At 46.8% G+C, this 138,580-nt stretch overlaps 1 protein-coding gene across 1 annotated transcript; it reads right to left on the bottom strand.

The window, feature by feature from the left end:
* Positions 1-28,365: 28,365 nt before the first annotated feature.
* Positions 28,366-138,041, bottom strand: HLTF (helicase like transcription factor). The gene is made up of 24 exons (XM_044289801.1): positions 137,772-138,041; positions 134,398-134,608; positions 133,505-133,671; positions 125,917-126,050; positions 106,695-106,774; positions 101,064-101,138; positions 98,981-99,172; positions 98,112-98,201; positions 97,473-97,527; positions 87,685-87,736; positions 86,904-86,974; positions 76,230-76,328; positions 74,290-74,384; positions 73,984-74,127; positions 72,135-72,267; positions 63,705-63,840; positions 57,566-57,745; positions 55,788-55,909; positions 52,114-52,292; positions 51,442-51,561; positions 50,803-50,915; positions 32,096-32,276; positions 29,683-29,763; positions 28,366-29,223 (listed from the first exon to the last, which is right to left on the bottom strand). Exons 1-24 carry the CDS (start codon positions 137,789-137,791, stop codon positions 29,071-29,073), a joined length of 2,883 nt encoding a protein of 960 aa, XP_044145736.1. The 5' UTR covers positions 137,792-138,041; the 3' UTR covers positions 28,366-29,070.
* Positions 138,042-138,580: the final 539 nt, after the last annotated feature.

Below are 138,580 nucleotides of genomic sequence, written 5' to 3'. Positions count from 1 at the left end.
AACTCCACTTTTCTGGCTCAATCTCTCCATAAACTTTATTGTATAGATTTAATGTCACAGTATGCAAGAATCCAGATAAAGCGCCCCCCAATATAAATACTATTGTCATTCTCCTTCACCCATAACGGCACCAGGAGAGAATCCACCAGGCAGAGCTCTTGCTATACTCAGGTTCCTGTCTTAGGAGAGGACACCTGTGTGTCCAGGTGTTACCGTGGAGGTGGCTGTCCCAGATGGCAGATGAGTTCCACACATCCCTGATTCTGATTTACTGGTCCAAAAAATCTGACCTGCTCAACATCTCCTCTTGAGAGGATGCAGGTGCTGGAGGTCCTTAGTGGCATGCAGCACCAGAGCTGGAAGCTTACATGGGTTGCATTGCTTCAGCAAATGACATATTGGGGATGAGCAACCGGCAGCTCTCCAGCTGTTGCAAAACTACAACTATCAGCCTACAGCAGGGCATGGTGGGAATTGTAGTTTTAGAACAGCTGAAGAGCCTAAGGGTGGCCATCCCTGGCATATCATGTAGAGGTAATACAAGGCACTTATTAATGTGTTGATTTTGTCCATATTGCTTCCTTTGCTAGCCAGACTCATTTTTCCATTGCATTATACACTTCTCATTTCCATGGTTAAAGCCACCCTTCAATCCAGGATTGTTGCCCATTCCTGCACACTATACAGAAAAAGCCAGGTCCTGGCCACCAGAAAGGCTAGTGCATGTGGTCTGTTTTTCCCCAGCACCTCCACAACAGCACTTGCAGGAGGGGGTCCCCTGCCCCCAGGACGGGAAACAACGCAGGAGCACATGATTTAAAAGGCCTTTTCAGTCATGGTTTCCTGTCCTCGAGATGTGTGGGAGCCTCTCCTGCAGTACCGGGAATGTGTTTATTTTGCCCAGCCTTGCCTCTTCCCCAATACTAGGTGGGAGGGCTGGTGCAGGGAATGGATACCCCAGAGACGCTCTGCCTCCCTTGGGCTACTTTCACACTGGCATTTTGGCTTTCTGTTTGAGCTATGTTCAGGGCTCTCACAAGCAGTTCAAAAACTGATCAGTTTTGCCCTAATGCATTCTGAATGGAAAAGGATCTGTTCAGAATGCATCAGTTTGCCTCATTCAAATGCAGCAGAATGCATCAGTCTCAATCCTGTTCTGGAAGTGGACACCAAAAAGCTGCCTGCAGCGTTTTGCTGTTTGCTTGACAAAACTGAGCAAAGAAAACCTGATTCGTCCAGGCACACAGTCAATGGGGACTGATCCATTTTCTGACAATCAAACGGCTCTCCCATTGACTTTAAATGGAGTTCATGACTGATCCGTCTTGGCTATGTTACAGGTAATATAAAGGGGGAAAAGGCGGGCAGGATGTTGGCTCTGATTACTAGGGCTCAGCAGAAGTCTAATTACTTGGTGGCGCTGTGCGACACAGATGGTATGGTGCAGGTTACCACTGAAAAAATATCCCAGGTATTGATAAGGTTATATCAGAATTTATATACTTCTAAAACTGTAGCGATGAAAACTGACATCAAAAATTTTCTCCATCCCCCTACAACTGCCCACTCTAGATCAGGATCAAAGGACACTCCTAGACAGTCCCTTTACTCTGAAAGAATTGGAAGTAGCGCTGGGAGACATGGCCAACAATAAAGACCCAGGGAGTTATGGCCTACCTGCTGAAATGTATAAACAATTTGCCCCAATTCTATGGCCCCAGTTACTGGAAGTATTTAATGAGGCCCGGCTGGTGGGGAAACTGCCTGACACGATGAATGAGGCGATTGTAGTTATACCAAAGCCGGGTAAAGATCCGTTGGAGGTGGAGTCATATAGGCCCATTTCATTCATTGTTGCTGGCTAAGATATTGGCTAACCACCTTAACTTGGTCATTACCTCACTTATAAACAAGGACCAGGCAGGATTTATGCCAAACATGTCGACTGTGGTAAATATCAGGAGACTACACTTGAATGTTCAGGCAGGCCAGGTCCACGCCTTGGATGCGGTGGTCGCGTCTCTTGATGTGGCCAAAGCATTCGACAAGGTGGAATGGCAGTACTTGTTCCTGGTATTGGAAACGATGGGGGGTGGGATGGGTATTTATTGACTAGATCAAAATGCTGTACACATGCCCTACGGCTAGAATACAGGTGAATGGATACCTTTCTGACTCATTCAAATTGCAGAGAGGTACCCGACGGGGATGCCCGTTGTTTGCGGTGGCAATAGAGCCTTTGGCAGAGGCCATATGCTCGTCAGCGGTGGTTAAGGGATTTTTAGATATGGGTCAGTAACCGAAAAAGTAGCTTTATACAATCTGCTCATGTTTTTAGATGAATGGGAGACATCACTGCCAGCTGCTATGGAAATTAACAGTTATGGACATATATCGGGCCTAAGAATAAACTGGTCAAAATCAGTTCTGTTGCTGCTTGCTGGGGATGGTTCGGTGGATCCTGTCATGGCCAGAGGGCTACAGATAGTGTCAAATTTCAAATATTTGGCAATACGGGTCTCCAGAAATAGTGGGGACTTTATAGATCTGAATGTAATGCCGTTACTGGATAAGTTCTGGAAGAAAGTACAGGCGTGGTCGAAATTACCTTTATCTATTGTTGGCAGAACGAACCTGCTTAAAATGATTCTTATGCCCCAACTTCTTTATGTGCTGCATAACGCTCCCATATGGGTGCCACTGAATGTTCTATACAGTCAACGCAATCTTTAGAGACTTTAATTTGGAAGAAGGGGATAAAACTGAGTACCCTGTGTAGATCCAAGACTCAAGGTGGATTGAGTGTCCCTGATCCCTTGATTTACTTTCTGGCAGCACATAAGGGGTTGGGGTGAGGAAGAACAAGTTAACAAGTCAGGTAGAATAGTAAAACACTTGCTTAACAGAGGGTGCCTCCTATCTGCGCTAGAGGATGGTACTTTTAAAGAGGTAGGGAGAAGATACGGGATATTGGATATGATACATATGGTGTGGTGGAAAATAGCAGGTATTGCGGGGTATAGGAAGTTTACGCCAATATGGCCAAACATTATGTATACTGAACTTAAGGTTCCCAGTCTCAGGACATGGAGGAAATTTGGCCTGGACAGGCTATGTCAGTTATTCGGAGACACATCCCTTAAGGATTTTTCTACACTACAGCAGGAGTTTAGTCTGCCTAAAGTGATATCGATGCATTATCTCAGCCTAATGGAAGCCATACATAAAAAAAAATCCACTGCAACTGTTTTAAAAATGGGAAAAAGATATACCAGAATTGAAGGAGGACCAGTGGGAAAAGGTGCTAGCTGATTTTCCTGATATAGCGGTAAGTGAGGCTCATAGGGTCTCACAGTTGCTGTTGCTTCACAGGGTATATAGAACCCCGAAAATGTTGCATAAAATAGGATTTCGTGCAGATGATACATGCCCAAGATGTGGTGTTACGTCTGCTGATCTCGTACACTTGATGTGGAACTGTCCGCGTTTACACAGATATTGGATTGATGTGGCAGACCTCATTGAGAAGGTTTACGGGGTTACGATTGAACGTTCTTCTTTATTATGCATATTGGGATATGTTGAAGTGTCGGGGCTCAGAGAGGTTAAGTTGGCAATTCAACGTATTTTATATCAGGCTAGAAAGAGGATAGCATCCCGATGGATAGCTCAAGATCCACCGGAGGTGCGTGAATTAGTGACATCTACACACACTTTGTTGCAACTTGAGAACTATGTATCAAAAAAGAGGGAATAACAAAGTTTAATAAAATCTGGTGTACATGGATTGAACATTTCCACCTTGTTGTTTAGGATAGGGGCCTAGGGATGGAGTATGATGTGACAGTCATAGGCAATAAGGCATTCTGGGTATGGAGTACCTTAAAGAGTAATGGATGTATGAGCTGATGTGCTTGTGGTATGAGTGTGGATTGGATCGCATCCTGAACTCTGCTGTGGACTATTTCTGAGATGGACTGCACCTGGACTTTGGGGTGGGGGAAGGGGAGGGCTTATCTGTGTTGTTACCTTTGTCTGCGTGAAAAATTGATTTTTTTATTTTTTTTCTCAAATAAAAAGATTTGATAAAAAAAGTTCCCGAGTCAGAAGTATTATAAAGCAGGGTGTCCTTATCCTTAGAGGAAACTATAGTAGAAAATAGACCACGGCACTCAGTTTCTGGTGGATCAAATATACTTTATTTTTTTATTCGTTGATCATTATTGCATTCGTCCAGAAGGTGAAAACAAATTTACTGGCCTACACTAGACCTTGGTCACAGCCTTAGTATACATGTGGAGAGGAATCTCTGGACGAGCAGAGATACACCAGCAACTGAGTGCCGTGGTCTATCTTCTACTATATGAACGTCAAAAATTACCACTGAGCACCAACCGCACAAAAATGCTAAGCAATGTATCAGGAAATACTGCCTCAATCTAAACTTTGGTATCCCTTGTAAATGACCCGATTGAGGGTGCATTTTGTTTTTTTCTTTTCCTGCAGGGAATAATTAATTCCCTGATCTCTAGGGGGAATATCTTCCCCAAGTTTAAAAAAAAAAAAAAAAAAAAAGAGGGGAAGAGTGACAAAGTAGGAGTGTAGTGGGCGGCAACATCAAGTTTGATTAATTGGCTGCAAGGGCTCTGCCTTTGGGCAGTCCCTCACACCTCCTTATAAGCCCTCAGTTACCCTCACTCAGTCTCTGGTTGTGCAGTTTTGTTAGCAAGCCTCCAGAGTCCTATTGTGCTGAGAGAGATTTTCTCTATCACTTCTGGTGTTATCGAGACTGAAACTTTGTTTCTGTTGGGCTTATTCTCAAAATTTTTAGTCTTCTTATTGCTTAATAGGGGTTTAATCCTCCTTTTTTTTTTTCGCAGTCATGTCTTCTCCACGAGACGCTGACCAGCGCAAGGCCACCGCCAAACGCAAACATTTGGCCTGCTTCAACTGTGAGACCCCCTTAGATGACAGCTGCCAATACTCAAGATGTGACAGCTGCCGTTCCCGTACCACTGCGGAACCCACAATGCAGGAGATGTACCAGTGGGCTAGATGCTATGTGGATGATTCTATTAAGGGGGTGGTCAAGCTTTTAAATGAGAGGTTGCCGGGACCCTCCCAGACTCCTATGGAGGTCACCGCACCAAGCGAGAGACCCGCTGTTGTTTCAGTGGAGCCCACTGGACGAGGAAGAGTTAACCTCATGTTTTTTTTCCGCCAGAAAAAAACCTCAAAAGCTTCTAAAGTTGGGGAGTCCTCCGATCCCGCTGGTCGGGCACAGCGTGTCTTCAAAGCGGATGAGACCCTCCGTTCAGTCATGCGTACTGAATGGAGGAAACCGGAGAAAGGACCAGTCCTGACTCGCATATTTAAATAGATGTTTCCGATGGCGAAACCCTTAATGGAATCGTAAGGTTCCATTCCCAGGGTTGACATGGCAATAGCCAAGTTGTCTAGACGCACTCTGGTGCCCGCAGATGATGGGTCGAGTCTGCAAGACCCTCTTGATAGGAGGGCAGAGTGCACTTTAAGAAGAGGCTATTCAGCCGCTGCAGCTTCAGCTTCTACTGCTATAGCAGCATCTGAGGTGTCGTCCTTCCTGAGGAGTAAGTTAAACCAAATCCAGACCAACGTGGACCAGAGTGTGTCCCGTGATGATATCCTGGCCGCCTTCAGAACGGTGAATCTGGCCATGGACTTTTTATGCGATACTTCACAGGTGCAGCTAAAGCTAGCGGGTAAGACCATGGGCCTAGTCTCTGCGGCCCGTAGACCCTTATGGCTAAAACCATGGAAGGCAGATAATGCGTCAAAGTATAATTTATGTGGGCCTCTGTTCGAGCCCGATCGGCTTTTTGGGTCCGAGCTGGATAAGATCATGGAGGACCTCTCTGACAAGAAGGGCAAGAGTCTTCCTCAGCAGCCCTTTCGAGGACGCTCCAGTCAGCATCGAGGCAGCAGACAGGGCCAACAGGCTACTTCCCGTAGGAACTGGGGGGGGCAGCAAAGATTTTCGAGGCGCCCCCACAGACCAACTAAGGAGGCCAATCCCTCCTGCCTGCAGGCCTCTCAGAGGCTCTTGGTTTCCCCCTGCTGTCCCCGCCGTCACGCCTCTGGTTTTCCCCGTACCCTCTCCCCAGATCCCCGTGGGAGGACGCCTTGCCCATTTCAAAAAGATTTAGTCCCAGGAGATTGCAGACCCCTGGGTTCTAAGCATCATCTGCTCCGGGTACCTAATAGATCTCGCCTGTCTCCCCCAAGAAAGATTCCTCATCAATCGGGGCTTTCAGCCTGCCAAACAAAGGATTTTAGAATCCTACATCCAGGACTATATTTCAAAGGGGGCTCTAGAGGAGGTTGCAGCAGGGGAGCAGGGCCTAGGGATCTATTCACCAGTATTTCTGGTTCCCAAAAAGACAGGCGATCTCCGGATGATAATCGATATAAGACCTCTCAATCGATTCATAAAGAGACCAAGGTTTCGTATGGAAACCATAAGGTCAGTCAGCCACATTCTCAGACTCGGAGATGTGATGGCCACACTGGATCTCAAGGATGCTTATCTCCATATTCCGATCCATCCCGCGTCTCGGAAATATCTCAGGATCGCGGTCCAGATTTCCGGGGTTCTCAGGCATTTCCAGTTTGCCGCTCTCCCCTTTGGAATCTCATGCGCCCCCCTTATCTTCACCAAGGCGGTGGTGGCAGCTCTGAGACTTCAGGGACTGACCATTGTCCCTTACCTGGACGACTGGCTTCATTTGGCAATTTCCTTTCTGCTCCGCTTAGGGTGGATCATCAACTGGCAGAAATCGAATGTGAGCCCTTCGACTTCAATACAATATCTAGGTTTCATGATCGACTCTGTGGAGATGTTTTTTCAGTTGACATCGGAAAGGAAGTCCCGGGTACAGGACCTGGCAAGGGTCTTATCGGTGCCACGACGAGTATCCATTCGGACTCTCATGAAGATGTTGGGGCTCATGTCAGATGCAGTCCCTTGGGCATTATGGCACCTTCGCCCTCTTCAAACAGAGGTTTTGAACAAGTGGGACGGCAGCCCTACGGGGCTAGATTCCCTATACTCTCTATCCTCCCAAACTAGAAATTCCCTGAGATGGTGGTTCCATCTCCCCCTGCAGGGAAGTCTATGACCCAACCAATTTGGCTCATATTGACTACAGACGCTAGTAGGCTGGGGCGCTCATCTAGACGGTTCCACAGTTCGGAGAACTTGGTCTTTTATGGAGCAGCGTCTCTCCTCCAATCTCCGAGAGATGCGAGCTATCCGGCTAGCCCTCCTTCACTTCGCCCCTTAAATCCGGGGCAAAGCGGTGAAAGTACAGTCAGACAATATGACTGCTGTTCTTTACATAAACAAGGAGGCACGAGATCCCTACCCCTTCTTGCAGAGATCGGGATAATTCTATGGTGGGCAGAGTTGAACCTATCCCATCTATCTGCCACCCACATTTGGGGGTCCCTCAACATGATTGCAGATCGTTTAACCCGCGGATTTCTGACCATGGAGTGGTCTCTGCGTCCGGAGATCTTCAAGCAGATTGCCATGAGATCCACCTCCGGTAATCCCCATCTCAGGACTACCAGGTTCAACGCCAAGGTACAAAGGTTCTGCTCTCTATACAGGGAGGACAACCCCCTGGCGATAGATGCTCTGTCGATACCGTGGAGGTTCAGGCTGGCTTACATCTTCCCTCCCTTTTCCATGATACCGAGGGTATTGATGAAGATTCGTCAGGATCAGGCCTCGGTAATAGCCATCATTCCATTCTGGCCCAAGAGATCCTGGTTTACCCAGCTCATTCAGATGAGTCGGGGACAATACTGGAGACTCCGCCCCCTCCGGAATCCACTAAGAAGGCCTACTCCAGAGTGATGAGAATCTTCACCTTATGGTGTGATTCTAACCAGGTGGCGTCAGCATGTCCGCACCTTTCCGCCATATTACAGTTCCTTCAGGATGGACTAGACAAGGGCCTTGCTCCGGCCACTTTGAAGGTACAAGTTTTTGCCATCTCGGCCTGTTTAAACAGGCCGTTTTCTCGGGACCCGCTCATCAAACGCTTCCTTAAAGGAGCTGAGAGATTGAGGCCTACAATACTGAGACCCATTCCTCAGTGGGATCTTTCAGTAGTGCTCAATGGGTTAGCATCTCCCCCCTTTCAGCCATTGGAGGAGGTTGGGTTCAAGTTTGTCACCTTAAAGACAGTCTTTCTGCTAGCTGTGACTTCAGCTAAGAGGGTTTCGGAGTTACAAGCCTTTTCGGCTCTGCATCCATATATAACCTTTTTGCAGGACCGGGTTCTCCTAAAATTCTTACCCTACTTCAGACCTAAGGTGTTATCCTTTCAGAATATCAATCAGGTAATTTCTTTACCAGTCTTGTTTTCTTCCGCCTCCTCGGATGTTCCTGTCAGACATCCTCTGGACATTTCGAGATGCCTCCAGACCTAGGTGAATAGGTTCAGGGAGTTCAGGATTGATGAGAATCTCTTCATCCTGTTTGCCGGTAAATCTAAAGGCTGTAAAGCGTCTAAGGTTTCCATTAGTCGCTGGATCAGGGAAGCCATTAGGGAGTCTTTTCTGTCTCAAACTCTGGACCCTCCAGAGTTCGTTAAGGCCCATTCTACTAGGGCCGTTTCAACCTCAGTGGCAGAAAGAAACCATCTTCCCTTAGAGCTAATCTGCAAGTCGGCTTCCTGGAGGTCCGAATCAACCTTTATCTCGCACTACAGAGTCGGTGCGAAGTTTGCGGAGTTTTCGGCCGTTGGGCAGACCATTCTTGAATGCCAGGGACTATCCAATAGTGGTGAATGCATTTCTCCAGTCTTGGTCCTAGGGTCTTTCATATGGATTTCTAACCTTTAACTAATTCCCAGGTTGTTGATTAAAAAAAAAGGTATATCAAGAAGGATAAGAAAGTTGGAGGGCACTCAAGTATCTGGTAGTCCCAAGGAAAGTGAACCACATATAATTAAAAAATATTAAATTTATTTGATAAAATACCACAAATTGAGGCAAAAAATATATTAGAAAAGCTAAAAATAAAAAACACAATAAAATCAAATTAGAGATCCCAGATGATATTGTGTATTAATCTCTAGTTTGTAAATACACCACTTGTCTAATCTAACATGATGCTGTCAACAGATAACTTAATTATATCAAAAGAGGTGAATACCACCTTGTTCACACAAATGGCGTATATTGTGGCAATATACTGCCTTGTATTTGTATATATGTCAAATTGATGGAGAACCAGTTGGTATAATGTTCCTCTGCTTTGGCCAAAGGGTATATGGCGCCAATAAATCCAAAGTATTGTATATCCCCTTTGCCAAATATCACGGATTAGTAATTAGCATGTTAGTAATTGAACGTATGTATATACATTATTGCTTCCCAGTTGGTACCAACGGTGATGTATGTTAGTGGTTACTTTACCCATCCGTTGACCCGGGATCTGTTTAAGGAGAGCGGAGATGTATCGCAGCCGTCTTTACTGGTCCCGACGTGTCGGCGTCCCATGTGGTGCGGGGACTGACGGTTCTTTGTGCCCTTTTATAGTTGGCCGAGATAGTGGAGCGCTCTTAGTCCCAACATGGAATATAGGTAAATGCTCAATCCAGTAAGATGATAGTTGCGATCACGGCATTGTTTAATTTTTGTTACTTCATTGTTTTAGTTTTATTCATTTTTTCTTCTATAATTAAGTACTAATGTATATTTCCTTGACTGTCGTTGTTCACGGTCTCATTGTCATACAACACATGAATTTACCATATAACTTGTAAACATTATTGCTTTGGGTTGGACATGTTCCTCTGCTTTGGCCAAAGGGTATATTATACCAACTGGTTCTCCATCAATTTGACATATATACAAATACAATATACGCCATTTGTGTGAACAAGGTGGTATTCACTCATCTGATAAATACATCGGTGTATATCTCTCCTGGAGTAATTAATGATCTGCACATACTTGCAATCTCCATTTTAATGTGTTACTAGTATTCTAATATACAGATCACAGATGTGTTTTAGGCCTCATGCACACGACCGTTCCATTTTTTGCTGTCCACAAAAACGGAAGCTGCCCGTGTGCCTTCCGCAATTTGCGGAACGGAATGGGTGGCCCATTGGAGAAATGTCTATTCTTGTCCGCAAAACGGACAAGAATAGGACATGCTATATTTTTTATGCGGTGCCACGGAACGGAGCAACGGATGCGGACAGCACACGGAGTGCTGTCCGCATCTTTTGCGGCCCTATTGAAGTGAATGGGTCCGCACCCAATCTGTAAAAAATGCAGCTCTGATGCGGACCACAATAGTCGTATGCATGAGGCCTTATCTTGAGTAACAACCCCTGTTTGAGGAGGGTCACATGCATTTGTGAACAGGGTGATACCTTCCTACCTGGACAATCGTCTTGTTACGTACCTCTTAGCTTTATTCACAATTTGTGTCTCCAATACGTTTAATATACTACTAAAGATATAACACTATGTGTATGTTGGTAGGATTGACTTTTATATGAGCAAGGTCCCTCTATTGATATAATTAAGTTCTGTTGACAGCATCATGTTAGATTAGACAAGTGGTGTATTTACAAACTAGAGATCAATACACATAATCTCATCCGGGATCTCTAATTTTATTTTATTGTGTTTTTATTTTGCATTTTTAGCTTCTCTAATATATTTTTTTCCTCCATTTTTTTGCCTCAATTTGTGGTATTTCATCAAATAAATTACATTTTTAATTATATGTGGTATACTTTCCTCGGGTCTACCAGATACTTGTGTGCCCTCCAACTTTCTTTTCCTTCTTGATATACCTCTCTATTTGGGCAGAGTCATGCGCTTGGAGAGTGCACCAATTCTGTGCTGACCTATGTTGGTGAGCCACTGTTATTCTACCTTTTATTTGATTTAAAAAAAAAAAGACAGAACCAGAGTTCTACTGAGCTCTCCTTTTAGGTCATGTCAAGCATAGTTCACCTGGCTCCACATTTTATTGATGGCAGAACCTAGGGATCCAATAAAGTTACTGTAGGAAGGCCTGTGTTCATCCACAGGTGAACAATGTTCATTTCTGATAGTTTCTACCTTGTTAAAAAAATTATAATATATAGGTTCTTGGGAAGACTAGGGGTTATTTCAATTCAGCAAATGGAATTTATCATGTAAATAGTAAGCGATTTGTCGAACTTTAATGTATTTTGGTGTCTTGATTCATTTTCCATTGCATTATACACTGCTAGTGTCCAGGGGTTATTGCAACTTGTGAAGGCACCCTAATTGTCTAGATGTCCTAACATACTTGGATTTGACTAGGGAGTGCAGCAAGTCTTCTAATTTTGTTTTATTTGCAGGTCTGTCTAGGAGTAAAGCGGCTAGAAAATGTTCCATTGATTGGTGGATTAGGCAGGCTATACTAGTGCATCTCAATAAATTAGAATATCTATAGGCTGGTTTCACACGGGCGTTGCGGGAAAAGATGCAGGTACATGCGCGATTTTTCCACGCGAGTGCAAAACATTGCAATGCGTTTTTCACACGCGTGAGAAAAATCTGCATGTTTGGTACCCGAACGGTTTTGGTTAGGTGTTCTGTAGATTGCTATTTTCCCTTATAACTATGTTATAAGGGAAAATAATACATTCTTAATACAGAATGCAAAGTAAAATAGGGCTGGAGGGGTTAAAAAAAAAATAATTATAATTTAACTCACCTTAACCACCTCAGCCCCCCTAGCTGAAACACCCTTAATGACCAGACTTTTTACACTTCTGCACTACACTACTTTCACCGTTTATTGCTCGGTCATGCAACTTACCACCCAAATGAATTTTACCTCCTTTTCTTCTCACTAATAGAGCTTTCATTTGGTGCCATTTCATTGCGGCTGACATTTTTACTTTTTTGGTTATTAATCGAAATTTAACGATTTTTTTGCAAAAAAATGAAATTTTTCACTTTCACCACATCCATATATAAATTTTTCGCAAAATTTATTGTTCTACATGTCTTTGATAAAAAAAAAAAATTTGGGGGAAAAAATAAATAAAATGGTTTGGGTAAAAGTTATAGCGTTTACAAACTATGGTACAAAAATGTGAATTTCCGCTTTTTGAAGCAGCTCTGACTTTCTGAGCACCTGTCATGTTTCCTGAGGTTCTACAATGCCCAGACAGTAGAAAAACCCCACAAATGACCCCATTTCGTAAAGTAGACACCCTAAGGTATTCGCTGATGGGCATAGTGAGTTCATAGAACTTTTTATTTTTTGTCACAAGTTAGCGGAAAATTATGATTTTTTTTTTCTTACAAAGTCTCATATTCCACTAACTTGTGACAAAAAATAAAAAATTCTAGGAACTTGCCATGCCCCTCACGGAATGCCTTCGGGTGTCTTCTTTCCAAAATGGGGTCACTTGTGGAGTAGTTATACTGCCCTGGCATTTTAGGGGCCCATATGCGTGAGAAGTAGTTTGCAATCAAAATCTGTAAAAAATGACCGGTGAAATCCGAAAGGTGCTCTTTGGAATGTGTGCCCCTTTGCCCACCTAGGCTGCAAAAAAGTGTCACATGTGGTATCGCCGTACTCAGGAGAAGTTGGGGGAATGTGTTTTGGGGTGTCATTTTACATATACCCATGCTGGGTGAGAGAAATATCTTGGCAAAAGACAACATTTCCCATTTTTTTATACAAAGTTGGCATTTGACCAAGATATTTCTCTCACCCGCCATGGGTATATGTAAAATGACACCCCAAAACACATTCCCCAACTTCTCCTGAGTACGGCGATACCACATGTGTGACACTTTTTTGCAGCCTAGGGGCGCAAAGGGGCCCAAATTCCTTTTAGGAGGGCATTTTTAGACAGTTGGATCCCAGACTTCTTCTCACGCTTTAGGGGCCCCTAAAAAGCCAGGGCAGTATAAATACCCCACATGTGACCCCATTTTGGAAAGAAGACACCCCAAGGTATTCAATGAGGGGCATGCCGAGTTCATAGAAAAAAAAAATTTGGGCACAAGTTAGCTGAATTTGATTATTTTTTATTTTTTATCACAAAATCTCCCTTTCCGCTAACTTGAGGCCAAAATTTCAATCTTTCACGGACCCAATATGCCCCTCAGCGAATACCTTGGGGTGTCTTCTTTCCAAAATGGTGTTATTTGTGGGGTGTTTGTACTGCCCTGGTATTTGAGAGTCTCCGCAATTATTACATGTATGGCCAGCATTAGGAGTTTCTGCTATTCTCCTTATATTGAGCATACAGGTAATGAGATTTTTTTTTCCGTTCAGCCTCTGGGCTGAAAGAAAAAATGAACGGCACAGATTTCTTCATTCGCATCGATCAATATGGATGAAAAAATCTCTGCAAAAAAAAAAAAAAAAAAAAAGAGAGGAAAGAAGTCTGCCAGGACATAGGAGCTCCGCCCAACATCCATACCCACTTAGCTCGTATGCCCTGGCAAACCTGATTTCTCCATTCACATCAATCGATGTGGATGAATAAATCATTGCCGGGATTTTTTTTTTTTTATATACAAAGTGTTTGCCAAAGCACCGCCACCTCCTCAGCTCATATGCCTCGGCAAACGTATCTTTTACTGCAGAGGAGAAATCTCGTCTTGCAGCGCCGCATACACTGACTTGTGTGTAATCTGACAGCAGCGCAATGCTTCTGTCAGAATGCACATCAGTGCTGCAGCTAGTCGATCGGTTGGTCCACCTGGAAGGTAAAAAGAAAAAAACCAGGCCGCAACGCAATAAATTTTATTAACTTTATAATAACTTTAGAACAGAACATATAAACTTTATTTAACTTTTGAAACTGAACGTTAACTTTTTTGCTTTTTTTTTTTTTTTACCATTATAGGACAAACCTCTCCTTCCCCATGGGACAATGTGCAAAGCGCAAAGCGCCCAAAGATGTGGCGAAGTACATTATGCACTTTATCCCAGGTGAAAGGAGAGGTTTGCAGCAGCTGTGAGTGAAAAGGCCCTAATAGCCCTGTGTTCCTGTCCTGGTGAGATGTGATCCCTATGCTAAGTGTACCTGTGTGTGGTACTTCCGGAAACACTCTCCAAAGCATAGGGCAGGGTGGTCAGGGCAGTCAGGACAGAAATAGCGGGTGTCACGCCTTATTCCACTCCTGCTACAGACACAACATTTTTTTTCGGGGTGACGTGGGTTTGACGTACCAGCAACGACACTGGGGAAATGTCGCTCGTGTAGACGGCTAACTACACTGGTGGATGCGGCCACGGAACCTCCTGGATACAGGAGGTTCGCGATGATCTCTTCCTGAAATTTGAGGAAGGATCCTGTTCTCCCAGCCTTACTGTAGAGAACAAAACTATTATACAGAGCCAATTGAATTAAATATACAGACACCTTCTTATACCAGCGTCTGGTGCGGCGGGACACTAAATAGGGAGCCAACATCTGGTCATTGAAGTCCACCCCTCCCATGAGCAAATTATAGTCGTGGACACAGAGGGGCTTTTCAATGACACTGGTTGCCCGTTCAATTTGGATTGTCGTGTCTGCGTGAATGGAGGAGAGCATGTAAATGTCACGCTTGTCTCTCCATTTCACCGCGAGCAGTTCTTCATTACAAAAGGCAGTCCTCTCCCCCCTTGCAAGACGGGTGGTAACGAGCCGTTGGGGGAAGCCTGCGCGACTAGTTCGCGCGGTGCCACAGCAGCCAATCCGTTCTAGAAACAAATGCCTGAAGAGGGCCACACTTGTGTAGAAATTGTCCACATAAAGATGGTACCCCTTGCCAAATAAGGGTGACACCAAGTCCCAGACTGTCTTCCCACTGCTCCCCAGGTAGTCAGGGCAACCGACCGGCTCCAGGGTCTGATCTTTTCCCTCATAGATCCGAAATTTGTGGGTATAGCCTGTGGCCCTTTCACAGAGCTTATACAATTTGACCCCATACCGGGCGCGCTTGCTTGGGATGTATTGTTTGAAGCCAAGGCGCCCGGTAAAATTTTTAAGGGACTCGTCTACGCAGATGTTTTGCTCAGGGGTATACAAATCTGCAAATTTCTGGTTGAAGTGGTCTATGAGGGGCTGAATTTTGTGGAGCCGGTCAAAAGCTGGGTGGCCTCTGGGACGGGAGGTGGTGTTGTCGCTAAGGTGCAGGAAACGCAGGATGGTCTCAAAATGTGTCCTGGACATAGCAGCAGAGAACATGGGCATGTGATGAATCGGGTTCGTGGACCAATATGACCGCAATTCATGCTTTTTGGTTAGACCCATGTTCAGGAGAAGGCCCAGAAAAATTTTAAATTCGGAAACTTGGTTTCCACCGGAAAGACTGGGCATAAGAGCTTCCCGGGTTGGCGGATATAAATTAAGTCGCATACCGATTTGTTTCTGCCGCGAGTCAAGAACAGCTCAAAAAAATCCCAGGGCCAAACCGATCTGAGCTGTCTCAACCTGAACTCCAGACTGGGCGGTGAAAGGGGAACTACAGGTGTGGCTGAAGTTGGGGACTGCCAATCAGGGTTTGCCAGCACCTCAGGGATTCTAGGGGGTCTACGGGCCCGTCTATGCGGTGGCTGCGACGGGGTAACTATTGCACGTGCCACCGTACCAGCTTCAACTGCCCTTCTGGTGCTCGTCACTTCACCATGTTGTACGGCAGTGCTGGTACTAGGTCCAGGATGGGCTGCGCTGCTGGTGTATGCCTCACCACGTAATCCGACAGCGCCAGCCCCACTCTGCTGCCATTGAAACGGATCCTGCGCAACCTGTGGTCTAGCGACACGGGGCCGGGTACGCCTGGTGCTATCAGGGACCTCAACCTCCTCGTCCGAACTTTGGGTCAGACTGCCACTGCTTTCTACAGGTTCATATTTTGACTCTCTAGATTCATCAGATGAGGGTTCCCATTCCTCATCCGACTGGGTCAGAAGCCTGTAGGCCTCTTCAGAAGAATAACCCCTGTTTGACATTTGGGCAACTAAATTTAGGGGTATTCCCTGAGACTACCCAAGAAAAAAAGCAAGCCTGTCTTACAAATGGGAGGCTAGCGAAGTACCGGAGGCCGCTGCGATTGATAAAAAATATCAAAACTGATTTTTTTTTATCGCCGCAGCGCTTGTAAAGTGAATGTGCAGTGATAAAAAAAAAAATACAAATTTTGTCACTGCGGTGGGGCGGGCGTGGGTGAACACACGTGTGGGCGACCGATCAAGCCTGATCGGGCAAACACTGCGTTTTGGGTGGAGGGCGAGCTAAGGTGACACTAATACTATTATAGATCTGACTGTGATCAGTTTTGATCACTTACAGATACTATAAAAGTACAAATGCTGATTAGCGATACGCTAATCAGCAAATAAGTGACTGCGGTGCGGTGGGCTGGGCGCTAAACGATCGCTAACTACCTAACCAAGGGACCTAAACTATCCTAAAACCTATCAGTCAATACCAGTGAAAAAAAAGTGACAGTTTACACTGATCACATTTTTCCCTTTCACTAGTGATTGATAGGGGCAAGAAGAGGTGATTAAGGGGTTAATTGGGGTGATGGAGGGTGATCTGGGGGCTAAGTGTGGTGTTGGTGGGTACTCACAGTGATGTGTGCTCCTCTGCTGGAACCAAGCGACCAAAAGGACGAGCAGAGGAGCACAGCAGCCATTTAACACATCATATTTACAAAATATGATGTGTTAGCTGGCTTCTGATTTGTTTGTTTTTTAAATCATCAACCTGCCAGCGACGATCATTGGCTGGCAGGTTGATGACGAACTTGTCTTTTAAATTTTGCCGGCCCGCGATGCGCATGCACGGGCCGGCTTTGCCCGAAATCTCGCGTCTCGCGAGAGGACGCACTGGCGCGTCCACCCAGACTAACAGGACCGCCGCAAAGACGCAATCCTGCGTACGGAGGTCCTGAGGAGGTTAATCGACTTGTTCGCGCAGCCCGGCTTCTCTTCTGTCTTCTTTCTTCAAGACCTGGATAAAGGACCTGTGGTGACGTCACTGCGCTCATCACATGGTCCGTTACATGATCAATCACCATGGTGATCGATCATGTAATAGATCATGTGATGGACCATGTGATGGGCGCAGTGACGTCACCACAGGTCTTTTTCCTCACAGATGAAGGCAGAAGAGAAGCCGGGCTGTGCGAACAAGTGGATTAAGGCGAGTTAAATTATTATTATTTTTTAACCCCTCCAGCCCTATTGTACTATGCATTCTGTTTTAAGAATGCTATTATTTTCCCTTATAACCATGTTAAAGGGGAAAATAATAATAATCGGGTCCCCATCCCAATCGTCTCCTAGCAACCATGCGTGAAAATCACACCGCGTCCGCACTTGCTTGCGGATACTTGAGATTTTCACGCAGCCCCATTCACTTCTATGGGGCCTGTGTTGCGTGAAAAACGCACAAAATAGAGCATGCTGCGATTTTCACGCAACCCACAACTGATGAGTGAAAATCACCGCTCATGTGCACAGCCCCATTGAAGTTAATGGGTCCGGATTCAGTGCGGGTGCAATGCGTTCACCTGACGTCATTCCCCCTATATTCAGGAAGTTGCGGTGTTCTGCCTTCAGTGCCTGCTGTTTTCTTCTGGCCTGAACATCTCTCCAGCCTGACAGAGATTCTGCAAAGCCACTGACCCCGGTAAGCCTCCTCTCTGAGGATTTTTTTCCTCCCTTGGTGGGATTTATTTTTTGGCGATATTGCACATGGTGTCTTGGTGCAGGCTTCCTTTTGGTGACGGCCCTTGGTTTATTACTCCCTTGAAATTGTTAGCCCCTGTGACGAAAATCGCACCTCGCTGCCACCGGACGTCAAATATGTAGAGCCAGCGAGATATGTTATGGTCACTGGTTACCAAGGGGTGACATTACGCCCTCCTGGAGGAGCAGTTAAGGTCAGCGTGATACAGTTTACACAGACACCTCCTGTTAACACGGGCACAAAGAGGCAACAAGCTGAGAGAGTCTTTTCACTGCCCCAGTGAAACAGCGCTTTCTCAGCCTGGGTAGACTGCCACCAGCTTCTCGTTTGATATAAACCCGGTCCACTAACGGGATTATATAGGGTGAGAAACCAACCCGCAGTAGCGTATAACTAGGCCGAAACATGGACGTGGGGATTAGTGATCGAGATACAAGACATTACAAGATTAAATTATGTATTTAATCACCATAAGGGCTCACTATAAATAACACTATACACACAGAAAACATATACAGTGGTCTGAGGTTACAAATACAGGCGATAGGGTACAACAGGGTTAAGCAGAACAATAAGTCAGTTTACCAGGTATATGAGTCCTTTGGGTTGTGAGGAGTTCTTAGCTGTAGTCACATGGGAAGCAGTGATGTCAGAAGGCTGCAGCTCCCTTCAGAGAAAAGACATACCCGCTTGCTGGCACAAGCCTTTTAACCTGTAGCTGGCCCTCCTCTCCCGGACTCTGGGAGAGGTCCACTCCCCTTCTGCTGGGGCTGGCAGCAAATGAGCCCCAAAACCAATAAGGGCTCATGGCTCCAGACCAGAATGTCGCAGGGAGGTGGTTCCATGATGTCTGATAATGTTCATTGAACTGGGGAACGGTCTAGACCCCCCTGCAGGGAGGTTTTTCCTGTTCAAGTAGCTGGGTTCCAGGCTGGCTGGATGGAGGTGTGAGATGTAAACACAGGTGGCCTGCTAGAAGCTCTCTGCCATTTGGCTGGGCTTTGAAGCAGGGCCCCCTGTGGAGTTCACTACCTCTGCTATCTGGTGTGGGAACATGGCTGACATAAAATAATAATCCATATTCCTCACAGCCCCTCTTTTGCTTTTAGTCGTTACAGAAAAGGACTCTGGCTTCCAAAAAAAGCCTTAAGTTCCAAGTGTACGGAAAAAGTGGTTTCTGAACAGTCTCTGGTGGAAAATCTTTAATCTTTAATGGAAGTAGGGGCTGCCATTAAAGCTAAAATGGTGGTGGTGCTGTCACCAAAACCCTCTACATCTAGAGCTTTGACTTCTGTGGTTGAGGAACGAGAATCAGACTTGGATGAAGGTGAGCTTTTATCAAACTCTGAATCCAGCATATCTGAAGATACATCAGGTTGACCCTTATGCTCTATTGAAGAGACTGAATCTCTTTTAAAAAATATTTGAGCCACAATAAACCTAGAGGAGTAAAAAGAACCCCTTTCTGTGCAAGATCAGATGTTCTTGGGGCTGGCGGATAGAAAAAAAAGAGAGTCTTCTCTGTCCATGATAATATTAAAAAACTTATTCAGAATGAGTTCAAAGATGCTGAAAAAAGGCGGTCAACTTCCAGAATATTTAAAAGAAAGTATCCTTTTACAAAAGAAGATTCTAGTACTTGGGATAAAGCCCCTAAAGTGGATGCTCCTGTAGCAAGGATTTCTAAAACATCTTCCTTGCCGTTTGAAGATTTGGGTGTTCTTAAGGTTCCTATGGACAAAAAGTGTATATTCCTACTTAAAAAAAAAAAAAAATTGGAGAGCCTCTACTGCCACTCTGTGTCTTGTGATTATGGAAACTTATATGGCAAGAACTCTATCATTATAGCTGTCCTAGCTTGAAGAGCATATTGAGTCAGGCACTCCTAGGTAGGACATTTTGGCCTCTATTCCGGTTTCAAAATAAGCATCTAATTTCCTATCGGATGCTTCAACGGACATAGTAAAATTATCCTTTAGAACAGCGTCCTTGTGGAATGCCTCTAGAAGTGCTGTTTGGCTGAGGTCATGGTCTGGCGACTCAGCTTCTAAAGTGACTCTGCTCTATTCCTTGTGAAGGTGATAGGCTGTTTGGGACCGCACTGGATAATATTCTGGAGAAAGCTTCAGATAGAAAGAAAGGTTTGCCAACTGAATCCAAATGTTTGTTTTCACCAGAGGAGATCCTTTCGCTCCCAGGGATGTCCTAAATCAAAAGAAAAAAAGACTCAAACTCTATGTGGCAGGCTTCTAAAGGGAAAGGAAGAGAGTTCCTCTTTAACCCTGACAAATCTGCTAGACCTAATTTACAATGACACCAGGTGTCCAGTAGGTGGAAAGACTGAGAAGAAATGTATGCTTGCCCTTGGGTATGATCGGTAGTAAGCCCAGGTCTCCAGTTAAGAGTTTGTAAGTATTCCTCTAAACAGATATCTGGAAAACAAGAAGCTATCCATGAACAACCAGGAGGTGCTGGAGCTTCAGATATCTCTCTTAATAGAGAAAAAAGCAATACATTTCAGTCCCTGTTCAGGAAAAAAACGAGGCGATTTTATTCCTCAATATATTTTGTGCAAAAACAAACGGTGCTTTCAGATCGATAATCAACTTCAAAGCTCTCAATAAGTACATAGTGTACAAAAAATGTATTATGGAAACGGTAAAGTCGACAATCAACCTGTTGACAAAGGATTGCTTAATGACAACCATAGACTTAACAGATGCCAACAATCATATACCAATCCACAATCAGTATCAAAAATATTTAAGGATTGCAGTCTGATTTCGGGGCAGTCTGCAACATCTTCAATTCCAGGTACTTCCCTTTGGCATATGTTCAGCCCTGAGAATATTTACGAAAGTGATGGTGGAAGCATCAAGTTACCTACATCTATCGAAAAAAAAATTGATTCCGTGGCAGCCCCAACAGAGGAGATTCTAAATCAACATCTGCAGGAAGTACAGACAACCCTATCAAAACTATGGCGGCTGATCAATGCGCAGAAGTCAGGGCCCAGTAGTGCACCCGAGCATTCCTCAGCTTCGGCTGACAGCTGGAATGTTGAACATGCTATCCTGAGGAAGAAGGGACTATTGGATTCTGTGATTAATACCTCGATGAACAGTAGATTTACTTAAGGACCTGGAAGGCTTTTTTCCGATCAGTGAGTAATTTCTGGGATCCTTCCCTACCACTGGAAATCTGCTTAGTTTTATTTTACATTCTGGTCTAGAGAAGGGCTTCAGGGTAAGCACTTTAAAAGTTCAGATGGCAGCTCTTAGTGCCTTTACAGGGATAAGACTGGCAGAGTTAGACCTAGTCGGAAGATTTTTTTTTAAGGATGCTAGTAGATTGCGCCCTTCTTTTAGGCCCTCAGTACCCCCTTGGGACTTAAATTTGGTCAGTTTGGGCCTTATGGAGCCTCCATTTGAGCCTATTTACGACATCCCTTTAAGAATGTTAACATTGAAAACTTTTTTTTTTTGCTAGCTATCACAACAGCTAGACGAGTAGGGTAAATTCAAGCCTTCTCAGCCTTGCCTCCCTACTTGACTGTGTTGGAAGATTAAATTGTTCTAAAACATTCTTCTAAGTTTCTTCCAAAGGTAGTGTCGAAATTTCATTGCCAACAAGAAAGCTCTCTCCCTTCATTTTGTACATAGGCGATGTGAGAAAAAATGTCTTACAAACCTAGAAGCCACAAAATCCTTGAGGAAATCCGACCAGTTACTGGTTCAGTTTTTTGGGGTTAATAAAGAAAAGGGGGCAAGTAAAGCCTCCAAAGCACATTGGATCAAATACTGTATCGTCATGTGTTCAAGTTGGAGGGCATCTTCCCTTCTGGTGGGTCTGAGAGCTCATTCCATTCAGGCAGTTTCCACTTCCTGGGTAGAGGGGGCCTTGGCTTCACTGGAGATTTGCAGGGCTGCTACCTGGTCCAGTCCTTCAAACATTAGAAATTGGATGTTCTTTCCAACAGAGATTTGACTTTTGTTAGGATGGTCTTGTCTGCTGTGGTCCCGCCCTAATGTGGTTGTTATTTCTCTGTTAATCCTCCAGGTAGTGCCGTTGTGGAGGCATGGGAAAAAGATGAAAACTACTCTTACCGGTAAATGGATTTTCCTTTAGCCTCCACAAAATTTTTTAGCTAATTTTTGTTTGTCTGTTATGTTGTTATTATATACTTCTGATCAATACTATAAATTATTATTTTTTTGCATCCATATTTGAGTCTAGGTTATTAACTGAAGCAGGTAAAGGGGAGGAGGCTTTAATCTGCTGATCTTTTGGTTGTTTCCTGTCCCTAAGGAGGAGGGGTACCCTCCTCCAGGTAGTGCCATTGTGGAGGCTAAAGGAAAAGGTCATTTTTATCTTTTTCACAATTATGCCATTGCAGCGGCCAATATATTGTACATTATTTGTTTTACCAGAAATATTTACCCCCTAAATTGTTATGCTGCTTCTTCTGGGTAGGGTAGTACCCAATATGTGACTTATTTTTTGTCTGGGCATAGGGTAGGGCTCAGAAGAGAAATAACACCATGCAAGATTTGAGGCTTACTTTGATATTTACTACCCTGTGCCACAATTACAAGGGCTCTGAGGTGTAAAAATAGTGTAAAAGTCTGAGAACTGACCATATTTTGGAAACTACAGATCTTGAGGAATTCATTTAGTGTCTAGTGAGGTTTTTTTTTTATACCCATTATTTATTTATTTTTATATGGATGTGATGGATATATGGATAAAATTGTGTATAGATTAGCTTACAGAAATTTTGGTAGACAAATCCATGAAAAACGTTGGTCAAATTAGTTAAGAAAATGTTGGTTAGACAAATTTGTTCATAAAAATTGTAGTGCACCAAGTAGTCACGAAATATTGTAAGGTATTAACCCCTTCAAGACCAGGCCTTTTGTATCGTTCACATAGCTATGAGGGCTTATTTATTGCGGGACAAGATGCATTTTTTAATGCCACCATTTAATTTACCATGTTTTGTATTAGAAAAAAGGAAAAAAATTATTTGTGTGGCAAATTTGAAAAAAATACAAAATTCCACCATGGTTTTGACATCACAGCGTTCACTATGTACTAAAAATGACCTGACATTCTCATTCTGCGGCTCAATACGAATGCAGCGATACCAAACTTGAAAACTTTCTTTTTGTTTTACTACTTAAAAAAAAAAAAATTTAATCTTCTGATAAATCTAAATTTTCTTTGCATCACTATCTTCTGACAGCCATAACTTTTTTATATTGTGGTCTACAGAGCTTTATAAAGGGCTTTTTTGTGTGTAACGAACTGTACTTTTCATTGATGCCATTTTTGTAGCACAAAATAAAATAAAAATATTTAAATAGTTCAGACATTTTCGGATGCGGCGATACCCAATGTTTTTTTTTTTTTTTTACTGTTTATGTAGTTTTATATGTAACATTGGGAAAGGGTGGCAATTCAAACTTTTTATATAGTGGTGTTTTTTTTTTTTTTTACACCAATTAGCCAATTAACACCAATTAACATGGCATTTTTTGATCCCCTCTCCTATTCACCATAATAGAGATCTATTATGGTGAATAGGATTTTTACACACTCCATTCTGCACTATGCCTCGGGCATAGCTCAGTATGGAGAAAGCCATGGCAGGCCTGGATTGCTTCAGCAGCGTCCAGTCTGCCATGGCAACTGATTGGAGGGAGCCCCGTGATTTCGCTGCGGGGGCTCCGCTCGGAAGGAAGATGGAGGCACATCACGTCACAGGTGTCCCAATCAGCCTTGATCGCGGCACCTGAGGGGTTGAATGGCAGGGGTGGAGCGATCGCCGCTTCCTGTTAGTACGGCCGGATGCCGGCTGTATCATACAGCTGGCAGATCGTGCGTATGGAGCGGGCTCACTGCAGAGGCCCGCTCCATACATCCCCTGTCACGCAATGATGTACCTGTGCGTGAAGGGGTTGAAACAATTATTAATGCACAAACCAGGTTGTTTAGGGTAGGTTACATAATGTTAAATTCTATCCCTTCTTATTTTTCTTCTGTGACACATTGTGCACCTTTTTGTGTCTCTTTTTATTTAACTCGTATATGGAAACGCTAAAATTGAAAACAAAAAAATACTTTATTCACATTTGTTGAATTAAAAGCTTGGAAGAAATTGAATATATAATAGCACTTACTAAATCAGTGGTGATAATGCTACATACGGGTGCTAGAGCGAGATAAGCCCACATAAACCCGATTAGCAAAAGTGCATAAAGTTGCAAAAGTGTGCTGATTGCCACCACTGGTGAAAATGAAGCACACTCTGGGGTACAACTCACACCCCTATGTGTTCAAAATAGCCTGTTTTAACCCCATTAAACTGACTCTGTACTCAAAACACAGCAGTGTGACATGTACCCCACAAAGGCACCACTCTTGCTGTGGAAATGCAGCCTCCCTTTGAAGTCAATGAAAGACTCATCCACTGAAATAAATTTATTATTTGGGCAGATTTTTTATTAAAATTACCAATAAAGGGGCATAAGCAACATCAAAGTTGGGGTGTTCTTGAGGTGGGCAACACAAACTATTGCTGTAATGTAAAAATTTTGGGCTCAAATTGTGCCGTGGTTAAAGGGGTTCTCCGGGCTTAACCTTTTTTTTAGCTAAAAAAAATAAAAAAACCTGTGGAGGAAAGATTATTGATCAAATACTTACCTTCCACAGTGCAGCCAGGGCCAGCGCTTCCATACAGGCAAGGGGGGCTGGCACTTGATACTGGCACATGGGGGGTTGGCACTTGATACTGGCACATGGGGGGTTGGAACTTGATACTGGCACATGGGGGGTTGGAACTTGATACTGGCACATGGGGGTTGGAACTTGATACTGGCACATGGGGGGGGGGGGGGTTGACACTAGATACTGGAACATGAGGGGGTTAGGCACTTGATCCTGGCACATTGGGGGTTTTGGCACTTGATCCTGGCACATGGGGGGTTTGGCACTTGATACTGGCACATGGGGGGGGGGGGGGGGGAGAGGCACCTGTTACTGACACATGGGGGGAAAGAGAGGCACTTGATACTGGCACATTATTATGGGGCACTATGGGGGCTTCTACTGAGGCCACAAATATTTTATACAGGGGGTCTCTGTGTGATAATAGTATTATCAGTTTCTGCAGTATAGTATTGGAAAGCACAGTGGCACAATATTGGGGGTAGCAGGATGATTTGTCCAGAAGATGGGAGAAAGATGGAAAAGTAGTAAACTAAGATTATCTTTTTTGTTGTAAAAACTGAAGAGACTGAAAATGGTGGTCTGGTCTGAAAGGAGAAGACGAGGACAGAGATCTACATCAAAGGAGACGTCACTGGATGCAAAAGGTATGGGGCCCTGTATTTCTGTAGTGATGGGAGGGGGACGTTAAAGTCAGCAAGTGTCGTGTGGTGGGGGGCCCCTTATTGTTTTTTTGCCCCAAGGCCCCATTTCACCTAGAACCTGCCCTGAGTGCAGCCGTTCTTGAGATCTGCTCCCAGTCACGTGGACCCTCCAGATGGGTTTTCGGTGCTTCCGGCCGAAGTCCGTCTTCTAATCTTCTTCTCATCTCTTCCTGCCTTGAGTAGGAGACGGATTGTCACTAATGACGTCACCGCCTCCTGCAAGTTGAAGCACCGGCCACCTGTCTTCTTCCTCCAACGCAGGCGCAGTATGCACAATTACGCATCCGTACAAATTTACACTGCACATGCGCCGGTATCTCGAGTGAGGGAAGAGTCAGAAACTGTTTCCTACAGTTTCATTTCAACTATGGATTGCAAAGGGGGCACATGAGGGGTATTGTGGATGGCACATAGGGGGCACTATAAATGGCAAAGGGGCACCGGATGGCAAAAAGGGAGCACTGTGGTTGTCACTGTTATGGGGGCTCTTTGGATGTCATTGTTATGGGTGCTCAGTATAAGTGATAGGGCTCATGCACAGAACCATATGCGTTTTGCGGATCCATTAAATATGGTTACTGTCTCTGTGTGCAATTTTAACATTTTTTTGCAGTCCCATTGAGTTCTGTGGGTTTTAGATCTGCATTATGGGGACCAGAATAAGGCATGTTCTATCTTTTGCAGAACTGACATACAGATGTGGAAAGCAAATGGACGTCATCTGTGTGTTTTCTATATCCATATGTCAGTTCCAGTAAAGACAGAACATGTCCTATTCTGGTACTCAAATTCATAGAACTCGATGGGACTGCAAAAGATGTGGATCACAAAATGGATACGGTTGTGTGCATAAGGGTTTAGATACACAGCTCAGCAGGCAGGATCATAGAAGATGGGATTAGATACACACTTCAGCAGGCAGGATCATAGAAGATGGGATTAGATACACACGTCAGCAGGCAGTATCGCACACAACAGGCTCTGTATCAGGCACACATACATGTTAGGATTAGATACAGATGTGTTTGGGTGTGCTTGCTGCTTCCAGCTGTTTATTACACTCTGGAGATGGTGAGGGAAGAGCCTGCAGACGGTCAGTGATGGGATTTAGACACTGTGTGAGAAGTAGATTCATGTCTGGGTGTAGAAAGATAGACACAGGAGTTGTAGTGGGTGTGGCTGCTGCAGGCAGAGCAGAGTCAGGGGCGTGGCCAGCCTGTGACTCATCTCTTGTGCAGTGCAGCCAGGCTTGTGTATCAATAAAGTTATGTATTCAACAAAACAAGAAGGGGAGAAAGTAAACAGATCTGCCAGGGAGAAGGGAAAGCTCAGACATGAAAAACAGGTATTGGGGGCACATAAAAAGAATTTTGATTTTGGGACCGGACAACCTCTTTAAGGCCTCATGCACACAACTGTTGTGTGTTTTGCGGTCTGCAAATTGCGGATCCGCAAAACACGGATGGCGTCTGTGTGCGTTTCGCAATTTGCGGAAAGGCGCAGACAGCCATTAATATAACTGCCTATTCTTGTCTGCAAAACGGACAAGAATAGGACAAGTTATATTTTTTTTGCGGACCACAGAACGGAGCAACGGATGAGGAAAGCACACGGAGTGCTGTCCGCATCTTTTGCGGCCCCATTGGAAGTGAATGGGTCCACATCAAAGCCTCAAATACTGTGGCTCGGATGCGGACCAAAACAATGGTCGTGTGCATGAGGCCTACGGCCGTGGGGAACACTGGACTGTGATATAGGATGTTGTTCCTCCATTAGTCCCGAATTCTTGGCTTCTTGACTACTCCCATATATAATACAGTGCCCCAAAATTTGGACATTTGCGATCTATCTACAAGGGTCTACCGAAAAAGGATTTGGGATTAATCAAAATAAACTGAAAAATAAAAAAATCTGCTTAAAAAAATATCTAAATCGTCTGGAGAGGTCAAATTATATAGGGAATTGGGGACTATAAGTCTCAGGTGTTATACATGTGGGATCATTAGGGCAGCTGCAGGCTCAGTCCTGGGATGCCTCCTTGGTGTTTGTTTAAATAGAGCAGTTAGCGGACGACAAGGAGGAAGTGAAGAATCATTAGTGGACTCTGTATTAGCAACATCAAAGGCCTCTTCTGTTGTATATATTGTTTTGGACATTTTTGAGTAATGTCAAGTGCTAAAAATTGTAGTATTGAAATCAGATTATGTACAAAAATGTGACGCAACAACTAGGCAAAAAAAAAAAGTAAAAAAAAAAAAATGATGCACCAGCTAGGAAATATGATATATGCTAACTAGCCTACCACCTTGGTACCGAACTCTGGTTTGGTTCCAAGGTACCACTAAAAATCGAACCAGAGTTTGGAAATGACTACTGTAAAAAGCCTTGATACCAAAGTTATTACACCAAGTCTCACGAGACTTCGGCTCATCGGAGCCAATACATTCTAATACTGTACGGAGCTCCTGCTCTGTACTGTATTACAATGAAGTTTTATGCAAATCAATGAAGCATTCGAAGTCAATTTACTCATCCCTTAATATCGGCTACCACCTCCGATCGTCTGGAAGTGGGGGAGGTTGGAAGAGATTAGAGGACGATCGAGGGACAGATTTTTTATATATATATATATATATATATTTTTTTTTTTAATTTAATTTTTAACTACACTGGCACTTTTTCTGAGCTCATGTTCTAATCGCCTCACACAGAAATGAGGTGGTTACACCATGGGCACTGAAGAAAAATCTACCTTTTTTTTGTTACATTGCAGCTATATGTCATTCAGCATTGACTGACCAATAGCTGCGATTGCTGGTACGGGATCGCTGTGATTGGGCTGCTGTTTGTCACTGTTAATTGTGACAGGCTGAAGTCATGATGTAAACGTATGGTGCACTAATATTTCGCTTGCTGTCGTACATTTACAGCATGGAGCAGGAAGTGGTTAAAGTGGTTTTATGCTGTCCTAGTTGTGTTTTGTATCGCATTTTACGGTGTGTGTCTAGCAGTGGAATGAGGTTTGTTTTGGTATGTCTGTGTGAGGACACTTCTAGCACAGGTGGGAGTCATGTAGAGTACTGCAGCAAGCTTGGAGTACTCTGGGGCAGCCCTCTGTATGGACAGATGGGACAGTCTACGGCTGTTGTGCTAGCAAACGGGAATTTGCTTGGAGCATTTCAACTTCGTCAGTTTATTCAAGATGACCACTATTAAGGAGTCTACACATCCTTTGCTAATGTTTTGCTTGAAGTAACCACTTTTACTAAAGTTATTGTAAATGTACATAAAGCCATATGCCAATATAAAAGATGAGCCTGTATACATGAAGGAAAATACTGATAACACATTGCAGGGCTGCTCATGCTACAAGTCAAGACTCGCATCCAGTCTAAAGGCAGCAGGTAATAGAGGTAAGGCTGAGCTCAGTGTAACAATGTATACAGACAGTACTGCAGCTCAGAATCACAAGAGCCACGTATTGCAGTTTTAATAGGACACTACAGTGTGACGGCATTACTAGTGTATGAAAGACACCTTAGACCTCATGCCCATGAGTATTTTTGGGGTTCTGATTTCTTTATGGGGCTACATGGTGACATACTGTAGCTCACAGTGGAGTCTTTTCTATAATGGCATATTCATGTACATCAGATTTGTTGCAAAAATGTCAACAACCAATAAATGTTTCCATTCATCTGAATGGTATTAACTCCGCTGTGAGGACATTTATTTCTCCATTTAAAGCTCCTTCACTGCTCTCGCAGTCCCAGCAGATCACGTCTGTCCACTGACTGCGTGCCTAGACCTATGTGCAAGCGTTTATAGCGTGTAACATCCGGATAAAACACTTATGAGGTGTAATTGCGCAGCAAACTTTATAAATCAACAAGTGTCCTTATTTCTTTAATCCGGGCTTCTTTTATGTCACTTGCGCTTGGCTTCTTTGTTCCAAAGGCTCCTGCAGCAAGCTCTCGCTTTTTGCTCTGGATTTTCAGCATATTTTCTTCAACAGAATCTTTTACAACATACTATGAAGGAATTACAAAAGGCTTCAGTTTACATGACAGTAACAATTCAGATGATGCTGGTTAAAAACCAAAAGGAAAATCGGTACAAATACATCCACAGCCAGGCACACTAAGATTGCCCAAATGACTGTGCAAACTGTGTGGAATATTAATACAGTGAAAATAGAGCAGATCTTAAGAAAGTAGTATATAAATGAGAATATACACTGTAATGTCACTGCGCTTGCGTCACTACTAAGAGCGACAGCACAAGCGCAAAACTGACATGGCCAGGAGAGATGTCTTGCCCCGTTAATAAAGGAGGATGGGGGAGTCTATTGAGCAGCACGGCCAGCCCCTCCCTGCTAAAGCAGGCTGATTTATGAACAGCTTTGATTTGTACAAGTCTATTTGCTCATCTCCACTCAACAGGACTGTCAAATATTTTTAAAGGTTTAGTTACCATCGAACTGGGTTTACCTTGGTAATAATCACGTCCTTCGTCTGTCCAAGACGGTGACAACGATCAAAGCATTGTTCTTCAGCAGCTGGATTCCATGCCTACCAGTAAGTAGGTATAAAAGGGCACAAAATGGTCACAATAATAAATAACCAGAAAGAACTAATTCAATTTATATTCAATAATTCATAGTCTTTTTTTGTAAGATATCGTATTTTTCAGACTGTAAGTGAGGAAAAAGTGGAAAGCAGTCTTATCGTCCAAATGCTAATGACCACTTTCATTATGGAAGTGGTCGTCTGCATGTGGGAGGCGAGGGGAGTGGTGAGGGAAGCGCTGCGTGGCTGCGCTCACCCTCCCTATTCCCAACTCTGCATTGTGTCCTGACCGCGTACAGCGCCAGGATGTAGTCCATGTAGGCGAGCACTATGACCTGGCACTGTGTGACGTCAGGTCACAGTGCAGTGCAAGCCGGAAAAACAGCAGAGCGGCGAGTGCGTGGCAGAATCTTCTGATCTGAGGCTGATGGGGGGGGGGGGGGTTGTCTGATCTGAGGCTGGGGGGGGGTCTGGTCTGAAGCTGATGGAGGTTTGCGGGGGGTTGTCTAATCTGAGGCTGGGGGGGGGTGTAATCTGAGGCTGATGGAGCTCGGGGGCTGATTTTAGGGTCTGATCTGAGGTTTGATGAAGAATGGGGTTCTGATGAGGATTGGGAGTCTGCTCTCAGGTCTGATGAAAAAACATTTTTTTTTTCTTATTTTCCTCCTCCAAATCCTAGGTGCGTCACAGTCCGAAAAGTATGGTACATGTGCAAAGGAAATTCAATGAAGTGTAGCCCAACATCTTTTATCTATTTGAGTCACATCTGAAATAGAGAACATCCTCAAAACAATGCTTCATAAACCAGCTACATTATTCCATTGTCAGACTAAAGTAAAGCTCGCCAGATGTGTTTTTTCTATAAAGGGATCTTTTAACTCCTTGGGTGCTGTAGGCAATTAAACATTTTTGTTTTCTTCTCCCTGCCTTTCAAGAATATTTTTATTTTTCTGTTCACATAGCCATATCAAGTCTTGTTTTTTCTAATGGTGTCATTTCACATTCCAACATTCCATAGGCTGTATTTGAAAGGTGAAAAAAATAAAATAAAAATATGTATGTATTAATGGATTACAATAGGAAAAAAATTTTTTTATATCTCCATTGATTTATGGGTTTGGATTTTACTACATTCACTGTACGCTGAAACTGGCGTTACTTATGGTCTGCGGGCAGTACAATTAGTGATGCCAAATAATTGTATGTTTTAATACTTTAAAAAGATAAAGACTTTGAAAAAGATTTCTTTGCATGTCCAAATTCTGACACCCGTAACCATTTTATATTTCTATCTACGGAACTCTATAATGGTTCCTTTTTGCTGGGTGAGCTGTATTTATTGGTGGCATTTTGGAGTTTGTATGACTTTTTATCACTTTGCATTCATTTTTTTGTGTGGCAAGGCTACAAAAAAACCGCAATTTAGGCATTTAGATTTTTCCTATTGCAGCGTTCACTGTACACAATTATTTTTATATTTTAATAGTTTGGGCATTTTCAGATGCGATGATACCAATTCGTTGTTTTCCCCCCATTTTTATTTGTAAATGGGGAAAGGCAATTTGACTTAATTGTCTTGTGTTATTTCCTATTTTTAAAGACTTTCTTTTGACCTCATTTTTACCCCTCCTCCCCCTTCCCCCCAGGGGGGTTGAAAGTGCGATAGTTAGATAGACTACAATACATTACTACTGGAATCTGTTGCAAACTGCTTTTTTTCTATTATGCCTTGCTTGAAGAAGTATTTAATAGGAACTTTACTATGACAGGCCTGGGAGCCTTCACAACATTCCTGGCTGCCATAGCAATCAAATTGCTCTGACAATCTCATCATGAAGGGAGGGGGGGTAATGCCATTTGAGAATCAGAGGGAGCCTTCCCCCTAAAATGACCGCATAGATGCCATGGTCGCAACGTACCACAGTATCTAAGGACTTAAGTGTCCATGATCATAGTTCTTTGATCAAGGACACTGCTCGCAGATGTTTGCAATGTAAAAAAGTAGGCACCTGCTACCAATGGGGCCTGACTTACAACATACTTACAGTGGTCACGAATCAACCTATGCAATGTACATTTTTTTTATCTGGCACAACTGAACAGTCATTGATAAGGTGTACTGAAGTGATGATTGTAGGTCCACCACTACCCTATGGAGGCATCATGATGCCACTCTCTTCTCCTCTTGCACAGTTATCATAGATGAGATCAGATAGGCCATCAATTTTATAGTACGAGAACCCTTTGCAGAAGATCTAGTCACCAAAATGTCAGGTACAGAAATTGTAGAATGCATCTGCAAAAACATTTTTCATATCCCTATTCAGGCACTTACAGGATCCATTAAAAACACACGGGAAGCTGCCGTCAAGTTCAGACCTACTCCTCCGGCCTTCATCGACAGTAACATAATGGTTGGAGAGTCATCAGCAGTGCTCTGGAAAGACTGTATTGCTTCAGTTCGTTTTTTCTGTGGCATCGAGCCGTCCAAGCGTGTAAAGATGAAGCCAGACTCTCTACACACAAAATTAGGACAGTGTACAGTTTCTATGACAACAGACATTACATGGATGAAAAAAATCTGACTTGGCATCGAGCCTGTGTTATGCAAAAAAAAAAAAAACTAGGTTACATAACTGCTACAGGGAAGAAACAAGAGGGCAAAAGGCTAAACATGGCTGGATGTATAGAGCTCAGCCCCATGGGGATGCTATCCCTTTATTCAGATAAATCACAGTAACATACAGTATAGAGGTAGACAAACAAATAAGCAACCAATGTAACAGTTTACATTGAAATACACAAAATATTCTTAATTGATAAACTGTGCCGGCAGAAATGAGATGGAAAATTTTCCGTAATATCTTAAATTGCCTGAACTTAAAGACCTGTGACCTTTCCTGACATGTCCGTTTTACTACTTACACTCCCCTTGTAATAACAATTCTGGAGCGTCTATTCTTATGACTCTATAATGTGCCATTCCTTTATTACTCCTTCTAGAAGTTATGACTGAATTACTTGCAGTTTGTAATGAGGGTCCATCTGGGTGTTACCAGTTAGGGAGGGGGGTTGTCCCTGCACTGTCTGCAAAAATTCAATTAGTGCTATTTGAGAATGGGCCATCGCTATCTGATCAGCCAGGGTCTGTCATCCTGCCGATCAGCTACTCTGCAGTAGCTCTGGCTCCGAAACTACACTGCTCCATCCATTGTGCAGTGGACAGAGCTGGTTTTCACAGTAATGCTCCTCATCCACTTCAATGGTGGCAACATCAGGCTTATTCTTACTATAATGTAAGTAATCTGGCTTCTTTCATAGAACTAAAGCCATATTTCATGGAATACAATTTCTGAACAAATAACTTTTCTAAACTCCTGTAAGGAAACATGCATTGCACTATGCATTTAATAACTGGAAATGACTGTTATTATGACTCATTAAAAAGTGGAATAAAAATGACTACATTTTAATTGCCAGCCAGTTGTCTGCGGTGTATAAATGTGGAGGTGATAATGCTGCAAAAAAAAGGGAGCACGGAGTCAGATAACTGTATGCAGCTATATATGTATGTCCTGGAAACACAGAACTATCCGCAAGTCTAAATGGGAATAAAAAGAGACATCTAGAAAGTGTAGCTGCTGTCCTTTGTGATTGCCTTAAAGAGGGTTCCAGGATTTCCATATTGACGGTCTATCCTAAGGAAAGGTCATAAATATCAGACCGGCGAGGGGTCTGACTTCCAAGACCCCTACCGATTAGCTGGATCAGAGGCCATGGAGCTCAGTGTGATGTCACGTTCATTGGTCACATGGCCCAGGTGCAGCTCATCCACATTCAAAGAGCTGAACCCGGACATACCCACATTTTCACCCAGGCAGCCCCCCTGATGTTAGCATCGGAGCATCCCATGCTCCGATGCGCTCCCTTGCTTTGCGCTAGATCGCGCAGGGCAAGGGCTTTTTGTTTACAGCAACACACTGCCGGGCAGAGGCTTCCGTATAACTGGCTAGGGCAGAGCTAACACTGGGTTCACACCTGAGCGTTCTGAAAGGAGCGCTCTGTATGCGCGATTGTACCGGCGTTTGCAATCGTGCATACAGAGACAAGCGAACGCCCATTGTCGCGTGTTCCCGAAAGTCTATGTATGGGAACGCGCGACAAGACGCCCCAAAGAAGCTCATGTACTTCTTGGGGCGTCGGGCGTTTTACAGCGAGATCGTACGCGCTGTAAAACGCCCAGGTGAGAACCATTCCCATAGGGAATCATTGGTTTCTCCTTGTTGAGCGTTTTACAGCGCGTAGGAACGCGCTGTAAAACGCTCAGGTGTGAACCCAGCCTAAAGCCCGCCCATCAGTGCCGGTGACGTCACCGGGGTTCCTGGCAGCCCCATGGAGAGCCCGGTTCGTCACCGGAACTCCTGAAAATGCCTTTGCCGTGCACGATTTAGCGCAGGGCAAAGGAGAGCATCGGAGCATGAACTGCTCCGATGATCAAGTTAGGGGGGCTGCCTGGGTGAAAACTGAGGTATGTCCAGGTTCAGCTCTGAAACCGGAGAACCCCTTTAATACGGTTTTCCTGTTCTGTCTAGTAGTTCTGAGATGACTTCAGGCATACCCAGTAGGAACTTACTATTGAGCATGTACAGCACAGCTTCAGGCACTGTAACTAAGGGCCTTGGAGCAGTGTGACGATACCAAGTATAAGGCACAGTGGAGAACACAGGAGGGGTGAGAACTGATTTTCTATCACCACTAGGACATCCTGCTCATCAGTGGTTTTGAAAAATTGGGGCCTTAGATTAAATATATTTAAGGTTAACATTTAAAAAAAAAAAAATCGAAATTCCTTTGAACGTCAATAAATTAATCATACCATCTAGGCCTCTTTCACACTTGCGTTGTCCGGATCCGGCGTGTACTCCACTTGCCGGAATTACACACCGGATCCGGAAAAACGCAAGTGAACTGAAAGCATTTGAAGACGGATCAGTCTTCAAAATGCGTTCAGTGTTACTATGGCAGCCAGGACGCTATTAAAGTCCTGGTTGCCATAGTAGTAGTGGGGAGCGGTAAACTTACCATCCGTGCGGCTCCCGGGGCGCTCCAGAATGACGTCAGAGCGCCCCATGCGCATGGATGACGTGCCATGTGATCACGTCATCCATGCGCGTGGGGCGCCCTGACGTCACTCTGGAGCGCCCCGGGAGCCGCACGGACGGTAAGTATACTGCTCCCCCTTGACTCCACACCAGCTTCTTATAACCAACCAAGTCCTTATAGCCATTCTGCAAAAAAGTGTGTACCCAATCTGTGTATTTAATAGGTAATCAGACTCCAATACTGAAAAAAAATCCATAAGACCTGAGTCTTTCACCATTTTATTGCAGAAATGGCTATTTTCCCAGTCATTGAGAAAGCAAAGTTGAGAGGCCACAAAGTAGCCCTTAAAATAAGGGAGGTTAAGACCTCCCTGATTATAAGGCATAGAGAAATACAGTGCCTTCAGTCTGACCCGCTTCCTCCCCCACAATAAATCGTTCAGCATGCGCTCTATAAGTCTGAAATACTTATCCGCGATCCATACAGGTGAGTTACGCAGAACATACAGGACCTGGGGCAACACTACCATTTTTATTAGAGAGACTCTATCCGCCCTTGCAGGCAGAATTTTTTGCCATATCTTAATTTTGGCCCTCAACTTTGTCAGCAGGGGAATTAAATTGAGTTGTAGATATTCCTGAGGTTTAGCCGAAACTGAAATCCCCAGGTACTTTATACAACCAGAAGTTGTTAACTGGTTATCCCAGTTACCTCGCAGCTCATCTATAGGGAGGAGAACGGTCTTCTCCCAGTTGATCTCCAAACCCGATGGGGCGGAGAAAGCACCTACCAAGTCCATTATGCGAGGGAGGGTGGTTTCTGTTTGGTGAACAAAGACCAAGATGTCATCTGCATAAAGAGATACACGATCCTGTCTCCCCATTATACCAAAGCCAGACAGCCTGCAAATCCTGCCTTATGCTAGCTGCTAAGGGTTCAATATAAATATTAAACAAAAGGGGAGAAAGAGGACAGCCTTGCCGGGTGCCTCTTCCTAGGGAGAAACTCTCTGTAACCGTATCATTGATCTTGATCCTGGCAACTGGAGAGCTATATAGTAACTGAACCATCGCCCTGAATTTGGGGCCGAAGCCCATTTTTTTCATCACCTCCCAAAGGAAGACCCACTCCACCCTGTCGAAGGCTTTGGTAGCGTCCAGCGACAGGACGGAGCGGGTACCGCACCCCGGAGACTGAATATTCATAAATAGTCTATGCAAATTGTGATGTGTGCCCCTTCCTGGCATAAAACCATTTTGGTCTGGGTGTATAATAGTGGGTATAACCCGAGAAAGCCTCCTGGCCAGAACTTTTGATAATAACTTAACGTCAGTATTTAATAAAGAGATTGGTCTATAGGAACTCAATTCTTTCGGGTCCTTATCCTTTTTAGGGATCAAAACAATGAGGGCCTCCATCATAGAACATGGCAAGTCCCCTCCCCTCATTGCATGAGAAAAGACCTCTAGCAGCTGAGGGAGAATTACTTCACCATTCCTACGGTAAAATTCGTATGGAAGGCCATCTAGGCCTGGCGATGAGTTCCCCGAGATAGACCCCAGAGCCTCCTGCAGCTCTGGCAAAGACAGCTCCTCCTCTAAACATTCCATTTGGGTTGTGCTTAAGGTCGACAATGGGATCCCATCCAAAAACCGCATCGCCAGGTCAGATGACAGGCCAGAAGAGGATCTATACAGCTGGGAAAAGTACTGCAGAAAGGTATCCGCAATCCCCTCTGGCTCTACTATAGTTTCCCCCTCTAAGTTGCGAATCGACAGAATAAGTTTATTTTTCTTATCTTGTTGTGTAATTATTCTGGCCAGGAGCTTACCGGGGCGTCCAGACTCCGAAAAATACTTTAACCCCTTGAAGAGTACTCTATGATTTGCTTTCTCGATTAAGTATTTTTCGAGGGAGCAGCTCGCCTTCTGCATTTCTTCCCTATTGTATTCAGTCGGATGACTCGTGTACCGCTCAGTTGTAAGTGCAGCAGTTTTGGCCAGTTCTTTCTCCTCTTCCTTAAATTTTCTCTTTGCTGCAGCAATCTCGCTTATAAAGACCCCTCTCAAATATGCTTTCATTGCGTCCCATACTATATTGATGTTGGCAGAGGGAAGATTCACCTCCCAAAAGGAGGAGATCAGTATTTTAATAGACTGATAATTGTCCAGGATGGTGAGCCAATATGGATTCAGCTTGAATCCTGGCCCCCTCTTGTCCTTGTTCTCCCTGGTGCATACCTCAATTAGTACGGGTGAGTGGTCCGAGACTGTTCTTACCCCATATCGCATTTTCCGGATATTGATCAGGTTGCTCTCATTAGTAAATGCTAGGTCAATCCTAGACATTGCTCTACCTCCCCTAGAGACACAGGAGTATATTTTCTTTCCTCCGCCAAGATATTCCCATATATCCACCACGCCAGCCTCCAAACAGAACTGAGGCAGTGGCGAATTACACGGATTCCTCCCCGATTCTGCATCTGATGTAAATCTGTCTCTTTTAGGGTCCATGACCGCATTAAAATCTCCCATCAGAACTAATCGACATTCTGGTCTCTTTTCAAGAAAAAACAATAGCTGGATTAGTGGATACATAGAGAATGGCGGAGGTATATAGAAGAAAGCAAGAACATAGCTGCAGCCATGCAGCTCGCCATACAAAAAAATAAATCTGCCCTGGTCATCTATATTAGATTCTATTAGGGTGAAATCTACAGAATTATGGATCAGAACTGAAACGCCCCTAGAGGATCCACTAAAGGTGGAATGATAGGCTTGAGAATACCATCCCATTGTCAAACGGGACACGGTTTCTTTAGTAAGATGGGTTTCTACTATGCAGATAATTGCTGGAAGATATCTTTTCAATGCATCCATTATGGCTTGCCTTTTGACCCTTTCCCCGAGCCCTCTGACATTCCATGCTACAATTCTAGTCGCCATCAATCACAGCAAGGAAAAAAAAAAAAAAAAAAAAAAAAAAAAAAAAAAAAAAAAAACCAACAAACCTGCAAGGTGGGTTCCCTTTGCCTGCTCCCTCCCATCCCCCCTCTCTGTTGATCCGCCCGAGCTGGTCAGCGAATCTCTAACCTCTGGCCGTTCTCCCCCTCTCTAGCCTTGCCCCCCCCGCATCATAATATTGGAGAGTATCATATCATAGGCCCATTTGCTCCATCCACTCTAGCGCTTGTTGTGGTCTTTCAAAGAATTGTAAAGTCCCGTTATGGATCACTCTTAGTTTTGCTGGATACTGGAGCGAATATTTAATGTCCTTGGACGCCAAACGTTTCTTTATCTCTATAAAATTTCTTCTCTTCTCCTGAGTCTGTCGAGCGAAGTCAGGGAAAAAGAGCAATTTAGTGCCCTGATATTCAATAGGTGTACATTCTCTTGCTCTTCTCAGTATCATATCTCTATCAGCAGACAGTAGTAATTTCATTAAGATTGCCCGCGGCGGCCTCCCTGGAATAGGTTTCCCTCCTGGGATTCGATGAGCTCTTTCTATCTGAAACATAGGGGAGAAGTAGTCGCTCCCAAGATTATTGAAAACCACATCTTTAAGTTGTTCCTCTAGCTGTCGACCTTCGGCTCCTTCTGGGAAGCCAATTATACGGACGTTATTTCGCCTGGACCTATTTTCAAGGTCCTCCATCTTATTTTGTAGTAATTGATTTTCTGAGGCGAGAAAAACAGTTTTAGACTTTAGCGTATTTATGTCGATTTGCAGTGAGTCGACCATTTTTTCAACGTTAAAGACACGGTCCCGAATTTTTACCAGATCATCTCTTATTAGAGTAATATCGCTCTGCACTGAACCCAGTTGGGTAGACATCCCTTGCGCTAGGGTGCCATTGTTTTCCACAGCACAGAGAATTTTATTGAGTACTGCAGAATCATATTCAACTCTCAGTTGCGTAGAGAGATTTTCCTCTACCGTTTCCTGACCTGTCTCTGCTAATTCGTCATCAGATAGTTCATCAGTTTGAGGAGGCTTAGCGGGTTTCTTCAATTTAGAAGAGAGTTTCGTTTTTACTGAATTATTTTCATTTGAGAGGGGCGGTTTTAAAAACTTATCGATTTTGTTATCTGGGGTCTTAGATCCGGACTTTATTACAGAAAGGTCCACTGACCGTCGTTTTGGGGCCATTTTCTCCCCCTTTTTTTTTTTTTTTTTTTTAACTTTCCCCTTCCTTTTTACCTCTTTTTTATTTTATTTTTATTTTTTTCCCTCCTTTCCCTCTTTCCACTTCAATATAGCAAGAAGTTTATTCAAATGGTGGCGAAGGAAAAGAAGAATGGAATCAAATAAGACGATGGTCTCGCGTATCCGAGACGCCCACACTCTCAATGCGCATCACCAGCCAAGCAGAAATTTTTCAAGACCACAAAGTGGGAGAACAAGCAGGCCTTGCTAATCACCCACGCAGAGAACAATCCAGATGGCGACCATTCCCTCTCCTTCTGCCCCTTTTAATTTAATATTTTTTTTTCTTTTTTTTCTTCTTTTTCCTTCCCCTTCTTTCCTTTCTCTTTCCTCCTTCCCCCCTTCTTCTTTATCTATTTATTTTCCTTTTCTTCCTTGTTTTTTTCTTTTTTTCTTTTATTTGTCTTTTCCTTTTCCTTTTCTCCCCCTTCTCCTTTCTCTTGTCCTCTCCCCTTTTCCCGGCTCTTACTCTTTCTTTGCTTTATCTTTGTTTTTTTATTCTTGTTTGTTTTTTTTTTTTTGTTTGTTTTTTTTTTTTTCCCCTTTCTTCTCCTTTTTTTTTTTTTTTTTTTTTCTTGACAACACAGAAAACCAACAGCAAAAATAGAAGTCAAGGGAACAGTATTCTCACGTGTCTGAAGGAGCCCCAGTCCGGAGCACAAACGTCCCAGCGCAACAGATCAGAGCAGGAGAGAGAGGAGACCGGAGCCCTCACCAACCCCCAGCAAGAGGAGCAGTTCAGGTATCGGGCAGTTCAAGGGTGCCTCAGGCCGCAAGACGTCAGCAGAAGCAGCACGGCAGACAGAGCAGCCAGACCAAAGCAGAGGAAGCGCAGGAAGAAGCCAGCAGGGGAACGAGGCAGAAGATCTCCAGAGCTGCGAGACAGTCAAAGCAGAGACGAGTCGACCCAGTAGAAGAGGAGACGCTCAGCAAGCGAACACCAGCGATCCACCAGCGAGAGGGACCAGGAGCCAAATCAGGTAAAGCGCGGTATAGCGCGGCTCCAGACGCTCAATTCGTCGAGGTTTAGGCCTCAGCTGTGCAGCACAGCGCTGGTTATTCGGCGTCGGCTGTAGGCATAGAGCCGGAGCCGATGTGGAGCATAGAGCATAGGGAGAGGAGGCCAGGGGGGGGGAGATCGAGACGTGACGTATTCACGTCATCACGCCATCCAACCTTGAAGGCATCTGAAAAATGAGACTTGTTTGTACCCCATTATGGCATAACTCAAAGATCTTGAATCTAGGAGACTTGAGCTGCTGCCAGTACTGGAGGACTAAGAACGTCCATTACCTACATCAGGTAGTCAGTGATGGACAAATTCTGTCCCTGACTGAGCTAAGACAAAGGGCAAATTTGGGTGAGGTAGCTTGGTACGCATATTTTCAATTGAGGTCGGCACTCTCCAGCACTTTGAATAGTCATTTTTTTTTTATAGATACTCCTGAATTTTTACACGACTTAATCACTAAGAAAACAGCCACGAGAATAAAAATATCACACTGCTATAGACACCTAATGAAAAAAAAATTTTCGGGTGTTTTTTCTCCAGGACAAAGATCCTGGTCTTCTTCACTTTCAGAGGTGGGCCCTCTAGATTGGGACAATATAGGGGAAAATTTAAAATTAGTCTCACACAATTTTAATCACATTGTTGTACAATTCAATATTCTTCACAAAATATATGTGACACCCATTTGGCTACACAGGAGAGGATACAGAGCCTCCTCTGACTGCCCACGTTGTGGCAACACCGAGGCAGATCATCTACATCTGTTTTGGGGTTGCCCAATGCTGAGCAGCTATTGGAGAGCGGTCCAAACCAATTTGGCTCGTAAACTTAACATTGTAGTTCCTTCGTCCCCCAGGATATGGGTCCTGGGAGACCTATCAGAGGTTAATTACCAGCCTATAAAACGCCAACTTCTGACTAAGGTAATGTTTTTGGCCAGACTTCTTATTTCTAGATCATGGTTCTGCTCTTCTTCTCCAGACTGTAACAATTGGTTGGGTCTGGTTGAGAAAGTGAAGAGCTACGAGAGGATAATGTACAACCAAAGAGGATCCTATTTAAAATGGGCTGCAGTTTGGAAAGATTGGGATAAGAACAACTAATTTAATTAATTAATTTATTGATTTATTTCTAAATTTTACGTACAAGAACTTTTTTTTTTTTTTTTTTTTTTTTCTCTTTTTTCTTTTTCCTGCAGGGTGGGGGGGGGGGGGCGGGGGGGGGAAGGATGGGGAATGATCTATTTGTTTGTAATATGTAAACGAATCTTTTGTATATCAATAAAAATTTATTAAATTAAAAAAAAAGTATACTGCTCCCCCGCTCCCCACTACACTTTACCATGGCTGCCAGGACTTTAGCGTCCCGGCAGCCACGGTAACCATTCAGAAAAAGCTAAACGTCTGATCCGGCAATGCGCCGAAACGACGTTTAGCTTAAGGCCGGATCCGGATTAATGCCTTTCAATGGGCATTAATTCCGGATCCGGCCTTGCGGCAAGTGTTCAGGATTTTTGGCCGGAGCAAAAAGCGCAGCATGCTGCAGTATTTTCTCCGGTCCGGAACTGAAGACATCCTGATGCATCCTGAACGGATTTCTCTCCATTCAGAATGCATTAGGATAAAACTGATCAGGATTCTTCCGGCATAGAGCCCCGACGACGGAACTCTATGGCGGAAGAAAAGAACGCAAGTGTGAAAGAGCCCTAAATAACATATTTTTAAGCTGGAGTACATTTTTACTGACTCTGCTTTAAAGTCACCATTGCACTATTAAGCGTACTGCATACATTCTGCTTGAGTGTTTCTTTGAAAAACGGGCATGTTCTGGGTAGGGCATTTTTTTCTATAGGCTTCTCTAGAGGCATTGTGAACTGCCTGAAAGTCAGAAAATGAAATCTACCCCTGCTATGGGAAGGTGTAGAACATGAAGTACATGCCCACTTTTTCTACTTTTGGCAAGTACAGCATAAAAAGTGAAGTGCTGGACTTCCGGTTCCGGCGCCAGCATGTTCTGACGCACTAAGTAAATCTCAGACTTGCTCTGCAAATGACTGTTCCCTGGTTGCTCCATCAAAACCTAAACCTAATCGGTACCTCATCTCCCGTCGGGGGTGTATGGACTGGTTTTTGGTGACCATGGGGAGCAGGAACAAGCAAAAAAGAAAAAAAGAAATCAGCACAGTCGCTGGCGATATCGCACAAAATGGCGGGCCCTCCTTTCTCACAACCACTACCAAGTGAGGATCCTCCTGCATCTCTTCATGATGAGACGAGTGGAGACGGAGAAAAACAACTGTCATCTGCAGGAATAGATTATAAAAATCTGGCACTGGAAGTAGCGGCGCGAATTCTACCGGACTTACAAGAGTCACTAGCCACTACTGTGTCGGCCTCCCTGGCGCACCTTCACCAAGATATTGCAGAACAAAGCCGCCGCATTGACTCAGTGGAGGAGAGAGTTAATGCGCTGGAAGAAAACCATATTACTTACCGGTAATTTCCTTTTCATCGATCCTCCATGACAGTATACCATGAGATATGACCCGCCTCCAACCAGGTAGGGACAGGAAGTATAAAATAGACCCTCCTACAGCATCTCCTCTGTGTCTTCTAGACCGACAGCCTAGAGAATCTATTCTTCCAATATAATGTATATGTATACATTTTTTTTTGCGCACACACCCCCCTAAGATTTACTTCTTAATTACAGGGTGTTTTTTTTGGGAGTGAAATCCCTGCCATCATGGAGGATTCATAAAAAAGGAAATTACCGGTAAGTAATATGTTTTTTCCCTTTCATCCTCCATGACGGCATACCATGAGATATATCAGATAAAATTTATTCTAGGGAGGGATGGTGGCTTCTAAAACTCTCCTACCAAAGGAAAGCTCCTGCTTTGACCGCGTGTCCACTCTATGTTTTATAAAGGTATGAGGGTTGGACCATGTTGCTGCCCTACAAATCTGTTCTATTGACACATTAACTCTTTCTGCCCATGAAGTAGAAATTGATCTTGTGGAGTGAGCTTTGAATATTTTGGGTGGCGAAGCCCCCATAGCATTGTAAGTTTCTAGTATCGCTGATTTGATCTGGCTAAAGAGTCTTCTGTGGCTCTATGGCCTTTAAATTTTCCCTGAAACTGTACAAACAGATAATCCGATTTTCTGAAAGCCTTTGTGGCCTCCAAATAGACTGAGATGGCCCTGCACACATTTAGTTTGTGAAATCTTTCTTCACCTTCAGTTTTTGGATTAGGACAGAAGGAAGGAATCACAATCTCCTCTTGTCTATGAAAATTTGTAACCACCTTAGGAAAAAAGGAAGCATCCAACCTAAACACCATTCTGTCTGGAAATATCAAGAGAAATGGCTCGACTATCTTCAGAGCCTGAATCTCACAAATTCTGCGAGCTGATGTAATGGCCACTAAAAACAAAGCCTTCAATGTGATGTATTTTAACGACACATCAGACAATGGCTCAAAGGGTGTTATTAATAACCCTGAAAGGACCAGATTAAGATCCCAAGGAGAGACATAAGGTCTAAAAAAGGGTCTCAATCTATCTGCCCCTTTTAAAAACCTAATAATCCAAGGGTGGTCCGCAATTTTAATATCAAAGACTGAGCTTAGTGCTGATACATGTACCCTTAAAGTATTAGGACGCAACCCTTTATCAAAATCGGACTGTAGGAACCCTAATACCGTCTGAATGGAAAAAATCTGGCAGGAATTTTTAGACTGAGACCAGGCACAAAATTTGGACCAAACTCTGGAATAAATTTTAGAGGTCACCACCTTCCTGTTAGCTGCCATTGTATTTATTATATCATCTGAAAGACCTTTGGATTTTAAGGTTAGCCTTTCAGATTCCAGGCAGCCAGGTGTAGTTTTTCTACCCGGGGGTGACAAATTGGACCTTGAGCTAGAAGGTTCTTTGTCCAGGGGAGGATCCATGGACTCCCTAATGACAGAGTTTCGTCGAATGGATTTAAAGAGAAGAACTTCTCGAGTTTTGAATTTTGTGCTGTGGTGAATAAGTCTACCTGCGGAATCCCCCACATTGAGGTTATATGGGAAAAGACCTTTTTCTCCAGACTCCACTCTGTGGATTTTAGAGGAACCCGACTTAAGAAGTCTGCTTTTACATTTAAAGATCCCTTGAGATGTACCACTGAAAGGGAATTTACGTGATTTTCTGCCCACGAAAAAATGTTTTCCGCCAATTGGCCCAGACTTGTTCCTCCCTGATGATTTAGGTAGGCTAACACCGTAGTATTGTCGGATCTTACTTGTATATCCTTCCCTATTGTCTCCTGAGACAGCTTTTAATGCTTCCCAAACTACCCAGAGTTCTCTCTGGTTTGAGGATTGACTCCTCTGATCCATAGACCATTGTCCTTGGCAGGTATGAAGGGAGCAGTAAGCTCCCCACCCTCACAGACTTATGTCGGTGGTGATTGTCTGAATCTGATCGGGAAACCACTGTACACCTTCTCTTAGATGATCCGGGTTTAACCACCACTGGAGGGAGTTTTTTTACCCGAGGAGGAATAGGGATTTTCAGATCTAAGGCCTCTTGCCTTCTGTTCCAACCTCCGGGAATCCACTGCTGCAAGGTGCGAGTGTGGAATTGGGCCCACTTCACTGCAGGGATGCACGATGTTAGGGAGTCTAACAGTCTCATGCTTTCCCTGACAGAACAAGTTTCCATCTCCGGGAACCTTGATTTCTCGGCTGGAAGAAACGTCTTTTGAAATATGGAGTCCAGACATACTCCTCTAGGTCCTTTTCTGAGTTTCCTACCAAAAGAAGGTCATCTAAGTAGGGCATTATTAAGAGATTTCTTCTTCTTAGATGAACCATGACCTCTGTTATTACCTTCGTGAACACTCTCGGCGCGGAAGTGATCCCGAAAAGGAGTACCTGAAACTGAAAATGACACCGTCTTTTCCCCAGAAATACTGCAAACTGCAGATACTTCTGGGCCTCTTTGCATATAGGTATATGGTAATATGCGTCTCTTAGATCTATGGACACTTAAAAAAAAAAAAAAAAAAAGCCTTTTTTCAACAAGTTTATGGTTGACCTTAGGGCTTCCATCTTGAACCTTTTGTATCTTATGAATTTGTTCAATTTTTTTAGGTTTAGGATCAACCGGAACTTCCCGCAGGGTTTTTTCACCAAAAACACTGTTGAGTAGTAACCCTTCTCTTGTTGAGAATAGGGTACTGGAATAATGGCTCTTTGGGACAAAAGATTTTGGACACCCTCCTCGAGAGATTCATGAAGGAGGGATGTTCTCTGGATGGGCGTTACCCTGAAAAGGTTTTCTGGGGGAAGAAGACGGAATGAAATATCTAGACCTTCCGCTATGATGTTTAACACCCATGAATTCTGGGTGATATTTTCAGTAAATTTTTAGTCTTCCCCCCACTTGAATCTTGGCGTCATTGCTTAGAAGCTTCTGTATTTTGGGGGGTGAACATGAAACCTCTGTTCCTCCCCATACTCTGATTTTTTCCTTTTGACCACTGTCTTCCTCTATCTGTTCTTTTAGACTGAAAGGGACCCCTTTTCTTTGCTTTAGAAAATGGAAATTTTCTTTTATTTGTTTCATTTGGAAAGGATTTTTTCGAATCCACTGCTTTCTCTAATATGGATTCCAAGTCCTGCCCAAACATTAAATTGCCATGAAAATGTAAATTACATAATTTTATTTTAGATGCAACATCCCCATTCCAGGATTTTAACCATAGGGCCCTCCTAGCTACTACTGCTAGACTAGAAGTTCTGGCGGCTATCCTAACTGACTCCGCTGTTGCATCAGATAAAAAGTCTACCGGTTTAAATAAAAGGGGGAAAGAATCCTCTAGAGTATCATAAGGTCTCCCTTCCTTAAGTAGGACCTCCAACTGCTGTAACCACTTTTTTAAAGACCCTGAAACTGAAGTTGCAGCTAAATTGGGCTTAAACACGGCCGAAGCAGCCTCCCAGACTTTTTTTTAAAGTGGAATCTACATTCTTATCCATGGGATCTTTTAATGATCCCATATCTTCAAAGGGAAGCGAATTGGATCCCTTAACTAATTTTGAAAGGGAAACGTCGACTTTAGGGCAAGAGGTTAACAGAGTTTCATCCTCCTCATTAAAGGGAAACCTACGTCTCATGGTTCTGGAAATAAAGATTTTCCTATCAGGAGATTTCCATTCTCTTTTAATGATATCTAACATATTTAAAGACCCGTTTTTAAACGTGAGAGAGATAGAGAGAGAGAGATAGATAGAGAGATAGGGAAAGGGAAGAAGACATTAATAATGTAACAAAATGCCATAGTCTTCCCTCCCCTTGGATGAGACTTACTGCGGCAGCACCCCCAGGAGTCTCCATCTGTCCTGTCGCTATGTCCGACATTTTGCCGCTCTGCATCCCCACTTTTTAATCTCTCCTTACCTTCAGACCTCAGATCAGTGGACGACCTCGTCTTGATCTGTCGTGCCGAATTAGGCTCCGCCCCCTACGGCCGTCACGCCAAACTGGAAGTTCCTCGTGGAACGCATCGCAATTCCGGTGACGTCATCACTAGGCGCCAGAGGAAGCGATGTGATGAGGAGCGTCTTGCAGAGACCGGAGGAACTAAGTAAGTGCCCGGTCAGCACATGGCCCCTCCAAGTCGGCGCAAGCAAGGAGGTAAGGAGCAGGATACCTACTTACACTTCCAGCACCAATACAACTTCAATATAGGAGGTTGGTGCTGCCTGCCCCCTCATGTGCAGAAAAAGGTATTCCTCGATTTCCTCCACCTCTGCCTGCCTACACAGAGGGGGACCCATAGCAAATGCCATGAGTGTTGACCCATCTCCTACCTGGAGGGACAGGAAGACACTGAGGAGCTGCTGGAGGAGGGTCTATTTTATACTTCCTGTCCCTACCTGGTTGGAGGCGGGTCATCTCTCATGGTATGCCGTCATGGAGGATGAAAGGCAAAACACAGGCTCAATACCAGGCTACGTGCTCCCTGCTCCAGATAGAAAATCTCGAAAATCGTTCCCGCCGGAATAACTTACGCTTAGTTGGGGTACCTGAGTCGGTCCCTGCACGAGATCTAGTAGCCCTCTGCGAAAAAGATCTGCCGATAGCTTTGCGAATGTCAGCATGCAAAGTGGAAAGGGCTAACAGGATAGGCCTGGCGCCACCACCAGCCGACCACGAAAGGTAGGTTCGCCAAAACATACAGCCCTGGCCCAAAGACCAAGACAAGTGATAGTCCGTTATCTGGATTACTCCGACAAAGCTTCGATCTTACAAGAAACGGAAAGATCCACTGGAGATAGGAGGTTTCCAAATTCTTCTCTTTGAAGATTTTTCCATGCATGTGGCAAAACGCAGAAGGGAGTTCTCGCCACTTTGCTCCAGCCTCTACCAGGAGAAGCTCAAGTTTGCGCTGATCTACCCAGCAACGCTGAAAGTGCACACACTAGATGGCCAGTTACTCACCTTCCAGGATCCGAAGATAGCTCGCCGAGATCTGCAGCAGTTCATTCCCAAGACCTGAAGGGGAAGATCGGCATAACATCATTCAGGATGAAGTGGGCGAGTACTGACCAGAAGAAGGTGATCACTACCAGGACTCTGTGTTTTGAGAGACACTGGGTAACGTTGTGGGGTATTGTACTTTTTTTTTTTTTTAAGATGGATGCTAGTGTGTTGCATACATGTTCCTCTTTACGATAAGGGCTATGTTTTTTCTTGGGACAGAGTTTATGTGCAGTGTGTCCCTAAGGGAGGATAAGATTATGCTGGGAAGAAGAGAAGTCGACAATTACTACCACCTGTGGCCCAATAATGGGTCTTATTAAGTATTAAGTTTTGCTTATGTTTTATGTTGAGGGAACGGGGGGAGGGAAGTTCAAGGTTAACTCATCTTGACTGTGATAGTGTTAAGTGTCAGCCAAGTAACTTAGAAAAGGCGAAATTACGAAGATTGCTACTTGGAATGTTAAAGGTCTGAGGTCCCCTCAAAAGCGGACGATGATACTCCGACACCTCAAACGCTTAAAGATAGATGAAGCTCTACTACAAGAGACTCATTTAGACAGAAAAGACTTCCCTTGCATGCACAAGTTGTGGGTGGGACAGGTTTTGGGCTCTCCACCAGCAGACAATAAAAGGAGGGGTATTGTTGTTAATACATAGAAACTTGAAATGCCAGGTTACCTCCATAAGGTAGGATAAAGAAGGAAGCAATTCCCAACAGAATCCTTAAGCAATATATATAAGAAATATGGTCCTGCAAGACACGACATTCCATAAAATTGTTGCAGGAGATATGAATACAGTCATGTATCATGAGGAAGATAGGCGTAGTAAAAAGGGAAAAAGCATATAAAATCCCGTTGTAGAGATAAAACCCTGAGTAAAGTAGTAAGGGATTTGGGGCTTTATGATGCATGGCGAGTTAAACACCCGGAGGACAGAGAATATACTCATTTTTCCCTAGTACATGATTCCTGGTCCTGCTTGGACTACCACTTGATTTCTGAGTCGATACTACACAGAACTCGAGGGGTGGAAATAGGGGAGCTGGTAATATCTGACCATTCGCCTGTGATTATAGATCTTACAGATAGTATCCCAAGGGGTACGGATTTCTTGTGGAGATTCCCATCAGATTTGGTCTCAAATGAAAAGTTTATAGAAATGTTAAAACACGGGTGGATGGAATATTGGGAGACTAACTCGGATTCAGAGGATATACAGTTGATATGGAGAGCGGGAAAAGCAGTCCTTAGGGGTAACATTCTAGCTTTTGTAAATAGACTCAGGAAAACTACAGCACAGAAACTAAAAATATTGTCTTCTGCATTAAAGGATTCTTATACTGCCCACCAAAAAAAATCCCTCGGAGCACACTAAAAGGGATTGGCAAGAAAAGAAGTTAGAGTATGAACACTGGTTGAGACAAACAAGAAAGAGATCAACCAGTTGGAAGTTCCTGTAGTGATAGCCACTCAGTACATTAAATATTTGGGTATAAAAATTGGTATAACCTCAGATACGCTTTACTCCCTGAATTATCCTCCTTTAATTAAGAAAATTATAGCAGAATTGATATCGTGGAGGAACCTACCTATATTTTTTCTAGGCAGGTGCTATATGATAAATATATCAGCAAGCTCCTTTATCCCATGCAGACCTTACCACTCCTTTTGAAACAAACTGACGTCCAACAATTGTCACAGGCATTTCGCTACTTTATTTGGCAGAATAAGAGGAGCAGAATATCTATGCGGATGCTAAATAGACTTAAATCAAGAGGGGGACTAGGTTTCCCGGACATTAGAAAATACAACTTAGCCAGTTTGATGAGGCATGGTTTGGATTGGATGCAGGATACATCTTACTATTCAGTTCTCCATGTACAGAAAGAACTAGTGAAACCCTGGAAACTGAATGCATTGTTACATACTAAATGTTCTCGATTGCCTCCATCGATTAAACGGAGTGTTCTTCTTAGAGATACTATCACAACCTGAATTTGGGAAAGTTATAATTTTGTTATGCAAATGTAAAAAAAAAGGGAATATAATGAAGTATTGTAAAAAAAAAAAAAAAAAAAAAGATTGTGAAGAAAATAAGTGAAGTGTTTGCACACACAATGACTTCTGATTGGAACAAATACATTGATAAATGTGAGCCTATGTCTGTGCAGGAAATCAGAAATACTAACGGAGCTCTGAATGCTGTAAGAGATATCAATCGGCACAAAACATCTGACCTAAAAAAGACAATGCTAAAAGATGGACATTCTTATTTTCTCCATTATAAGGGCAAGCCTACCTGAAGAGGAGGGGCAATTAATGAGGCCGATATAAATTGGTAAGTAAAAGGAAGGAATCTATTAGGCATATGAAATGATTAAACTGCAATTATAAAACCATTAGGCCCCATTCACACATCCGCAATTTCGTTCCGCATTTTGCGGAACAGAATTGCGGACCTATTCATTTCTATGGGGCCGCACGATGTGCAGCCCTGGATCCGCAAAACACGTTACGGACGTGTGAATGGGGCCTCAGCCATACATGTACAGTGGATATGCTCAGGAACAAATACAATGTGGACTCATGAGCTGAGCCCGCTCCATATGCAGGGTATGTCGATGTGTTATACACCTGACACCTGCTTGCAGTGACCTGGATTGGAAATAACTCCTATCCCGGACATCTCGCTCAAATGCAGTAGATGCAGCATCTTCGCAATTAAACAGAGGGAGGAGGCTCCCTGCCCTAACAAAATTGTGGGTGCTGAGTGGTTGCCATGCTAGTAAAGGCCCTAGGCCTGACATCATAATTCTATTATTCTGCCGCATGTTCAAGTCTCCTAGAGGCTCTAAGAAATAAAAAAAATAAAAAAGTGCTGTCCATTATACCAGATTTGTATCCAACATTTGACAATCTGATCACTGGGGTCCCCGAATGGAAGTGCCAAACAGATGCTGAGCAAAGCACTCTGCTATCGTCAGCAGTCCCGAAGAGTGGAATGGAGCAGCATTGTGCCATTCATGTCAGGGATTCAAGAAAATTATTCTTGTGATTGGTAGGGGTCCCAGCAGTCAGACCCCGACCGATAAAATTCTTATCCTCTAGCTTGTGGATAGGGGATATGCTCCTATGGTGGCACTACCCCTTTAAGTAAACAAAAATGCTGAAGTCTTACCTAAGAGCTGTTTCTATCAGTGATAAGTATGAAGTAAATTGTGAAACGATGATACTCTTCACACGTGGATCTTTATTTCTCTGCTCCATCAGCGCACACATAAGAGCATCTACCTGAAACATTAAGCAGATACAGTAAAATACCTTTAATTCTGAACGGAGATGACAGGAGCTGAATCAGCATGAAAAGGATAGAACATGTCCAGATAAACTCATAAAACATGCCTTGATTCCTTTAAACATATTACAAGACAATTTGTGAAATCTGGTTCAATGGAACTCTGTTTGAAAAAATATAAATGCTGAAATATCTAAATTTCTGAACTGCCAAATGGAAGGCAACTGGTTTTATATCTTAGTGTGACACACTTATTGGGGGAGATTTATCAAGACTGGGGGACCCTCACACCAGTCTTCATCTCCCTGCATTGGCAGATGCCTCTCAATAACGGTCACATCTCTGTACTGCTGTGCACCAGATACAGGCTGGCATAGAAGTCACAGTAAATCCAGGAAAATGAAGCTTAAAAAAGGTCGCAAATTATGGTGCGCTTATGACGTACACTATAATTTGCAACTTATTTACCCCACAACAGTGGCGCATATGCCTTGATAAATGCCCCTTATTAATGTTTCTTACCTTTGAACTTGACATCCACTTCTTATCATTTTTCTCACCAGAGTCAAATTCTTCCTCAGGACATTCCAGTAGGTGTTCTAGATGTATTTCACTTCTGCAGAGGGGACATTTGGCATTCGGCTAGGGATGAAGCATAGATGTAATTAGAATTATACTTGAAGGGGTGTCTCACTTCAGAAAGTGGCATTTATTATGTAGAGAAAGTTAATACAAAGCACTTACTAATGTATTGCCATTGTCCATATTGCCTTCTTTGCTGGCTGGATTCATTTTCCATCATATTATGCACTGCTTGTTTTCATGGTTATGACCACCCTGCAATCCATCAGCAGTGGTCGTGCTTGCACACTATAGGAAAAGGTGCCGCCATCTCTGGTGGCCGGGACCGTGGGAGCTCACATAGGCAGGTGCTTTTTCCTATAGTGTGCAAGCACGACCACTGCTTCTGGATTGCAGGGTGGTCGTAACCATGGGAACGAGCAGTGCATAATGTGATGCAAATATGAATCTAGCCAGCAAAGGAAGCAAAATGGACAATCACAATACATTAGTAAGTGGCTTGTATTAACTTTCTCTACATGATAAATGCTATTTGCTGAAGTGAGACAACCCCTTTAAATTACAGAACTGAAATACAGACCTCTGCTGCCTCCTGCCGTTACATCTACGTACTTTTTCACTGTGGATAACCTGACAGATGCAGGGTTTACAAAAGACATGAGCACAACGGGTTATAATGGGAATGTTCAGAGAGTCCAGACAAATGGCACATTCCTCATCCGACCCAGAGTTCAGAACCAACTTTATCTTGTTGATAAGCTTCTCTCGTAACTCTTCTGGGGTTGTTTTTGCTAAAGAAAAGAAAACAGCCACATACTGAAGGAAGGTCTGACTTACATCAATGGCTTCCCTAATACAGCTTTGTTTGTGCTGATGTAACTTCACCTCAAGAAGCATAAACCTTGTTCTACCTACATTTCCAAAACTGCAGAACCACATTAACCATTTATTACCAACTTTTCTGGGTCTGCAGAGGATTTAGAATATGCCCCTGCGCAGTAGACCGCCACATGGGTGAATCATGAGACTGTGCGCTATACTGGACATGGCAGTCCGTTTCCATGCGGCATTGATAGTATTGTGTGCCGAGCAGGGGCGGACATTGACAGCAATACATATACATTACACACTCATTTACCCTATTTTTTTGCTTTATAAGATGCACTTTTTCCCCTAAAAGTGAGGGGAAAATGGCAGTGTGTCTTATAAAGCAAATGGTGCACTTTTTAAATGTCTGACACATCGCTGGCCGCTATGCTGCACAGCGCGGCTGCGATGTATCAGCGGGAAGGTAGGAGGGTCTGGAGGCCGGCAACTGCTGTTTCACTCACAGCGGGGCCCGATGCGGTCACTGTAATCCATTACACCGGGCCCCGCTTACAGCAGTTTTCATATGTAAAGTCCATTCATGTAATCTTCAAGCAGTGGTTCTGCTTTAAAACTAGCGCAATCCTCTGTAGTAGAACTCACTATCAAAGCGGCAGGCCGGCAGCGTAACCTCACTCACTCATTCACGCGCCTGCTTCATTAATGAAGCAGGCAGGAGCGTGACTGACTGAGTGAGTTACGTTACGGTGCCGGCAAAACCGCTGCTTTGATAGTGAGTACTGTTACAGAAGAAAGCAGAGCCATTGCTGGAGCATTACACAAAAAGGTTTTACATATAAAGATCATCTTATGCTGGTCACAAAAGAAAGAAAAATGTAGCAGCACTACAAAAATCATGATTGTTCCTTACTGTGGTGGTGCTCGCTGTGTCAGAAGACAGTCTTGTGTTTCCCCAAATTGCTTGAGAAAGATCACACAGATCGAAATGTCGCATTTGTATTGGTGAAATAAAGTTTGGAAAGATCAAGGCTGGAGAGTGCTGCAGTTTTCTATTACTTATGCTGGTCACAGTATCATATGTGTCACAGTATATTGTCCCTGTGTGAATAGTGACCCCCATTACATAAGATGCTATATGTGTATCATCCACACAATCCCCATGACAGTGTGTCATCCACAGATCCCCCCCCCCCCCCATAACAGTGCGTCATCCACAGATTCCCCCCCCCCCCCCCATAACTGTGTCATCCACAGACCACCACTAATTCAAAACCCTTCAAAAGCGCACCTTTTGGTTAAAAAAAAAAAATAATCTCCTATTTTCCACCTCAAAAATCTAGGTGCATCTTATAAAGCAAAAAATACGGTAAACATTATGCCTGCATATATACAGTAACCGCATATAAAATATGTACCCATATTTCACATGCATTTACAAATTATGTACACATATACACATTATGCATGCGTGTACACAGTGCACAAATATATACACAAAAATATGTACATGACAAACATGTACATACATACAGCACATACACATTACGCACACATATACAAGTTATATACATTTACTACACTAGATACGCATACATTTATCTTTGGAGCTTTCAGCTCCAATGCAGATTACATCAATTTGCAGAGGCCATTACTGCTCTGTACCATACCAGAAAAAACTGCAGCCAGAGGATGGGGATACATATAGGACTGAGGGTCTCCTGCAAGCTTCGTGATCTGCCGTAGGCCCTGCATTGTTAACAAGCTTACTGCACCAAACACTACAACGGCAGAAGAAAGCTCCCGCTTCTGCGACGGCTGAGCTGCTGTGTACGTACTGTATGCTACAGCCGATACACACAATATATAGAACCAAATGCCTTTTTAAATCAGCTCACTAGGAGGGCCCCTCCCCAGGATGCAAAGTCAGTATGTCTGCCTCTGGTGCTGGGATAAGGGTGGTTTAATCCAGTAGTCCGGCAGAGGAACAGACTACTGGAGTTACTGTATCCAGCATATCCGGACACCACCAGATTCCAGTTCGCTATGATGGGATGTGGTAGCTTTCCAGCATAAATGCTGGCTTTCTGCTGGAAAAATAGTGCCTGCAGAATAACGCAATTTATGCAGGAAACCCGCCAGATCCCATTATTGTGAATGGGGATCCAGAAGTGCTGGGCTATGCCGGATACAGTAACTCTAGGAGTCTGCTTCTCTGCCAGGACAGACTACTGGATTTACCTACTGCCAATATGAAATTGCCCGATCCCCCCCCCCCCTCCTTATTACTAGGGGTGCACCGAAAATATCGGCCGAGAATGCACCTAATCTGTTTCTGCCGATATTTTTACATATCGGCCGGAAATAGCGGGGAGGGACTGGGAGGAGGAGCTGGGGGCCGGTGTGTTCACTGTGCTCCGGCCCCCAGCTCCAGTAGTTATAAAATGTTGTACAATTAATAAGCATTCTATTCATGAGGCCCCCTCTGCAGTATTACATTCAATACAGCCACTTCCTACTCACAGGGCTGTGCTGGCCGGCCAGGCAGACGAGCGGCAGCGTCACGACTGACGTCACATGCCTGCGCCGCCTCCTTCATTCAGAAAGTAGGCCGGGCACATGACGTCAGTCGTGACGCTGCCGCTCCTCTGCCCGGCCGGCCAGCACAGCCCTGTGAGTAGGATGTGGCTGTATTGAATGTAATACTGCAGAGGGGGCCTCATGAATAGAATGCTTATTAATTGTACAACATTTTATAACTACTGGAGCTGGGGGCCGGAGCACAGTGAACGCACCGGCCCCCAGCTCCTCCTTCCAGTCCCTCCCCGCTATTTTCTATTAATTGTACAATGGGGGGGGGGGGGGGGGGGTCTGTGGATGGCACTGTTATGGGGTGGGTGGGGGTCTGTGGATGGCACTGTTATGGGGTGGGTGGGGGTCTGTGGATGGCACTGTTATGAGGTGGGGGGGGTCTGTGGATGGCACTGTTATGGGGTGGGTGGGGGTCTGTGGATGGCACTGTTATGGGGTGGGTGGGGGTCTGTGGATGGCACTGTTATGAGGTGGGGGGGTCTGTGGATGGCACTGTTATGGGGTGGGGGGTCTTTTAAAAGTATTTGGGCAAAAAGGCAGTTTCGGTTTCGGTCAAGGGGTATCCTGAATTTTCGGTTTCGGACCAGAATTTTCATTTCGGTGCACCCCTACTTATTACCATTTTATATGCCATTGCACATCAGCGTAGCAATAAATAGCTGGAGCATGCCATTCTGTAGAAATTATACTCTGAGATCTTGTCTTGGGTTGGGAAAGGTGGTATTTCAGATTTTGTGCTAAACCAATCTTGATGGAGATCTAGACAGACTCGAAAGCTTGCCATTTGTTATCTTCTCAGTTGGCCATTAAATAGCATTAACTATGGATCTATCTACTGGTTAGCAAGGTACAAATAGATTTTTCCTCACCTGCAAGAGAAGCTGAAGAACTGCTTGAAACAAGATGGGGATGACAGCAAAGCTGCCTTAATCGCACCAGCACAGCAAGCACATCGGCGTAGTGTGTCATGACAGTCCCTTCATTAAAGTATCTAGAGATTTACAATATATGGATACACAATGTTAAAACATAGTATTAGTCACATTTTTTTTTTAATTGCGCACAATTGTTACAGAATTTGGCCCATTCCTGGCACATCAGGTTTTACAAAAATCCACTGCTCCGAGCTCACGAAGGAGCGTGGCTTGAAGAGGAACGGTCACAAGGTCAACTATTTAAAACAGAATTGCATGAATCATTGCCCCTGGTTCCACCGCTATCTAGATATGGCCCCCAATGTCTACCATGCGTTATGTAAGCTGACTGTGGTAAGCCACGGGGGCCAACCACCAGGGCTCTTCCACCAAGGTGGAGTCCTCTTCATATCTTTGAACGAGGACAGCGTTAGAGTTCAGCATGATCTCATGAGGTGTAGCTTATCTCAGCCACTCGAAGCAGAGGGACCCTGCTCAAGAACAGTGCCGGAATGGTGAAGATGACTCCATCTTGGGAGAAGACTCCTGGTGGCTACCCTCTTGGCTAACCAATTATCTACATGCCAGAAACATTTGTTGCCATATCTGAAAGGGGGAGCCCAAGAAGAAAAAGAACACATTGGAGTATTCAGGCCAGCAGTGATAATTCAGAAGGGTATTTAACCTGATGACAGATCCGGTTTACCAGAAAACAGGGAGATTCCCAAAATTCAACAATCTGGTCCAAAAATTGTGGAACAATTCTGGCTTAAAATTATGTTTGTCAACAATTTAGACCAAAAAAAAATAAAGTGTCCATCATCCAGCACAATCCTCCGAGATAAATCTAGTGAATGTCCCGACAGCCCGTCTAAAGTTATACCACCTACAGGATTAGCAAATCTGCCCCCAATCATTTCAAAGTAGTAAATAACTCAGTACAGTAAATTCATAAAATCTCCCAATTCTCCCATTTTGGTCAACTGGCAGACTGATGGGATTTGTCCAGCCCTTATACAAGAAAGTTACAAAATGCAATTTTATAGTATTTTCCAGTATACAAAATATCCAGAATCTGATAAAGAACCCACATTGTTGGTTAGGTACAAAAAAATGTAGACAGCCTGATCCCCTTTCTCCCCCGACATCTGTTTGGGAGACACCACACCACCCCCCTCCCAATACATATTAAATGATCAACTGGTCCCACTACCTGTCAGATTCATCAGACAGACATCTAATGTGTATGAGCAGCTTAACAGGGTACACCATCATCTGGTGACAAAATAAGTGAGGCACAGAATACACCGACATTAGTCTATATAGAGGATAGAGGTCTCAACGTGGAAACACCAGCAGAAGATGTGCCCCCTAAACCAGCTTGAACAAATCCTTTCTTAGGCCTAGTTCACACTTCAGTGATTTGATCAATGATTGTGAGCCAAAACCAGGTGCGGCTCTAAACACAGAACAGCAGCAAATGTTTCTGTGGACCAGGCCTGGTATGTGGCTTCCGGTGCAGGAATCCGTCACGCTCTTTACCTGAATTCTGACTCCCACTCTCAGGTATAACAGTAATTAGTAACAAGTTACAGTTCTGCCATATCTGTGGCTCTGTGTTGTGGCTAACTGGAGGGAATCACACACTGGGGTCATCTTCCATCACATCCACATGGATATAGAATAAAGAAATGCAACAAACCGGATGGATCATGAACTGGAAATCACATCACCTTCCAATAATAGCTTTTCCTTCACTTTGCATAGATTCGTAGATTTTTCGCTCTTCTGTAGACAGTTTGACATACTGGATATAAACTTTGCGCTCTGGCAGTTGCAGGACAGGTTTCCCTTTGACTTTGGATGTCTTTGTTCTTCGTAGTGTGACGTTTTTAACCAGTGCTTGAAGACGTCTAAAGGAAGTAATACATACAGAAAACGAGATTGAATTACATATGGAGACTACTAGCTCATTACCACTATGTCGATAACCCCCTGCGGAGGCAATCAATATGTTCTAACACCCATACATTTTTTGTTTCAGTCCACAAAGTTGTTTAAAGGGAACCTGTCACTGGGATTTTATGTATAGAGCCGAGGACATGGGTTGCTAGATAGCCACTAGCACATCCGCAATATCCAGTCCCCATAGCTCTGTGTGCTTTTATTGTGTAAATTTTTTTATACATATGCAAATTAACCTGAGATGAGTCCTGTCCCTGACTCATTTCACATACAGGACTCATCTCAGGTTAATTTGCATATGTATCAAATCGATTTTTTTACACAATAAAAGCACACAGAGCTATGGGGACTGGATATTGCGGATGTGCTAATGGCTATCTAGCAACCCATGTCCTCGGCTCTATACACAAAATCCCAGTGACATGTTCCCTTTAAGGTTTTTTTTTTACAGGGCGAGCTGTAGTTTTACTACATTTTGGGTTGGAGTTTTAAATATTTGTATTTTTCATATTATTTTGTTCTGATCAGTGAAGAGAGGGAGCTCCCTCCTAACTGCTCACATGCCGCAGGCACTGTTGACCGAATAATGTGAAAGGTTGAATGTCCAGTATTGAAGTAACCTCCAACCCCGCCATTGCAGCCGGGTGTCAGCTGTATTACACAGACAGCATCGGCCACATATGAAGCTCTTCAGCCCACTCCATACTTCCCCTGCATGCAAATGATATACACTTACAGTTAATACATTTGGCCGGATCACAAGACCTCTAAGTAATCAGCATGCAAGTTTAACTGCGAACTTCCCATACTGTTGTTGGTGCTGACCCCCACAGACAGATGACACAGTGGCATTGCGAGGGGGTGCGGGCCGCACCGGGTGACACCAGTCTGATGGGGTGTCACCCGCCGCCGGAGTTCTCCTTACTTACTCACAAGCACGTCAGCCCGGCCGTCACGTGGTGAAGGGGGTGTGACTGCCTGGTGAGTGGCGCGGCGGTGGCTGCACTGCACTGCAGGACTGGAGTCCGGAGCTAATGGATTGGGTGCTGAGGCACGCGACAGCAGTGACTCACTCACACAGCCAGCCTGACCTGCCACTGCCGCGCCCGAGGGAGGAGGAGGTGTGGTAGGTAGCACAGAGATCGCATATTGACTTTATATTTAGATGATTTCATTTAATACCCCATTATAGTATTTATTATATTGGGGGGGGGGGGGGGGGGGTTGGGGTCTCCAGGTCCAGCCAGGTTAAAGCTTGAACAGAAGGTAGGTGGAAATGCACTTTAATGCTCCATGACTCATGGAGACACCATTTTCTAGCGCACCGGGTGACACCAGCCTTAGGAACGCCACTGAGATGACAACCCGTGTGCTGGTTAGTAGCTAGCTCAGACAACTTCCAGCAGTCCACAGCACATCACTGCTGGAAACCTGAAGTTCTGCCAAGCAAATAGCATATATCACAGTGCAGCACAATATGCTGCCCCAGCAGAAGCAAATACCAAAGTGCAGCACAATATGCTGCCCCAGCAGAAGCAAATACCACAGTGCAGCACAATATACTGCCCCAACAGAACCAAATACCACTGTGCAGCACAATATACTGCCCCAGCAAAACCAAATACCACAGTGCAGCACAATATACTGCCCCAACAGAACCAAATACCACAGTGCAGCACAATATACTGCCCCAGCAGAACCAAATACCACAGTGCAGCACAATATACTGCCCCAGCAGAACCAAATACCACAGTGCAGCACAATATACTGCCCCAGCAGAACCAAATACCACAGTGCAGCACAATATACTGCTCCAGCAGAAGCAAATACCACAGTGCAGCACAATATACTGCCCTAACAGAACCAAATACCACAGTGCAGCACAATATACTGCCCCGGCAGAACCAAATACCACAGTGCTGCACAATATACTGCCCCAGCAGAACCAAATACCACAGTGCAGCACAATATACTGCTCCAGCAGAACCAAATACCACAGTGCAGCACAATATACTGCCCTAACAGAACCAAATACCACAGTGCAGCACAATATACTGCCCTAACAGAACCAAATACCACAGTGCAGCACAATATACTGCCCTAACAGAACCAAATACCACAGTGCAGCACAATATACTGCTCCAGCAGAAGCAAATACCTTGGCAGAAGCTGCCCCTTCTGTGGCAGTCAGTGCCGGTAGATAAGGCCGAGACACCCAGAATTATAAATCATTATAATGCTGTGAGGTCCGGTCAAAGGAGTAGAGTCCTCTACGGAAATTCATGCTCCCACACAGAAGATGTTTCATACCGTGAGCAGACTAGTCTGAAACCGGCAATAAAACTATAAAAATTCCCTCCAGTAATAGCAATAGTTCCCCAGCAATAATAATGCCCATATACTGCCCCCAGCAATAATAATGTCCCTATACTAGTTATAGCAATAATAATTCACCCTATAATTTCCCCAGTAATAATGCCCTATTGTACCCCCAGCAATAATAGTCCTCCTATTGTGCCCCAGGGACAATGCACCCAATAAAGCCTCTAGTAATAATAACATCCCCAACTGAACCGCTGGTAATTGTAATGATCAACAGTGCACCCAGTAATGTCCTCTACAATGCCTCCCAGTAAAGTCCCTATAGTGTGCCCCCAATAATGTTCCCCACCACCACCCTCAGTGATGTCCCTAATATCGAGTTGCCAGAGTCCTGCTCTCCGCTAGAGTCTGCGATGCAGACTGCATGGCTCTTGCAAAGGAGGCGGGTCGTGATGACAGGCAGCGACATCGTTGCTTTGTGACAGACTCAGGGCAGGAAACCCCCCACTCTCCCCACAGTATTTAACTGCACAGCTATCCTGAGAAGAACAATACAGTTAAATGTTGGAGGGGGTCTTCTGTCGCCAGACGGGGACATAAGTATTTGGTGCTCCCAGTGTTGCCAGAGTGCTATGTACATGGCTGCCAGCCATAAGGAAGACTCGGGAGGCCCCCTGGGTATTGGTCTACAAATAAGAATTAAAAAACAATAAAAAAAAAACGTTGGTACACATGATTTATGCCAGATTTGGTTTACCATTGCAGCCCATGGTAATATTGCTGTGTTCCTATTAAGCTCTGACACAGGGCTCAAAAAGAATTTTGCTATAGCAGGTCTGGGAAACTTCATAAGGCTCTTAGCTGCCACAGCAACCGAACAGCTCCCAAAATCTCATCAGGGGGACAGCGGGTGCATGTGGTCATAATCTGCCACAGCATCTGACAGGATATATGTCCACAATCAGATTTGTCTCCAACTAACGGACACCGCGTACTTGTCTGCTGTATAGGACAGCTGTCATCGTCCGGCTACTGTGCCTGTTCAGCTCCTGAGCAGGCACCATGTGTAAAGACCGACTTTTGCCATTACAGGATGTCGTGAATGAGTTAAACAAATTAAAATGGAACAGAATAATGCAAAAGTCAATGCATATGTGACCCTTGGTCTACAACTGTCTGGGACAGGAGTTTCTGCAAGCACAGCCACCGCTGCTGGAGTGCAGGGTGGTCGTAACCCCTGGATACGAGCAGTGTATAATATGATGGAAAACGAATCAAGCTAGCACAGGAGACAATATGGACAATCACAATCCATTAGTAAGTGCTTTGTATTAACTTTTTCTATATGATAAATGCCATATGTTGATGTGAGACAACCCCTTTAAAAGTCAGTAAACTAAACTTACATTTGCTACGAGCAGGCAATGATTTGCACTAAAATATAAACCATGTTCTGGCTTTAGGATTAATAAATCTGTTGGAAATCTATTGGCCACATCTCTCCTGTTAAAGGGAGTCTGTCACCTCCATATGGCCATATACAGTGCTTACATGGCTCTGTAGCACACCCATACAGGATTGTTACGGTACCTTTGTCTTTAGACTTGCTCCAGCAGGAAAAACGAAGTTTAATTCATATGCAAATGAGCACTCGCAAGTGCCCAGGGGAGGAGTTCAGTGTGTAGGTGCCCAGGCTGCTCTGCCTTCTTTTCACTTTACTCCTCCCCAACCTCTTCCTTTGCCCGCGTCTGGACCTATCGATGAGGCAAGAGACTTGGAGGCGGGCAAAGACAGAGGCTGGGGAGGAGTAAAGTGAAAAGAAGGCAGAGCAGCCTGGGCACCTACACACTGAACGCCGCCCCTGGGCACTTGCGAGTGCTCATTTGCATATGAATTAAACTTCGTTTTTCCTCCTTGTGCAAGTCTAAAGAAAAGAACAAAAGGTACAGGTACAATCCTCTGGACCTTAGGAGGAACAACAAGGGAGGAAACGCCTTGGAAAATGACTTCACTGTCGCCATAATCAACAAGCCGTATATATTGGCTCATGTTTACTAAATGAGGGACGTATCTGAGCTGCACATATACACCATACGTGGATGTCCGTCCCACACTACTTAATCTGTGCCCTGGTGGCATCCTATATACTACATTTGGACTGACATCAAAATACCTGGACAGAAAATCCACTTTGAAGTCCTGCATTTCTGCATTAAATAACCGTGTACACAAGCAGTATACGATGCTTGATGTGCCTCCTCCTCCTAATAATAATAATAATAATATCGCCTAATACCAACAGGTCCAGTCCTAATTGATATCTGTGTGACAACAGACACCATCACACTGAGAACGGTGATAAACACCCACTAATACAGCAGTCTCATTATATGGGTCTTCGCCCTCTCTTAGTGTGATTTATTAGTTTATATGTTACTTATCTGTTACAGAATTTATGTTGATACATTATCCATTTAAACCTATAGATCCATTTACCCCCTGATGATCCCACACCGTGGGGGAAACGCGTTGGGGTTCAGTGTATCATTCGTTTGTGGTCCACGTATCTATTTTTGGTGACCACAAACATCTATATAATAGGGTGTCTTTTTAATTAGTTAGTCTTGTGCACCATGTACCTTTTGATGTTTCCAGGTCAATAGGGGTGTATACTTTTTGCACTATATTTGTGTTTGTTTTGTCTTACTGTCCATGTAGGTTCTCCACTGATAGGCTCTCTTCTATCAGTGATACCAATAAGGGTTATATAGGAGCTGATAGCCTTAGGCTCGAGGACAGGGAGTCCCCACCATTAGGGGCCGTCCCTGGGCAAAGGGTTTAGTCTAGGGTTCATAAATAGGGATACTGTCCCCACCCATAGCTAACCTACATAGCATGCTTTGTAGATTTACCTACTATGGACAATCAGTATATGTCTTGAGGTTATAAATAAAATATTCAAGTAACTGTTATTTGGAAGGGTTAATTTTCTAGCTGGATTTTGTACTTTCTCATTGACCCATGCATTAAAACTCTATCTTCAATTGCTGGATTAACAATCCTGTATAGGTGTGCTACAGAGCCATGTAAGCGCTGTATATGGCCACATGGAGGTGACAGACTCCCTTTAAACCCCTCAGATTTTTTAAAACTGCAGCGTTGTGAGACGAGTTGCACATTTTTGCATAAATATAAATATAGAGAGCGTCATGATTTGTGGCTATTTTATACCACTAACTGGCACAAGATAGGTGTCTTGTATTATATGATACTGATGATTATTACGGGATCATTTATAAGACATGCTCTAAAATTAATGATTCTCATAGGGGCAGGTTTACAGATGACAATTCACTAGTTTTTTTTTTTTTTTTCTTTCTGTGTTTATCAATTTTTTTTTTAAAGCCAGGAGAGAATCCAAAAAGAAGGAAAGTGCAATGAAAAACATTACATGGGTGTTTTCCAAAGAGGTCTCTGAAGGTGGACAGTAATTTATAATGTAATAATATAAAAATGCATATGTAAAAGTTTGATGTAAAATGAAAAGCTCAACAGTAACAAAAACAAGAAGCAACACAGTTCTACCTTAATCCTCCTTCATCTCCCATGGTGACTGGTTTCTGAATTGTGCGGTGCCACCAGTCCCTGTCAATGAATGGTTTCAGTTTCAAGAAAGCCAAAATGGACCACAAATCCTTCAGGGAGTTCTGGATAGGCGTACCTGTGTTTTAAATGTGAAAGGATAAAACTTAGTATCAAGGGAAGCATAAAAAATGTTGACACAAAATCACAGATGATACAAAACAAAACGATGCAAAGAGAGTCACTGCTGGCCACTAAAGAGGACCTGTCACCGAAAAATGAAATGCAATCTGAAAGCACCATGCTACAGAGCAGAAGCAGCTGAGCAGATTGATGTATATTTTTGTGAGAAAAAAATTCAGTAAAACCTGTAATTTATACATTTATATCTCTGCTTTTTCTATCTTTTGTGAACAGCTATTGGTACAGGAGGGAGGTGTTATCATCGCACCATTATTTTCTATGGGGCAGATGGAAATAGCCCGGAGATGGGACCCATTATCTGTGATGGGAAGACCCCTTTAAGAAAATGTCCTAATATACAAGGGTTGAGGGGGAAACAAATTAAATCAGATTTAAAGGGCTATCCTGGACTCCACAGGATAAGTGTCTGAACAGGAAAATAGCGGTCCAGTGTGCCCTGTTTAAATAGAGTGATACACACACTGCTCCATTCAAAGTCTATGGAAATGTCAGAAACCAGAGCACTGCATTCTGCCATCTCCGGCAGAATTTGAATGAAGCAGCAGTCTGTGTGGAAGACATGGAAAAACTAGATTTTTGTGGACTCGTCTGTAAAATCTCTTTCTTGCCGAGTTCATTGGAGGACACAGGACTGTGGGTATAGCTGCTGCTGCCACTAGGAGACGACACTAGGCCAAAAAGTATTAGCTCCTCCTGACGGATACACCCCCTCCAGCCTGGAAAGAGCATATCAGTTTGTGCACAAGCAGTATGAGTAGAAGAAATAAGAAATTAAATAGCAGAACAATAACCAGCAGATCCGAACTCATAACCGAGGACCCCACCAGTCAAACAACTGCCGTCACCTGCAGCAAAATTAGAAAACAAACAAAGGATGGGAGCTGTGTTCCCCAATGAACTCAGTGAGAAAGATATTTTACAGGAGAGTCCACAAAAAATTGGATTTTTCGTACTCGCCGTAAAATACTTTTCTCGTAGTAGGCATTGGGGGACACAGCACCATGGGTATATGTCCAACTACCACTAGGAGGCACTAGACACAAAAAGTGTTGGCTCCTCCCAGGTGGGCTATACCCTCTCCACAGGCACGAGGCTATTCAGTTTGTACCAAAAGCAGTAGGAGAGAGAAGAAAAGCAAGGAACCAACAACTCCCGTACCGGGAAAGATCAAGAGACCAGCCCGGAGAAGCGGAAGTAAAAACATAGGGTGGGATCTGTGTCCCCCAATGCCTACTACGAGAAAAGGATTTTACGGTGAGTACAAAAAATCCAATTTTCTCGTGCATGGCATTGGGGGACACAGCACCATGGGACGTCCCAAAGCAGTCCCTGAGGGTGGGAAAAGAAGAGATGTGCCACCGGTTGGGCATACAGGTGCAGGAGAATGTGACCATGTGACCCAACAGGAAAAAACACGGAATGGGCAAGAGGTCCCATAACAAGGAAGAAACCTCAGAAGAAGCAGGGAAGACTGCCAGCACCCCAGGACAAATGTCTGGAAGAAAATCCCAAATGCAAGAAGGTGGCAAAAGGGAACACCAAGCGCAGCCAAGGGCTGGAGAAAAAATTAGGACAGCACCGCGTGTTGGAACTACCCAACGCCCTACATTGTCTCAGACCCAAAAAACCTGTGGCCATCCCCTGAAAGGCCAGGGGAGAAAAGAAACAGGGAAGCACTGGAAACCAAACGAGTGAGGGAAGCCATAGCAAGGCTCACATGTGAAGGGAGAAGGACTCCCCTCACCGCAAGGCCAGGTGAAGAAGCCAAGCGCCCCATGTAAAGGCGAAAACCCAAGGCTGCTAGAGGAAACCGCCAACCCTTGGAGAAGGAGGGGGTTGTAGGTAAAAGCCAGGAAAAAAGAACGATCGCTCCTGCGTCCCCAAAAACAGGAAACGAGGCACAAGCCTCTGAAAACAAGATAGCACTGTAAAGCGCAAGACCAGAGGAAACTCTGGGCATGTGAAGTATCATGGAAAAAAGGAACCAGAGACAGGCCCAGGCAACCTCGGCAGGAACACACTGGACTGAGAGACATGGGAGTAGAAGAAGAGCACTCCAAACAGCCTAAGGAGGAAAGGGTCTACAACAGGAGGAGGTCCCTCCCGAAGGAGACCATACGGTGGAATTGCAAACCGTAGCACCAAACCACTCAATACCAGGTACTTGACGTGGGAGGATGGAAAAAAAGACAAATCCCAAGAGGACCTCAAATGAACAGGGACAGGGACTCCAGAAAGGAGTACCCAGATGGGCTCACAAGGAACCAGGAGCTGAACCACCGGAAGACAACGCAAGCCAGAATATCCAGGAAAGGCGAAAAGAAACCACCATAGGGGAAGGGACATTGGCCATGGACAACTAGCCGCACCAAGAACATTGACCAGCAAACCGTAAACATTGTCCCAGAGAGGGCAAATACAGCAGCTCGGGAGGTACCACAAAACGACAGACATCGATATGCATAAGGAATGCAGAAGTCGCCATGAAAAAAACGGGGTAGCCTACATAGAAATGTAGAAACCAGCTGCGACCGGCATACAGAAAACTTGCAGGGGGGAGAAAGTACCTGACAGGTACAGACGACGGCAAGGTCCAAGGGGAACGCCCCTCCGCCATGTGTACAACCAAGCAGAAAATACAAGGGAAAACCGAAAACACCTGGACCCAGAAGGAACTACGGGGCCCTGACTGATACCAGAGCAATCAGCTGAAAATTCAGACAGGTGTGTGGCGCTCAGTGGTCCTGTCCTTGACCCGTCAGAGAGGACGTCCAGCGACGATAAAAGCCGTGGACCCAGAAGGATACCGTGACCGAAAACCGCTGCCGATGCTCACCAGCTACATGTCCAAACAAGGTAGAAGATCCAGTGGAGATCCTTGTACTACACCAGGAATGGCCCGCTCAGCAATAGGAAACAACGTGAGTACTCCCCTATAACATGGGGTAACGCGGAGCACAGCATACCGTAGTACCTTAAAGAGAAAGCAAGAGCAACTCTAGCACAAAGGCCAACAACCACCTGGCCATGGAGTAGGGAGCGAGGTTGAATGAGGACCACCCGCCGGACCAGACAGATCAGTCATATACTGGAGCTACCAGAAGCAGCACTAGACCGATAAGGTGGGGGTTGGGCTGGCCCACCCCTGCCAGATATGGTAACCATGCACATGCTGAACGAAGGTGACCTGGTGCAGACAGTGCCTTGAGCGGCACAAGGAGACCAATGAGTACGACAGTAACGGAGTGGCAGACGTATGGAAGAACCAAACGGATGGAACCAACATCTGCAGCACAGATTAGAACCCGTGGGCAGAAAACACCTAGTAAGACAGAAACTGTCTGGGCCACAGATCGCACCATAGGGCCCAGCACTTGGGGTACTACAAACACACGCCTAAAATAAAGGTAAAGTGGCTGCATGTTGCCGACTAAGGAGAGTGGAAACATAGCCACAGCATCTGGGGATGCGACAGCATTCGGAAGGTACAGGTACACAACCTGTAAAGTAGAAATATGGCTGTGATAGAGGAACTACATTTAAGATCGAAGCAATGTGGCCGCATGGTGCACCCTAGACCCAGAGAGGTGCAACAGCAACCGCGTTAACAATGGAACCCATAGGGCCGCACGGTACCACAAAGAACAAGACAGGTGCACACTACAATCAGGTAGGTGCAATGGCAACAGAAACAGGGCCGCAGAGTACACCATAGAAGCCAGACAGGTGTAACGGCTGCAGCATCAAAGACGGTTCAGGAACTCTACCTATGAAGGGAGTAAGATGGCTGTTTGGTGCACACTATGATGAGGTAGGTGCAATGGCCACGGCAACTGGAGGAGGCCTAAATATCTCGTCCTGTAAGGGAGAGAAAAAGCCACATGGTACACCATAAAGCCGGACAGGAGGAACGGCTACCACATCCGGAGATGGTGCAGGTACTCTACCTGTTAAGGGATCAAGGTGGCAGGGAACAGACAGGTGTAACTGAACCGGACAGGGGCAACTCTACGGCAATAGAAAGTGGCCTCTATATCTCGCCCGTAGGGAGAAATGTTGCCGCCTGGAACACAATAGAGCCCGCCAGGGGTATCGGCTACAGCACCGGAGATGGCGTAGGTACTCTACCTATGACGGGAGCAAAGTGGCTGGGAACAGACAGGTGCAATTGCAACGGCAATCGAAGCGGCCTGTACATCTCGCCCGGAAGGGAGAAATAGTGCTGTATGGAACACTAGAGCCAGCATCTGGAGTAATGGTGTAGGTACACTACCTATGAAAAGGGGCAAGGCAGCTGTACAATTGCTCTTAACTCCCCAACCTACAGGAGGCGATTGCCGAGCTAACCGCTTGCCCAGAACAGGAACCCCCTGTAATGAGGTAGAGTGGCGAACACCAACACCAGGATGGGGACCCTGTGGAAAAACTCTCAAATGTGTAGAGGATAGCCCCTGGTATAGGGAAACCATGAAGGCTTGTCAGGGACAGCCTATGGCAGTGGAGCAGGAACCCCCCTGTTAAGGAGAAGGCGTACGTATCAGAGACATCGCGTAGGTGACTCAGTATGCTAAACACGGGGACGGCTGCCTTTACCTGTGCGGTTGAATACCTGTGCGGTCAGGGGAGCACCATCTGAAAATCCACTAGAGGGGATACCAACCCTGGGTAGGAGGGGTTCCACCGTCCACGTTCGTCTTGACCTCCCAGAGGGCTTCTGTATGGAGGAAGACCGCCTGATGCTCTGTTCCGAGGGAATCGGCGCAGAGGTGTCCCCAGAGGCAACGGATGGGGTGACGGGAAGGATTCGTCACCAGCCTGAGGCCTGTCCTGGAGGGGATCCGAGGATGCCGAGGCGGGGTGGGACCCCGTTGAGACCCCCCGAGGGAGTACCGTGAGCTACCCCTAGCCGAACCCGGGTGCAGGTATCTCTAACTGAGCGTGCCCCATCTGCAGGGAGGACCCTGGGAGGGCAGAGGTGGCCGCAATTTGGGTTGGTAGCGGCCAGCGACACCGCCAGGGATAGTCGGCCAAGGTTCCCATGGCATTGACACGGAGGGAGCCCATTCATGGGGAACCTACACAAAGGGATTGTTCAGGGAAAGGATCTGGGAAGAGGTACTGCACCCAGCAGGGACAGGCTGACCGCACGGCAGCCATTGTTAGACCCAGAGAGGTGCAGACAGCAGAAGCATGTGAAAACACGTGGCGACCGAGGAGAGGCTGGGAGAGGAGATGTTAAGGGAGGAGGAGATGGAGAGGAGATGTTAAGGGAGAGGAGATGCTCAAAAAGCAGCCAGCAGAGGCTGTCTATCCTGACCCGGACGCCCTGTTCCCCCAAAGAGGCGCTGCAGCAGCTTGTTCCCCAAAAAGAGGTGGTCAGTAGGGCTGCAGGGGACATGAAGCAATTGAGGGGAGGGAAGGGGTTAACCACCCCCTTCAACAGAAAAAACACGTTAGCCCAGGAAGGTGTGAAGAGATAGCCCCTCTCAAGGGCCGGGCGGGGCTCAGAAAAGCCCGGGAAGCAAGGAGGAGGGGCCGGTAAGATTGCGGCCTAGCAGGCCCAAAAGCCGGGGCCTTGATTTATTAAGGCGGCCGGGAATGGAGCGAGGGGTGCGGGGCGAACCGCGGCCGACAGAGGGCCCACCGAACCATAAAAATAGGTGGGGGTGGGGGGGTGGGGGGGGGGACAGGTGGATCAGGGCAAACGGAGAACCTGGGAGCCGGGAACGGGCCACAGAAGATGAGGCCTAGTCCCGGCAGAAGCCGGGGACTAAAGTAGCGGGGAAGCCAGGGAGAAGACTGTGTGGCCAGGGAGGAGAGAAAAGACCAACCGAGGGGGAAGAGAAGGGAGGGGAAACAAGAATATAACCCCCCCACCCTAGAAAAAAAGGGGGGGTTGGCTAGGAGGAAGATGGAGGCTCCCCAGGACCCCCAGCTAAGGTGGATCCCATCCCCCTGGCCACAGGAGGGAACCTAACCCTGGGGCAGGGACACAGGAGTATACTCACCATCAGATATACTCACCATCCGATGTCTTCGGGCGCAGCAGGGTCACCCCTTCGGCAGACTCAACACGGGAACCGTGGGAATGCCGGCAAGCCACTGCGGATGCAGTCCGTGGGGACTGGGTGACCTGCGATGGTACCGAAGTACGAGCCCGCAGGGGGGGGGCAACTAAAGTGGAACACGATGGAGCCCCAGCGTGAGGCAGGTATAACGGTGGAGAACACCGAGACCTGCGGAAGAGAGAAAAAAGAAAAGAATAAATATAAAAAACAGCAGAACCTGCAAAAAAAAGCAGGACAGGTCTGCCTCCTACGGACACTAGACTAAAACTGAATAGCCTCGTGCCTGTGGAGAGGGTATAGCCCACCTGGGAGGAGCCAACACTTTTTGTGTCTAGTGCCTCCCAGTGGTAGTTGGACGCATACCCATGGTGCTGTGTCCCCCAATGCCATGCACGAGAAATCTAATTTTCTCGCTCGTATCATTGGGGTACACAGGACCGTGGAACGTTCCAAAGCAGTCCACGAGGAGGGAAGAAACCACACGCCCATGGAAGTCAGTTGCGAGAGCCTAACATACCGCCGCGGCATCTGCCAACGCAAAGGTATGCACCTGGTAGAACTTGGTAAACGTGTGCAAGCCTGGTGGAAACAGTCCCAAGAAGGGCCCACCGCCCTGGTCGAGTGAGCCGTGAAACGGAGGGGCAAGCCTTGCCCTGGGAGCGATACGCCTCGGCAATGGCCAAGCGAATCCATCTGGCAATTGTTCTTTTGGAGGCTGCCACACCCTTGCGAGGACCCTCAGGAATAACTAACAGCGAGTCAGTACGCCGAAACGACTTCGAAGCGGATAAGTAAATCCGCAGGGCACAAACCACGTCCAGCTGGTGGAGGGCCCGCTCCCTAGGATGTGAAGGTGAGGGACAAAATGAGGGGAGAACGATGTCCTCGTTGACATGGAAGGCAAAGACTACCTTTGGAAAAAAGGAAGCCACGAGGTGAAGCACCGCCTTTTCTTGGTGCAGAATAAGAAAGGGCTCCCCTACAGGAGAGCGCCGATAATTCCGACACGCGTCTGATGGAGGTGACTGCCACCAGAAAGGCCACTTTCCAGGAAAGAAGGCGGCGAGAAACCGTATCAAGAGGCTTGAAGGGAGCCGATTGGAGGGAACCAAGCACAAGATCCAAATCCCAAGAGGGTAAAAGGGGGAGATAAGGAGGGACAGTGTGAGCCACCCTTTGGAGAAAGGCCTTAACTGGGGCCTTTTGCGCCAGAGCTCACGGGAAAAAGATTGATAGCGCTCACACCTGCCCCTTTAGAGAATTAAGACAGAGAGCCAAATCCAGCCCCATTTGCAAAAAGGAGAGGATTGTGGGAAGGGAAAAACGGAGTGGAGGGAGGCGACGGTCTGCAGCAAAGGAAAGCTTAAGATTTTCAAGTCCTATGATATATCTTGGACGACGTTGGCTTCCTGGCCGTAATCATGGTGCGGATGACTTCGTCGGAGAAACCCTGCCGCTTCAGAATGGCGGTCTCAATAGCCACGCCGTCAAGCTGGTGGAAGACGGGTCTCAGAGAGAAGGTCGTCCCTGAGCGGAAGAGAACACGGAGCGTCTCCTAGAAGAATGAGATCGATGTACTAGGTTCGGAGCGGCCAATCCAGGGGGATGAGAATTGTCTTGAGAGGAAGACGTACAGGAGTGAAAAGCTGTCCCATAGGGCCACCAGTGCGTCTACTGCGCATGCCCGGGGATCTCTTGTTCACGAGATGAAGGTGGGAAGCTTGTGGTTCATCCTGGATGCCATCAAATCCACATCTGGACGGCCCCAACGGAGACAGATGGAGTTGAAAACCTCTGGGTGCAGAGACCACTCACCCGGGTCCACGGTCTCCAGCTGAGAAAGTCTGCCGTCCAATTCTCCACTCCTGGAATGTAGACTGGCGATAGAGCTGGTACATGTTGTGCCGCCCTCTTTAGAATCTTGGCCGACTCCGCCATCACAGCCCGACTGTGGGTTCCCCCTGATGATTAATGTACGCCACCGCTGTGCCATTGTCCGACTGGATCCGGACTGGCAGTCCCCCCAGGAGGGGAGTCCATTGAAACAGGGACAAATGGATGGTCCGAAGTTCCAGGATGTTGACTGGCAGTCTGGATTCCAAAGGAGACCATTTGTCTTTTTTTTTATTGTTCTATTTTTAATTGTTCTATGTGTTCTTACCTGTTAGAACCCATCTTCTAACTGCATCCAGACTGTGAACGGCTTTTGTCTGCTGCGCATTTGGGTTTCGGATTGTGTGTCCTTCATCCAACACCACTCTCAACCATTTTATCTTATGAAGTGGGCTGTTATTCTGAAAGAAAAAATAAATAAATAAATATGAACACTTTAGTCTTTAAAGGAGTTCTGCAGTTTGTTTTAACTGATGATCTATCCTCTGGATATCCTGCTGGATCCCGGATGTCGGACCCCCGCCGGTCAGATGATCTATCCAGAGGATAGATCATCAGTTAAAAAAACTGCAGAACCCCTTTAATCCATCCAAGCCCCTACCAGGCTGGTATAGTTCATTGTGGTTTACTCCCAGGTCAGACATAAGGGAGGCAACATCAGCTTCTCTCCCTGGCTGTAGCGCTGTCCAATCGCAGCGCAGAGCGTCACCTCCAGGGAGGAAACAAAAAAACTCACCTTCTACCTGGCTGTGACGCTCTGCGCTGCAATTGGACAGCGCTACAGCCAGGGAAAAGGAACGCCCAGGGAGAGAAGCTGATGTCGCCTCCCTGGGGTTCCAATGCTAGTGATTAGAATACAGCGCAGGACAAGGTAACGGGGGCCAGAGTGGCGCAACGGAGCGGCGCCCAGAAATAACAGCACAGTAAGTGCAGGGACTTCCCCCATGTATGCCCTAAATGTCCTGCTACTTACTTAATCAAGTCCAGACCCATAAAAGGTCCTCTTTAAATATGCAAACTGACACCAAAACCAAATTATTAAAATGAGTTCCCTATTGTGTGTCGGATTTTTTGATATATACTATGTATCATTTCACATGAATGTGGGATAAGGGTGATATTATATCTCTCTCTATATATATCACATAACAGGTAGCATTTAGTGTTAGGTTCCCGTATTTCAGAGATCGCCTTGACGTGTGGCAGACTGGCCCAAATAATTTTGCACAAAATGTATTTGCCAAGAATCTCAAATTTACAAAATAAGCGTAGCATTCGCACCAAAATATTTTCTATAATTATGGCATTATTGTACTTTATTTGTTTTGCAGTGTGCTATTGCATTGTGTTTTTTATTGTGACACAGTGAGAGGTTTGGTCTGAGAAAACAGGTATTTTCCTCCCAGCATGTGCTGCTGGGCTGATTTACAGCCAGCTGAGGTCAAATTCCGGACCAGATTTTAAGTGCCTCCGGGTTTTGGCAGCACCTGGCTGTCCTTAAATAGGCAGCTGGGCTCAGAAGCGAGGTCTCTGTGTTGGGATCTGGGAGCCTTGTGTCTGGATGAAGGCTTGCTACCTGATTGGACTCTGAGGCAGAATTGCTGCATGGTGTGAATTAACACCAACACCACAAGGTGACTTTTTTTTTTTTATTATGACTGCTTGTTTTGTTGTCACTGAACCGTTTTGATCCAATATTGCAGCATATTTATCCCCCAAAAGGTCACTGAAAGACCTTTGGATGACACAGACTTTTTTTTTTTTTGTATTTTGCACTATTTCCACTAACTGCGGCATCCACAGGAGCCCCAGTTACAGGGGAACCATCCTCCTGTGGGGGATTGATCAGGGTCTACTTCCTCTGTTTGCTGCATCTGAGGAGAACGCAGAAGCGCTGATAAACTTCTGTCTTCTCGGATTCCCCGCTATCACTGACAGCGAGGAACCAACTTGCTCTTGCTAGCGTACAGGAGCAGGAGATGTAATCCAGCGCAACGCTCCGGGAACAAATACAGCTGAACCCACGGGGGTCGAAAAGAGTGGCTGTAAAAACTTGTATGAAAGACATGGATGACAATGTACACATTTTATTAGTTACCTGTATAAGCTGTACCTACCCCATAATCATGGGTCACAGTACTATAGGAGGTCAACACAACATTCTGCTGAGAAAGGGTATTAGGATCTTTGCTCCGCTCAGGTCCATAATATACATAGATCTTTAAATCCACTTCAGCTTGGACGTGCTGCTCAAACTGGTCCTAAAAGCAAGATTTATTCAGTCAGTCAGTCATTAGCTTGTGTGATATCTGACAGGTTACTAAAGAACGCTTTATTAAAAATAATTATGTGATTATGCCCAGCGTGTGCAGATTTCATACATCTGTAGTTCAAAACCAGCCAAACAATTAGAATATACATACAATCCAGTTACTCATCACCGATAGGGGACAAATGATCAGTGTTGGTCTAGGAAGTTTACGATCACATTTGGAATGACTCTGCACTGTCGTTTTATCTGAGGGGAAAAATAAAAATTATACTGCAGACACCATGTTAAATACATAGAAAATGTAGAAATTCTATAGAATATATCTCCAAGATGACACATTTTATCTGCAGGAGCAATGTAAAATACTAATGTTTGTAACATATTTTAACAAGAAAAGTTTGTTACATAATGTCCTGAGAAGTGCCCCTTGGGGGTTGTGTTGCTATTAGCAACACCACCATGAAGTCTACATTGTAGCTGATCAGGCAGAGGCATTATTCTTTACTCAATGCTACTGCCCGCGAGCCGTGGTACTGTTCGTACTACTGCATAAACCGCAGGAATACCAGTTTACATTTGTGTCTTAATTATTGTTAGTATCACAGCATCTTCAAAGTTGTAGACATGTTGTGTAAATCTCATGGTGCTCCAACTCCCAAAAATCATGATTCCAATTTGCAACGCAACAAAATAGGGAAAACGCCAAGGGGGTGGGGCTAAATATGTCTGCAAGGCAATATAAATCTACGGGTGTACGGAAATCTCTCTGCATCTCTGATTTTACAGAGGGGCACACAGATTTTTTTTTCTGTTTGATTGCTTGAGAAAATAATTGTGGCATGCATTTCATTCAGTTTTCTCTGACACAATAGAGAACGGATCCGTCCCCCATTGACTTTCAACAGAGCTCATGACTGATCCGTCTTGGCTATGTGAAAGCTAATACAAACAGATCCATTCATAACTAATGCAGATGGTTGCATTATCAGTAACGGAAGCGTTTTTTTGCAGAATCCAGCCGAATCCACCAAAAACGCTAGTGTGAAAGTGGCCTCACAAAACAAGCCATCTTTGTAGTGATTATACATATGTACATGCACCAGTAGATGATTTATATACATAAACCTGTTTCAAATTAAATTACTTCACAGACCTACAACCCACTTATTTTATTTATACAGGGTGGCCCACAAAAAAGTATCCCGCCGCCAATATCTCAATCAAACTGCCTAATAGTAAATCTGTCTTAGTTGTCCACAGCAACCAATCAGAGCCCTGTAGGAAATGAAAGCTGAGCTCTGATTGGTTGCTATGGACAACTAAAACAGATTGACTATTAGGCAGTTTGATTTGGAGATATTGGAGGTGGAGATATTTTTCATGGGCAGCCCTGTATAATGCCAACAAATTCTGCAGTCACATTGGTACTGCTCATTACAGCTCACAATCGAAATTCTAACCCTATTTTTGAAACGTGGGAGGAAAGGTGACACCAAGAGGAAAACCGTGCAAACAAGGGTAGAACATACAAACGTTATGCAGATGCTGCCCTTGGTCATATTCAACAGAGAACCCCGGTGCTGCAAGGCAACAAGCCTCACCAGTCAGCCCCTTTACACCAAGAAAGGCACACAATTTTTAATTCTTGAAAAGGGTTATCCACTAAAATTATATTGATGACCTATGATTAGGATAGGTCATCAATATCAAATCAAAAGGGTCTAAAGGTCTAAACTCTATTTTTCAACTTCTGTAGACATTTCAATAATGCTTCTTTCCATTAAATAGATTGTTCTTTACAACTTATTCCCTAACCACAGAATGTGTCTGATCGGAGGCGCTCCGACCACTGGGGCCCCACACTTATCACTAGAATGGGGGCCCATGTTCCCCAATTAGAATGAAGCAGCAGATATGCATGCTTTGTGTGTATGCTATATTTCATAATTCACATACAGTTTCAGCTAATATCTTTTTCAAGCCCAAAAATATATATTACACAAAGCCACTAAAATGTAATCTATTTTAGAATCATTAATCATATCATGGAGACTGATCTTCACATGACGTGCTGCCTCTTACAATACAAACCTATGCTTTTCCCCTTAGATTTTTTCTTCCCTCCGGAGGATGCACCAGACAGAGCCATAGCAAACTGATCATCATCAACAAGACTGCAAGCCGGAGAAGCTAAATAACAAAAACATAAATGTTACCTCCTACAAATGGCTCTACAGCAAACTAAATAATGCAGTTAAAGGGGTTTTCTAAGATTTTTTGTTTTTAAAGAGGTTGTCCGAGATATAAATATATGCCCGTGTGCCCATCTTTTTATCTAAAATATCTTGTTTCTGTGGGGCTGATGCGGGTCACGTGACCAGTGATGTCATCCACCAGGCTCCCTGTGGTGACGTTTTGTGTACAGGCTTTATCCCTGCATTAGGGAGTGGCCCAGCTCTGTACAAGAAACGTCAGAGCCTGTGTGCCCGTCCCTCTCTCTGATCTGGCTGCCGGCCGGCTCCTGCGAGGGATTGAGCATGCGCAATCCTTACCAGTGCTGGCAGCCCTGTGAAAACAGCAGCGCCTTCACCCACTGGCGATCGAACCCCACGACCACAAACAAGTAAATCCACGCCCAGTGACGTAGCCATCAGGGAAAGCAGCTGCTTCGGGCCGAGCTCAGAAGGGGACCGGGAGCAGTCACTGTACTTCGTCACCCCAGGCCCCTGTCAGAGCAGCTGACTTCTCCTGCACCAGGTCCACAGTCCTGCACTTGCACCTCTGACCTGACATCAATGACATTGCTCCGCCTCTCCCCTCCTCAGTTCTGATGATGGACAGTGACCAGCATCAGGATGGTTCAATGTGGGTGTGGCTATACTAGCCCCTCCCCCTTTGCTACCCACAATTCCCACCGCCTGAACCTTCCATACCCAGCATGCTGAACATCAGTTGGATTGCCACAACTGTGCCAGTGATGTGAGTGGCAGGGGAACTGTGGTTATATTCAGCTTTCCCAGACTGTCCTCATGTCTCTGCACATGTGACCTGCAGTACAGTAGGAAAGCTAGGTGACATTACAATATAAGATGTCATCCAGCTTCCCTGCTATCCTGCATGGCACAAGTGCAGAGGCATTAGAGTATGGGGGAGAGGCACAGCAGGAAAGCTGTGTGTATTGTATATGAGTGCGTACGAGTGGCCATTTAATTGGAGAGTGCACGGGGAGAGTGCGCCCATGCATGGGGAGAGTGCGCCCATGCATGGGGAGAGTGCGCCCATGCATGGGGAGAGTGCATGTATGACTGCATCCATGGCTGCAGTATGAAAGGTACAGGGGCTCAAATACTTGTGGATATGTAGAGGTAAATCAGACGGGTCTATTACAACTGCAGCGCAGATTTTAAAGGGGTTGAGTTGAATATAAACTCTGTCAGCAACTGTAAACGTTAAAAATAAAGTTGTGCTAAAAATGACAGGGAAATAAATAAAAAGTCACATAATAGCCATTTGCGAGGGGTTTGCACAGGAGGAGGGGGTTTGTGAAGAAGTGTGTGTGTGTGTGTGTTACAAAACATTTGCTGTGGGGCACTGTCAGTAAAGCCGAATGCACACGGCCATAAGCGGTCCGTGGTAACCCGGCCTGGATTCCTGCTGAGAGCAAGAGCGCACGGCGTCATTGGTTGCTATGACGCCATGCGCTTCATGCCGCTGCTGCACTACAGTAATACACTCGTATAGATCATACCAGTGTATTACTGTAGTGCAGCGGCGGCATGAAGCGCACGGTGTCATAGCAACCAATGACGCTGTGTGCTCCTGCTCTCAGCAGGAATCCAGGCCGGGTTACCACGGACCGCTCACGGCCGCGCACATTCGGTTTAATTCAAATACATATTATCCCCTTAAGGACACATGACGTACCGGTACGGCATGTTTCCCGAGTCCTTAAGGACACATGACGTACCGGTACGTCATGGCTTTAAATAGCGATGCCGGCGCCGCGGGGGTTAATCGGAACGGGATGCCGGCTGAAATCATTCAGCCGGCATCCTGTAACAATGCAGGGGGGGGTCATTTGACCCCCCCGCATCGACGATCGCAGAAAACCGCAGGTCAATTCAGACCTGCGGTTTTCTGCGTTTCCGGTCCATTCGGGTGTCCTGTGACCCGATGAACCGGAAAAAGACTGCGATCGGTGGCGTAATTTTACACCACCAATCGCAGTCCGAGGATTTGCAGAGGCGGAGCTGGCCCTGGTGCTGAACGCCGCTGTCCAGGGTGCTGATTGGTGCAGGGGAGAGGCGCGAGATTCAAACTTCCTGCGCTCCTCTCTCCCCTCCTCTTCCTGTCCAGCACCCTGACCGTGCAGCATCGTCCAGCACCAGCTCCTGTGTCCCCCTAATCGCCATCCATCACCCTCCTGCACCCATCGCCACCCAGGTAGGTTAGGGTCAGTGAGGGAGAGGCACCTTTAGGCAGGGATAGAAGGGAAAAGTTAGGGGAAAAAAAAAAAAAAAAAAGCACATTTATTCCAAACTTTTTTTTTTCAGCTACCAGACCCCAGACCCCCCTGCCACTTGCCCCCCCCCCCCCCGCACCCCACCCACCACCAACCCCCCCCTCACCACCAGCCCCCCCCTCACCACCAGCCCCCCCCCCCCCCACCAGACCCGAGGAGGCATATGCCCAGATTGCCTCCGACTCTGAGAGCCCCAGTGAGGATGAGGATGACCCCACGTTCCTTTTGTCATCCGCATCCTCCTCATCATCATCGGATGACGATGAGCCACCAAGGCAGCGGAGACGCCGCCAGGCGGAGCCAGGGGCCGCACATGCTAGGGATCCTGTGGCCCACCCTAGTACGAGCCGCCCTGGGGTTCGTACTGGTTTCCCGGCCCACCAAATAAGTTCACCGGAGCCCCCTGCCGATGAACTTAGCTGGTGTCCCCCAGTGGACTTTGAGCCTGAGATTCCGGATTTCGCTGGCAATCCTGGAATCCAGATTCCCACAGTGGGGTTTACTGAAATAGACTTTTTTAGTTTTTTTTTCAGTAACCCACTGGTGAATCTGATGGTGGAGCAGACGAATCTGTACGCCCAACAGTTCGTCGCTCAAAACCCGGGCTCATTTTTGGCTAGACCCGGTGGCTGGACGCCGGTCAGTGCAGCCGAGATGAGGACATTTTGGGGCCTCGTGCTGCATATGGGTCTAGTGCAAAAACCCAGTGTCAGGCTGTACTGGAGTGGGGACGTCCTATACCAGACCCCACTGTACAGTACGGCCATGACACGCTCCCGGTTTGAGGCCATCCGGAAATGTCTGCATTATTCCGATAATGCAGCATGTCCCCCCCGAAGTGATCCTGCCTATGACCGGCTGTACAAGATACGGCCGGTCATCGATCACTTTGGGGCCACATTTCAGCAGGCCTACGTACCTGGAAGGGAGGTCGCGGTTGATGAGTCTCTCGTTGCGTTCAAGGGGAGACTCAGTTTCCGCCAATACATTCCCACAAAGCGGGCGAGGTATGGCGTGAAGCTATACAAAATTTGTGAGAGTACCTCAGGGTACACTTACAAATTTCGTGTGTACGAGGGGCGAGATTCCCGGATTCAACCACCAGAATGTCCCCCCACTCTGGGTGTTACCGGGAAACTCGTGTGGGACCTTATGTACCCACTGCTGGATAAGGGTTACCACTTGTACGTGGACAACTTTTATACCAGCATTCCCTTGTTCAGGTCCCTTGCCGCCAGATCCACGTTCGCTTGTGGGACCGTGCGGAAAAATCAACGCGGCCTCCCTGCCCACCCCCTCCAGGTACCTATCCCCAGTGGAAACCTGGTACTTACCAGTGGAAACCTGTTGCTGGTCAGGTATAAGGACAAGAGGGATGTCCTTATGCTGTCCACAATCCACGGTAACAGCACCACCCCAGTCTCTGTGCGAGGTACCACGGCAACGGTCCTCAAGCCCGATTGTATCGTCGACTACAATCGGTATATGGGAGGAGTTGATCTCTCTGATCAAGTCCTCAAGCCATATAATGCCATGCGCAAAACCCGGGCATGGTACAAAAAAGTTGCGGTCTACATGGTGCAGGTTGCCATGTACAACTCTTTTGTACTATCCCGAAGCGCTGGCAGCACAGGGACATTCCTCCAATTCTATGAGGCAGTCCTCAAAGACCTGATCTTTTCGGACCGGGAAAGAGCAGGCCGGAGTACCTCGGGAACTGGAGGCGCCCGGATCGTCCCTGGCCAACACTTTCCAGGTGTGGTCCCCCATACTGGAAAGAAGGGACGAACCCAAAAAAGATGCAGAGTGTGTCACAAGAGGGGGATACGGAAGGACACCACTACTCAGTGTGACACTTGCCCCGATCATCCGGGCCTCTGCGTTATCGATTGCTTCAGGGAGTATCACACTTCCATGGAGTACTAAATTTTTATAATCTCCAACAGTCCCCTAGAGAACATAAAACACTATGTCTCTCAGACTTTGGAGACACAGAAACAATTTTTTTTCCCCAAAAAAATATTAGTTTTAGTGCAGGCATCCTCAAACTGCGGCCCTCCAGATGTTGTAAAACTATAACTCCCAGCATGCCCAGACAACCTACAGCCATCAGCAGGGCATGGTGGGAATTGTAGTTTTACAACATCTGGAGGGCCGCAGTTTTAGGATGCCTGCTTAGTGTCTCCAAAGTCTGAGAGCCATACATATTGGGCATCGTCGCGTGCGTAAAAGTCGTCGCTATAAAAATAACATTTGACCAAACCCCTCGGATGAACGGTGTTAAAAATATAAAATAAAAACGGTGCCAAAACACCCATTTTTGGGCAAAATTTCCATTTGAATCCTTTTTTTTCCAGTAATAAAGCAAGGGTTAACAGCCAAAAAAACCTCAATATTTATGGCCCTGATTCTGTAGTTTGCAGAAACACCCCATATGTGGTCGTAAATGGCTATATAGCCGCACGGCAGGGCATAGAACGAAGGGAACTCCATATGGTTTCTGGAAGGCAGATTTTGATGGACAGTTTTTTTTTTTTGACACCATGTCCCATTAGAAGCCCCCCCTGATGTAGCCTAGACTAGAAACTCCAAAAAAGTGACCCCATCTAAGAAACTACACCCCTCAAGGTATTCAAAACTTACTTTATAAACTTTGTTAACCCTTTAGGTGTTCCACAAAACTAAATAGCAAATGTAGAAAAATTTTAGAATTTTATTTTTTTGTTACCTTGCCTCAAAAAAGTGTAATATAGAGCAACCAAAAATCATATTTACCCCTAAAATAGTACCAAAACAACAACCACCTTATCCCATAGTTTCCTAGATGGGGTCACTTTTATGGAGTTTCTACTCTAGGGGTGCATCAGGGGGCTTGAAAGGGTACATGGTGTAAATAAACCAGTCCAGCAAAATCTGCCTTCCAAAAACCGTATGGCGTTCCCCTTCTTCTATGTCCTGCCGTTTAGCCAAATAGTAGTTTACGACCACATTTGGGGTGTTTCTGCAAACTACAGAATCAGGGCAACCCATTTTGAGTTTTGTTTGGCTGTTAACCCATTTTTTTCAGTAATAAAGTAAGGGTTAAAATGGAAAATTTTCCAAAAAATAGAAATTTCTAAATTGTTTCTCCATCTGCCATTAACTCTTGTGGAACACCTAAAGGGTTAACAAAGTTTGTAAACCCAGTTTTGAATACCTTGAGGGGTGTACTTTCTTAGATGGAGTCACTTTTTTGAAATTTCTATTCTAGGGGTACAACAGGGGGCTTCAAATGGGACATGGTATAAACAAAACCAGTCCTGCCAAATCTGCCTTCCAAAACCCATATGGTGTTCCCCTCCTTCTACGTGCCTCCCGTTCGGCCAAACAGTAGTTTACGACCACATATGGGGTGTTTTTGCAAACTACAGAATCAGGGCAACCCATTTTGAGTTTTGTTTGGCAGTTAACCCTTGTTTTACTCCTGGAAAAAATTGATTATATTGGAAAATTTTCCAAAAAATAGAATTTCTAAATTGTTTCTCCATCTGCCAATAACTCTTGTGGAACACCTAAAGGGTTAACAAAGTTTGTAAACCCAGTTTTGAATACCTTGAGGGGTGTACTTTCTTAGATGGAGTCACTTTTTTGAAATTTCTATTCTAGGGGTGCAACAGGGGGCTTCAAATGGGACATGGTATAAACAAAACCAGTCCTGCAAAATCTGCCTTCCAAAACCCATATGGCGTTCCCCTCCTTCTATGTCCTCCCGTTCGGCCAAACAGTAGTTTACGACCACATATGGGGTGTTTCTGCAAACTACAGAATCAGGGCAACCCATTTTGAGTTTTGTTTGGCAGTTAACCCTTGTTTTTTTCCAGGAAAAAATTGATTATATTGGAAAATTTTCCAAAAAATATAAATTCTAAAAATGTATGTCCATTTGCCATGAAGTGTTGTGGAAGACCTAAAGGGTTAACAAAGTTTGTAAAAACAGTTTTGAATACCTTGAGGGGTGTAGTTTCTAGAATGGGGTCATTTTTGGGTGGTTTCTATTATGTAAGCCTCACAAAGTGACTTCAAACCTGAACTGGTCCATAAAAAGTGGGATTTTGAAGATTTCTGAAAATTTCAAAATTTGCTTCTAAACTTCTAAGCCTTGTAACATCCCCAAAAAATAAAATATCATTCCCAAAATGCTACAAACATGAAGTAGACATATGGGGAATGTAAAGTCATCACAATTTTTGGGGGTATTACTATGTATTACAGAAGTAGAGAAACTGAAACTTTGAAATTTGCAAATTTTTCAACATTTTTGGTAAATATGGTATTTTTTTATGCAAAAAAATTAACTTTTTTGACCCAATTTTAGCAGTGTCATGAAGTACAATATGCGACGAAAAAACAATCTCAGAACGGCCTGGGTAAGTCAAAGCGTTTTAAAGTTATCAGCACTTAAAGTGACAGTGGTCAGATTTGCAAAAAATGGCCTGGTCCTTAAGGTGAAATAGGGCTGTGTCCTTAAGGGGTTAAATCTGCCTACACTTGCTGCGTTGGAGGCTGCGTTTGGAGCCTCTCTTGCAGATTCTGTCTAAAGACTGGACAAAAAAGCCTTGTATGCAGCACTTTTTTGGTCTGGTAAAAAGACGGGCTCGTGAATGGAAACTGAACGGACTGGACTCATAATAAGCGGGTCTGTTCAGCTTCTTCCCTGTCAGGCCAGGTTCACATCATATTTTTGGTATATATTTAAAGGGGTTCTGCAGTTTGTTTAAACTGATGATCTATCCTCTGGATAGATCAGCAGCATCTGACCGGCAGGGGTCTGACACCCAGGACCCCCGCCGATCAGCTGTTTAAGGTAGAGGCGCTCCAGGAGCGCCGCTGCCTTCTCAAACAACTGATCGGCGGGACCCCCGAGTGTCGGACCCCTGCCGGTGAGATGCTCCCGAGTTATCCAGAGGATAGATCCTCAGTTTAAACAAACTGCAGAACCCCTGTAATGTACACACAAAAAACGTATATACATTAACAGACGCTGCGGATTTTGTCACTGTAGTCCCATTGACTATAGGTCATCAGTAAAAAAAAAAAAAAAAACTCCCAGAAAACCCCTTTAATAAGTAAATTAGGTCTTTGGTGCATGGAGAGGTGGACTTAAGCCCCTCGCAGCAGCAGAGCTGATCCTGCCGACATGTGCTCTGTAAACCCGGGTTGTGGAGTCAGTAAAAATGGACTGATTCCCACTCTGGCTTCAATGTGAAAATAATAGGTTATATTATAAATACAGGAATCAAAAGGGAAAATGGTAGGGCACACCAATATTCGGTACCACACGGATGGTTAATATACCAATATTTTATTTTGTTAGTGATATACACTGTTAAATAAGCATACATAAAAATTACACTCTTAAAATAATAGGATAATAAAACTGTTAAATACAATAAAACACAATATGCATACAAATCTACAATTTTATATATATAAATATTTTCAATAGATTTGCTAGTATTGGCCCCGAGATTAGTTGAATGGTAAATGATGTCCTTCCAAATGGGTTATTTAACCCAATCAGTACCCCAGTAGATGGAGTGGGGAGTGAATCTGCTGTTTAAATATAGTCTTTTTGAATAGTCACTTGTATTATTACAGCTGTTGCGACTCAATAGTCGCTGCGCATATTTAAGCGCTACACTGTTGCTGCCTGTTAGTAGAGAAGAGCCGAAGCTATTGTACTCACAGTTTGTAGTGTAGTGATATCGGCTTTTACTGCGTCACAGGTGGCGTCCCACGTGTGGTAAGCAATTGTTATACAGGTTGCAGCATGTAAAGGTGATGCGGCTTCGGGATCCTCAGTGTTCTTATATGGCCGTACTGTGTTGGAGGTCAGTCAATGATGTATTCCTTCTGCATTTGAGCAGATATTTTGCAGGAGTGGACTTTGCCACAAGGCCGACTCTCCAAACACACAGGTTTCCGGCTTATCTTTGCTTTTTCAAGATAGAAAAAAATCACCGATCCCTTGCTTCTTTATTTTCTTTTCCTTTAGCGCTTTCAGTCCTCCGGTATTGTACTTTGTTCCATGGGATAGTTACCAAACGCGTTTCGGAGTTAACGACGACTCCTTCTTCAGTGACCCTACCATTTTCCCTTTTGATTCTACCATTATTTTTAGAGGATTGGGTGAATCCTCTCGGTAGGTGCACCCATTTCCACTCTTGACTATACAGGTGAGCCCTCTCTGAATACTTATATTTTTACTATATTATAAATACATAGCTTGTTGCATATTTGCTTTTACAGGAATATAGGAAAGTTTGGAAATTTTAATCATATACCATGTTCTATCAATCTAAAGCACCAATTTATCCAAAAGCCGTAACTAGGATGTGGCAATAGAAAAGGAGTTCCCACCTTTACTTTCTTCTCTCCCTTAGGGCTCATGCACACAAACGTATTTTGTTTCCGCTTCCATTACCTTCCTTTTGCGGAACCATTCACATTAATGGGGCTGTAGAAAATACAGAAGTTACTCCGTGTGCATTCCGTTTGTCCGCATGGCTGTTCCGCCAAAAAATAGCACATACTACGGAACGCACACAGAACACATCCGTATGTCATCCGTATTTTGCGGATCCATACTGTAGAAATGCTACGTCCAGCCCATATTGTTCATGTGTTTGGTGATTAATAAGTTACCGTTTCTGTATACGAACCACAAAAAAACGGATTAAATATGGAAACCATCCGGATATGTTTTGTGCGATAACGGAACGTAAGAGGACTTAAATCAGAGAAAAAAACCTCAGATACGGAACAACGGATCAGTGAAAAACGGACAGCAAAACAACGGTCATGTGCATGAGCCCTTAGACTAATACGTCTCTTCATATTGTTGCTCCAAGTTCCTTTTACTACAGTACATTTGATACCATTAATTATTACACATCAGCCATTTTTCTGATGGGGCCAAAGTCTGAGCCGAAGCTTGAGGGTGGAAAAATGAGTCAGAGGTTGGGCTTGCCGACACCACAACACTACTAAAGTGGATGCGTCCTCATACTATCCAGCACTGTGTCAGGACAGGAACAATCGCCTATTACAGGGATCAGCAACCTTCAGCACTCCAGCTGCTATCAAACTACGACTCCCAGCATGCACACTTTCTTGGCTGCTCTTGTAACTCCCATAGAATTGAAAGGAAGATTTTGGGAGTTGTAGTTTCAGAACAGCTGGAGTGCCAGAGGTTGCTGATCCCTGGCCTATTAGCTAAAATGTCACCAAAAAAACTCAATTATTATGTATTGTTTGTTAAATGTGTCTTATTCTTAAACCTAACACTTTTGTCTAGAAAAGCTCCTCCAGTTTTCCTACTCCACCCTCCTACTGGAGAGAGTGCAACTTTTGTTTTTGCGCCTTTAAAAAAAGTCTTAAGCCTCATTCACATGTCAGTGTTTTGGTCAGTAACTTCCGTCATTGATTGTGAGCCAAAACCAGGATTCGGCATAAGTTATAAGGGAAAGATCTGCACCTGTTATATGTTTAGAGCCGCTCACAATCACTGATGTGTGAATGAGGCAGCAGTGATATATCTGAGTGAGGCTCATTAACATAACTAACCACACCCACATTTCAAAAGTGAGTGCTGTAAGAATGCAAAAAGTGACAAAATCTTTGTACAAGTCCAAAAAGTCGCAAGAGCCCCACTTTGTGACTTTTTGAAGCAGGAATTCTGGAGTGAAAGCATGATAAATTCCCCCCATAGTATTTGAGGTGACGCTCCCCAAGTCTTCCTCGCAGCGATTGATGGGCAGATGTGTATTCAGATTACAAGGCAGCCAACCATCAAATCACTGCTGAGAAGGGGAGGGGGAGCGTCTCCTCATAAACTACGTGTGCAATGTATTTGTTGCTTACATTAGCCCAAAACACATTGAGGGATATCTATCAAGGCTGGTGTTCCCATTCACAAGTCTTGATCCCTGTGTGCTGGAGTGAGAGATGCGACCTATTTTATTAAGTGGCAGATAAATTATGGCACATTTAGCATCTGCTACTGTATAATGTGCGACTTTTTTACTCCAGTGTTGTGGCATAAAAACATTAGTAAATGACCCATATTCTTTTTAGTGCCATTTTGGCTACTAAGAGATAGGACCTGTCCGCATACTATGCTGCCCTCACATACGGCATCACAGTCTGATGACACATCAACTTTAACACAGTCATGACGTTGGCTATATCTATGTCATACTCACATTTCGTTTTTCTTGGAAGCCATTCTTCCTCAGAATCATTGAAATCATACTTAACTTTTCTGGCTTTCTGTCTTCAGGGAAAAAAAAAAAAGACAGACATGGATAAACTACACGTATTTGATAGGACACTTATCCTGCACCATCTGTTCTGTGCATATTAACAAAACCATGTCAGTCACAGAAATCTACTTTGCAAGGGAAATACAAACATAACACACTTACTCATCGTCTCAATCAGTCTACTTGGCAACATCCTTTGAAAACAGGACTGTTAGGCCTCATGCACATGACCTTTTTTTTTTAAGGTCCGCAAAAACGGGGTCCGTAGGTCTGTGACCCGTGACCCTTTTTTCCGTCCGTGGGTCTTCCTAGATTTTTGGAGGATCCACGGACATGAAACATGAAAAAAAAAAGATCTAAGTCAAGTTTGCCATTGAAATGATAGGAAAAAACGGACACGGACGACAATCTTGTGTGCATCAGTGTTTTTTCATGGACCCATTGACTTGAATAAGAATAGAGGGGGGGTCTCAGGTGCTCAGCACTGCCTCTGCCGAGACGACATGCCTGACTAGCCCGCAGTAGCTGGCAAAAGTGATCATGTGGGGCTGTTGGAGACAATAACGCTGCACCCCCAGAAACAAAGACTGTCAGGGAGCACCAAAGTGGCATTGCTGGAATGGCAGGAAATCATACAGGCGAGTTTTGTTATTTTAAAACACTGTACGCTTTTACCAATTTTGGGGGGCCTTGGAGAACCCCTTTAACATTCAATACATACCTTTTAGAGACTTTAGCCGAAGCATCTTGGCTGTTAGCAATCTCACGTGTTTCTTTGGTTCAAAGAAAAAAAGTTTATATAAAAAAAAATCAGTCATATCATCTAACCAGAGACAGACAAGACCAATCAGAATGCAGATAACCTGCCCCACTAACCCAGAGCAGTGTGTATCCTCTCACATCCAGCTAACCAGAGACAGACAAGACCAATCAGAAGGCAGAAAACAGCAATTTTTACATTTTGGGGATTTTTTTTTACAGCGTTCACTGCAACGTAATTTTATTATGTGGGTCACTACAATTTCTACACTTCTATACATTTTTAATATCTTTCTCTCCTCCTGTCAGCTCTGCAGCTGCTCCCTCATTCTCCCCCACACTGACAAGGAGGGGAAGGGGGGGCTTTAGCTGCTCATAACTCTGGTTTGGTACCAGCTAGAGATATGGGTTTTGTATTGTTTGGAAGCTGACATTCCAAACTTACCAGAATGACACCAATATGTTCAATACAGGGGAAGATATCACTGATAGAAATCGTGATGCAGTGAATGCAGCTGAAAGTGAAAGTAAAAGCAGGTTTTACCCGCGCTTATTCCCGACTCGATTTCTAACAGTGATTTATCCTCTGTTGCTTGGACTTTAGCTGTCATTCTGGTTCTTGTATGAAAGCAGCTTTCAAACAAGACCAGTTGCATGTTTCTAGCTGCTACATTTCAGGAGCATAAAAAAAGCGGCATCTAAAGCACCCTTCCCCCCCCCCCCAGTTTCTGCCCGAGCCCAGGCGCTCAGGGCTGTGCTCCTCCTCCCAGTGCTCTCCCGTATCTTGTTTAGATCAAAGAGGGGAGACGGCTGCACATGACAACACTTTGAGAAGATGCCTGCTCAATGTGAAAGTGACACGCATTTCTGGGTGTTATTATGAGGTGAAACTGAAAATTATAATATTTTAAAGCACAACAGCATTTATACAGCAGGGTGTACTATACCATTAGGGTATAAAAATGAAACAGCAGTTACACTTTAATTTTCACATAGGCGAGTGTCTGGGAAAAACGGTCCATGTGAAAGCCACACTTCCCAGACCAACCACATACCAACTAACCCGAATTCACTGAATCATAGTGATCTATGATGCATTGAGTTCCAGCCTGACTGAGGGTCTACTGTACTGTAATCAAATGAAGCTTTGAGTACAAGCACTGCAGTACCTCTTATCGTTAAAGGGCTTCTGTCACCCCCCAAAAGTCATTTTTCATTTTTGGGGTAATTAAAATCCTTATAGTGAGATTATTCAATATATAATGCTCTTCCATTTTTCTGTGGCTTAGTTTCTTTAGAAAAAAGGAGATTTTTGTATAACTTACCAGTTAAATCTCTTTCTCGCTCTTCCTTGGGGGACACAGACCTTGGGTATAGCTCAGCTCCCTAGGAGGCGTGACACTAAGTAAAACTGTTAAGCCCCTCCTCCATCAGCTATACCCTCAGCCTGGAGATAGAGGCTACCAGTTGCGTGTCCAAGTAGTGAAAGGATAACAACCAATAACGGAAACAACCAGCCAGCAACCCAACGGGGCGCCAAACCATAACCCTGTAACCAAACACAGAAGGGTGGGTGCTGTGTCCCCCAAGGAAGAGCGAGAAAGAGATTTAACTGGTAAGTTATACAAAAATCTCTTTTTCTCGCCCATTTTCCTTGGGGGACACAGACCTTGGGACGTTCAAGAGCAGTCCAAGAAGGGAGGGACCACAAACCCAAGGCGGAACACCACCAGAGCATCAGGAAACCGCTGCATGCAAAACCAGGCGGCCCAAAGCAGCATCCGCTGATGCATGCGTATGCACTCTATAGAACTTTGTGAAAGTGTGCAGAGAGGACCAAGTGGCTGCTTTGCACAACTGTTCAGCCGAGGCCCGATGCCTCTGCGCCCAGGAAGCTCCGACTGCCCTGGTGGAATGAGCAGTGACGCCGAAAGGCGGAGCTCTGCCCTTGGCTCGATAAGCCTCAGACACCGCCAGTTTAATGAAACGGGCAATAGCCACCTTGGAGACCGCCAAACCCTTGCGCGAACCCTCCGGAACCACAAACAGGGAGTCCGTGCGCCGAAAGGATCCGGTGACCTCCAAGTAAATCCTTAATGCCCTGACCACATCCAGACGGTGCAGTTCCCGTTCTCTGGGGTGGGAAGGAGAGGGACAGAGCGACGGAAGGACGATGTCCTCATTGATGTGAAAGGCGGAGACCACCTTTGGCAGGAAGGTCGGGACAGGCCGAAGCACAACCTTATCCTGGTGGAAGATCAGGAAAGGTTCGGAGCAAGAAAGAGTCGCTAACTCCGACACCCGTCGGAGAGACGTGATGGCCACAAGAAAGATGACCTTGCAGGACAGAAGGCGAAGGGAGACTTCCCGTAAAGGCTCGAAGGGGGCTGATTGGAGCGCCGAGAGCACCACATTCAGGTCCCAGGAAGGAACTGGAGGGCGGTACGGCGGAACAGAGTGAGCCACCCCTTGTAAGAAGGTCTTAATTGGCCCTAGAGGGGCCAGGGGACGCTGGAGAAGAATAGACAGCGCCGAAATCTGTCCCTTCAGAGAACTGAGGCTCAGCCCCAGGTCCAGACCCGACTGGAGGAAGGACAGGATTGTGGGAAGTGAAAACCGGAGAGGTGGGATGCTCCGGGACTCACAGAACCCCAGATAGGACCTCCAAACCCGATAGTAGATCCTAGAGGATACGGGCTTACGAGCACGGATCATGGTGCGGACTACGTCCGCAGAGAAACCCCGTCGCGTTAAGACAGCGGTCTCAATAGCCACGCCGTCAAACGTAGCGAGCCTAAATGCTCGTGGAAGATCGGTCCCTGAGAGAGAAGGTCTTCCCTGGAGGGCAGTGGCCACGGTGCGTCTGCCAACAGCAACATTAGGTCGGCGTACCAAGACCGGCGGGGCCAATCTGGGGCGATTAGAATCGCGGGAACGCCCTCTGCCGCGATCCTCCGAAGAACCCGTGGCAGGAGGGGAAAAGGAGGAAAGACGTACAGAAGGGAGAATTCGCGCCACGGAAGGACGAGCGCGTCGGCGCCGTATGCCTTCGGGTCCCGTGCCCTGGCCAGGTATAGGGGGACCTTGTGGTTGAATTTGGAGGCCATGAGGTCCACGTCGGGGCGACCCCAGCGAAGACAAAGGGCTTCGAACACCTCTGGGTGCAGGGACCATTCTCCCGGGTCGATGGTGGACCGGCTGAGGAAATCCGCCGCCCAGTTGTCCACCCCTGGGATGTAAATCGCAGATAAGGCCGGCACGTGCGTCTCCGCCCAGAGGAGAATGAGGGTCACCTCTTGCATCGCTGCGAGTGCCTCCCTGATGGTTTATGTATGCCACAGCCGTGGCATTGTCCGATTGGATCCGAACAGGGTGGCCCCTCAGTAGATGGGTCCAGTGTCTGAGGGACAGAAGAATCGCCCTCAGTTCCAGAATGTTGATTGGAAGTCTGGACTCCGATAGAGACCAGACACCCTGGACGGATCGGGGAGGGAAACCACCCCCCCCCCCACCCCCGTAAGCTGGCATCGGTGGTAATCACCAGCCAGTTCAGTGGAAGGAAGGACTTCCCCCTTAGAGGGATATGCAACCACCAGCTGAGGGAAGGTCCTGTCCAGACTCCTCGGTGATTTGTCCCAGGCCGACAGAATTGCCCTCTGAAAGGTGCGGGATCGGAATTGTGCGAACGGCACCGCTTCGAAACAGGCAACCATCTTCCCCAACAACCGCATGCTGGATCTGAGGGAAGGGCGGTGATGACGGAGGAGACTGCGAACCGACCCGCGAAGGGCCAGACGCTTGTCCGACGGGAGGCGGACCTCCGCCAACTCTGTATCCAGGAGCATCCCCAGGAAGATCAGCCGTCTGGAGGGGGTAAGGGAAGACTTGGGGTGGTTGATAATCCAACCGAACCGCGTCAGGGTCTCCAGAGTGAGTTCCACACTGCCGGATGCCTGAGAGAAGGAGGGTGCCTTGACCAAGATGTCGTCCAAGTATGGGAGAAGAAAAACGTAGAAGGGCCAAGACAGGGGCCAGGACCTTGGTGAACACTCGAGGAGCCGTCGCCAGACCAAAGGGAAGGGCGACGAATTGGAAGTGATCGTCCCCCACCGCGAAGCGCAGGAAGCGGTGATGACATGGAGCAACCGGAACGTGGAGATATGCATCCTGAACGTCGATTGAGGCCATGAAATCCCCCCTTTCCAGGGAGGCCACTGCGGACCTGAGAGACTCCATCCGGAATCTCTGCAGTCGGAGAAAACGGTTCAGGCGCTTTAGGTCCAAGATCGGTCGCACTGAGCCTTCCTTCTTGGGAACCACAAAGAGGTTCGAGTAGAACCCCCTGAACCTTTCCGTCGGAGGCGACGACACCCTTGTCCATTAGAGAGCGAATGGCCGCGAAGAAGGCGGCCGCTCGTACGGGATCCCGCGGAGGACGGGATCGGAAGAAACGGTCTGGCGGAATGGACGCAAATTCGATCTTGTATCCGCAAGATACAATCTCGAGCGCCCATGCGTCTGAGATGTGGGCCCGCCATACGTTCCTGAACAGGAGAAGGCGGCCCCCCACCCGGGTGGGTGGGGGCGCACCTTCAGGCAGAGGGCTGCTGGCCTGTGGGAGCCCGAGTAGGCTGGGACTTGCGCCAGGTAGGTTGCGTCCGAAAAAACGGCTTCTTGCGTCTATCCTGGGCTGGGCCAGAGGAAGAAGAACTGGCCGCCGGTCTAGACCCGGTGGGCTTGCGAAAGGACCGAAAACGGGACGAACCAGCGCGACCACGGGGGGCGCCCTTCGGCCTGGGGGAGGTGAGTACTCTTCCCACCCGTGGCCTCAGATATAAGTTCGTCCAGACGGGGCCCGAACAAGCGGGAACCCGTGAATGGTAGGCCGGCCAAAGAGAGTTTGGAAGCGGCGTCCGCCGCCCAAACCTTCAGCCAGAGTTCCCTCCTGACAGAAACTGCCAGGGCAGAGGAACGGGCAATGAGGGCACCCGCATCAAGGGAGGCCTCACAGACAAATTTCCCGGCCTGGACAATTAGTTGGGCTAAGGAACGGAGGTCCTGAAGAGGGACATCCGACCCTAACTCCTGTTCCAGTTGCAAACCCCATTCAGAGACCGCTTTACCAACCCAGGCGGAGGCAAAGACCGGTCTAAGGGCCGAACCAGAGGCAGTAAATATGGCCTTGGAGAGGGATTCCGTACGACGGTCCTCAGCAGACTGGAGGGAAGATCCGTCCTGTACAGGAATAGTAGTGCTTTTGGACAGGCGAGCCACGGGAGGATCAACCTTAGGCGGGGATGTCCACGTGGTCACAGAATCCGCTGGAAAGGGATAACAAATGTCCAGCTTTTTGGGTGTAATAAAGCGGACGTTAGGCCGGGTCCAAGCCTTGGATACCACAGAAGAAAAATCAGCGTGGATGGGAAAAACCTTGGAGGCCTGTCTGGGGCGGAGAAAGGACACGCCGGCCTGTTCAGAGCTGGGGGGGGTCATCGTGTATCTGAAAGGTATCACGGATGCTAGTGATAAGATGCCCCACCGCGGACGCCAATTTGGACGGAAGCTCTGAGTCCATGTCCACGTCCGAATCCGCCAGTTCTCCCTCAGAAGGCGTATCCCCCTTTGAGAGGATAGACTTGACTGAGCTCGCACGCATGGCGGAGAGAGCGAAGCATCTGGAGAAGATGTGCGCTCAACCCTTGAACGTTTCTGAGTATGCCGGGCCCTGGAAGATTCGCTGGGAGGCAGGGAACCAGTGGGGGCGGCAGAAACGGTAGTCCCAGCGGGTGCGACAGGGATTGTGGCAGCCTGCGGGAGAGGCGGTCTATCCACGAGACGGCCCACTACGTGTGTAAGGCTTTCCACCGCCTGAGACAGAGACCTAGCCCAGTCAGGGGGTTCAGAGGCACCGGGGGGCGCAGCGGGAAGCGGGCCCTGCACCGGGGCCTGACATGCAAGGCAATGCGGCTCAGATTGCCCACGCGGAAAAAGTTCCTTACAGGCGGTACAGGCATGATACCAGGGTTTGGGGGCACCCGTGGGATCTGACATGCTGAAATGTGGTCGTACTCTAATATAGAGACCACAAAGGGATATAGCAGCTATGACCAGGAGGGTTAGGAGAGGGTTAACTGTCCTACCAGTGCCTCAGAAGAACGTCAGGAGTAGAGAAGGACCAGATCAGCAGCAGCAGCAGCAGCAGGGAGCAGCAAACAGCAGTGAGCCAGCAGATAGCGCCCACAGAAGCCGAGCGATGTACACAGGAGCTTAGAGTCTCCCACCGTGTCCCAGCTTCCTGTCAGGAGTGAGGAAGCGCGGGAAAACCTCAGCAGAAGCGCAGGGAACAAGCCCCGCCCCCTCCAGCGCTTGAAATGTCTCCTGTGAAGGAGAACTTAACTCCGCCCCCAAAATGACGCGCGCGCGCGTAAGCCACGCCCCCTGCTGCCGAAAATACTCTCAGGGCTAAGAAGAAGCCAGATGCCAGAAAATAAAGGGCCCGCAGGCCCCAACAGTGCGGCGATTTTGCCCAGGTGGGTGACCCTTCCGCCACCATTGTCCCCTGCCCCGCCGATCCCGATCTGGCCATGTCGGGCATAAGCCCCGCCCCCCGTTCTCGGAACGGAGCGGGCGGCGGCGGGAAGGGAGAGAGGGAGAGAGTATGCTGGGCCCTGAAGAAAACAGCGTGGGGGAAACGGCGTAGGGGTGCCGAGGATATATCGGAGGGGAGCTGGGGAGGGTCTGCTGGAGCGCCCAGAATGAGCGACCACGGGTGCCCCCCTTACCCAGAGGGGTATGCTGCAGATAGGAACGGGGTATGGGCTGGAATAGCCATCTCACCGATCGACGTCTTCACCCTCAGTTCCTTCCAGCAGGGTCGCCCCTTCAGCCACTGGCACCGCAGTGGCAGGAAGCTGGGAGAGGGGCTTGGCGTGCGGGCGACCCCCTAGCTGGCGGGATGTAGGGGAGCCATTGCTGCCCAGATCCTCCTATTGCTTCTGTGGGGGAGGCAGCAGTGCAGATAAGTTGGCACTGGCGCAGCTCAACCCCAGGAGAGCAGAGAGGTCCAATGCGTCTCTGGTATCCCTAGGAAAAAATAAAATAACAAAATTAGAAGGAAAAATAAAACAACAAGGAGAAAACAGCCCTGCAGTAGCAGGGAGTGTCTTGCCTCCTTGGACACTAAGCTAAAACTGGTAGCCTCTATCTCCAGGCTGAGGGTATAGCTGATGGAGGAGGGGCTTAACAGTTTTACTTAGTGTCACGCCTCCTAGGGAGCTGAGCTATACCCAAGGTCTGTGTCCCCCAAGGAAAATGGGCGAGAAATGCACTTTTATAATATGTTAATTACCTGGCTACCAGCAAGTAGGGCGGTTGCTTGCTGGTAGCCACCGCATCCTCCTTTCAAAAAAACGCCCCCTCCTCCTGTTGGTTGACAGGGCCAGCGAACGCTCTCCTCCTTCGGCTGGCCCTTTCTGCGCTCCAAATCTCACGCTTGCGCCGTACCGGTCTTCAGTCGGCGCAGGCACACCGAGAGGATGACGCTCCCTCGGCTGCTCCTTCCTCAGTGCGAGGAGCGGCCGAGCGAGCGTCCTCCTCTCAGTGCGCCTGCGCCGACTGAACACCGGTGCGGCGCAGGCACGAGATTTGGAACGCAGACAGGGCCAGTCGAAGGAGGAGAGCGCTCGCTGGCCCTGTCAATCAACAGGAGGAGGGGGCGCTTTTTTTTTTTTAAAGGAGGATGCGCCGGCTACCAGCAAGCAACCGTCCTACTTGCTGGTAGCCAGGTAATTAACATATTATAAAAGTGCGTTTTTTAAAGAAACTAAGCCACAGAAAAATGTAAGAGCATTATATATTGAATAATCGCACTATAGGGATTTTAATTAGCCCAAAAATGAAAAATTACTTTTGGGGGGTGACAGAAGCCCTTTAAAGGGATTCTGTCACCTCCCCTCAGCCAAAAAACGATTTAAAAGCAGCCATGCAGCACAGCTTACCTGGATTAGGCTGTGCTGTTTTATCTTGAAATCCGTCCAGCAGTTACTTCAAAAAACGACTTTGATCAATAAGGAAATGCGTCCTGAAGGTGCCCAGAGGGGCGTTTTTTTCTTCCTAGTGAGCCCAGTACCGCCCCTCTTTCAGTGCCCAGCCCGCCTTCCTTGTATTTTCTAACTGCCGCCCCCAGCCTGCCACAGCCTCCCCTCCCTCTCCTCCCCCTCCCTCACGCCGAACGAAGTCTCGCACAGGCGCAGTACCCACTGAGGGCTGCGCCTGTGCGATCATCAGGAGACTGAGGGCGGCAGCTTCATCTTCGTCACTGGGCATGCGCCGAGCCCAGTGACGTCCGATGCTCGCTCTTCCCTCAGTCAGCAGGGAAGAGCGAGCATCGGACGTCACTGGGCTCGGCGCATGCCCAGTGACGAAGATGAAGCTGCCGCCCTCAGTCTCCTGATGATCGCACAGGCGCAGCCCTCAGTGGGTACTGCGCCTGTGCGAGACTTCGTTCGGCGTGAGGGAGGGGGAGGAGAGGGAGGGGAGGCTGTGGCAGGCTGGGGGCGGCAGTTAGAAAATACAAGGAAGGCGGGCTGGGCACTGAAAGAGGGGCGGTACTGGGCTCACTAGGAAGAAAAAAACGCCCCTCTGGGCACCTTCAGGACGCATTTCCTTATTGATCAAAGTCGTTTTTTGAAGTAACTGCTGGACGGATTTCAAGATAAAACAGCACAGCCTAATCCAGGTAAGCTGTGCTGCATAGCTGCTTTTAAATCGTTTTTTGGCTGAGGGGAGGTGACAGAATCCCTTTAAACATGAAAATAGCTGCTTAAAGGGCTTCTGTCACTCCACTAAACTCATTTTTTTGGGGGTCTCCCTAAAATCCTTATGCTGTGATTTCTCAATATATATAGCTATTATCCTGTTTGGTTTAGTAGTTCTATCAAAAAAATGACTTTTATATTATGCAAATTATCTCTCTAGCAGCAGGTAGGGCGGCTACCTGCTGCTAGCAGCCGCATCCTCCATTCATAATGACGCCCCCTCCTCATGTTGATTGACAGGGCCAGCGGACGTGCTCGTCCTCTGACTGGCCCTGTCTGCGTTTTAAATCTCGCGCCGGTCTTCAGTTGGCGCAGGCGCACTGAGTGGAGGACGCTCGCTCGGCCGCTCCATCCTCAGTGCGCCTGCGCCGATGACGTCACATGTACACCCGGCGCAGGCGCACTGAGGATGGAGCGGCCGAGCGAGCGTCCTCCACTCAGTGCGCCTGCGCCAACTGAAGACCGGCGCAAGATTTAAAACGCAGACAGGGCCAGTCAGGACGAGCGCGTCCGCTGGCCCTGTCAATCAACATGAGGAGGGGGTGTCATTATGAATGGAGGATGCGGCTGCTAGCAGCAGGTAGCCGCCCTACCTGCTGCTAGAGAGGTAATTTGCATAATATAAAAGTCAGTTTTTTTTTATAGAACTACTGAACCAAACAGAGTAATAGCTATATATATTGAGAAATCGCAGCATAAGGATTTTAGGGAGACCAAAAAAAAAAAAAAAAAAAAAAAAAATGAGTTTAGTGGAGTGACAGAAGCCCTTTAACTGGCCAGTTTGTCTCCCTAAGGACATTGGAGTTAGAATACGATGAGGTATAATGCTGTACTTGTAATAAAATGGTAATCATCTATTATTATAATTATCTAACAAATATAGATAATTTGTAAAAAGGACCTTCAAAATTACCTTGATTTGATAAAAACTTACCACTGCACTGTACTTGTGACTCTGTATTTCTAGATTTGCCAGCTTTATTAGTCTTCTGGATTGGAAACAAAAGAGGGAGATTACTACTCTTACAACAATAATGCTAAGTTTCCATATTATGTTTTTTTGGGGCAGTTTTTGAAGCCAAAGTCAGATATGCAGATATGGATATTAAACACAGGACACAAAGACTAAGGCACAGATTTACTAATCCTAAAGATTGAGTAGCCTTAGACCAAGTGTCTAAACCTGCACCAGATTTATCACAGGGGGATCAGGCTGGATGATAAATCTGGTGCAGGGGTAGACACTTTTCACTGACTCTACACCAACTATTAGTTGTCTTACTTTGAAACAGATTTTTACACCAACGCTGTGGTGTAATTTTGGTGCACAATGGCACATCTTAGGCGCTATCTGCTAAACCCACCCTCCACATGAAGAGTGTCAGAAAAAGATGCGACAAATTGGCCTCCTTTTTTGACAGATCTTTGGTGCAGACACATAAGTAAATTTATTTTAGGCCTCACAGTGCATCACAATAAAAAAATAAAAAAAAATAAAAAAACACACACCATGAATGGTCCAAAGAATGCCCAAAGCACCTGCGTGGCAATAGGACAAAAACACAAACCTCACCTGTTTTTCTGATCTGAATTTCCCAGTTGGCAAAGGTTGTCCATCATGAAAGTTTGTAAGAATTAATGCAATAACCGACAGGGTTTTCCCCTGCAGAACAGAAAGAATAACAAAAGAAAAGAAAATAATGGTAAATCACACTGACATAAAAAGATAACCACCCTGAAAACGTTATCTCTGGAGTAAATCACAGCTAGCAAGTAGCTGGTTACATTTTTTTGTAGCAATTGGATGACTCACCAGTCATTACAATGAAAGGGTAGCAGCACCATTCAGAGTCTTGGGCCACCTCAACTCCCTTCAGCTTCAGTCAGACAACATAATTCAGTCCATCCAATAAAGCAGATTTGCAAAATAAGACACTGGGTTGTCCTTTGACATTACCATTCTAAGCTGTTCAGATTGGACTATTGACTATCATGAGCTGACTTGGTGTCTCATGGGTGGAAAAGAACCGACATGGAGATCAAAGGTGTACAATGGAAAATTATAGCAACCCCTTATTTTTGTGATGGTGGAGGTTTCACCAATGATCATAAATTCATAGTATAGCTTTTGAAAGAAAACATAAAAACAGATTATATATGCTGATGTCAGCTGTAGAAGTAGGGAGAGAGAGATGACATCAGTATCTTAGCCAAAAGGGAACTGCAAGTAGTAAGTGTGTCTGTATAGCCCTGGGATCACAGCAGCCTCTGCAGTCGAGCTGTGTGTAATAATGTAGAGTGGATACGGCTGGAGTGGCAAGAACTTGGGATGTACTCAAAGATGCGGATCCTTTTTATGGTCTTCTTTTTACTTGGTGTTATCTACACTTAAAAGTAATTATACAATTATGTTTAGTAGTTATAATTAACAGAAATACATACTAAGCCCATGTCATCTGCCAAAATCCCTCCTCTGACACTTTCAGGTCTTTCTTTTTCTGCAAAGTTTGTAAGTGTGTTGTAGTAAAGGTTGCCCCTCTGTTCCCAAAAAGGAGGCAGCTCTGTGTTGTTCTCACGTGAAACCATCCAAGCCAAAGCCTGCTTCTGATGTGGAAGCAACACTGTCTGTATGCACTGTGAAAACAGGAGGCAAGTGATAGCGTTAGGCAACCACAGCATTTTGTCACCTTTCTGAAGCTCAGTTCTCTGAAGTTTTAAATTGAATGTATTGCAATGTTTCAGCTAATTAAGTTGACAGAGGCCATGTCTACATCTGTGGCGGGCATTCCAGCATTCTGTTCTGCCAGAGAAGCAAAATACCGGAATTGCTGTATCTGGCATAGTCGGGTCTGTCAGGTTTCCGGCACGAATACAGGTTTTCTGCATCTGGTCATTAATATACTAGCACTGCACAACAATTTAAAAAGTGTGGCTAAACTTATAAATAACTTTTATAAAAAAAAAATATTACCTTATCTTTCTCCCCATAAGACCCAAAGTGGGGGAAAAACGTCACTGCGTCTTATGGGGCAAATACTAATGAGCGCTTCCATTATGGAAGCGCTCATTACTACCGCAGGAGAGCAAAGCGGTGAAGGCTCTGTACTCACCACTTCCTGGTCATCAACTGTCGGCTGCGCTGTGCACACCATGAGGGCGCACAGCACGTTGGGTCACAGTACAGCATGGGGGTCTTTATATTGGGGTCTGATTGGGGGTCATTCACATAGAGGTCTGATCTGGGGTCTGATTAACATTGGGGTCTGACTGCTGGTCTGATCTGAGGTCTAATGAAACATATTTTGCACTTTAGGTGCCTATTTCACTAGGAAAACATTAATAAATAAAGCACATTAGAAAAATTTATTGAATCACATTTACAATAGGTTTTAATACAGTTTATTTATAAGGTTAGGTATACTTTAATGTAGAATGTTAATCCAGGTATCTGTCAGACATTTCATCCAACAGCTTATTCAGACTATTATATGTACACCAGATGTCGGGTCTTTGAAGATGGTGCCCACTCTGAGTGAGTGCCAAAGCTGCTGGGTGCCGGCTGTTTTACACAGCAGACACCCAGTGACAGAGTCTGATCGGCGAGAACACCAATCATGGACTCGTAACTAGTTATGAACGAACTTTAGTTTTATAAGTTAGAGTATGTTCTGTATTGCATTATGGATTCCGTTACCACAGACCATGACGCAATTCCATGACAGAACAGCGTCTGAGTGGTCAAATACCAGGAGCTCTGCACTCCCTGTGGCGAGACAGTGATAGCCATATGGTTGTTATAGCAGCCTAGGCCTGTAATAGCAAAGTTCCTATCAAGCCTTGCCTGTGGGCATAGTAAATCTACCATAGACTTTAATGGTAAATCACTGCAGTCTATGAGAGAAGCGATCAGAATCACAATTTAGAACTATTAACTGCAGTAATAAATTAGTAGAACTGCAGATAGGGGGACCAAGATCACTATCTTTTAATTTTTCCTAAAATAAGTGTTCTAAAAATATAAAGATTCAAATACAACCCTCCTTTCCTCATTTTAAAAAATAAAGATAATTGGCATTTCTGTCTGCGATTTGGTGCGGATCAGTCACGACTCACAATGCAAGTCAATGGAGACAGATCCGTTTTCTCTGACACAAAAGAAAACTGATCCGTCCCCCATTGACTTTTAATGGTTTTAGAGACGGATCCGTCATTGTTATTTTAGAGACAATACAACTGGATCCGTTCAAAACTGATGCAGACAGCTGTATTATCACGGCAGAAGTATTTTTTGCTGATCCATGACGGATCCAGCAAAAACGCTGGTGTGAAAGTAGCCTCCCTTATATGGCTACGTGAATGGAAAAATAAAGTTATGGCTCCTGGAAGGCAGGCAGTACAAAAACAAATAAAAAAATTGCATAAATAGAGAATCACTGTGGCAGGAAGGGGTTAAGCATGCCCATTGAAAAGACCCTGGAAAAAGAAAGGTTACAAAAAGAATAATAGGTAAATAATAGAAATTCACCTTTGCAGGCTCCATTTCTTGCGTTTTGTCATCTTCTTTTAAATCTTCAAATAATTTATCAAATTCAGACTTTAACTAAAATAGAAATATTCCAATACAATATATATCAGAGCTCATCTCTCATGAACTATCCGATTTACATTCAAGAGTTCTAAGCAGAAGTCTGATACAAGATGGCACTGCTGAATAAGGCAACAGTCACAGGATTACTTACCTCCACATGATAGTAATCAGATCCTATTACTGAGGCTTTCCTGCCTCTACTGTCAACTAGATGGTATTAGCTAAAACACTGTAAGCGATCAGGGGGCATCAAAGTCATTAACTGAATACAGTATTAGGGTACATTCACATGCAGCATCTGCGTCCTATATTCGTTTGGGTTGTTTCGGTGGCACGCGCATGGATTTCTGGAAACATTGGACAGATGAATGGAAACATTTTACAATTAAGAATCCAAAGTTTGGTTTGGTACCGGCTGGTTCCTCGGTAGCAAACTCGACTTTGGAATCCTAATTTTAAATGCTTTTAAAAAACAGAAAAGAAAACCAATTTCATTCACCGAAATCTCGCACAACTTCAGGTGAAATGAAGTTTGCCTAAACTTGGGCAATACATTTTAACCCCTTCGCTACCAGCACTGTACATGTACAGCACTGGAGTGATGTACAAACATGCCGCCGGTTCGCAAAAGCAGCGGGCGTCATGGCTGGCGGGGTGTCGACTGTTTCATTGAAGCCATCAAGTGAGATTACAGCATCTAAAAAGGGTGAAAAACCAGTCCTCTGTGGCCAATGAGGATGCCAGTAATTGATTTTAATGCGCAGGGCATTTAAGCCGCAATTCTTATCCAGCAGGTGGCAGGCCAAATGAGCAATTCTGAACAATTAATGGGTGTTAAAATCCATGATTGTTTGCAACTTTATTTATTTTTTTAGTGGATTTTGTAGGTTCAAATATGATCTTCAAAAATAATTTTACAAAAATCTTGGTACTGTTGTAATCGGACTTACCAAGAAAAATGAAGGGCACAGGTCAGTTTTACCGAAAACGGAACGCCATGGGAAAATAACCCGTAAACCGGTGGAGAGGAATTACGATTTTTTTTTCCCAATTCCACCCCATTTGGAATTTTTTTTCTGCTTCCCACTACATTATATGCCATATTAAATGGTGGCATTAGAAAGTACAACTTGGTCAGCCAAAAATAATCCCTCATACAGCTATGTGAAGGGAAATACATAAAACGAAAAAAGTGGATCAAAGATAGGGAAGAAAAATGAAACCGAAAAAAAATCCAGTATTCTAAGGGTTAATGTTGTACAGAGACAGCATTAAAATCTAAGTGTTTCAGAGAAGTGACTTCAGATTGATGATCAGAAGCTCAATTTGCTCCACCCTAGTGGCGATGATTAAGCAGCTCCCTGTGGAAGATCTGAATGTTTCTCCCATTTTCAGGCAAACAGTACTCAATCTCTCAAAGGGACTGTCCCATTGCTAACACTTTTGTCTCCTATCTACAGAATAGGGAATGCGCGTTATCGACAGGGGTCCAACCCCTGGGGACCTTGACGATCATGAGAATGGGGGCCCCAGGATTCTCCTGTTTGAATGGCGTTGTGATCATGTGCGTCACTGTAGGACTGCTGGAGACAGCTGATAGCTTCTCGCCCTTAGCACTGCAGACAGTTTGCAGCAAGCAGACGTCCCTCCTCTCCAACAGTCCCCAGCGCCTTACAGGGGTGGATACAGAAACTACATGACAGGCTGTGACTGGACACTTTGTATATTGCAGCTTTCTTATTCTAGTGGGGGACAACAAAGAGAATATCAAAGAACCAGTGCATGGCAGGTAATGAAAGCATTAGAGAAAGCCGATTGGGTTTACACAGCCGGATGACGAATGGTTTATCACTGGAGGGACAATAGGTCTGTAGGGTAGAAATAAGGGCCCGTAGTTAATACAGCTTCATTTACGTTTGTGTTGGAAGTTCCATTAAAATTGGTGGACAAGATAGTGCAACATGCTGCACCATCGTGACAAAATGGCAAGCCACATGACAGTCCCTGGGTCCGTCAGGCAGAGTCCATCATGAATGGACGGACCAGGGCAACCCGTGCCATGACAATCTCAATCCCTACAATGTCCCTTTAAAACTCTCCCCGTCCCCGTACCTATGCTGTCTATCCTTATAATGCCCTTTATACACTATCCCATATGGATATCCGGGTAATAGTGTATAAGAAAAAGATATCGCTTATATAGTCACGTGTCCATATGGCTATTTAGGTTTAGTGGGAACTCCACACAAATTGGAGCTACATCACATCTTGCCCCCTGGAGGCCTTTACAACATGTTCATCTAGAACCGCTGACTTGGAGGTGGACCAGCTAAGTATACTCTTTACTGGGATTTAAGTCTGTTTATCTTTACATAACTGTGTGCGGACTCCTGTTATAGTCAGTGATTGGTCTTTTGGTTGTGGCCTCCAGATCTAAGATCCGTTTTCATTGATATCTATCTGACATCTGTTGAATACTTTATGTGTTCGATTGACACTGTTTTCGTTCCCTGATGAACCCCTTCAATGAGAGGAAGGGGGGAAACGCGTCGGGACACGTGACTATATAAGCGATATCTTTTTCTTATACACTATTACCCGGATATCCATATGGGATAGTGTATAAAGGGCATTATAAGGATAGACAGCATAGGTACGGGGACAGAGTGTGCCTACCATCAAGACACATCTCCGGGCTGAGGAGGAGTTTTAAAGGGACATTGTAGGGATTGAGATTGTCATGGCACGGGTTGCCCTGATGCGTTCCCCCCCCTTTTTTCCTCTCATACTAATCTACCTGTCTGATTTTGCTCGTTCGTGTGTTTATTGTACTGTATGTGTTTGTGTTTGTGGTACTAGTTGTCCCTCTTCAGGGAATTTTAATTGACCTAAATAAATGTTAAATTTTAGGTAGTCGTACTTCAGTGATATTGATTTAATAATTCTACGACTACCCTCTTTATCTATAATTAGAGCTTTACCATCATGAATGGACCCGGCATTTCCAGTAAAGAAGCAGAACTACAGAAATAGCACAGATGTCAAGAAGCCCAAGCCTGGCGTATATAACACTAGTCTCAGTATATGACGAAAATATTCATCATGGAGCACTGCTACTTAGAGCTCCATGACTAATATATTCGTCATGTCTATGTACATGGTGACAGTGCTAAGATGGCAGCTGTTACACACAGCAAAAGATCTCAGCTAACCGGCCTGGGACCAATGAGGACAGTCCCAAGCCGGTGATCACCGATTGGCCAGTCTGTATAGAGAAGATAGTAATGTCCGTTACAGGTTCTGATCCCCATAGTTTGTGACTGTGGGGATCAAAACCTGGTGAAAAGTTTAGATGGCCTCCCGTGGAGCTCCAAGTGTGCCCCCAATCATTCAGGATGGCCGGTCCCCCAGCGCCCCAATCATGTTCAGGACGGCCAACAGATATAACGTATTATGTTGCCAATTCAAGCAGTAAAGAGAAATAACTTTATTATATATTATTTAGCATATACATTGTATATGCTGAATTAATGCTCCACCTCACTTGTACAGATTTATGAAAAGTGGTGTAAAGTAGAAAACTGGATTACAGTAGTTGTCCATAGCAGATTCCACCTTTCATTTTCCAAAGGCTGGATGGAATCTGATTGGTTGCTATGGGCAACTACTGTAAGCAGTTCTCCTTTACACCAGCTCTATTACAGTACAAAGCAGCATTTACAATTATACAGGCGTCTGAGCTTAAAGCATCCAGCATGCAGAGCTCTCTCTGGTGGCTGAAACGGGAATAGATCTCCACATTGTATTATATGAACTAAGCTGTCAGCGGAGAAGAAGTCTGGTCAAGGGCTAAATGCTGCTACAGACTGAATACAGGACTTTACCGAGGATTAGTGCAAGTAATGAAATGTACTTAAAATCTATATATTAATGTGTCAAATTATAATCAAAGATCCCCCACTAAACGATTATTATTATTTTTTGTATACTTATAATCCCTATCCTGCGATATTGCCATACATTATATTAATAATTTTTGTTCAGTGGATTTAGCAAAAAACATACTTTTAAGATATGCTAATTACCTGTCTACCAGCAAGTAGGGTGTCTACTTGCTGGTAGCGGCCGCAGAAAACCGCCGCCTCCTTCTGTTAATTGACAGGGCCAGCCGCGATCTCCTCCTCCGGCTGGCCCTGTCAGCATTTCAAAAATTGCGCGCCTGTGTTGATTCGGCGCAGGCGCTCTGAGATAAGGAGGCTCGTCTCCTCAGCACTCCCTCAGTGCGCCTGCGCCGATGACGTCACCGAAAGAGAAGAAATAAAAATAAAAGTTTAGTGGGGTGACACAACCCCTTTGGGTTGTCTCACTTCGGCAAATAGCATTTATTATGTAGAGAAAGTTAATACAAGGCCCTTACTAATGTACTGTTATTGTGTATACTGCCTCCTTCGCTGTCCGGATTCATTTTCCCATCACATTATACACTGCTCGTTTCCATGGTTACGACCATCCTGAGAGGCCGGCACTTTTTCCTTTAGTGTGCAAGCTGGACCACTCCTCGTGGATTACAGGGTGGTCTGTAACCATGGAAACGAGCAGTGTATGATGTAATGGAAAAATGAATCCAGCCAGCAAAGGAGGAAATATGGACAATCACAATACATTAATAAGTATCTTGCATTAACTGTATCTACATGATAAATGCCATTTTCTGAAGTGAGACAACCCCTTTAAAGGGCTTCTGTCACCCCACTAAAGTGATTTTTTTTTTTGGGCTGGTGAAATTAGTTATATTGCGATATATCACAATATAATTGTGTCACTTACTTTGATCCAGCAGTTTCTTCAAAAAACGAAGTTTTATCATATGTAAATTCGGTCTCTAACAGCAAGTAGGGCGGCTACTTGCTGCTAGCTGCTGCAGAAATCCGCCCTCTCGTCGTGTTGATTGACAGGGCCAGCCGGGATCTCCTCCTCCGGCCAGCCCTGTCGGCATTTCAAAAATCGCGCGCCTCTGTGGATTCGGCGCAGGCGCTCTGAGATGAGGAGGCTCGTCTCCTCAGAACTCCCTCAGTGCGCCTGCGCCGATGACATCACCGAAATAGAAGACGTCATCGGCGCAGGCGCACTGAGGGAGTGCTGAGGAGACGAGCCTCCTCATCTCAGAGCGCCTGCGCCGAATCCACAGAGGCGCGCGATTTTTGAAATGCCGACAGGGCTGGCCGGAGGAGGAGATCCCGGCTGGCCCTGTCAATCAACACGACGAGAGGGCGGATTTCTGCAGCAGCTAGCAGCTAGCAGCAAGTAGCCGCCCTACTTGCTGTTAGAGACCGAATTTACATATGATAAAACTTCGTTTTTTGAAGAAACTGCTGGATCAAAGTAAGTGACACAATTATATTGTGATATATCGCAATATAACTAATTTCACCAGCCCAAAAAAAAAAATCACTTTAGTGGGGTGACAGAAGCCCTTTAATATAAGCTTCAAATCAGGAAAGTAATCAATTTGTAACATTATACATAGAATTAATAATAATAAAAAAAAAACAACATCCAAACACAGACCTGCTCTAGTGTCAACTGCACAGGAGGAGAGGCACCAGAGCCGGACCCAGCACCTAGCGATGGGAAGCTTTTCCCAGAACCTGAAATGTGAAGCATTGTGAGAAACGCTTTAACATGTAAACTCAAAAATAATATAATTATATATACATGCTATATAGTGTGTGTAGAGACATTGCAGGACAAGTTGTATTTTTTATGTCTCCATTTAGTGTATTGAAAAACAGGAAATTGTGTTACACAGCAGGCACCCACGGTGTAGAGAGCGGCATGAACTGATGACACCACTCCATACAGCTTTCACACCCCAATAATGTACCATTATATCAAGAGTCGCAAAGGGGATAAAAACTGGATTTTTGTACTTACCGTAAAATCCATTTCTCGTTGGATGCATTAGGGAACACAGGACCATGGGTATATGCCCAGCTGCCACTAGAAAAAGAAAAGTGTTGGCTCTGCCCAGATCGGCTATACCCTCTGCACAGACACTGAACTAACCAGTTGGTACAAAAGCAATAGGAGCACCAAAAACCAGAGCGAAGAATGAAAGCCAATATGACCTAAACCAGGAAGAGGACCAACAACCAAGAATCCTGGTAAACTGAATGAAAAAAGGATGGGATCTGTGTCCCCCCCCCCCCCCAATGCATCCAAGGAGAAATGGATTTTACGGCAAGTACAAAAATACAGTTTTCTTATGAATGGCATTGGGGGACACAGCACCATAGGATGTCCCAAAGCAGTCCCCGAGGGTGGGAAAAAACAGCCATGCGAAAAAACGAATGCAACGCCGCTTGCAGGACCTTGTGACCCAAACTGGAGTCAGCAGAGGCCAAGGAATGGATGTGGTAAAAACCTGGAGAAGGTGTGAACTGAGGCCCAGGTGGCGGCCTTGCAGACCTGGGAAGCAGAAGCCCGATGCCTGACCGCCCAGGATGCCCCGAGCGGTCAACCTGAAAGGGGGAACACGACCCTTAGCCACATAGGCTTCCTTAACAGCTGACCGAATCCAACGGGAGATGGTGGCCTTGGAGGCTTGTAAGCCCCCTACGTGAGCCCTTAGGGACGACAAATAGGGAGTCTGAGTGATGGAAGGACTCAGTTAACTTGAGATACAGCTGGAGCGCCCGGACCAGGTCTAGATGATGGAGAGACCGCTCTCTGGGATGAGAGGGGTTGGGACAGAATGAAGGCAGCACAATCTCCTCATAAGGCTCCATTCAGACGTCCGCACTTTGGGTCCGGATCCATTCCGCAATTATGCAGAACGGGTGCGGACCCGTTAATTTTAAATGGGGAGGGAAAAGATGAGGACAGCACACAGTGTGCTGTCCGCATCCAAATTTCCGGTCCGCGGCTCTGCAAAAAAATAGAAAATGTCCTATTCTTGTCCGCAGCTGTGGACAAGAATAGGCATTTCTATTGTGGTGCCGGCCCGATGTTTTGCGGATCCGCAAAACACTGCAGACGTGTGAATGGACCCTTAATGTGGAAAGAACAAACCACCTTGGGGAGAAAGGTGGGAACCGGGCGTAGGACAACTTTTTCCTGGTGAAAAACCAAAAAGGGGGACCAGCATGAGAGCGCCGCCATCTCACAGACTCTGCGAGCAAGCTTAAAAGAGACAAAAGGAAAGGGAGATGTCCTTGAAGGACTCAAAGGGTGAGGACTTAATGGCATCCAAGACCAGATTCAAATCGCATGGTTCCATGGGAGAACAGAAGGGGGGGGACGCGATGAGCCAACCCCTGAAGGAAGGTTTTAACTTCAGGGGTGCAAAGCCAAAGGTCTTTGGAAAAAGACCAGCAAAGCAGAGACTTGACCTTTAAAGGAGGCAAGGGGGAGGTCCTTCTCAAGCAGGTCTGAAGAAAGGCAAGAATCCTTAGGATGGAAAAATGGAGAGGGTGAACACCGCTGGATTCACACCAGTAAAAATAAGCCTTCAGGTATTATGGCAAATCCTAGCCGACTGGGATTTACGCGCCTGAAGCATGGTTTGGATGATTGACTCAGAGGCCGCGGAACCTTGGCCTCAACAGCCACGGCCTTCAAATGAAGCTGAAGTAAACTCAGGTGGAACTGCGGACCTTACGAAAGGAGGTCAGGGCGCAGTGGGAGACCTGGCGACGTAAACGGGAAGTTTGTGATTCAGTTGGGAGGCAAAAAGATCCACGTCTGGGATGCGCCAAAGCTGGCAGAGCCAATTGTCGACTTTGGGGATGTGGACAGCAGAGAGAGCAGGAATGTGTCTCTCTGCCCACCGCAGAACGCAAAAGGGTTCCCTTCAGGACCTCCACGCTTCTGGTGCCCCCCTGGTGGTTTAAATAAGCAACCGCAGTGGAGTTGTCCGTCTGAGTCCGGACAGGATGACTGCAGTGGAGGGGAGTCCAACAAGTGAGAGCTAAGTAAATGGCCCTGAGCTCTAGGATGATCCACTGACCCTGGGATGTGAGAGACCCGAAGACTGCCCCCCCCCCTAACCCGCCAGGCTGCCATCGGTGGGGATCACCTGCCAACAGGGCGAAGGAAGGACCTGCCGAGGGAGATGGATCGAGGGTTCAGTCACCAAAGCAGGTCCTGGTTGACTTGAGGAGAAAGGCAGATCAGACAGTCGAGGCTTGACGTAACCTTGTTCCACCGGGCGAGAATTGAGAGCTGAAGGGATCAGGTGTGGAATTGGGCATAAGGGATTGCCTTGAAGGCGGCAACCATCTGGCCCAGGGCGCGCATGCACGTCCTGATGTACAGAGGAAACACCTCGAAGGTGAGCCACCCCTGACTGGACAGCCATGACCTTGTCCTGCGGGAGGAACACCCGTCCGAGGAGAGTGTCGAGGACCATGCCCAGGAATTCTATCTTCTGGCTGGGGACAATAGAGGACTTAGAGCGATTCACTAGCCATCCGAACTTGGATAGCACGGTCAGGGTGACAGGTCGTCCAGGTAGGGTATCACCGCAACCCCCCTGGTACGGAGGAGTGCAATGAGGGGAGCCATCACCTTTGTAAAGAGATAACACAAAAAGATCGCTGTTCCTTCGCCGTTTCCTCCACTCTCCTCCTTTTACTTCCTCCTTCGTCACTCCCGAGTCTCCGAACCAAAGGGCAATAGTGCATATACTCCTCACACCTTCAAAAAAAAAAGAGGAAACAGCAAAGTAACAGCGATCTTTTTGTGTTATGTCTGGGATCCTTTGTATTCAAGCGCGGACCCTTAACATTTTTATTTTATGTATTTGGGCTAGAGGAAGTTGGGACCTACTTCCTAAATCGGGACTGCAGCTTTTAATAGCACCTTTTCCGATCCACATATTTTTTTTTTTTATATATACCATCCTTAGGGCAGACGCCAGATCGAAAGGTAATGCCACGAACAGAAAATGCAGAGAACTTACCGCGAAGCGAAGGTACCTCTGATGAGACAGAGGACAGAGCTATGGGTACGTGCATATAGGCATCCCAGATGTCGATGGACGGCAGAAACTCGCCCACCTCTAGGGAAGCTAACACCGACCTGAGAGATTCCATGTGAAAGTGATGGACCCAGAAAAATTATTGAGGATTATATGGGGCAAAGAGAACCATCCTTCTTGGGAACAGTGATAAGGTTCGAGTAAAACCCCTGAAAGCGTTCCTAAGTCAGGACAGGGACAATCACTCCTTGCGTGTGAAGGAAATGAATGGCCACCTTGGAGGGGGACATGGGTGTCGACAACTGGAAGAACCAAACTGTGGGAAGGGCGGAGAATTCTATCTTGTAGATACTACCTTCAGAACCCAAGCGTCGTCCACGTTTGCACTCCAGGAATCCTGAAGGGAGAGCAACTGACCCCCCCCCCCCTCCACTCAAGGGGGCGACTTGAGCGGGGGAAAACCTTCATGCAGATTATGGCTTTGCAGACAGGGGTTTGGAAGGCTTAGGGCAGGCGTGCCAGCAGGGCTTGGTCTTAAAGGAAAGTCAAGCAGTCTTTTTGTCTTGACAGGAGGAAGAGTCCCAAAAGGAGCGAAACCGCTGAGAAAGCGATACGGACATGAGACAGCAGCGGCGGGGACAGTTCTGGGGCAGGAGAGAACTTTTACCGCCCGTGGCCTAAGAAATAAGTTCCTCCAAACGCTTTCCAAAAAGCTTACCACTCAGAAAGGTGAGCGATAGGAGCACCTCTTTAGAGGCAGCGTCCGCCGCCCAGGAGTGAAGCAAACCATGCAATGGATGGCCACAGAGTTGGCTGCCGCCCTGCTTGCACGGTGGGCGGATTTCTGGAAAACATCACAAAAGGTATCGGGACACCTGGAGGAGTTGAGAAGCAAGCAGCTCTCCCTGATCGGAACCCAAGGGCAAGGACCAAACAAGCTGTTTGGCCCAGACCACACAGGCCTTTGCAACCCATGACGCAGTAAAGGCGGTAAGAATCGTGGGAAAAACGGGGCCCTCCGGAAAAAGAAAAACAGGTGGAGGGGAAGTGACGCATGGGTAGGGGAAAAACTGAGCAAAAGAAGCACCTGGGGGCCCAGGGACAGACCGGAGAAAAATGCGGCATAGTCCCGGCCGAAGCCGGGGACAAAATTAGGAGAGACCGGGGAGAGGTGTGGGTGTCCAGGGAAAAGGAGGGAACCCAAAAAGGGGGGGGGCAGGAGGGGGTAAATGGAGAAGAAAAAAAGTAGAGGGGGTGGCGGCTAACCCGGAGGGAGAGTACTTACCGTCCGGCATCTTTAGGTGCCGCAGGGTCACCACTTCGGCAAATTCCCACTTACATGGAATTGCCGGCATGCCAGGGTACGCCCCCGCAGGGTGTGCTACTGAGGTGGATATCCACAATGAAGACCCATCCTGCAGCAGGCAGGGGCCTGCAGAAGAAAAGAATAAAAAAAATAAAAAAGAATAAAAAAAAAAAGCAGCGAGACCTGCAAAACTTAAACTGGTTAGTTCAGGGTCTGTGCAAAGCCCATCTGGGCAGAGCCAACACTTTTTCTAGCGTCAGCCTCCTATAGACAGCTGGGCATATACCCATGGTGCTGTGCACCCCAATGCCATTCACGAGAAATGATTATTTCTTTTATTGAAGGAAAAAGCTGGCAATTACTCTTACTGGTAATTTGATTTCCCGTAGCCTCCACAACGGCATTTGTAGGTGCTTGATCCCGCCTCCCAGGGACAGGAAACAACTGCGGAAGCCCAAATAAAGACATCTTCTCCTACATACTCCAGTTAATAACAGAGAACCGAAGATAATTCATAACAGCAGAACATCTCATAAACACACCGTGAAATTTTTTTCAACCACCAAATTTGTAAATATACACCACACGCAAAATTTTTATTTTGGGGGGGGACCCCAGGGCCGTTGTGGAGGCTACGAGAAATAAAATTACCGGTAAGAGTAATTGTCATTTCTATAACGCCTCCACACTGGCACTGGTAGGAGATTTTCAGAGAAGAGATTGCTTAGGGATGGACCACAGCCGAAAGGACTTTACGTTATTTTTATCCAACGGGCTATAGAAGCTTTTGAAGCTCCAAGACCCCTGTTTTTTCTCTGAAATCAGAGAAGGAGATGGTCTGACTTCCTAAAGGAATCTGTGGCCCTAAGGTATGCTAGAAGACACCTCCTGACTAGGGTTGTTGCGGGTATCGAAATTTCAATACCCAATCGATACTTTTGTCCTGGTATCGATACGATACCGGGATTTCCGTTTTTTCGATACTGGGCTGCGCTTCTGCCCAGCCTAGTATCTCTGAACATGAGCGCGCTGCTATCGGCACGCTCATGTTCTCTCAGCAGCACGGGGAGAAGGAAGCTGTCCTCCCTCCCCCCTGTGCTGCTGCCACAGCCACCAAAGAGAAGAGAGGGGGGGGGGGGGGTGGGCGCACTGCACCACCAATGAGGATAGAGGGGCGGAGGAGGGGCGGGCGCACTGAGCCACCAATGATAGGACTATTCCCATTTCCCACACAGAGCGGCGCCCAGCGATGTCTCAGCACTCACCATTAGTCCTGGGCGCCGCTCCGTTCGCCCGCAGTGCCCCATTACTGTCTCCTCTTCTGCTCCACATGCTGCTGATTACTATCGGAGCGATGGGAGGAGACATCAGCTTCACTAGTGGGCGTTCCTTCTCCCTGCGCTGCGATTGGACAGCGCTACAGCCAGGAAGAAGGAACGCCCACTAGTGAAGCTGATGTCTCCTCCCATCGCTCCGATAGTAATCAGCAGCATGTGGAGCAGGAAAGGAGACAGTAATGGGGCACTGCGGGCGAACGGAGCGGCGCCCAGGACTAATGGTGAGTGCTGGGACATCGCTGGGCGCCGCTCTGTGTGGCCTGATAGTGAAAGTCAGTCTTTAACACAATACAGGAGGCGGGTGCCGGCAGCAGAATCGCATTGCCGGCACCCTGCCGCTGACAGGGAGCTGCCATCAGAGGCAGTTAACCCCTCAGGTGCGGCACCTAAGGGGTTAACTGCTGATCTGCCAGTACCCGCCTCCTGTATAAAGGGGTAATTTATCATTGGTGGTTCAGTGTGCCCCTCAACCCCCCATCCCATTAAAATCATTGGTGGCACAGTGCGCCAGCCCCTCTCAACCCCCCAGTATTAAAATCATTGGTGGCAGTGGCCACAGGGACCTCTCCCCTCCCCCTCATTGGTGGTGCAGTGGCAGCTTCTGATCGGAGCCCCAGCTGTGTAAGCCTGGGGCTACGATCAGTTACCATGGCAGCCAGGACGCTACAGAAGCCCTGGTTGCCATGGTAATATCCCTGATGCTGTGTGCACAAGGCACAGAGCAGCAGGGACAGTGTGAAGTCCTATTCACCCTGATAGAGCTGAATAGGACAAGGGATGAAAGATCCCAGGTTCTAGCCCCTAAGACGGATCCGCTCATATAATGCAGACGGTGGCTCCGTTCAGAACGGATCCGTCTGCATTATATTGTAAAAAAAAATTCTAAGTGTGAAAGTAGCCTGAACGTCCAGACTTTTACATTGAAAGTCAATGGGGGACAGATCCGTTTGAAGATTGAGCCATATTGTGTAATCTTCAAACGGATCCGTCCCCATTGACTTCCATTGTAAGTCTGGACGGATCCGCTTGCCTCCGCACGGCCAGGCGGACACCCGAACGCTGCAAGCAGCGTTCAGGTGTCCGCCTGCTGAGCGGAGGCTGAACGCTGCCAGACTGATGCATTCTGAGCGGATCCGCGTCCACTGAGAATGCATTAGGGCTGGGCGGATGCGTTCGGGGCCGCTTGTGAGCCCCTTCAAACGGAGCTCACAAGCGGACACCCGAACGCTAGTGTGAAAGTAGCCTAAGGGGGGGAAATATTAAATAAAAAGTGTTAAAAAAAAAAAAAAGTAAAAAAAAACCCCACCAAAATATGAAGTATAAATCACCCCCTTTTCCCAATTTCACATATATAAAATAACGAGATTTTTGTATAACTTACCAGTAAAATCTCTTTCTCGCTCTTCCTTGGGGGACACAGGAAAACCTTGGGTATAGCTCATCTCCATAGGAGGCGTGACACTAAGTAAAAGACTGTTAAGCCCCTCCTCCAGCAGCTATACCCTCAGCCTGGAGAGAGAGACTTCCAGTTATGTGCCCAAGTAGTGAAAAACAAAGGCAAGGAGTAACCAAAGCAACACCAACAAGTCAAAAACACCCGTCAGGGCAACCAAAACAATGGGTGGGTGCTGTGTCCCCCAAGGAAGAGCGAGAAAGAGATTTTACTGGTAAGTTATACAAAAATCTCGTTTTCTCGCCCAATTCCTTGGGGGACACAGGAAAACCTTGGGACGTTCAAAAGCAGTCCGAAATAGGGAGGGACCACAATCCAAGGCGAACAAAAAGCACCATAGGCATTAAGGCACCGCCGCCTGCAAGACCAGGCGGCCCAAAGCAGCATCCGCCGATGCATAAGTGTTCACCCTGTAAAACTTGGTGAACGTGTGCAAAGAAGACCAGGTGGCCGCTTTGCACAACTGTTCAGCCGAAGCACGATTACGCTGAGCCCAGGAAGCCCCGACCGCTCTGGTAGAATGAGCGGTAACACCAAAGGGCGGTTCCCTGCCCTTAGCACGGTAAGCCTCAATGATAGCCATCTTGAGGAAGCGGGCAACAACCACCTTAGACGCCGCCAGCCCCCTGCGCGGACCCTCCGGAACCACAAACAGAGAATCCGAGCGTCGAAAGGGTCTGGTCACATCCAGGTAGATCCTCAGAGCCCGAACAACATCCAGACGGTGAAGATCCCGTTCCCGAGGATGAGACGGGGACGGACACAGAGAAGGAAGGACAATATCTTCATTCAGATGAAAGGCGGACACCACCTTCGGAAGAAAATCTGGAACTGGGCGGAGAACCACCTTGTCCTGGTGAAAAACCAAGAAGGGCTCCACGCAAGAAAGAGCCGCCAACTCAGACACACGCCGAAGAGACGTGATGGCGACGAGGAAGAAAACTTTGCAAGACAACAAGCGAGGGGAAACCTTGCGCAGAGGCTCGAAAGGGGAAGATTGGAGAGCCGTCAGTACAACGTTAAGATCCCAAGCAGGAACGGAAGGGCGATACGGGGGAGCACAGTGAGCAACCCCCTGCAGAAAGGTCTTAACTGGACCGAGCGGAGCCAGAGGGCGCTGAAAAAGGACCGAAAGAGCCGATATCTGACCCTTCAGGGTACTAAGACCCAAGGCCAGATCCAGACCAGACTGCAAAAAGGATAAAACCGTGGGAAGGGAAAACCGCAGCGGAGGAATCCCCAAGGTCTCGCAGAAAGTTAAATAGGCCCGCCAGGTTCGGTAATAAATCCTGGACGATGCCGGTTTACGCGCACGAATCATGGTACGGACCACGTCAGCAGAAAACCCCCGCCGCGTCAAGACCGCGGTTTCAATAGCCACGCCGCTAAACGTAGCGACCCTAAATGCTGGTGGAAGATCGGCCCCTGAGAGAGGAGGTCTTCTCCGAGAGGCAGAGGCAAGGGAGCGTCTGCCAGAAGCAACATAAGGTCGGCGTACCAAGGACGACGCGGCCAGTCCGGGGCTATCAGGATTGCTGGCGTGCCCTCCGCCGCGATCTTCCGAAGGACCCGCGGAAGAAGAGGCAGAGGCGGAAACACGTAGAGGAGCGAAAACTCTGTCCAGGGGAGGACGAGCGCGTCCGCGCCGTAAGCGTCCGGATCCTTGGCCCTGGCCATGTAGGTGGGAAGTTTGTGGTTGAATCTGGAGGCCATGAGATCCACGTCCGGATGACCCCAACGGAGACAAAGAGACTCGAAGACGTCGGGGTGCAGAGACCACTCTCCCGGGTCGATCGTCGTCCGGCTGAGGAAATCCGCCGCCCAAATTGTCCACCCCCAGGATGTAAATGGCCGAAAAGGCAGGAACATGAACCTCCGCCCAGCGAAGGATTAGAGACACCTCCCTCATCGCCGCCGCGCTGCGAGTGCCCCCCTGATGATTTATGTACGCCACAGCCGTGGCATTGTCCGATTGGACCCGAACTGGGCGACCCCGAAGCAACGAAGTCCAATGCCGGAGCGAGAGGAGGATGGCCCTCAGCTCCAGAACGTTGATCGGCAGTCTGGACTCCGATGGAGACCAAGTGCCTTGGACGGACCGAGGAGGAAACACTCCCCCCCAACCCCGCAGACTGGCATCGATGGTAATCACCAACCAAGTTATTGGCAGGAAAGACTTCCCCTGGAGAGGGGTTCGCAGCCACCAGAGGAGAGAGGAGCGAACCTGGGGGGAAAGGGGAAAATGTCGATCCAGACTCTCCTGGGACTTGTCCCAGGCGGACAGAATGGCCGTCTGAAAGGTGCGGGAGTGATACGGTGCGTAAGGAATCGCTTCGAAGCAGGACACCATCTGTCCCAAGACCCGCATGCTGAACCGGAAGGAAGGATGGCGGAGGGACAGAAGGCTCCGAACCGACCGATGAAGGAGCTGGCGCTTCTCCGACGGAAGTCGAACCACCGCTGCATCCGTATCCAGCAGCATCCCCAGAAAGACCAATTGCCTGGATGGAACAAGAGAGGATTTGGGGAGGTTGATAATCCAACCGAACCGGCGTAAGGTTTGTAGCGAGAGATCCACACTGGTGGAAGTCAGTGACAGAGAAGGCGCCTTGATTAGGAGATCGTCCAGATACGGAAGTAGAAAAACTCCCCTGGAACGAAGTAAGGCGAGGACAGGGGCAAGGACCTTCGTGAAAACACGAGGGGCCGTCGCCAGCCCGAAGGGGAGGGCAACGAACTGGTAGTGGTCGGATCCCACTGCAAAGCGCAGAAAGCACTGATGACACTGCGCGATTGGAATATGAAGGTAGGCGTCCTGGATGTCGATAGATGCCAGGAACTCCCCCTTTTCCAGAGATGCCACCACCGACCTGAGAGACTCCATCCGGAATCGCTGAAGACGAAGGAAACGGTTCAGCCGTTTTAGATCCAGAATGGGACAAACCGAACCCTCCTTTTTGGGGACCACAAAAAGGTTCGAATAGAACCCCTTGAATCTGTCTCCCATAGGAACCGGGGCGATGACCCCTTTGTCCAGAAGGGTGTGAACGGCAGTAAAGAAATCGGCCGCCCCTCGGGGATCCTGGGGAACCCGGGAACGAAAGAACCGAACTGGGGGAAGGGACGCAAACTCGAGTTTGTACCCGGAAGACACAACTTCGAGGGCCCAGGCGTCGGAGACGTGCGCCTGCCAGAAGTCCCTGAACAGGAGGAGACGTCCCCCCACCCGGGTGGGTGGGGGCGCACCTTCAGGCAGGGGTCTGCTTGGCCGCGGGAGGGCGAGCAGGTTGCGACTTGCGCCAGGAGGGCTGGGTCCGAAAAAAAGGTTTTTTACGCCTGTCCTGGACAGAGTTAGTGGGTGGACCTGAAGTGGTGCGAGGTGCGGGAGCCCTACGAGAAGACCTGAAGTGGGAGAAGGTGGGACGACCACGAGTGGCGCTCCTAGCCTTAGATTGGGGAAGATGAGTACTCTTCCCCCCCGTGGCTTCAGAGATGATTTCATCCAAGCGGGTCCCGAACAAACGAGAACCAGTGAAGGGAAGGCTAGTAAGAGACCGCTTTGACGCGGCGTCCGCCGACCAAACCTTTAACCAAAGCTCCCTCCTAGCCGAAACGGCCAGGGCAGATGAACGGGCAATGAGAGCCCCCGCATCCAGGGATGCTTCACAGACAAATTTACCGGCCTGAACGATAAGTTGAGCCAGAGCACGGAGGTCCTGAATAGGGACGTCGGATTCAAGCTCCAGATCCAGCTGAGACGCCCACTCTGAAACCGCTTTTCCAGCCCAAGCGGAGGCAAAGACCGGCCTAAGAGCGGACCCGGAGGCCGCAAAGATACCCTTTGTAAGGGCCTCTATACGGCGATCCTCAGTGGATTGTAAGGAAGAACCATCTGCGACGGGAATAGCCGTGCTCTTGGACAAACGGGCCACAGGGGGGGTCGACCTTAGGAGGTGACGCCCAGTTTGTAATGCAATCCGCCGGGAACGGATAACAGACATCTAACTTTTTCGGCGGGGTAAAACGTGCATCAGGACGGGCCCAGGCCTTAGAAACCACTGACGAAAAGTCAGCATGGAGGGGAAAAACCGCAGACGCCTGCTTCTGGCGAAAAAAGGAAACACATGTTTTTTTCAGGATCAGGAGGATCATCGTGAATCTTAAAGGTATCACGGATATTGTTAATAAGATGGCCCACGGCGGAAGCCAGCTTTGAAGGCAGTGCCTAGTCCATATCCCAATCGGAATCGACTAGCTCCCCTTCAGAGGGCAAATCCTGCAATGAGGAAGGACCCGACAGAGCGCACCCTTGGGGGGGGATACCGAAGCATCCGAGGATGACCGGTGATCCGCCCTTGGCCGTTTCTGGGATTGACGGGCTCTGGAGGTGTCGCCTGCAGAGAGAGACTCAGACGGGTCGGCTAAGACAGCGGACCCGGAGGGCCCAGCAGGGGAATCATCTGGCTGCGGCAATGGCAACACATCTGCAAGTCGGCCCACAACGCTAGTGAGACTAACCACAGCCTGGGAGAGGGATCTAGCCCAGTCAGGGGGATCCAAGAGGCCAGGGGGTGACACAACAGATGGCGGACCCTGCGATGGGTCTTTGCAAAGCGAGCAAGGTGGGTCAGACTGCCCTTAAGGAAGGGGCGCCTTACACGCGGTGCAGGTATGATACCAAGGTCCCACAGGCACTAAGGGGTCAGACATGTTGGTTGGAGCAATATAAAAAAACTGCGTCCAGGCCAGGGGGCTGCAGTGGTAGAGAGGGTCAACAGTCCTACCAGATCACAGTGGGAGCAGACGGCAGCGGCAACAGCAGAAGAACGGCAGCGGCAACCTGAGGCAAAGATCCGTCCTGCAGTGAGACCGATCACAGTAGCAAGCAGGCACGAGAGGAGGCGGGACTAGTGAGGCGCGGGAAGAAGGACGTCCGCCCCTTGACTGAAGGCCAAAAGCACAGGAAGGCGGCAACGAAAAACTCCGCCCCCCGCCGACCCTCCCCCATGAGCGCCGCTCAGTACCCAACCAACAGGGCGCCAGGCCCGCCCCTGAATCGGGGCAACGGAGGCCAGCAGAGACAGTAAGGACAGGACCCTAACAGGAACGGGAGGGGAGGGGAGGGGAGGAAGGGGGGAGCGGAACGGCTGCACTAGCCACCTCACCATGCGATGTCTTCACCCTCTTGTCCATCCAGCTGGGGACGCCCCTTCAGCCACTGGCACAGAAGTGGCAGTAGCTGGAGAGGGGCTTGCAGGTGGGCGACCCAGTGCTGGCGGGATGCAGGGGAGCATGGGCTGCCCTGGTCCTCCTTTTCTTCTGTGGGGGAGGCAGCAGGGCGGATAACCGGCCCTGGCGCAGCTCAACCCCGGGAAAACAGAGAGGTCTACTGCGACTTTGTTGTCCCTGTGGAAAAAACCAAATGAGAAAAAAAAAAAAAAAAAAAAAAAAAAAAAAAAATCTTTTCAAAGACAGCTCTGCAGTGCAGAGAGTGTCTTGCCTCCTTGACACTAAGCAAAAAACTGGAAGTCTCTCTCTCCAGGCTGAGGGTATAGCTGCTGGAGGAGGGGCTTAACAGTCTTTTACTTAGTGTCACGCCTCCTATGGAGATGAGCTATACCCAAGGTTTTCCTGTGTCCCCCAAGGAATTGGGCGAGAAATATAAATAATAAACATATTACATATCGCCACGTCAGAAAAGTCCAAACTATTAAAATATAAAAAAAAAATCTAGGTGGTGAACGCCGGAACAGAAAAAATAAAAAATAAAAACTGCGCGATTCGCCATTTTTAAAAATGCGGAATGCACGTGGCTTTTTTGGGTTGTTTTTTTTCGTGTGGTATCGAATGGTATCGAGTATCGCAATACTTTTTCATGGTATCGAAACTGAATCAAAAATTTGGTATCGCAACAACTCTACTCCTGACGTCTAAATGGTGAAACATTTTTTCCTGATCCGAAGATGGGGATGCACAAAAGGATGGTAATACAATTTTCAGCTGGCAGTGAAACTTAGAAAAAACTTTTGGCAGCAAAGTAGGGGAGTGCCTAAGAATCACCCTATCATCCAGAACAGTGAGGTATGGTTGTTTACAGGAGAAGGCCTGAATCTCCCCCACCCTCCTGGCCGTAGTTATAGCAATAAGAAAGGTGGTTTTTAGAGTCAACATTCTTAAAGATAAATCGAAAAGAGTCTCAAAGGGCAAGGACATTAGAGCCGAAAGGACCAAGTTTAGATCACAAGGGGGTACTTTCTCAAGAAAAGAAGGACGTAACCTGCTTGCACCTTTTAGGAATTTACCAACTAGGGGAATCTCAGCCACTCTGATATCGAGAAAGGCACTAAGAGCGAAACCTGAACCTTTAAGGTACTGGTTCTAAGACCCTTATCAAATCCTGATTGAAAGAAATCAGGCCAACATCCAAACTACTCTGAGGAGCCCAACGGTCACCTGCAAATAATAAAAAAGCATTCCAGGTCCACAGATAGATCGTCAAAGTAATCTGCTTTCTGTTATGTAGTAGGGTAGATATAACAGCCTCAGAAAACCATTTACCGTATTTTCTGGCGTATAAGACAACCCCCAACTTTTCCATTAAAAATAAAGGTTTTGGGCTATACTCGCCGTATAAGACTATCCCTGGATACCCAGCCCTCCCTGTCTTCAAGACAATCTTCTCCAGTCCAGGGAACTGACTGGGATCTGTGAATGGCACTGTTATGGGAGGGGGATCAGTGGATGACACAGCTATGGGGGGGGGGGGGATATCTATGGGTGACACTATATAGCATCTTATGCTATATGTGCCATCCACAGATCCCCTCCCCTAAACAGTGCCATCCACAGATCCCCCTCCCCCCTCCCCGACGCTCACAGGAGTACATTTATAAACTGTAATCCGTAACTTTAATCATCGCTCATCTCTTTACTAGGATACCTTACTCTCAGCTCCGGTAACAGCAGGCAGTGCGGGCGGCGCTCACTCAGTGATGTCTTGCGCCTGCGCCGCCTAGTGGGGGGAGCAGGCACGTGACATCAGTGAGTGAGCGCCGCCCGCACTGCCTGCTGTTACCGGAACTGAAAGTAAGGTATCCTAGTAAAGAGATGAGCGATGATTAAGTTCCCCTGCAGAGAGATTTTGAAGTAGGGGAAACCAAGACATCCACAGCCAAAACGGGGCAATCACTATGACCTGTGGGCCATGGTAATGAGAGAGCGTCTATTTGATTTAGATTCTCCCGGGGGCAGATGGAATAGAAATTTTCTACCCTCCTGTTCTGCCTTAAAGCGAAGCGATCCTAGACTGGAAGCCCCCACATCTGTGAGATTTGATTGAATATGTCCTGATTCAATGACCATTCTCCTTCTCTGGGAGACTGTCTGCTAAGAAAATCCGCTAAGGTACTTTAAATGAACCGCCGAGATGGACTTTAGGTTCTCCTCTCCCCACTTAAATATCATCCTTGAGACCGCCGCCAAGGACTTGCTCCTCGTCCCCCCCTTGACGATTTAGGTATACCACGGTCGTCGCGTTGTCTGAAAGAACTTTGACATGGTGGTGTTGGATAGTTGGTTTCAGTCCTAGGAAGGCTCAGAAGACAGCTGTCAATTCCCTCAGATTTGAGGATGCTGAAGACATTGGTAGACCCCATGTCCCCTGTACCAGTTCTTGTAGAGCATGGGCACCCCAACCCTTGCTGCTTGCGTCGGTGGTCACTGTAATCTGGTCCTTCGGCCGCCACTACATTCCTGTTTGTAGATTAGGGCTGCAACGAGTAATTGACTTTATCGATAATATTCAATAACGGTATTCATTGTCGACGAATCCAGTTATCAAATAACCGGGCGGGCGGTTTACTTTAAATCAGCGCATCTTTATTTTACTTTACAATGAAGCTGCAGTAACAGGCATAGCGGGCGGCGGCGTCACGCGCCTGCGTCATTCATGAAGCGGGCGGAGCAGGCGTGTCACGTGAGTGAGTGATGTTACACCGCGGCCCGCTCTGGCTGTTACTGGAGCTTCATTTTATTTGATTTTGTAAGGTATTAAAGATCAATTCATACCGCTGATTTAAAGTTTAAGTAAAAGTTACTGCAGGGTAACGGTTAAGGAATACTCTTTAGATATTGCTGTGAGCGGCGGTGGCGGTGTATTGGGACTCGGGAGACACCGTTATGGGGGAGATCTGTGGATGACACATATAGCATAAGATGCTATATAGTGCCATCCACAGTTCCCCCTCCCCATAGCAGTGTGTCATCCACAGATCCCCCCCCATAGCAGTGTGTCATCCACAGATCCCCCCCCATAGCAGTGTGTCATCCACAGATCCCCCCCATAGCAGTGTGTCATCCACAGATCCCCCCCATAGCAGTGTGTCATCCACAGATCCCCCCCCATAGCAGTGTGTCATCCACAGATCCCCCCCCATAGCAGTGTGTCATCCACAGATCCCCCCCCATAGCAGTGTGTCATCCACAGATCCCCCCCCATAGCAGTGTGTCATCCACAGATCCCCCCCCATAGCAGTGTGTCATCCACAGATCCCCCCCCATAGCAGTGTGTCATCCACAGATCCCCCCCATAGCAGTGTGTCATCCACAGATCCCCCCATAGCAGTGTGTCATCCACAGATCCCCCCATAGCAGTGTGTCATCCACAGATCCCCCCATAGCAGTGTGTCATCCACAGATCCCCCCATAGCAGTGTGTCATCCACAGATCCCCCCCATAGCAGTGTGTCATCCACAGATCCCCCCCATAGCAGTGTGTCATCCACAGATCCCCCCATAGCAGTGTGTCATCCACAGATCCCCCCCATAGCAGTGTGTCATCCACAGATCCCCCATAACAGTGTGTCATCCACAGATCCCCCATAAAAGTTAAACTTGCAAGATCATACTTTTCTATCCCAAGTACATTCACACCATTGGAACGCCTCTTCTCTGCTACAGGCAACATAGCGCGTAAGAAGAGAGCTAGCCTCAGCCCTGACCACGTGGACATGTCTTTTTTTACATTGTAATGCAAAATTTTTATAATTATGTAACTGCTACTCTCTGTGGCCGGTTTTGGAAGGGCCGCGTTTCATATCCATGCGCTTGCTCCCCATCCATAGAATGGCCCATCAGGTATGGTCAGCTGCGAAGTTGAGGTCATTCAGAGACATTCCGGATGACATCCCCCTGTGGGACAATCCCATGTTTGCTCATTTGAAAGACTTGGAGGGAGCCAGATGGTGGAAGGTACAGGGTGTCAACAAGTTGAGTGATTTATACATTAACGGCAGCTTGTGCTCCTCCTCTCAACTGCAAGAAAAGTTTGAATTGCCTCGCTCCTTCCTTTTCAGATATTTACAATTAAGGCATGCGCTGGCGGCACAGTTTGGGTCGGGAGGTCGCAAAATTTCTAATTATCCCCTGATAGGTGTCCTTAGGTCGCAGGGACCGAGAGGTATCATCTCTGTTCTCTATACGCACCTGCTTAACAATCGGACACTGATGAACCCCCTTGCTGTTGAAGGGAAATGGAAAAACTCCATCCCCTCCCTATCAGCGGATGATTGGAATGAGGCACTGTTGTCTCCAACACGGGTGTCCCCGTCGGTCACTAACAGGTTGATTCAACAGTTTATTTTGCATAGAAGCTATCTTACACCTGTCCGATTGCATAAAATGGGCAGATTGTCACATAGTAGGTGCCACAGGTGTCATCAGGACGGGGCAGACTTCTGGCATCTCATATGGGACTGCTCGTACTTAAAGGGCTTCTGGGAAGCTGTGGTGGGGGTGCTATCTGCAATAGTTCCAAATACAGTTCCGCTATGCCCTAAGAGTTGCCTACTCGGCATCCTAGATGAGGAGGTTTGGGGTCATCATCATAGGATTTTTCTGAGCGAAACCCTATTCTTTGCCAGAAAGGCCGTCGCCCTGAGATGGATGGATGACAGAGCACCTACACTGGGTCAATGGAAAGCGCTGGTCAATCAGGCTGTAGGCATGGAAAAGGTTGTCTATATTCACAGGAAGTGCCCGCAAAAGTTTGACAAAGTGTGGGGTGAATGGTGTGCGTCCCCTTTGACTGTGCACAACGCTTGTATGTTTTCAGCTGCTGATGTGTAATATAATGTTTATATCTATTGAGGCGCTAGCCTCTTCTACCTCATGGTCTATAAACGTCACCTGGCTTGTACACCTCCTTGTTGTACCGGATCTAACGCAATACTATCTTGTACTACTGTGCTTGTACTATATCCCCTGCGCGGGATTGAACCTGGATTTGCTACTTCTCTGCTTGTGATAATGTAACATGCCTTTCTTGTTAAACTTCAATAAAACGAGTTTAAAAAAAAAATTATGTAACTGCTAAATTTGTTTTAAAAAGGCCTTTGAATATAATTTTTCAAGTGCAATCATATAAATCCCCTTTTTTTTGTCATTTTGGTGTTTTTTCCCCGATTAATCGATGAAATTAATCGATTATTCAAATAATCGTTAGCTGCAGCCCTATTGTAGATGTTTATCCACAGTCCACCAGCTTAGTGATTTTTTTCACTTGGTGAGGGACCTTTATTTTTTTGAAGATTCACCACCCGTGGTCCTTGCAGGGCCAGCCTCTTTTACCTAGGGAGTGTTGTACTAGGTTAGAAAATGGACCCATGGGGAGCCCCCAACACCAGCACCCAAGTGGTGAAGGATAATCCTATCCATCAACCCCATAACTAAAACGGGGTCTCTTACCAGGCTGAGGTCCTTACTGGGATCAGCAGCTCTGCGTGGGACGTCAGTATCAGCGGAGGACATCTTGCCCTTTGCTCAGCAACCGCAAGCTCATGGGATCGCAGAGCCATTTTAAAACTCTGCGCCCAGCTTTTCTTTTAGCTCCAACCCCACGCCAACTCCAAGAGCATGCCGTGCTTCCTCTGGGTTACACCCCTGGCCGGCACACATGTGTAATGACGTCAGCTGCAGCAGGTAGCCTAACAAGTACTGCAGAGGAAGGGTAATGCGGCATACATCAGGAACCTACTGCCCAACGAGGATTCCCACTGCCAGGACACGCAATGTGTCGATCCCCTCTAAGATAGGAAGGAACAGCCTGAGATGCCCAACGCGGGACTTACACCAAGGGACAGAGAAGGAGAGCAATGTACCACCCGGAATCTCTGTCCTCTGCTCAGCCCTCCCAAGGAGAAGGATCCTAGGCTGAGCGTCAAATCTTTAGCCAGCGCACTGGCAAGGCTTCCACCTGTCCTGAAAGACCGGAAACAACAACTGGAGTATGAAGGAGCAGATGTCTTTTTATTTGGGCTTCTGTTGTTTCCCTGGGAGGAGGGATCAAGCTACTACCAGCTACCAGTGCCGGTGTGGAGGCGTTATGGAAATCCAGCTTTGCTACTATGCTAAATCAACCAGTTAGGGCCCCTTTACACTGCTCTATTGAGCAAACGTTTGTTGGGAAGGAAGCACTATTGGGGGAGATTAAACAAAACTGGTGTAAAGGAAAACTGGCTTAGTTGCAAATAGAGAGCTCCTTTCTATGAAGTTATAATCTGCATAATTTGCATCATATTATTTATGCACAGAACTGTCAAAGCTGAGCAGACATAGAAGCTGTCATTTTCAGATCCCAGGGACAGATCCCCATTCATATTTAGGAAACATGTGTGATGTGTTTTCTGTAATACATAATAGACAGTGCCTATTACTCACTTTTGGGAACTGAATCAAGTTTATAACCATGTGCCTTCAAGTGATCCAATACACCCTTCTTGTCGCCATCTTTTCCCCAAAAACTCAGGTTTACTAGCATAGTGAATACATTATGTGCACCGTATGGAACGACACTGTTTAGAGAGAAGGAAAAGTCATCAGCTATAGGAACAAAAAATAAATAAAAAAATTATACAAAATGAGAGAGACACAAAGATAGACCATACTATCCGCACAAGAACATAAGACCCACCAACCGTCAGAGGAACAAAATTTTTTTTTTTACTGTACAGACCAGACTGCCATCCAGAGTCCCATCAATATGCCAACCACAATACCCACTCGCTTTTATAGCCAGTGTTTTATATTGCCAGCCACTGTTCCCTTATTAAAAGCCACAGCCGTAAAAACACCCACTAATGAGTAGCAAAAAAAAAAAAAAAGGGGGTTTATATACTGCCAGGTCCATAAATATTGGGACACCAACACAATTTTTAAATTTTTGGCTCTATACACCACCATGATTGGTTTGAAACGGTGTAGGAATTACAACAGTTTGCATATGTGCCTCCCACTTGTTAAGGGACCAAAAGTAATGGGACGATTGGCTACTCAGCTGTTCCATGGCCAGGTGTGCGTTATTCCCTCATTATCCCAATTACAATGAGCAGATAAAAGGTTCAGAGTTCATTTCAAGTGGGCTATTTGCATTTGCATCTGTTGCTGTCAACTCTCAAGATGAGATCCAAAGAGCTGTCACTATCAGTGAAGCAAGCCATCATTACGCTGAAAAAACACACCAAACCCATCAGAGAGATAGCAAAAACATTAGGAGTGTTAAAAACAACAGTTTGGAACTTTCTTAAAAAGGCGACACAGACCATGGGTATAGCTTAGGCCACCACTAGGAGGAGACACTATGCAAATAAGAAAAAACAGCTCCTCCTCCACTGGCTATACCCCCATGCTCCAACAGGAGGACCTCAGTGCGTGCAAAAGCAGTAGGAGAAGGAGACCAAAACAAAATATTAACACAGAAAAATCGAAACGAGGAATACCACCATCGGGCCGTTAACCATAAGGTCCCAATAGAATAGATCCAAGCCCTCCTGCAATAGACAAGAATGGGTGGGAGTGTGTCCCCCAATGGAAAAGACGAGAAAAAGATTTTACAGGCGAGTTTCACACAAAAAAAATAAATCTCCTTTTCTCGCCCATTCTATTGGGGGACACAGACCATGGGACGTCCTAGAGCAGTCCATGGGGTGGGAAGTCCAGCACCTCCAGAGGGAAACATCCAACGGTTAAACAGGAACTACAGCCTGCAATACCTTGCGCCCTAGGGCAGCATCAGCCGACGCCAGAGAGTGCAGCTGGTAGAACTTGGTAAAGGTATGTAAGGACGACCAGGTGGCCGCCTTACAAAGTTGTGATGTAGAGGCTCGATTGGGCCTACCCCGGGACCGATAGGCCACGGCAATAGTCGACTGAATCCACCGAGCCACAGTGGCCTTGGAGGCCGCCAGACCCTTATGAGGCCCCTCAGGAACCACAAAAAGGGAGTCCGAGAGGCGAAATGGGTCAGTAACCGACAGGTATACCAACAAAGCACGGACAACATCCAGAGAATGGAGAGAGCGCTCCGGGGCGGGACAAAAGGAGGGCAGAATTATATCCTCATTAAAGGTGGAAGGCGGAGACCACCTTGGGCAAAAAAGAAGGGACTGGGTGCAGTACCACCTTATCCTTGTAGAAGACCAAAAAGGGCTCCTTAGAGGAAAGGGAGGTCAGCTCCGATACCCTCCTGATAGAGTTGATGGCTACCAAAAAGACCACCTTCCAGGTGAGAAGACTCAGGGAAATGTCCCTCAGGGCCTCAAAGGGAGCCACCTGGAGAGAAGACAGAACCAGGTTCAGATCCCAGGGGGGCAGGGGAGGGACATACGGAGGGAACGAATGCGCCACCCCCTGTAGGAAGGTCCGCACCGGACCGAGCAGAGCCAGAGACCGCTGAAAGAGAATGGCCAGAGCGGAGACCTTGCCCTTCAGAGAGCTCAGGGACATTCCCATCTCAAGGCCCGACTGGAGAAAGGAGAGGACCACCGGAACGGAGAAACGAAGGGGAAAAACGCCTATCTTCTCTCAAAAGGTAAAAAAGGCCTTCCAGGTACGATAGTATATCCAGGAGGAATCTGGTTTCCTGGCTTTTATCATGGTCTTCACGACGTTAAACAAAGTGGCTGTAAATTCTAGTGGAAGAGCGGTCCTTGAGACAGCAGGTCCTCCCTGAGAGGAAGAGGCCACGGAACGTCTGCCAGCATCTGAGTGACCTCCGAGAACCAGGCACGGCGAGGCCAATCGGGGGCGATGAGGATGGTCGGGATTCCTTCTGCCACGACCCTGCGAAGAACCTTTGGGAGTAGAGGCAGTGGTGGGAAGACATATAGGAGTGCAAAGTCTTGCCACGGAGACACCAGAGCGTCCACCCCGTACGGCTCCGGAACCCGAGCCAGGAACGTGGGAACCTTGTTGTTGAGCCTGGACGCCATCAAGTCCACGTCCGGGCGGCCCAAACGGCGACAGACGTCCTCGAATACGTCCGGATGCAGAGACCACTCTCCCGGATCCACCCTGTCGCGGCTGAGAAAGTCTGCCGTCCAGTTTTCGACCCCTGAGATGTACACTGCAGACCACACACCCTGAACCGCCCAAGCCCGGAGAACGCCACCCCAACCCAGGAGACTGGCATCGGTGGTGACGACCGTCCAGGAGATTGGGAGGAAGGATCTCCCCGAAGTCAGATGCTGAGGGGACTAGCCACTACGGGAGTTCCATGCGAACCCGAGGAGGTAGGCGGATCTAAGAGTCCAGACCCCTCGATGTCCTTTCCCAGAAGGACAGGATTGCCTGTTGCAGAGGCCGAGTGTGAAACTGGGCAAAGGGGACTGCCTCGAAGGATGCCACCATAAGCCCCAGAACCTGCATGCACTCCCGGATGGAGATACACGGGGAAGGCAGAAGACGAGACACCGACTCCCGTATCCGTGAGAACTTGTAATTTGGCAGAAATACCCGGGCTACAGTGGTGTCCAGAATCATCCCCAGGTAGGTCACCCTCTGGGAAGGTTGGAGAGAGGACTTCGGGAAGTTGATCAGCCAGCCGAACTGTTGCAGACTCTGAATAGTGATCCTGGCGCTGTCTTCGGCCTGGGGACGAGAGGGAGCCTTTATCAGTATGTCGTCCAGGTAGAGCAACAGAGATATGCCCCTGGTGTGGAGAAGCGCCATGAGCGGCGCCAAGATCTTTGTGAATACCCACGGGGCTGTCACCAGCCCAAAAGGAAGGGCGACGAACACCAATGGCGAAGCGCAGAAATCTGTGGTGAGATTCTGCGATAGGGATATGCAGATAGGCGTCCCGGATGTCCACCGACGCGAGGAACTCCCCTGGAAGAAGAGAAGCAATAACGGAGTGGAGGGATTCCATCCGGAACCTCCGCACCCGCAGAGACTTGTTTAATAGCTTCAGGTCTAGGACAGGACGCACTGATCCCTCCTTCTTTGACACTACAAAGAGATTTGAGTAGAACCCTGCACCCTGTTCCTCCAGAGGAACTGGGGCAACTACTCCCCGGACGAGAAGGGAAGAGACCGCTTGTAAAAGGGCCGAGGCCGGGCCGGGCCCCCCAGGACCCGAGAAGGAAAGAAACGTTCTGGAAGCAAATTCTATCTTGTCCCCGGAAGTTACAATTTCCATGGCCCAGGCGTCTGGAATGTGATCTCTCCAGACTTGCTGAAAGGAGAGCAGATGGACCCCCACCACAGGCGGTGGCCCCGCCCCTTCATGCGGAGGACTGCTTGGGAGCCGCGGGGCGGGCAGAACTCCCCTGGACTTGTGCCCGCGGGCGCCAGGAAGGCTGAGGCTTAAAGGGGTATTCTCATCTTCCCTTTTCATACTTTCCTTCCCTGAGTGCCGGCATGCGCGTGCGGCTCTGTACTATACTGGCCAGGAAGAAGTCATCATGGCGCATGCGCGGCGGCGTGCACGTTCAGGACATTAAGCGGCCCGGACGGGAGAGAATCTTTAGTCTTCTGCGCAAGTGCTGCCCGGCGGGATCCGACTGGAGAGGTGGCCGTAACCAGGGGAGACCAAAGACAACATCAGGTAAGAGGGGACTTATTTAAAAAAAAAGGGTGGGAATTAGGCAATAAAATGTATTTAGAAAAATGATCATGGTCAAATCATTAACAGATTTAACAGTGATCATTAAGATGAGAATACCCCTTTAAAGGAAGGCTTCTTGCGGGAGTCCTGAGAGCCGCCGGGGGGGGGGGGGGGGGGGGGCTGTCGCAGACCTGGAGGAGGAAAAGCGCCGAAAGGACTGGTTTCTAGAGCCAGAGGGGCGAGCTCTGAAGGCACGCTTGGATCTAGATTGGGGCAGGTGTGTGCTCTTGCCCCCCGTAGAGTCAGAGATAATCTCGTCCAGCTTAGCATCGAAGAGCCTGGAACCCGCAAAGGGAAGGTTAGTGAAGGAGCGTTTGGAGGAAGGATGAGGGGGCCGAGACGCGTGCAAAGAGAGTGCTCACGTCCAATGAGGCCTCACAGAGGAATGTTGTCACCTGGGACATCTGGAGGACGAAGTTCAGGGTGTCCGCAGAGGCATCCTGCTCCGCGAGGTCCCGATTATGGCGCTGCAACCACACCGAAAGTGCTCTGGCTACCCAAGCCGAGGCGAACGCGGGCCGCAGGCTTGTGCCCGCCAGAGTGAAAATGGCTTTGGAAAGAGAGTCCAGACGCCTGTCAACGGAGTCCTGTAAGGAGGACCCGTCCAGGACCAGTATTGCCGTGTTCTTAGCCAATCTGGCGACCGGCGGGGGTTCCGGCTCAGTGTCCCCGTCCGAGCCAGACCTTTCCCCTTCAGACCTGTAGTCCCTGCGAGGAAAGAGAATGAACACGAAGCAGAGTCATCTGAGGAGGGATGCTGCTGCGTACGCTGCCTCTTAACGGTCGATCGTCCTCTGTGGGGGGCACCGGGAGGTGGAGCGGTGCTAACCACAGGATCAGTGGCCGCCATGCGTTCCATAAAGGCCATGGCCGCGTGCGCGAGACTTGGGCCAAGTCTGCGGCCACCCTAGATATGGCAGAGGCCCAGCAGGGCTCCGAAGGGGCGGTGGAGGGACTGGGCTGGATTGGTAGAGGGGAAGGAGGAGGATGATCCTGTCCTGAGGCAAGGGAAGGATCATCACAGGATCCTGAAACAGATAGTGGCAGGCAGCATACCTTACAGGATCCCAGTGGGACCTGAGTTGCCGCTTTAGATTTTTGGGGAGCCCCAGGTCTAGGCATGATGGCGACAATCCCGGAGTCAGGGTCTCCAAAAGCTTTGCAGAACGCTACAGTCCTACCGTGACCTGTGAGGAGCAGCCAGGAGTAGAGAAGCGCTGAGGCAAAGCGGAAGCGCCGGAGCAGATGCCATAGGCTCCACCCCCCCAGTAGCGAGCAGGAAATATGAAAAAGGCGGACCCCGGATACAAAAATGGCATCCACCGCAAGGGATGAAGGGGTTAAAAAACCCTCAGCAAAAACGGGAAAAGGCGCTGCATATAGCCACAGCCCCAAGAAGGAATCCCTCCTCCCCCTCAACCCAGCAGGCCCACCCTGACCCACAGACAAGCCCCAAAAAAGCATGCACTCCCCGCGTCACACAGTTAGTACGGGGGGAGGGGGAGATTGCACGAGAGCCGTTGTACTTATCCAAGTCCAAATTTGAGATCTTTGGTTCCAACCACCGTGTCTTTGTGCGAAGCAGAAAAGGTGAACGGATGGACTCTACATGCCTGGTTCCCACCGTGAAGCATGGAGGAGGAGGTGTGATGGTGTGGGGGTGCTTTGCTGGTGACACTGTTGGGGATTTATTCAAAATTGAAGGCATACTGAACCAGCATGGCTACCACATCATCTTGCAGCGGCATGCTATTCCATCCGGTTTGCGTTTAGTTGGACCATCATTGACCCCAATGACACCTCCAGGCTGTGTAAGGGCTATTTGACCATGAAGGAGAGTGATGGGGTGCTGCGCCAGATGACCTGGCCTCCACAGTCACCGGACCTGAAGCCAATCGAGATGGTTTGGGGGCGAGCTAGACCGCAGAGTGAAGGCAAAAGGGCCAACAAGTGCTAAGCATCTCTGGGAACTCCTTCAAGACTGTTGGAAGACCATTTCAGGTGACTACCTCTTGAAGGTCATCAAGAGAATGCCAAGAGTGTGCAAAGCAGCAATCAAAGCAAAAGGTGGCTACTTTGAAGAACCTAGAATATGACATATTTTCAGTTGTTTTACACTTTTTTGTTATGTATATAATTCCACATGTGTTCATTCATAGTTTTGATGCCTTCAGTGTGAATCTACAATTTTCATAGTCATGAAAATAAAGAAAACTCTTTGAATGAGAAGGTGTGTCCAAACTTTTGGTCTGTACTGTATATATAATTTTTTATGCTTTCTGTATTCTTCTATAGACTAATCGCACACAGAGGGAAAGATCAGTGTACATCAGGTTTGCTTTAGGGCAATATATTGATGGACAACAAATCAGCAGGTAAGATTGAGGGATAAATGTAAAAGTATAATGTATAATGACCCATCAGGACCCTACTGCCAGAACGCGCGAGGCGTCAATCCCCTTTACCATAGGTAGGAACAGCCCGGGATGCCCAACGCGGGACTTACACCATGGGTTACTGGTTGGAGAATACTTAACTATGGCTACTTTCACACTAGCGTTCGATCGGATCCGTTCTGAACGGATCCGATCATAATAATGCAGACGGAGGCTCCGTTCAGAACGGATCCGTCTGCATTATTTTGGCATATAAAAGCTAAGTGTGAAAATAGCCTCGGACGGATCCGTCCAGACTTTCAATGTAAAGTCAATGGGGGACGGATCCGCTTGAAGATTGAGCCATATTGTGGCATCTTCAAACGGATCCGTTCCCATTGACTTACATTGTAAGTCTGGACGGATCCGCACGCCTCCGCACGGCCAGGCGGACAGCTGAACGCTGCAAGCAGCGTTCAGCTGTCCGCCTGTCCGTGCGGAGGCGAGCGGAGCGGAGGCTGAACGCCGCCAGACTGATGCAGTCTGAGCGGATCCGCATCCATTCAGACTGCATCAGGGCTGGACGGAAGCGTTCGGGTCCGCTCGTGAGCCCCTTCAAACGGAGCTCACGAGCGGACAGCCGAACGCTAGTGTGAAAGTAGCCTAAACCTGCTTTTAGCAGCACACATAGGTGAATACTTCATCTGCTTACATTTCTCTTTTTATGACATTAATGCATGCTGACAATATACAGAATAACAGAAAACCCAGCAATCAGCAGATGTCATTTTAACCAGTTAGTGCCAAAGATTTCCTATATATTGTTTTCAAACACTTGCTCATGGGATGGAATTACTGGATTCACATATTACACAATGCATTCACTTTTTTTTTCTTTTTACAAAGTTACAGCATACAGAACAATAAAAAGAGCTGGAGCCCCGTGATTCCAGAAAAAGACAGTGTCTCCTGTAAAACTCCTGCTTACCCTTCAATTCTAACTAACTTCTGGTCCATAATCGGTGCCAGAGCTGCAGCAAGTTCTTTCCTGATATGACCAACTTGTTCCCCGTTGACATTATTCACTTTTACCGCGTTCCTGTCATACGGATTGCTGGGCTCTCGCTGTAGCGCCACCATCTCATTATTGTTCACCTGCAGAAAGCGACGTGAAGCATCATTTTAGAAACATGGCAGTTCAGCGTTCTTAACATCTGCAGGACATGATACCAATAAATGCTGCAGCAATGTGTGAAAGACTTTACAAGGGCTGCATGTCAAGCGGCCCATGTGCAGCGCCAACTGCCACTGCTAGGTTTAGTTACACCCAGCAGCAGCAGCCTCCTGGTGATCATCACAATCACTGGGACGGATAGAGGCAGCAGTCATTGTGATGAGAGAGAAACCCCCTTTCTTCTTCACTCCGCAAGGCCTGGAAATCTTTCACTGCGGGGGGGCCCCCCCATCATTCAGCTGCTCAATAGTTTGGGCAGCTGGCTAAAGTCTGCGCTGTATATATAATATAGCATGGGCTTCACAGGCCTGAAACTTGTGGGATAACCCCTTTAAACCCTGCCGAAGGCAGGGCTCATCAGGCAGTTAAAAATCGATGGCAGGCTTGAGAGCCTCCACAAGGCCCTGGCTGCCATAGCTACTAATCAGGACACTACAATTTCGCCTTGGGAGGTCCAATCAGGGAACAGTGTGGACTCACTGTATAATTGCTCAGATACTGCGGCATCTGAGGGGTTAAATGATCAGGATCTGAGTTCTCTCTGATCCCAGTCATTGCCGGTGGGTGTCAGCTGTATTATACAGCCCATATGACGTGGGCGCCATTTTGCATTAAGGGGTCAAATAAACATTGCATATAATACATACCACCCCTGCATAGTAACGTAGTCCGACCACATTCCCTCTCATCATTCCAAAGAAAACAAGAGAATCCAGATCTTCCTCTCCGGATGCAGAGTCATCCAATGAAGACACATTGTCCTGTACTTCATCGAAAAATATGTTCGGAGGAGTGTACGTCCCACGGCTGCCACTACGGTTATACTGTGGAGACTGCAAGAATTTCCAAGAAGAGCCCCTGGTGAGATAACAAGAAGAGAGATAAAGTGGTCGTCCTGCCCTAAGTGATAGCATAGGCCATAACTAGCCGAACCATGGGGGTCCGACACCATGCACCCGAGTCTACAGCTGTCCGGGTGGAGCTCATTCGCCACTACTCATGTAGTGGAGGTCATTACTGCAGCAATGTGGTGGGAGCCGTGCTGCGGTAACACACTCCCCCAACAAGGGTAAAGGAGCTGTGTAGTTCTGGGGCCGACTTCCAAAGACTGAGCTACACCCAAAAAGCTGATCGAGTGGATCGCTGAGTGTTGGACCCCCACCAATCAGCTAAATGATGGCCTATCCTTAAAGACTGGACAACCCTTTTAAAGGGTTATCCAACCCCTATAATGACCCCCCAATGCCTTGGCCCCTCGTATACATCATACTTACCTGCTTCCTGACACCCACATCGCTCCAGATACCTGCACGGCCACCGCTGCATTGCGAGCGACACTAGGGAGGCTCGCCCCTGTGACAAATTGCTATTGGCTGCTTTCCCTGTTGCTAGATGTTTTCTTCCGAGTGACGAGATGCAGCGCTGGCCGTGCACAGGTCCGGAGCAACGTGGGTGCCAGTACGTATAATGTATACAAGGGGTCCGGGCATTGGGTGGGTTCGATAAACTCTTTAACATTTTGACCAATATTTATTGGGTTTTAGTCGGTTTTTCCAGACTTTGATGTTGATCATTAGAACTCACCAGGAACATCAGATCTGTGGATATCCATCCCCAAAGATCGGCTGACCGAAGGGGCCATGGAGCTCTAAAGCTACCTTTAAGAGAAGTCTGTTAAAAACGGCAAAACAGTCCGTTTTTAATAGAGGCTTTTTTCACTGATGCCTTTCTGAGAAACAGACGTTAAAAACGGTCCCCTCCAAATGTACGGTGCCTGTCGGTCAGTGGCATCTATGTGAATAACCCCATAGACTACCATTGTTCTTAAAATGGTCTTGTGAGGACTGTTAAAAAAAAAAAAAAAAAGCACATTGTGAACGTAGCCTAAGCAGCAGCTGTGCCCTGTATTGTGACACAGTGGGCTGCAGTACCAGCCACAACCACTACAAAAACAACGGCACCGTGTCCAGTAAACAACAAAGGGGATGCATCACTCAGTCATGGATGGCTATGCCAGGAGCAGTAACCAGCCTGATATTCTGGGGATAAGCCAATAATATCAAAGTCCCAGAAAAAGCCTTTAAAGGGAATCGGTCACCATGATCTTGGACCGTTGTCTGTAGAAGCACATGAGTAGTACTGCAGGATCGCTATTTTTTATTTTTATACTGCCCCCCTTTTCCCGCTGTCAGCATACAAGCTGCGCTAAAATACATTCTCAGGACTGCTGCGCATGCGGACAGGAGTCCTCTCCATTGTGTTAGCGCAGCTTTAAGCAGGAGAACGGGGAGCCATTCCTGAGATAGATGTGGGTCACAGAGGAGGTCCTGAACCTGCTGGACACTTAGAGCATATCCTGTAAACGTCATGATGGTTGTGGCCCCAGTGATCAGACGTTCATCTTCTGCACTAGTGATAAGTGGCCATTATCCTCTAAAGAGAACCTGTCACTTCTGCCATGTAATTCTTACGACTCTAGCTTAGGCTACTTTCACACTTGCATTCAGAGCGGATCCGTCTGGTGTCTGCACAGACGGATCCGCTCCTATAATGCAGATGATGGTATCCGTTCAGAACGGATCCATCTGCATTATATTTCAGAAAAAATTCTAAGTCTGAAAGTTAGTCAGACGGATCCGTCCAGACTTTACATTGAAAGTCAATGGGGGACGGATCCGTTTGAAATTGCACCATATTGTGTCAAATTCAAACGGATCCGTCCCCATTGACTTGCATTGTAAGTCTGGACAGATCCGTTTGGCTCCACAGGGCCAGGCGGACACACGAACGCTGCAAGCTGCGTTCGGGTGTACGCCTGCTGAGCGCAATGGAGGCCAAGCGGAGCCATACTGATGCATTCTGAGCGGATCCGCATCCACTCAGAATGCATTGGAGCTGTACGGATCCGTTCGGGGCCACCTGTGAGAGCCTTCAAACAGAACTCACAAGCGGAACCCCGAACGCAAGTGTGAAAGTAGCCTTATGCAATTCCTCTATTATTCCCCCCGTGCCGCCGCCAATAAGAAGAGAGAGGGATGGAGGGGCCTTGGCCACTGCGCCAATGATAACTCACCCATTAATACAAATAAAGGAGGCGGGTGCCAGCCGAAGAATCACATAGCCGGCACCCAACCTCTACAACAGGGCGCTGCGATCCGTGGCAGTTCGGCTGGCACCCGCCTCCTGTATTTGTATTAAAAGGTTACTTATCTTCATTGGTTGCTCAGTGTGCCCTCCTGAGCATTAAAGTCATTGGTGGCATTGGCCACAGGTTCCCCTCTCCCCCCTCTTCATTGCTGGCACAGTGTGCCCCCCCCTTCCCCAGTACTATAAACATTGGTGGCACAGTGCGCCCCCCCAGTATTAAAGTCATTGGTGGCAGTGGCCACAGGGCCCCCTCCCCTCCTCATTGGTGGTGCAGTGGCAGCTTCTGATCGGAGCCCCAGCAGTGTAATCCTGGGGCTCCGATCAGTTACCATGGCAGCCAGGACGCTACAGAAGCCCTGGCTGCCATAGTCAGCTCCCTGCTGCTGTGTGCACAAAGCACAGGGCAGCAGGGAGAGTGTGAGATCCTAGTCAACCTGATAGAGCTCAATAAAAACCATGCAAATCGTCATTTTTTTGTCACTTGTCCCCCAAAAAATAGGATCGGACTGTTCTATTATGGGACAGACATACCATAAAATGCGTAATGCACACGGCTTACTTTGGGTTTTATTTTTTTGTGTGGTATCGAGTATCACAATACTTTTTTGTTTTTCCACTCTGTCATTCCTTTTAGTAGGTCCCCTCACCTGTTGTGTCCCCATCCCTGATGACATCACGTACATCAGTCACATGACCTGCATGTACACAGGTAGGTGATGTCATGGCTGGGAGGTTATAGGTTGTCACCAGAGGAGGAATTCCATTGATTACCTTATAAGCATACTTATGGCCACACAGAACGGCCTGTATGCGGTCCAGGGCTACTAACGGTACCTACCTATATGGCCTCTAACCACACAGAGCACCACATTACCTCATGAACCTCCACGACATAGTGCCAGAGCCTGGTAACAGCGCGAACTAGAATCTCACACAGTTTTCCCGCCCTCCACACGGCAACCGTAGGGTCTAATCCTCCATGCGCCGTAAGGGCCGTCTGACATCACAGGGTCATGTGACATTGGAAGCCGCAATCCCAAAAGTAACCAAGGCCTCGCCGATAGCACCTCCTATAGAGTTAGCTTTTATTATTTTTTAAATTTCTAATCTTTATCACCACAGGGCACGGGATGTAGATATCTCACTGCTGGTGCATCCCACGGCCGCTCCTAACCCGCAGGTGTTAGCAGGTCACCTAACCCTCTCACATGACAAAGTCCTTACGGCGCATGGCGTTTACACCCCCACATTAGGTACTTCCTGTTCCTCGATACTAGCCAATGAACGCTCAGCAAATATCACGAAAGCCAATTAAAACGCAGGCGTGTCACGTTATCCAATAAGAAGCGCGCAGAGACGGGATAGACGCTGCGGACCAGTGTTTACAAGCGGAGCTGTCAAGTGTACGCTAGGTCACGTGTGTGGCACCTTGTGCGGGGTCACGTTTCACGTCCACAGTGCCTCACTAGTATGATAGGGTCAGCAGAAACCCAGTCCTCCTGTACAGTGACAGTCACAGCCAATCAGACTGCTGCTTTCATTTTCCAGAAATGAAAAGTGATATATGATTGGTTGTTATGGATGACCACTCACTCCAAAGACGTACTGATAGGGACCTAAGAGAGTGAGGTCCATTGGGGATAATATAGTATAGACAAACCACTTACAATTCTGGATTGGGTG

The sequence above is a fragment of the Bufo gargarizans genome, chromosome 4 (assembly GCF_014858855.1).
Source record: "Bufo gargarizans isolate SCDJY-AF-19 chromosome 4, ASM1485885v1, whole genome shotgun sequence".
Classification (NCBI taxonomy): domain Eukaryota; kingdom Metazoa; phylum Chordata; class Amphibia; order Anura; family Bufonidae; genus Bufo; species Bufo gargarizans.
Note: the sequence above shows the minus strand (reverse complement) of the source record. Positions and strands in the feature narration are given on the sequence as shown.

Bases quoted from the DNA above. Each gene is read 5' to 3' on its own strand.
- HLTF (XM_044289801.1), bottom strand. From the start codon at position 137,791: ATGTCGTGGAGGTTCATGAG. The intron at 101,139-106,694 runs GTCTGTGTTTGG...TTTCTATTTTAG, and splicing joins TGCAGTTGACACTAGAGCAG to TTAAAGTCTGAATTTGATAA. The intron at 52,293-55,787 runs GTGAGGAAAAAT...TCTTTTCTTTAG, and splicing joins TTCTTCAGCTTCTCTTGCAG to CAAAAACAACCCCAGAAGAG.